This window comes from Myxocyprinus asiaticus, chromosome 50, assembly GCF_019703515.2.
Source record: "Myxocyprinus asiaticus isolate MX2 ecotype Aquarium Trade chromosome 50, UBuf_Myxa_2, whole genome shotgun sequence".
Lineage (NCBI taxonomy): Eukaryota > Metazoa > Chordata > Actinopteri > Cypriniformes > Catostomidae > Myxocyprinus > Myxocyprinus asiaticus.
In genome coordinates, this window is record NC_059393.1 from 20,338,797 (window position 1) to 20,482,975 (window position 144,179).

The 144,179-nt window shown below is 37.3% G+C and overlaps 2 protein-coding genes across 11 annotated transcripts; both read right to left on the reverse strand.

Annotated features, from left to right (window-relative positions):
- Positions 1-6,267: 6,267 nt before the first annotated feature.
- Positions 6,268-21,824, reverse strand: LOC127438804 (rho-related GTP-binding protein RhoE-like). Its single transcript, XM_051694658.1, has 5 exons — positions 21,502-21,824; positions 21,221-21,308; positions 10,933-11,042; positions 9,663-9,797; positions 6,268-8,755 (listed from the first exon to the last, which is right to left on the reverse strand). The coding sequence occupies exons 1-5, from the start codon at positions 21,649-21,651 to the stop codon at positions 8,507-8,509; spliced, it is 732 nt and encodes a 243-aa protein (XP_051550618.1). The 5' UTR covers positions 21,652-21,824; the 3' UTR covers positions 6,268-8,506.
- A 29,552-nt stretch (positions 21,825-51,376) lies between these two features.
- Positions 51,377-105,717, reverse strand: LOC127438763 (R3H domain-containing protein 1-like). Of its 10 annotated transcripts, none has more exons than XM_051694591.1 (27): positions 105,594-105,717; positions 84,411-84,607; positions 83,951-84,164; positions 81,375-81,410; positions 80,152-80,238; positions 75,403-75,532; positions 75,220-75,298; positions 74,574-74,633; positions 73,904-74,044; positions 73,698-73,806; positions 73,456-73,551; positions 73,003-73,031; positions 72,781-72,834; positions 72,392-72,609; positions 69,400-69,678; positions 67,712-67,869; positions 66,939-67,019; positions 65,351-65,593; positions 65,142-65,259; positions 61,061-61,215; positions 60,682-60,833; positions 60,462-60,565; positions 57,875-58,023; positions 57,607-57,754; positions 57,348-57,469; positions 54,814-54,898; positions 51,377-52,831 (listed from the first exon to the last, which is right to left on the reverse strand). In XM_051694591.1, the coding sequence occupies exons 3-27, from the start codon at positions 84,131-84,133 to the stop codon at positions 52,473-52,475; spliced, it is 3,375 nt and encodes a 1,124-aa protein (XP_051550551.1). In that variant the 5' UTR covers positions 84,134-84,164; positions 84,411-84,607; positions 105,594-105,717; the 3' UTR covers positions 51,377-52,472. The 10 variants fall into 10 exon arrangements, with proteins under 10 accessions (XP_051550551.1, XP_051550550.1, XP_051550553.1 ...); XM_051694590.1 differs by lacking the exon at positions 105,594-105,717 and adding an exon at positions 89,718-89,901; XM_051694593.1 differs by lacking the exon at positions 105,594-105,717 and adding an exon at positions 89,718-89,901 and having other exon boundaries at positions 83,951-84,181.
- Between the last annotated feature and the right edge of the window lie 38,462 nt (positions 105,718-144,179).

Here is a 144,179-nt window from a genome sequence, read left to right on the forward strand (position 1 = left end):
AAAGCAATAGAACACCCTCGTACAAAGAGGTCCCATATTCAACTTATTGATTTTTTTGCAGGAATTTTGAAGTGCTAAATGGTTTTGAGTTTCCGGGTTCACCCAAGAGTAAAATTGAATTTCCTGGTGATGTTTTGAGCGCTACATATTGCTTGACATTTCATTTGTCACGTACAGTAACCTTAATCGATTCATGCAAAAAGTGAGAACAATGGCGGTGACATTTACAGATATCTGAACACACACGCCGCTAAAACCCAGCAGGCGTTAGTTTCAATATGTCACTGATCATTCTGAAGTGTTATAAAACAAAAACCCAGACCGGTCGCAACACATTGATGTTTCGTGTTATCAGGTGTCACCTTCTGTCTCGGATATTTCCCCTGACTGAAGCAGTGTGTTCACACATCTGTATGTCTGTTAGACCAAAAAGTAATTACGGTAGCAAACAACATCCAACAGAGATACACATATTTAAAGGGATAATTTACCTAAAAATGAAAAGTCTGTCATGATTTACTCACCCTCATATTTTTCCAAACCGTTTTCACTTTCTTATGTGGAACACAAAAAGAGACATTTGGTCAAATGTTCAATATAGTGTAGCACCCCCTACCCTCTTAGGCTTTACCTTACCCAAGTTCTATTAGGGTGGTGCACTGGGTTCAGGTAATGTGCCTCCAGACTAAAAATATTATTACCCTTCTCTGATACCACTACTGAAAATACTAGGAAAATATAATAAGAGACGGCTTTAGAAAAAGTAATCCAAAGGATTTATTTATAATAAAAGTATTAAGGTAGATATAAAATTATAAAGCAATATAATATTTAAGGTATAAACAATAAAGTTATTTTTACTCTGTTTACACTGTGTGATGTTACTTTGTGAATAAATTCAAATATGCTTCAACACATACTGTGAATATGAAATATTATAAGGCAACCCTATTACACAGCTTCAAGTATGAATGGACATATAACTGTAAACTCTTAGTAAAATGTGAGCCCACACTCACACACACCCCCTGAAGCAGGCCTGTGTCATTGCTCGTGTGCGTTGTGGCCTTTTTTAGAAACATAAAACTGGCCTCTTCACTGGAATGAGCAAACTAAAACACAGTTAGAGGTACCTGACTGCCTCATGTGAAAGAAGCTGATCTCCTTTTGAAACGGTTCGCAGTCCGTAAAGCACTCACGAACCAGTCCGGTTCCGGCGTGCGATCGCTCGGCGAATTTCACTCTCTCCCTCATTGCCAGAGGAACTGCGAGCCACGTGGGGACTCGTGGCGATATCAGGTTCTCTCTGCTCGCCTCCGTGTCTCTCACGGAGCGAAATAAGCAGAGCAATACACCAAATGCTGATTTTGCACAGCAATCCATTTTCACAGCTCACAAACTGTCCGCTGATGAGCAGTTCAGCCCCATTCACACTGTCAGCGATTTTGTCGCTGCAAGCCAGGGGTATTGATTCCAGGGGGGATGATCAAAACAAGTCAGTACAACCCTCCCAGTATTTATACCATGATTAATGGACACAAGTATATGCTTCATGCTGCAACTGATAATATGCTAAAATGCTAAAATAAAATGCTGCACAACAGAGCTGCACAGTATTAATGAAAACATGAATGAAAAAAAATCTGATTACCTGTGGCACAAGGCTGCTATGGCTGAATCACAACATGCTGATAAAACACTTGCATTTGTGATATTGCTTACAAATAATAATAATAAAACCATTTAATAATATCTCATTGTTATTATGAGTATTATTGCTATTTTTTTAATATTACAATTTTATACAGTAGTTATATTTTTCTGTCTTCAATTTCACGCATCCAGTTGAATAGAGCTTTCATTTAAGCGGGACTTTTATTTTGACAGACCTTTGAGTTCTTCCTGTTTGTGACAGTTAGTTTTATCAAGCTTCTCATTAATGCTGGGATAATCCCGTCGCAACTCTCAAGCTGAAATCTCCGAGCTGCACCGGAGGAGTTCATTTAAGTGTTACAAGCCGTTTATACTCTAAACACACTGCATGAAAATGAAGCACCAGTAGTGTGTGTGTGTGTGTGTGTGTATGTGTGAAGCAGATGACAGAGCAGAGTGGCATTTCTTGTACATTCTGTAACATGCAGCGCAGTGGGGGATGGTGTACTCAAATTTTTTTGGGGGGTGGGGGAGGTGTCTTAATACTTATGGGTCATTGACAAATAAGGTTGTACAAGGTGTCAGGGGTGCCTGCAGGATTTAATCTGAGGGTACGCATAGAAATCTGGCTAATAAACCTTATATCTAGGGGGTCCGGGGGCATGCTCCCCCAGGAGATTTGTTTTTGTGCAAAAACAACACCAAAGCGTTCAATTCTGGTGACTTTGAGATAAGCATTTATTTATTTTCTCGAGGATGAGTAGCATTCATATAACAATTGGCTAAAGCATTTCTTCCAGTAATTGTTCAGACAGACGCGTTTTCGCGCGAAAAGCAAAATGCACCACAACGAATAGAGCAGGGAACGCAGGTGTCTCGAGACAAGTTTTTATCAGTTGAAGTTCTTTTTAACTTGACACAGCATTTAAAAATGCAGCGCTGCCGTGAGAGATGCTCAAAAGAGTGAAACGCAATGCAGTTTTCAAAAGACATCTATTTAGCTAATGTTTATATGGAAAACGATTGAAAAACAGTGCGAGTGGATGCAAAAACACGTTCAGTTTGAACAGCCCTTTGTTCACATGACACAGCACTAGCTCAAGTTTCTCAAATTTACCTCTCAAAAAGACAGCCTTTTGTTTCAGTTGATTGTTGGTACATTTCCACTGTATCCAGCGCTGTATGTTCTCTGTATTCGTAAATATCCAGAAAATGATTTACTGTGTGAGAACCCGCTTCAAATGATTCAGTGAGAGAGCACTCTGAACGAATTGTACTGAATCACGAATCGATTCAGACCGTTTTGCAAGCCTGTTTGGCCAATTCACTGAAAAGAACCAACTCAAAAAATTTATTAAAACCTTTATAGCATTTTCTAAAAAATTTCTAATACTTTCTTTGCACCTTGAATACATTTCAAACACATTTTTAAGATAAAAAAATATCTATTTTTTTAATAAATATTCTGAATTTTTATAATTCTGAATTCAGAATTCAAAAAAAAGTTTTCTCAGGGTTACACCACATGAACAAAATGTGCCTTTTCATAAAAATGTCAAAATAAATATCAGATGTTTTTTTAAAACTTCACGCTCAGTCTTGAGGGTCTAAAGGTGTCCACTCTGTTTTATGGTTTTTATGGTCAACCTAAACAACAAAATGTCTACCTACATTTTGGTTACACCCAATGACTTTGATTTGGTGGACAAAAGCGTTTTTAATCATATTTTAAAACACAATTGTTTTTTTGTTTTTTTAAGAAATAACAATAAAAACCCCTGGAGTCACAAGTTCGAATCCAGGATGTGCTGAGTGACTCCAGCCAGGTCTCCTAAGCAATCAAATTTGCCCGGTTGCTAGGGAGGGTAGAGTCACATGGGGTAACCCCTCCTCGTGGTCGCGATTAGTGGTTCTCGCTCTCAATGGGGCGCGTTAAGTTGTGCGTGGATCGCGGAGAATAGCATGAGCCTCCACATGCTATGAGTCTCCGCAGTGTCATGCACAACGAGTCACATGATAAGATGCGCAGATTGACAATCTCAGAAGCGGAGGCAACTGAGACTTGTCCTCTGCCACCTGGATTGAGGTGAGCAACCGCGCCACCACGAGGACCTACTAAGTAGTGGGAATTGGGCATTCCAAATTGGGAGAAAAGGGGGATTAAAAAAAAAAGGAATAACAATAAAAGATTATTCTGCACTTGTCATGCCAACATTCCTTTTTCAGGAATTTCAGCTTTTAATGAGACTTTGAATTTTTATTTTATTTCCTGTCTCTGGACGCCACATGATAAGCCCCAGAAAAAAATATAAATATGACTTTAAACTCAACAATTGAAAAATTTTCATCATAGAAGAGGTGTATTCAAGTAATGGTTTTTGTGAATTGCATTTTTTTTCTAGATCGCTCACCCACTACAGACATGCATTTTTTCTACTCCAATCTACTACTTGACCATGTTTGAAAGTGCATGAAACATTTGAAAATTGTAGCGTAACCTGCCAGTGTTTTCAGAAAACCGGCATCTTTTTTCACAGTGAAGAGAGAGCTTGCGTGCTCAAGGTTGCCAGATTGCAGGACTAAAGCTTCACCCTGGCAGCATATATCCAAACTCTACGAGTGTCCAGAATTGATTGGGGGATTTCACCTATAGAAATCTCACATATGTCGAAATCTAATTCTGACCGGCTAATCACCCTTATTTAAAGTCTGTTATTTATCAAACATATTCAAATTAAATATTTTACTTGCATGATTAGTTCTAAGTAATACATGACACAACTGATGTAAAGTGGATGGTGAGGGGGGATGGTGGTTTTACAAGGGGGATGCTTTTTGATATTTCTTGCAACAAGGGGGATGGCATCCCCTTGCATCCCCCCTCAACTCGAGCCCTGAGTATAATATTTAATTAAATTACATCCTTCTGCTGTTTAATGCTCACACTTGGCCAAATCAAGAGGTTTTTTATTTTATTTTCAAATTTTATCTCAAAACTGTCACATCTCATATCATATCAATATCGCAATACTTTGTTAGTACCGGTAAACCGCACAACCCTAGTATAAGATGGACTTTTTATCATAGAGACCAACTAATCAACAAACAAAATTTCATATCAAGACAATACAAGTGCAAGATAGTCGTCATGAAATTTACAATAATTCGTACGAGATGGCGAAATTGTAAGATTTCGTTCAACTTGGCTTGTATGTAAGGATAAGTCTTTTGTTCCCAAAGAGACCAATTAATCAACAAAATTAATGTATCAATACATTACAGCCGCAACATAGTCTCATGACAACCCATAAAAATTCATACGATATGGCAAAATCGTAAGATTTTGTATGACTATAGAGACCAACCGATCAACAAATAGAATTTAAAATCGATACAAAACAGGCACAACATAGTATGACGAGATGGCAAAATCATATGATAAATCATATTTGTGTTAGGGGTTAAACTTGACAAAGATTAACAGGAAAAATCGTAATAACATTGTTCTTTGGCAAGTTTATTTTTCTCTATGGGAGTAAAAGTTGTACATTTTTGTACGAGCCAACCGAGCGATTTGAAATGTCACCATTCACTTTTACTATAATGAAAAAGGATACAAAGAAATTGAACGTGACTGAGGCTTACGTTTGTTGTTTTTATCAAAACAAACACACAAAACACACACATCCGACGGCCTGTCTTATCGTTTGACATGTTTTGTGTGAATATATGCCATTTTTCTTTGATATATGAGCTATCATGCGTAAAGGAAACTCTGTTAATGTGTGTTCCAGTCGAATATTCCCGTAATGAATCACATTAACTCAGTGTTGTTTTAAGGTAACAACAAAACGCTTTTATGATTCAAACAATTCATCAGGGCCAGTGTGCGCTTATAATTGCCTGGATTTATCTCTGTCATAGCTGTCTGCTATCAATGAAAAGACTGCATGATGCTCTTGATAGTATAAAGGTGTATGTTTAGTCTGCATTCACACAAAAAGGAGAAGAATTCGTGAAGCATCTTTATATCTGAACTATAGCTTTCTATTTGTACAGTTAAAGGAATAATTCAAACAAAAGGCTGAAAATGATGAAATTTTGAGGAATGAAATTACATTTTTACAGCCCTCCCTTGCATCAGTGTGACTCAATCTACAGTTAATCTACAGAATAAAAGAATGCCACCATAAAGAATGAAATAAATAAAAAGTATATAAAGTGCAGCAAGACCACTTGGCTCTATGAATGGAGTCTCAGGAAAGGGCTAGGTGAAGGTCATCTGAAGGTCATTTCCTTCCGCAGGGGGAAATGACCTGAAACAGCATGTGGACTGAATGAGTTTGAGGAACACACAGGAAGAGATTCAACGCCCAAGGCAAAGTCACACACACATGGAATGAAAAGAACGAGACATTAGGAATGAGCTGATGAATCACAAATCTATGAAACAAAAATGCTGTCTGCATGAGACGGTAATGCATGCCTTGAAATGAAATCTACTTTTGTATAATATCATATTTTTACAAGATTCTGTATTGATATTAAAATGAAATCTAGAAGCATGTTTTCAATATTCTGACCCAAAAAAGCAGCAATAACAACACATTTCTTATCAAAAAGTTTATTTTATTTATTTTTGGATTTATTTTTACGGGAAAAATATATAATTCAATAAATAGTGTCTACATCAACAAAAACAGACATAAATGGACCTCAACACACAAAGTATTAAAACAAAATTACAGACATCCTACATTAGGAAAAGTTTTTTATCATCACATACACATTTCTCAACATTTACATACACAATTATTTTTTAATACTGCCTGTGTTTTGAAAAAGTCAAGAAAATTCTCTGAACCACTGAAAAAAATAATGCAAATGTAAAAAAGACAGCTTTTTGTTTTTGTTTTGCAAAGTTCGAACTAAAAGTGCAGCTATAAACATGCAGCGAATGACTGTAGCTAGCATCATACTTTTGCTAATTTTGCTTAGAGAATCTTGCAGTTCGCTACAACAAACAAAGCTGGAATGCATATTCTCCATGGCTCTGCAAGATTATATTTTGAGTAACTAATTTTTATGTTTTCGCAGTCCTCTCTGTGTTTGTTTGGGAGCAGATAGGGAATTAACTGCATAGGAAAGAGAGGAGAGAGGGAGAGAGGAAAACAAAAACGATTTTGTTGTACACTTCCTCAGAAGTCAATTTCTTTTTTGTTGGACTGGGCAGAGAAAAGCACAAATCTAATCTGATCTTCAGTTTGATATTTGATTGTTTAATCATTATTTTAACAATTGTGCTTAAAAGAACTTCACAGATGTCGGAAAAGGCACAAATTTTCACATTACGCTTTACGATAACAACAGTTCACGATGAAAAGCTACTTTTGTGCTATGATGATAGTGTTCAACAATCATTCGTTACTGCAACAGTGTCGTTTATTCCTATGGGCCGTTCACACTGACAGCGATTAAACCAATGGAGGTCACTGTTATAGGCATTCCTTCTTGGATTGCGCATAACTGCGCATTCGCATTAACGCCGCTAAATTGAACTCTGTCGCTGATTGAAAATCAATAATTCTAATTCGTACTCCCAACTTCAGAAAAAAACATTATATTTACAGAGTTTCATTTTAAGAGCACAAAGAAAAAAAATTGCAGTTGGCCACGACAACTTTATGGCCAAACGCAAACTGATGCGGTGACAATGCAAAAATGATTAAGTTGCAATCGTAACATCTAATTAACAAATTCTGCTTTTAAGCAAATCAGACACAGGTACTAATGGGGGAACATAATGTCACGTAATTAATATTCAAGTTGATAATTTGCATAATTTGACCACCCCGCTCCCCGCATCTTTTCAGAGTCAGTAAGAATGTTCCTTCAAGGAATAAACAAATGCCAGACATTATCAATAAAACGATCCATTCAAACCTCAAAGGTCGTATTTGCACTTCCATTTACCCAATCTGCACAGACAAGCGGAACCGTGAAAATATTTTCATTGATCTACCACAAGCCCTCTAATTTACATCCATCATGCACTCCAGAACATTGAGTGTTGAGTCATTGGACTTGTAAATCTTCCAGCTCTTTGGTTTTTCAGTTTCTGAATTCTAATGAAGTATAATGTGACTATGAGGAGTTCTGCAGAAAACAGTGCGAGTTCAAATATACCAGCTGGTGTATCCATGGTGACAGCTTTAGCTGAGCTTAGCATAAGAAAATGAAAACCATGCACACACAAACTTGTGCTCTCGCTCTACAGAAGCAACAACAGACCAAAACTGAGGAGGATCGAAGAAGGAAGTGATCCGTAACCACAGTGATACTCTTCCATTTCCTCATTTAATCGTACAAACTCTACAAAGAGAGAAGCAAGAGTTTCGTTTATCCATATGTAGCCATTTCGGAAGCAGTCTTCCCCTTCACAGTTCTGTCAATCTGGTCTGTACGACGATCAAAACCGGTCAATACATCTTTTCTCTTAAACTGTTTTAAAAATTGCAGTGAACCAAAGCTCAGCGGAACTCTGGACTCAATGGTTATGTGATTCCACTTCCTCCTTCATTTCCTGCAGGCAGCTCAGCTTCCTGATGCAACCTTGCAGAGAGAAAGCACTTCCAGGAGTCGGAAGGAAGGCCTCCCATTGGCTGAGAGGGTGGAGACATCCTCCTGCTGAGTAGCTAAGTTTAGTAGGGATGGGTGGGGCAGTAATATGGGTTGACATCAGGAACCCTCAAACATTTGCATTGCATTTGGAGGCAATTCCAGACCTTTATTCCTTCCACAGTCCACCCTTGCCTATTCCCAGAATGCATCTTTTCCCCCATGCCAGTTCGCATTACATGACCGTGCAGCTCTTTGCTTTGTCTTTGCGTAGGTCTGTTGCCACGGCAGCCAGGTCAGGCCGACTGGGCATATGCGAAATGCGTTTGGTGGAGAGAGCGGATTTGTTGCGCTTGATGTTTTTGTTGTTCGGATTTACACAAGCCAACGTTGCGACATGGAAAATGTCCCGCACGCTATTCTCCGACTGTACTGCAGAACATTCTATATAAGGTGCCGATATCTGCTTAGCCATAGCTGAACCCTAAAACAGAAAGAGACAGAACAGGACCATGAGCTTTGATAAGAAATTAAATGGATGTGACAGCAATTAAAAGTTAAACCATGATTCACAAAAAAGTCTTTCTAGACCATTTCCAGTCATGCCAGTGCAGCTCCTATCTACTTGAAAGGAGAAAGACCAAATTCTCAAAAATGGTTGGATTACGATCAAAGAATATAAAAATCTGACAATACTGGTATCATAAATTGTGTTTCTTTTTCTCATATTACGCTAAAAAACACAATTTTCCCAGTTTGTATAGATAATGCACATGCACGTTCTAGAGTTGATTGACAGGTGATGTCTGTATCTAAAAGATGATTGGCTCTTTTAACTGAAAGGCGGGACTTCCTTTCTACATCCATTGACCGTTAGGCGCTCAGAGCACCTTGGTTGATCTTTCCAGTTTCTCCCATTCATTTTAATAGAAGTGGCCCGTCTCTGCTAAATATTCTCTGTTCACAATCAAAGTGCTAAGATTACCAATTGCCAATTTCATCAAAATTAAGTTTAATTTAGCAAAAACTCTTTATCTCAGACATTTAACATATGAGCTAGTAATAAAATCAAATTTGTAATCCAAACCATAATACTGGCAATGAAATGCCTTTGATGATAAACGTAATTACTTGTAAAGTAATTAGATGATTGTTAGATAATTAGGCAAATTAAGAGAAGCCATATAATCCACTTAAAGATTAAATCCAATCAATCTATCCAATTCAATACCTAGTTTATCCAATGAGAACTGCCCTGGTTTTTAGGACATTGGTATGCATTTCCAGGGTGTTCTTTAATGCAAGTCTAAAGGAATATTATTTTGCCCCATTATCATTTAACACTATTCAACGTAATCGCTTATGCAGTTTATCCAATTAAAACCACCCACCTGGTCATATGATACAGGCGTCTGTCTGTGATTAGACAGTTCCACTAAAGTCGTGAGGTCCGTTCGGAGGTCCGACTTGCATCCGACGAGCAGCATCTTTGTGTTGGGACAAAATTCCTGGATCTCTCCTTTCCACTGTACGAAAAAGAGACAAGCACAGAAAAATTAAACCAGCTGGCTTTGTTCCACCCTTGTCCCAGAGGACAAAAGACAAGAACAAGCATTTCCTGTTCTCATTCTCTCAGAGTATCTAGTTCTATCCCATCCCTTTTTTTACGACCACAAGAGTATTAATCTTCCATCCTACAGGTGAGGCACACACTTCCTGTGAGAATAAAGAGTTCTTGTGAGAATTTCAGAGTGTGTGCTTCTTCCCCACAATGTTACAGGTGATCTGCATTCCTTTCCTTCTGAAAACAAAGCATTTCCTTTGTTGGTGTGGCATTAAATTGCCAGATTTAATCTCTGCTCGCACAGACTCATGACAAGTTGGCATAGTCGGCGGGATCTAGACAGATGTAAGATTGTTTGCACAGGAACATGGACACCCTACATTTTCTCATTCCCATGATCCGTTGTGCTCACCTCTGACTCTCAGAGGCCTCAAAGTCCCCAGAGAGCTCCGAGCAAGGACCTGCATGCCACCTGATCTTGTTTCAGATTCTCTGACCCAGATCTCAACCATAACCATTTTAAGACAAACCACAGGACTGAACTTCCACTCACATGCTCTAGTTAATCCCAGCATAATAATACTATCAAGTAGGGTTTCAGACACCTGACCTCAGTCTGACAGCCTAAGAGAAGATATTCAATCCTACCAAACAAAGGGCAACTTCACTGGGATATAAAAAGAGAATGGGCTGATAACAACAGGACAGAATGGGAAAAGCATTGAAAGGCCAATTAGTCTGTTGGGAACCAGTGCGGTCAAGCTTTGTAACCCATATTTTGCTATTACTGCACCAAAACTAACCCTATCCCTAACGCTCACCCTAATTTCAGAGGGCAATGATTGGTAGACAGGAATATTGCTCAAGACCCTAACCTCAACCCTTCACCTAACCCTAACCCTGAACTCTAACCTAAAATCTGACTGGTTTATAGAAACTTTGTTTAAGACCTTAACCCAATTCCTGACCCAAAATCTGATTGGTAAAAAGAAAATGTTGTTCCAGGAACAATAAAGCACATTTATCCAGGAATGCCCTACTTGTGTAAATCACATCAAGTGTGTCAATTCAGTTACTTCAAGGTGGAAAATGCTCACCTTCTTTAAGACGCTATCCAGGGTTTCTGGTCGACTGATGTCAAAGCATATGATGACGGCATCCGAGTCTGGGTACGAGAGAGGTCTGACGTTGTCATAATACGGGGAACCTGTAACACACAGAAGTGGACTGGTTAGGAAGGACAAAGTTCTCTCGAACGTAAATAACTAGACTAGTTCTTGATAGCAAGTCTTTTTGAATAGGTGTCAATATATCACTTAACATCATTCATCTTTCACTTAGAAACCCAGCACAGATGGTCATTTAAAAGGCATTCATGAATTTTTAATTCACACAGAAGGCTAATTTCAGATACACTAACCTTTAAAACTTTTACACACAAAAGCGCGGACTCACAGACTTTTAAATAGGTTTATACTTCATAAAAAATCTCAATTTAGGAAACACTTCGTCTTTTTGCCTCTTTTTGCCATTAGTACACTCCAAGTTATTGTTTCCTGAAATTTAGCTGATGCTAAAGTGACGACCACGGATACCTCTGCTGCAACAACAAGAACTTCAAATTTTTCATAAAGAAAATTTGAGTAGTTCTTGCCCACACAAAACTCACCATCATAATGTTATGTTGTTGTAGGTGGTTACCAGGGCATTGCTATATGGTTGCGGAGGTGTTCTGAGTGTTTTAGTGTTGCTATTCAGTTGTAAGGGTGTTCTAGGTGGTTGCTATAGAGTCTATGCCATTGCTGAGGTATTCGGAGTGTTTAAAGTGTGTTACTATGTGGTTGTTAGAGTGTTCTGGTTGGTGTTACAGTGTTTTAGGTGGTTGCCAAGGTGGTGCTATGCAGTTGCTGAGGTGTTACGAGTGTTTTTAGTGTGTTGCTATGTGGTTGCTATGGTGTTATGGGTAGATCCTAGGGCACTGCATGGTGGTTGCTTACTGGCCAAAGAGAATAAAGAGCTCCCCCCTTCCCCCTCAGGTACCTCCATGAATTTGTCTTGCCTGTTCTATCGTCTACTAGGTGAATGTCGGAAGTCTGTTTGCTTAATAATTCTATACATCTCCATTGTCAAAGGACACCTCTTTATCAGCCACATAATTTGAAGTATCACTGATGCTGTGGGATGAATAACATTCCGAAGTTTGTTCCTAAATGATCACTATTCATAAGTATAAGCAATAGTAACAGAGAGGCTTGCCTTAGTAAATGGCACAAATACATAATAAGACCCTTTCCACATGTGGCATGCCCTCCCCCCTAACTCTCCAGAGAATTTTCCCTAAGTCTTTGAGAGGACAGTACAGCCCCGGATTTACTCAGACAAAATGCAGCGCTCCCACCCACCCTTATCACGACACTGACTGCACAATCCACACAGAACAAACATGTTTATAACATGCCAGATTCCAGGACACGGGTGGTGTTTATGGAAGAAACACAGAGAGAGGGGGGAAAAGAGAGAGAAGGGAAGCCTTTTTGTTTGACAAAATGATGATTCACAGTGCCAGAATTTAAGTGGAAATATGTGACGTTGGAAACACACATGCAACCCCAGGCGTCATATTCTAGCCACAGTAACAATCCAAAAACCAGAACAACAACTTAAAAACTTTCACTGTTCAAAATGAGATGTTTGGTTACTTTATTATGTGAATAATTTAATTAATAATGTCTAAATCTAATCAGTAACGTAATTGTTTTAGTGTAAATATTTGCAGTGTTTTCAGGGCGACATGAATATACTTTGGTATGAAATGTAAAAAACAAAAAAAAAAGTGGTGGTATGATGGTACAATGATAGTATCAGATGTTAATACCATGATACAACAAGATACTTCAAAGCATACTATATTACCATGGTATATGGTTAAAAAAATGTACATGTTTTACCACAGTACATGTTCAAAAATGGTCCTTTTTTGTATGTAATAAGTAACAAAAATTTAGTGATAAGTTTTAGTAAAAAAATATTATAGTGGTACCATGTTACTGTGATGGTATCAGATGCAGGGTTGCTGCAAATCAAATTAAAATCAAATTTAAGACTTAAGACCCTTTTCAAGACCTGAACAAATACAATAAAATTAATACCATATCCCCATACTAACACAATCTCAAAATAAATCATGTATCACAGACTCTAACCTAAACAGGCAGGGGCACACATTCAACATGGCCTTAACACTGCTTATCAGTAAAACAGGGTAGGCTATATGCAAGTTTAAAATACTCAAGACATGTTTTCCACATATACCATATACAGGTGCATCTCAATAAATTAGAATGTCATGGAAAAGTTCATTTATTTCAGTAATTCAACTCAAATTGTGAAACTCCTGTATTAAATAAATTCAATGTACACAGACTGAAGTAGTTTAAGTCTTTGGTTCTTTTAATTGTGATGATTTTGGCTCACATTTAACAAAAACCCACCAATTCACTATCTCAACAAATTAGAATACATCACAAGACCAATAAAAAAAAAACATTTTTAGTGAATTGTTGGCCTTCTGGAAAGTATGTTAATTTACTGTATATGTACTCAATACTTGGTAGGGGCTCCTTTTTGCTTTAATTACTGCCTCAATTCGGCGTGGCATGGAAGTGATCAGTTTGTGGCACTGCTGAGGTGGTATGGAAGCCCAGGTTTCTTTGACAGTGGCCTTCAGCTCATCTGCATTTTTTGGTCTCTTGTTTCTCATTTTCCTCTTGACAATACCCCATAGATTCTCTATGGGGTTCAGGTCTGGTGAGTTTGCTGGCCAGTCAAGCACACCAACACCATGGTCATTTAACCAACTTTTGGTGCTTTTGGCAGTGTGGGCATGTGCCAAATCCTGCTGGAAAATGAAATCAGCATCTTTAAAAAGCTGGTCAGCAGAAGGAATCATGAAGTGCTCCAAAATTTCTTGGTAAACGGGTGCAGTGACTTTGGTTTTCAAAAAACACAATGGACCAACACCAGCAGATGACATTGCACCCCAAATCATCACAGACTGTGGAAACTTAACACTGGACTTCAAGCAACTTGGGCTATGAGCTTCTCCACCCTTCCTCCAGACTCTAGGACCTTGGTTTCTAAATGAAATACAAAACTTGCTCTCATCTGAAAAGAGGACTTTGGACCACTGGGCAACAGTCCAGTTCTTCTTCTCCTTAGCCCAGGTAAGACGCCTCTGACATTGTCTGTGGTTCAGGAGTGGCTTAACAAGAGGAATACGACAACTGTAGCCAAATTCCTTGACACGTCTGTGTGTGGTGGCTCTTGATGCCTTGGCCCCAGCCTCAGTCCATTCCTTGTGAAGTTCACCCAAATTCTTGAATCGATTTTGCTTGACAATCCTCATAAGGCTGCGGTTCTCTCGGTTGGTTGTGCATCTTTTTCTTCCACACTTTTTCCTTCCACTCAACTTTCTGTTAACATGCTTGGATACAGCACTCTGTGAACAGCCAGCTTCTTTGGCAATGAATGTTTGTGGCTTACCCTCCTTGTGAAGGGTGTCAATGATTGTCTTCTGGACAACTGTCAGATCAGCAGTCTTCTCCATGATTGTGTAGCCTAGTGAACCAAACTGAGAGACCATTTTGAAGGCTCAGGAAACCTTTGCAGGTGTTTTGAGTTGATTAGCTGATTGGCATGTCACCATATTCTAATTTTTTGAGATAGTGAATTGGTGGGTTTTTGTTAAATGTAAGCCAAAATCATCACAATTAAAAGAACCAAAGACTTAAACTACTTCAGTCTGTGTGCACTGAATTTATTTAATACACGAGTTTCACAATTTGAGTTGAATTACTGAAATAAATGAACTTTTCCACGACATTCTAATTTATTGAGATGCACCTGTATATCACATTAAAATTGGTTTATGTACCATTATATAAACAAATACAAATTAGAGGTCAAACGATATTGGATTGTGCTGATTCGATAATGTCTTGAAAGAAAGTCAGTCTGCGGATAGTTTTTTTTTTTTTAATTGGTAGCCTATATTAAATGTTCTTAGTCTTTCCTTCCTGTAATGGGGAGGGCCAGACAGAGGCTACAAGAGTCCAAATTTAATTAAATTCCAGATTAACTTTATTTGGGGTGGAGGTTCATAGCCATAAAACATGGTAATTCTTAGTACTTCTTGTTAGTGTGACTTTCAGCCATTTCTGCTAACAGATGCCCACACACATGAATACATGAACACACTATCTGATGCCTTCCCACCAAACACACACACAGTTCTCTCTCTAAACAGCTCACTAAACAAATAATTTTATTTCACTGTCCAATGCATGCATACAAACCCCAAACACAGCTGTGTGTAAGTAATAGCTAACTTCAGTAACACAGATAAACACATACTTGTGGGACACCATAGCTATCACAACACATACCACATTCCTCAGTGTGTGAAAGTTTGTGTGTGTGGGGATGGGGATACTGACAGAACAGCTGATGGATTCCCGGAGTGTTAAAATGCCTTCTCTAAACATGTGGTGACCGCGTAAAGCACACACACACAAACACACAAAGGGTAAAGAACTCTTGGCCATTGGTGATGTTGGCTTGTATCCCTCTTGACCTTCCTGAGCTACACCAAAACAAAGCAATAAACAAACACATATATTCAGCTCTAAGAAAACATAACCCCTAAACTTAACTAATTTCCAAAATCTGTCTGAGTTGGTTCATATTGTTTTGATAAATGGGACTCAAAAATTTACAAACTTATAGACCAGAAGAAATTCTGAAACAATGAAAAGAACAAAAATGTTCTGAAATGGGCTACAAAAGTCGTATGGAGTCATGACAAAAACTGTCCAAACAGAAAGAACTTAAGTCTTCTCAATTCTTGTTGAATTCAACATCACTATATAAGTTCCTCCTGAAGGTAATTTCCTCTCCGACTAACAAGGTAAGAATCATTTCAGAGAAAATAACGGTTCACATGGTGTGTTTTTTCTTCTTGGTGGCACACCACACAATAGCTTCTTTGTGGACTGCGAGAGCAAACCTTTCCTCTCAGGAATGTAAGGCATGTGAACCCAAATCACTGAGCCCAGAAATATGATCCGAGCATTGGAGAGTCGGTCTGAGAAAGTCTGTCCCGGTAGGAGATCACTCAACTGATCCTGGGAATGTTTTGTTTACTGGGGTCAGCTGATAATGTGGTCTCCCTTGCTGATAATAGTCAAGAGTTAGATTAGGGGGTTTAGATAACAAAGTCTTAGGTCTGAACTTTAAAGAGACCTGCTATAGCAGTACAATACAGATGAACGAAACAAAATCAAGTATAAACACTTAAGTTTTTGAACGTAGAGATAGGATAGAGGGTGTTGTGGGTGATTCCAAGGGCATTGCTAAGTAGTCGCTAAGATGTTCTAGGTGTTTTCTAGGGCACTTCTGAGTCATTTCTAGGGTGTTCTGGGAAGTTGCTAATTGGCCCAAATTCTGGTTTCGAGAAATGGTTTGGGTCTTTCCTTTAATGTAAGTCTGATGGATTTTTTTGCCAATTATATCATCAACCATGCAAAGATCGTAAATTTGATCATTTAGAAAAGTAGAAGCATATCTCTCCTCAACAAGCCACACAATTTGACGTATCATTCATGTCTGTAGTACAAACAAACCCCAATTACACCCCAAATTTTCACCTGCCATCTTACACACAACCTCAGCAATCTGAAGGTTAAAACATTTCTGCTGCAACACACAAGGTCACCCCTGAGACAGCCAATCAATGATGCCAATTTCAAAGACTGCCAATCGAAAACATCTACACCATGACAATGTATCTGTCAAAAGCTGTAGGGGGACAAACAAAGATGGGACGCTTGAGGGACAATGGACCAAATTTTCCACTATTGGAACTATGATTATCTGAAACGATAAGTCACAATGGAACAAAACCAGCCCAGCAGGGTGTGTGCGTATGTTGACTGATCATGTCTGACTGGTGGATAGGGAAGCTTTGAGACATGTGGAGACCCTGGTTTCTCATCTGCAGGGGGTTTCTGGTCAATAAGTGTATGGAAGAAGGGCTGGGGGAAGGGTCCCATTCTAGGGATCGCTTTTAGAGGATATACACACACATGCTCTTGGCCATTGAGATGATCAGAGTATGCAGTCTTTTGTCTCCGGTAGCGTGTTATCCTGGCACATGGCCTCTTGTGTAACAAATAACATACAGTACATGAACATACACACTTGGGTGTCAGATTTAGAAGGCCTTCCTATCCCCTAGAGTCAATATAGACTACAAAACCCTAATGAATCATTCATGAAGTGGACTAGCAGGCTCTTTGAAATTGAAATATCGGTCAAACATTACTCTACACAACTCAGTTCTACACTGCAATAAGTGCAGAACATTTAAACAAGCAACATAATGGACGGCACTCCTACAAAACACGTTACACAAGACATGACTCTGAAATTACGGTAAAATATTACACTAAATAAATTACTGCTTTGTAACCATAAGCATTTATGGTTTTAACATAGAAAATAATGGGTGGCAATCTCAAAATGTATGTGTCGTGAGACAAGATCAATTAAAGATGGGAAACAAGCATTAAACACTCTGACTAGGAAATAATGGTCAAATATTACACTGTACTATGAAAATAATTATTTGTAACAATTGCCATTAGTGGTTTTAACGTAGGAAATATTGGGCGACAATCTAAATAAAAGACGTTAAGCAAGACTTGTTCAATTAAACATGGAAAACAGGAGTTAAAACAAACCAGAAAGAACGTAAACACCATTGTATTTTCCTCTTGTGTGTTCTAAACCAACAGTATTGGGTTTTATTCTTTCAGAAACTAACTAGTTGATTGCACAATGGTGTGCATGTATTCTTAAGACTCTTGCTGTATCAATAGGTTCCATGGCAGATCAGTGACAGGTGTTGTCAGCTGAATAGTGAATGGGGTCGTGACTCAGCTGATTGGTGGACCATGACAGGAGCAACCAATTGATTGGTTGATGGGGGTGGCAGCTGTTAAAGATAACAGCACAAAGAAAAGGCACAAACAAACAATCCATTGGGGGAATTCTGGGAGCAACTCCCTGATTTATCTATTCAAAAACACTCAAGGCGATGAATTTAGAATTGTTAGAGGAAATTTTCATAAACACATAAGTCTTGAAATGCTGCCCAGTGTGTCTGGCTGTCTCTATCTCATTATCTGCAATGTGCTCAGGTGTGTTTGGAACTTGTTAAATCCTGGACTTAGGCATTGAGAGGAAATAGCGCACACACACACACACACACACACACACACACACACACACACACACACATGGGAAGACCTTGGAGTCTGGTTCAAAAGAATAACTTTCACCGTAATGAACAACAGCCTGCAAGCCCAAGGCCTGACACATGCAACTAACTACATGTCCAAACACCAGTACCAGACGGGCAGTCCTGCCCACAGACAGCTGTGATTTGAGCACTCCTGTACCTACTTCACAAACTGCATCACCATGTCATGAATTACGAATTGAAACAGCTCTAAATCGTGTAAATAGTTTAGATATATAGAAATTGGATTCCAGATTAGCACATGACCCTAGAGTTGGGTCTGACTGCAAATTTAGAACATTAAAATTGATTGTTATTTCAGAGTAAATATATGTTTAATGCTTGTTGTCTATGTTTAATTTTACAGAAGTCTTGCGTAACGTCATTTTTTAACGTTATGTAGCGACGACGCAAAAAGACGCTGTCTGCGTTTCTAGATAAACAAGGCTCCACGTGGATAGTACGCAGCATTGTGCCGATGACGACATTTTGAGTGATGTTCTGGTCCGTGCAAAACCAAAGTATATTTTGGAGTACCCACTTTGAGACTTGTTAGTTACTGCTGGTCTGGTGTTGATCTAACTGGTAGACCTGCATAGGCATGCTCTTCACCAGCACAACTTATCTAGTGAAGCTTGCAGACCAGCATGATACTGAAGCTGGTTGACCCAAGAAGTCATGCTGGGTAAGCTAGTTAAGAAACCTGGTGGGGACACCAGCACTCCAACATCCCATGAGGGGGACCACAGCATATGCTGTTTTTTTTTTTTAACAGGAAAGATTTAGCACATAACTCTAGATTAAAACCACACACAGCACAAAACAACCAAAGTCTTTGGTCCAGGTCTGAACACAGTTTACCCCAAATCACAGCTAAGCCCCAAAGAGGCCAACATTTTAGTCTGTTGCAGTCTGTCTGGCTGGATCTCTCCTGGGTGATCTGAGTGGGAGCTTTGATAATGGACCAGTACCTTACGTTCAACCAGAGTGAGCCAAGTCCCTGCTCTCATTTACCTCTGTGTGGTCATGGCTGTTGGATTTAGTTAAACGATTGAATTACAGAAAAAACCCAGCTGTAGTAACAGTTTCAGTTTCATTTGTTTACGCAAAACATAATTTACAGCATAGATTCCCCGCAATGCCATCTTAAAATTGAGTGACAGTTCACATAAAGTATACTTTGTTTAAAATCCGACTTTGGGTGAGTACATGACAGAATTTGAATTTTTGGGTGAACTATCAATTTAAAAGTGAGGGGTCCGCGGATCGTATTCCAGAGATGGGTGGGGTGTGTGAGAGTGTATTAGCAGGGTGTGTATATATATATATATATATATATATATATATATATATATATATATATATATATATATATGTGTGTGTGTGTGTGTGTGTGTGTTTGATTAAATGCTTGGCAGGCTGTTGAACTGACTCAACAACTGAGAATCGCTTTACCGTTTTGAATGAGAAAGAAACAAACCCAGATTTTCCTTCAGGCATAAAATGTCTTAGCCATCACATCATTACCATGCAAAACACATTGATGCATCAAAATGATGAAACCAGTGGTATTATCAAGAAAGACAACATGTCTGAATGTGTCTCGAACAGGTGTGCTCTAATCTTTTACATACATAAGTGAATTACATTTTCATATAGGAAATTTTTCAGGTAAAACAATCACTATCAACCCCTTATTTATTAGATTACAACATGTTATTTAATATGTTTTTATGAAGTTATTGTACCCCTTATGTATGTAATGTATGTTGTCTAGCTTTACCTGCAACAACTGTCAGTGCCCTAGCTTTGTAGCAGTAAAAGATTTCAGTCTATTCTAGTGTTTATATACAATATAGTTTATAATAGCACACTTTTTATATCATATATAGGGGTCAAACATTTCTATAGTATGTATAATGTATTATTATATAAGGGTTAAACAATTCTATAGTGCATATATATATTGTATAGTACACTTATTATATATAGGGGTTAAAAATTTAATAATGTATATATAGAGTGTATACTGTATATAGTGCACTTTTTATAATATATATATATGGGGGTTAAAACAATTCTATAGTGTATATACAGAGTCCATATTTACACATCATAGTATAGTGTATAGTACAGTTTTTGTTATATAAAGTGGATAAACAATTATATAATGTTTATATAAAATACATACAGTATATAGTACACTTTTATATATATAAGGGTTAAACAATTTTTAAGTGTACAGTATACTGTATATAGAGTATATACAATAAAGTATAATATATTACATGTTTTATATTATATATAAAAGGGTTAAACAATTATATATTGTATATACACAATATATTATAGTGCACTATTTACATTATAAATGGAGGTTACACAATTCTATCGTGTATATACGGAGTTAGCATATGCATGATATAGTATAGTATAGTACGCTTTATACAATTATTTAAAACCAATATATTATATAATGTATATATAGAGAGTATATATGATATAGTACAGTATAGTACACTTTAGATTATATATACTGGTTATACAATACTTTAGTTTTTAACTGTTTACTAGTATAGTAGACTAGTATATAATGATACAGTATAATATAGTACACTTTATATTATGTAAAAAAAATGATATAGGGTATATATAGATTACATAATTATTTTTTGATTATACAGTAGGGGCTAAACAATCGCTGCATGGGTAAAACCTTGACTTTTTCAATTGTAACGTTTTAAAGTAATTTTTAAATTGTACCGCTGATCCAGTATATAACGTGTGTATACTATATATACAGTACACTACCCTATATAGAGTATACTGTATATACAACCTACAGTGCACATATGTGTACTATGTTGCATACAGTACAATCTAATGTTTATGCAATATCACTGCAGTATACCATACAGAATATAAAAACAGAAATGTTAAATGCATCCAGGACATACCAAATAATAATAATAATAATAATAATAATAATAATAATAAATAAATAAATAAACATATCTGAGACTCACCTGAAGTGTCCCACAGGCTGAGCTCTATTTTCTGCTTGTCAATCTCAAAACTTGCTGTGTAATTCTCGAACACAGTGGGCACATAATTCTATGGCAAGAAACAAGGGAGAAAATGACAAATGTGGCCAAACAGGACTTTCTTTTTCTTTTTTTTTTCTTTTTTTTTTTGAGTTATGAAAATATAAATAAAAACAAAACTAAATGTAGAGACTATTAAACATTACTTAATGGATATATTAAAGAGTATTTCATAACGCGGGATTCTTTGCGCATCATCTCACCTCCGGGAAACAGTCCTTGGCAAAAACGTGGAGCAGAGCGGTTTTCCCACATTGACTGTCCCCCACGACCACGATCTTACATTTGACACTCTGACTCGGATCCATACCGGGCTGCAGGGACAGTTTCTGGACCGATCTTCTCTCCTTCATTGATTGTCTTTGCGCGCAAGTCCGCGGAGGCGCACGGTGGAGAAAAAGGCGCAGATCTCTATATTCACTCTGTGGAAAGGTTTTGGATTCCCTGTGCCTAGTATCCGTGTCCTGATCTCTCTCTCTCTCTCTCTCTGTCACTCCTGCAGGAAAATAAATCAACTGCTTGAATTCCAGCCCTCTCACTTTTTGGGTATGTGCTGGGCTTTTATATGCGCCTCCAGTGATCCTCCCCTTTCCTTCAACTGGGAGAGGGATAGAGCGCCCCCATTGGCTAAGGAAAATCACAGAAATCACAAATGTGTTTTCTCAAGCAGTGGTTTTGGGTGTTTGTTTCAAACACATAGTTCGAACCCCTTTTAAATTAGATTATTTGATGGATTTGATCCTCCAAACTAAAATTCCAATATCATCATTATAGTTTTGGCTGTTGGATAAACAAGTAAACACAATAAAACCACATCAAGGCAATAAAAATGAAGGTGCATTTTAACCGAAAGGTTGAACTGTGTTCTCAGGACAAAGTATCTTTCATAAATTTAAGGTTAGATCAGTTTGTCACATTGATTTCGGGGCAAGTTGTCACATGTGATGTTGTTTTTTTCAATGTAGTATTTTAACACAATTCATGAATTAGCACTGTTGGCCAAAACAATTTGTTACCTTTTCCGTTTTTGCTTGATCTTGATTTTTAAAAAACCAAATTTTTTATCATATTTGTTTCGTAATAGTTTTACCATTTAAAATGAGCTGAAGACCATTAAACAGACATTTTAATTACAAATATGATGTGAAAGATGATATTTCATTATTAAAAAATTAGGTATTCCTCATAAATCAGTGTCAATAAACAGCAGGTTCCCATTGGGACAACATGCACCGCTGAAGGTGTTATAAGTGATTGAACTGGCCAGTAATGGTGTAAATGTTCAATAATGTTTATTCACATAAATATAATATTATAATTATAATAAATAGGTTAGTATAATTCAGATAATTAAAATACATTATGTATATATTGTGGCAGCAGACATGTAAGTCATATAAACAATACAAAAAGTGTATTAAGTCAAAATACTGTTTGTTTTATTTCCATATAATTTAATATAACCCTATTATTGGTCTACGTATGTCTGCACTATTTTTAATAGTTTGTCTGTGTACTCATTTGTCGGACGAATGCTTTTGGAGTCTCACTCTGGTTGTGTCGCGTCTCACTTGTTTTATTGTCTAGTCTACTGTTTTTAGGAAGCTGTGTCAAGTTAAACGTAGTTTCAAACTTTAACGCTTCTCGAGAACCCTGCTTGATTGTCTGTACAGCTGGAGTTGCACTGACTGCCCCCTACTGCCCCAGATTCTTGAGAACTTCAAGGTGGTACATCAAGCTTGAATTACTCAGAGGGTAACATTACTATTCAGCCTGGTCTCATGCACATTACATGACCGTGGAAACATGTCTGCAAAGCAAAATTGCCTGCCTTTTTACAAGTTTCGCCACAGTGAAATGTCCAGCGGGGGGCACCAAAAGCGAGTGAAATGGTGTCGTAAACGGACAACGTTTTTAATGTGAATATTAGAGGTTTAAATGAGTCGAACGTACCTCCCTAACCTAAAACTTCAACCTAAACCTAACCAATAGTTTCCTAAAAGCAAATGCGACATGAAAAGTAAATTTTTTGAAGCAACCTTGTCATTTCGTGTCACAGATATGACAATTTTGTCTCACATGTCAGCTTCCGTATTTGCCTGGGCTCGAACCACAGACTTTCAAGCTTTCAAGTATATATATATATACTGGCGGCCAAAAGTTTGGAATAATGTACAGATTTTGCTCTTATGGACAGAAATTGGTACTTTTATTCACCAAAGTGGCATTCAACTGATCACAATGTTTAGTCAGGACATTAATAACGTGAGAAATTACTATTACAATTTGAAAAAAAAATTCAGAACTTCTTAAACTACTTCAAAGAGTTCTCATCAAAAAATCCTCCACATGCAGCAATGACAGCTTTGCAGATCCTTGACATTCTAGCTGTCAGTTTGTCCAGATACTCAGGTGACATTTCACCCCACACTTCCTGTAGCACTTGCCATAGATGTGGCTGTCTTGTCGGGAACTTCTCACGCACCTTACAGTCTAGCTGATCCCACAAATCAACAGGTGGTTAGGAATGACACCTACAAGAGATTGTTCCGTTTTAACTAAAAAAAATCCATCGACTTTGACACTGCAGTAATTTTTGTTCCAGATTTGAGTGTCTACGGGACAAGGTAACTCTATCAATGCCACTAACAGAGAGAGTGTGGACAGGGTGATTGGCTTCCTTAAAATGTCTGGCAACCAGAGATTTTGGGTCACCTCAGTAGATGGAACTACGGTGTTCATAAATGCGGGTGAGGAGTTGTCTGTTGGTTTTGCCAATGTACTGCAAGCCACACGGACAAGTCAAAATATAAACAAAGTTAGTGGAACTACAAGTAATAAAACGAGTAATTCTATATTGCTTTTTAGTAACAAAACTAACAAAACTGTTAATCTTTTTGGAGTTGTAGCAAGAATGGCAATGTCTCCAAGGAAAAAACGATTTGGACCTTCCAGAGTCTTATCTATTCAGATCAGAGTCTATAAGTTTATAAAAGGCATAATCAGCCATTGTAGTCATGATTTGTGTGAAAGTGAATAAAATGCACAGTTTTGTAGTGCCTCTAGTGTTCATTTCACCAGGAAACTGTGACGAAATGTTGAATTAGACATGTAAAAGTCAGTTAGCAAAAATTTACTTACAGTAAGTAACGTTCATTCTATGAGACTTATTATACTACTATTTTACATGTTATTTTTCATTTAATTAATCAGACTAAGTAAACAGGTGCACATATATGTGTATATATATATATATATATATATATATACTGTATATACATACACTGTATATACACCGATCAACCACAACATTAAAACCACCTACCTAATATTGTGTAGGTCCCCCTCATGCCGCCGAAACAGCGCCAACCCGCAACTCAGAACAGCATTCTGAGATGATATTCTTCTCACCACAATTGTACAGAGTGGTTATCTGAGTTACTGTAGACTTTGTCAGTTTGAACCAGTCTGGCCATTCTCTGTTGACCTCTCTCATCAACAAGGTGTTTCTGTCCACAGAACTGCCGCTCACTGGATGTTTTCTGTTTTTGGCACCATTCGGAGTAAATTTTAGAGACTCTTGTGCGTAAAAATCCTAGGAGATCAGCAGTTACAGAAATACTCAAACCAGCCCGTCTGGCACCAACAACCATCCATGTGATTATCAAATCAGCCAATCATGTGGCAGCAGTGCAGTGCATAAAATCATGCAGATACGGGTCAGGAGCTTCAGTTAATGTTCTCATCAATCATCAAAATGGGGAAAAAATTTGACCATTTACAGTTGGTGTGAGACGATGGTAAGATAGAATGATAAAACAATAGAATGTTAGAATGACGGATAGAATGAGACTGTAGCTGCTGATGGTGTGTGTGTGTGTGGGAAGGTCACTGTACTGTATACTGACACATTTTTAGTTTGTTCTGTGAAATGAGTGCAAATATTGACCCAAAGTACTGCTTATAATTTAAAATCTACCTTCCTACATTTAACTCTGCTGTATCCAATGGTTACCACATGAAAATCATCTTTAATATGTTGGTCTACAGTACAGCGCTCGTCACAATCATATTAGCTCACATGCCTCTGTTAGCTGAAATGGCGTGGTCCGACCCATCTCTGCACATCCCAACTAGAAGATCAGTACATGCGTCATCAAGCATGCTATTAAAATCGTGATTTGGGGATTTTCGATCTCTAATGGAAGCCTTTACGCACTCATGCCACAACTAGAGGTTTACCCTGCAGGTCAAAGTCTGAAAGGGCATAAACAAATGCATCCACCTGTCCCATGCTTCGTACGTGATGAAACACATACAAAAAAACCTATAACAAAGTCTATAACAAATTATTTGATTGTAGCATTTTACACAATTTAAGCATCCCTCTGTGGGTTTCATTACAGTATGTGACTTAAACCCATCTCATACTGTTATATGTTTGTATATGGGATGTGTTCACTGACTCAAGTTTGTTGAAAATGGCTGATTGTGTTGGTGATATCGCGACGCAGACTGACAGTAAAAAGGCCCTTTTCTTCTTAAATTGCTTTCTGCTTCACAGATCTTTCTGTCAATAGTCATTCAAGCAGAAAGCACACTGACATTTCCCTTTGGCTAAAACTGCTCAAATCCTGCTCGCTTTAAACTAAAGCTTGTATTTTCTTTGAGTGGTGGTGACTGTGAGAGTGAGTGTAAATGAGATCTGGAAAAAAGCTCAAAGAGAGAAGAACTACAAACGTACGTCACAGAAGATTTTACAGTTGGAAACAAAAGATCAGCATTTAATCACCCAGAAAACTGGACTTTTGTCATCATTATACTCACCCATGTTAGTTCTAACCTGTGTGACTGCTTCTTCTGTGGAACACAAAAAGTGATATTTAACAGAATCTCTTTGCAGCCCTCTTCCATACATTGAAAGTGGATGGGGAACAGGGGCTATGAAACTCCAAAAAGAGCAAATAAGAAGCATAAAAATAGTCCATTCAACTTGAATGCAATATTCCACATCTTCTCAGCCCCTTTTGGTAGCTTGTATGAGGAACATACCGAAATTACATTTTTTTTCACTGATATTCTTGCTTTTAAAACCTTTCTTGAAAGCCGTGGTCACCATTCACTTTCATTGTATGGTAAAGAGCAGCATGGACATTCAAGCTATATAATAACTTCCTTTGTGTTCCATGGAAGAACAAACTAAAGAAGGAAAGAATGAAAAAATAATGAACGAAAGAGTAAGAACAGAAGAAAAAAAATAAAGGGAAACAATGAAAGAAAGAGCAAATGAATGGAAGAAATAGAGTGAGAAAGAACAAAAGATTAAACCAAAGAAAGAGAAAAACAACAACAAAAGAAACAAATAAATGAGAAAAGAAAGAGCAAATGAGCAAAAAAGAGAGCGAGTGAATAATTGAACAAATGAAAGAAAGAACAAAAGAACGAGCAAAAGAAAGTGGGAAAGAATAAATGAAGGAACAAATGTGCAAAAGACAAAGAAAAGGAGAATAAAAAACAAGAGAAAAAAGAAAAATAGAGCAAACAAATTAATGGAAGAAAGCAAGAGTAAACAAACCAAAAGAAAAAACAAACATAAAAGAACAAAAGAATAAGCGAATGAAAGAACAAACAAGAAAGAAAAGAAAGAGCAAACAAACGACAGAGAAAGACAAACAAACAAGAATTTTTGTTTGTTTGTAAGAAAGTAATAAAGAAAGACAAAATTTTTGATAAAAACAAAAAGCAAATGAACTAAAGAACAAACTAATGAAATAAAAATAAAAAGAACGAGCAAAGGGAAGAACAAATGAATAAAAGAGAAAGAACAAAAGAAAAAATGAACAAAATGGAAAGATAGAAGAAAATAAAGAAAAAAGAAAGAATGAGCGAACAAACAAAAGAAAGAAAATGCAAGAACAAATGAATGAAAGAGATAGAAAGATAGAAAGAAAGAAGAGAAATGTGGGAAAGGTGTTGCCATTTCCATGATGACCCATAGATCACACACACAGTTCTACCACACTAGTCTATTAGTTGAGGTGTCGGTCAGCTTTAAAAGGTGTCGGTTTACACTGGGAAAGGGATAGACAGCTTTTATATCACTTGTGTGGTTGGGCAGCGTGATCTTAAATGCACATTTGTCTGCAACTTTTGCTTAAGGTTTGTTGATAAAAAATAAAATAAAAACGAATCCTGTTGACTTTTTTAAACAGGGTCTAACGATAATTAATGTCTTTTTTAATGTCCTATACATCAAGAATTATATTGTTTACACCAAGAAACATCCCTGAAATGATACAGTATTCAAATGAGTCTGGAATTACAGTATATAGTGTTAGTGGACCAGGGGCTTTTGACTGGCTAATTATTCCACCTGTCAATCACAGGGAAAGAACAAAAGACAGAAAGAGCTCCCTACACTCAGATTAAATCTGTCCTTAGAAGCTAAAATGTTAATTTAACGATCATTAACATGTTACCAAGTTTTGTCAAGATACAAAACACATTGTAAATAACTCAATTCTACTGTAGAAGCCTATCTAATTGAATAAAACCATCTGTCAGTGTGACATATGAATAACTCCAGAAACCCCTCAGGATGCCTGCATGTACAATAACAAGGTTTTATTTCAGCAAACCAGATTATTTTATATAAAGATGTATTATACTTTTAAATGCAGATATATTTGATCCCAAATTATTTGTGATCTATAAATTACAGTATAAATGTTGTTCAGGATATCCTGTAAATACATTTGAGAAATGTATCTAAAATTATTAAACTGCGCACTCTGTGTCTCCGTTGGTGGCAGGTTTGTGCAAGTTCCCTGTGATTGTCTACATATGTGGTATTTTATGCTTTTGACCTACAAAACATTTGACAAACCAATCTGAGACTACATATGGTGCTTGTGAAGAGTATGTGCGACAAGAGCCTCATAATTCCCAGGGGGTTGACTGCAGTGACAGGGGGGAAAGTGGTTTGTCGCAAATGTCTCCCTCACATCTTTCATGTTAGAATCGAGGATGTCGTTTGTCAGTGTCACAACAATAAAAGCCAAATCTCATTACCAGTCAATATAGATCACACTGTAGAAAGTTGACTACGTCAAACCACCAAAGACGAATGTTGGCCAAGCATTTCCTCTGCTGTGGTTTCCGCAAATCTAGAGGGCCAAACACTGAACTTTGAGGTACTCCATAATGATGCTGAGGAGAATGTCTGTGGTAAAGGCCATAAAGCTGCAGACTGCGAGAAAGGAAGCCGACAGCTGTAATGCAGATTTGTAATACCACACACACAGATAACAGACGTAACTTCCAAAGTATGCAAAAATGGAACAAACAGAATGGAATAAAATTTTGAAAGTCAGTCAAACACGTCACATTCAGTAACAAAATACGTGTGAACCACTGATGTTTGACGTCTTGAGATTTAAGAGCTACAAAAACATTAAAATTACTTGGCATTGTTTGTTATATTTCCAAATCAAAGATTTGAAAAAAATCACATCAAAGCATTGGTCTCAACACAGAAAAATATTATATATAAGAGGTTTCCAATAAAGAAAAAAATTGCCGCCACTTGTAAAAAAAAAAAAAAAAAAAAACAGCATTACAACATCAACTTTATGTGGGCAACAGGTAGGTAGTAAAAATAAAATAAAATACAATAAAATAAAATAAAATAGTACTCAATTTAAGCCTGTCAAAATTGGAGCCATAATTCAAAAGTAAATATTACTTGGCATAGTTATATTTACAAAGTCATCAAGCATTGGTCTCAAGGCAGAAAAACATTGTGATTTCTGACTAAATGCCGTCACTTGTGTACGAATAAATCAGCATTGCAACATCAACGTCATGTAGGCAACAGGTAGGTAGTAAAAATTAAATATAATAATTTTTTTAAAAGAAAATAATACTTGCAGGAGTCGCATAGTGACGTGCAAGGAGCGGACGTGTGAGCGGCGAGCTCTGCGCACTTTGCAATTTTTAATGCTATTTGTGTCATAAACCGGTGAGATTTGATACACCCTGAGTCTTAAATGTTCTAGGAAGACAATATGTCAAAAAAAATTCAAAATCCTCTGTGTCTGGAGACATTAAAAGACACTTACGTGCTCAAGCTGATTCCCCTCAGCAGCAGGCCAGAAAGCCCAGATTCAATTCGGACGGTGAACTAAAACAAATCAGGCGTGAATTGATGAATGTGTCGGCAATGCTGATGAAGGTTGTTGCAGACTTGGAGGATTTGGCTGTAATACATCGATCGATTACTTCTATGGAGACGAAAGTTGGTTGGTTACAAGATTGTCGGACATCGAAAAACAGATCGATTATCTAGAATCATCAGAGAGGGAATTAGCTGCTAATCCGCTATTGACCAAGACAGACTTGCAACGCGTTTGGGAAAAACTGGAGGATTTGGAGAATCGTAATCGGCAAAACAACGTCCGAATTGTTGGAATTCCTGAGCATGAGGAAGGCAGAGATATGGTGAAATTCCTAGACGGGCTCTTCCCGAGTCTGCTCAACATAACAGACCATAAGCTGGAAATCAAGCGAGCTCACAGAGTCCCGGCTCAGAGATCGGCCGAGGGAGACAAATTCTGGCCACATTTCTGAGATCATCCGATAAAGATCTCGTGTTACACGAGGTGAGGAGAAAGGAAAGCTTTCTTGGAAGAACCACAGCATTTTCTTGTTCCCAGACTTTGCAAATTCGACAAGAGAGAAATGTGAACGATTCAGGGAATGCAAGAAACACTTACATCAACGGAAGGCTGGTTTTGCACTGATGAAAACTGAGAATAGATACTAAGGATGGACATAGAGAATTTACATGCCCACAGCAAGCACTGTCCTTCATAAAAACATTGGAGTAAGCCATTTTGTGATTTTCATGTTGCCGCCTAGTTGACCAACTCATTGAACATACACTCGACTGCCCGAGGAAGCTGGGCGCCTTTTCTGTTTCTCTTTGTGCTGGTTCCGCCTAGCGGCTGGAGTATGTTTTGTGTAATATAATTTATTTGGGACAGCTTGTGGATGAATCTGCTCATTTTGGGTACTTATGCCTCCTGTTGGCTGGAGTTGGTTTTGTTTAATATTTCTTAAAGGACACTGGAGTGAGTTTGAATGCCCGAAGTGAATGGCCCATTTTTTGGGGGGTTTTTTGTGCTGGTTCTGCTTGCGGCTGGAGCTTGTTTTGTGGAGGAACTCACCTTTGAGACAATTAAGTGGATGAATCTACATGTTTTTTTGTTTTTGTTTTTGTTTATTCCACTTATGGGCTGGAGTTTGTTTTTTAGATTATCTTCTGTTGTGTAATTCTGTTTTACAAACTTTTGTATAGAAGCACCAGTCTTGAGCAATCTGACGGCAAGGCTGTCACGGGGTTCTCGTAGGTGTACATGGACTGTTTGAGTTTAGAGGGATGGACGCCGGTCGGTGTTGTCATGCACGGGGTTAATGCACACATTTTTCTTTTTTAGTTTGTTTGGTTCGGGGGGGGGGAAGTTTGGGGTTTGATTGTTGCACTAATGTTGGAATGTGGTCTTTATCATTTTATTTTTGAGAGACAATCAATTTTTTCTTATATGTCAAAATGTTAAATGTTAAAATGAGTGGATTGTCTCTCTCCACATGGAATGTGAATGGGTTGGGGCACCCCATAAAAAGAAGTAAGGTTATTTCTTTTCTTAAGCGTAAGAAATATGATATAGTGTTTCTTCAAGAAACGCATCTTTCCCTGCAGGAAGCTGAAAAATTTGGGAAGATATGGGGTGGACATGTTTTCTTTAGTGCTGGCTCAAGTAAGAGCAGGGGAGTCATTACATTGATAAGTAAATATCTATTATTATTAGTTTTATTTATTATATATATATATATATATATATATATATACAGTTGTGCTCAAGAGTTTGCATACCCTGGCAGAAATGTTGACATTTTGGCATTGATTTTGAAAATATGACTGATCATGCAAAAAAACCTGTCTTTTATTAAGGATAGTGATCATATGAAGCCATTTATTATCACATAGTTGTTTGGCTCCTTTTTAGATCATAATGATAACAGAAATCACCCAAATGGCCCTGATCAAAGGTTTACATACCCTTGAATGTTTGGCCTTGTTACAGACACACAAGGTGACACACACAGGTTTAAATGGCAATTAAAGGTTAATTTCCCACACCTGTGGCTTTATAAATTGCAGCTAGTGTCTGTGTATAAATAGTCAATGAGTTTGTTAGCTCTCACGTAGATGCACTGAGCAGGCTAGATACTGAGCCATGGGGAGCAGAAAAGAACTGTCAAAAGACCTGTGTAACAAGGTAATGGAACTTTATAAAGATGGAAAAGGATATAAAAAGATATCCAAAGCCTTGAAAATGCCAGACAGTACTGTTCAATCACTTATTAAGAAGTGGAAAATTTGGGGATCTCTTGATACCAAGCCAAGGTCAGGTAGACCAAGAAAGATTTCAGCCACAACTGCCAGAACAATTGTTCGGGATACAAAGAAAAACCCACAGGTAACCTCAGGAGAAATACAGACTGTTCTGGAAAAAGACGGTGTGGTTGTTTCAAGGAGCACAATACGACGATACATAAACAAAAATGAGCTGCATGGTTGAGTTGCAGAAAGAAGCCTTTACTGCGCCAATGCCACAAAAAAGCCCGGCTACAATATGCCCGATAACACCTCAACATTACAGCTTCTGGCACACCGTAATTTGGAGTGATGAGACCAAAATAGAGCTTTATGGTCACAACCATAAGCGCTATGATTGGAGAGGGGTCAACAAGGCCTATAGTGAAAAGAATACCATCCCCACTGTGAAGCATAGTGGTGGCTCACTGATGTTTTGGGGGGGTGTGAGCTCTAAAGGAATGGGGAATCTTGTGAAAATTGATGGCAAGATGAATGCAGCATGTTATCAGAAAATACTGGCAGACAATTTGCATTCTTCTGCATGAAAGCTGCGCATGGGACGCTCTTGGACTTTCCAGCACGACAATGACCCTAAGCACAAGGCCAAGCTGACCCACCAGTGGTTACAGCAGAAAAAGGTGAATGTTCTGGAGTGGCCATCACAGTCTCCTGACCTTAATATCATCGAGCCACTCTGGGGAGATCTCAAACGTGCGGTTCATGCAAGACGACCAAAGACTTTGCATGACCTGGAGGCATTTTGCCAAGACGAATGGGCAGCTGTACCACCTGCAAGAATTTGGGGCCTCATAGACAACTATTACAAAAGACTGCACGCTGTCATTGATGCTAAAGGGGGCAATACACAGCATTAAGAACTAAGGGTATGCAGACTTTTGAACAGGGGTCATTTCATTTTTTTCTTTGTTGCCATGTTTTGTTTTATGATTGTGCCATTCTGTTATAACCTACAGTTGAATATGAATCCCATAAGAAATAAAAGAAATGTGTTTTGCCTGCTCGCTCATGTTTTCTTTAAAAATGGTACATATATTACCAATTCTCCAAGGGTATGCAAACTTTTGAGCACAACTGATATATATATATATATACATATATATATATATATATATATATATATCTGCGTGCGTACTCGGACTTTGGCCACAGGGATGTTTGTTGGGGTCGGGGTGGGGTTGGGGATTTGTTATTTGTCATGTTGAGAAGCAATCAATAAAAATGTTAATCTGAAAGAAAATATTACTTGCTAAAAATAAAATTATATATAAAAATAAATAAATAAATAAATAAAACAACCATATCAGTACAAGTTTCACATGTTGCTGAATTTTTTTACACTGTTGTTGCTTTGGTCTTCACATTTAGTAACTTGTTGTTTTGTGAGTCTGGAGTACTTCTCAACAACTATTTCTCCATCTTTCAGGAATTCTAATAGGGGGTGTCCCAATTCTTCTAAACTATTCTTAATGCTCTATTCTTGTTCACTACTTTTTATTCCATCCATCTGTCTTTGTTTGTACCCCTCTTTTGTTTCCCCTTTCAGTCTGTCTGTGAGCTGTAGAGGGGGGGCAATTTTCTCCAGAGCAACAGCGTGCCAGTCTCCTTTGACGACGATGGCGGTCTGAGTGTGTTTAAAGGGCTCAGTTGCGGCTCACGCACCAGGAGACCACATTGGCATGCAGCCTTTTATCCTTGAAGGGTTCTCAGGGTGTCCGCTGGTTTTTAAGTGTGTAAGCGTGTGTATGTGTGTGTGTTATAATTAAGTTATGGCTCACAATTGAAAAGGGTCAACAGGGTCGCAGTTTTGGGTTCTTCTACTGACGGATAACAGTTTCTCTCTCTCTTTCTCTAACACACACACTTTTCCTCAATGACACAAGAAAGTTGAGGAGACAGCCTCTGGCTCTGTTCCAAAACCTACGTAAGGTATTATAGAGGCATGCTTCTGACTTAAAATGCCTAATTTTTGCCAAATTCTAAGGTGTCATTCAAATCAAACACATTTGTGCTGTTTTCAATTGTTTTCAAATATGCTAAACGTTGGTCATTGACCATTGCACCGTTTCTCTGTTATTTTTCCATCTTTATATTGCAGCATCATTTTTTAGATGACATGTCAAATTAAAAAGAACTTTAGCTTTTAAAAATGCATCTCGAGACACCTGTGTTCTTTTATATCTGTTACACTGAAGCTACATTTTTATAGCGTGAGAGTGTGTTTATTTTGAAGGGCTCCTAGAGCAGCACTGCATGTAGAAGGCAATTACAGAATGCATTGCGATGAGCTCAGTGACAAATTAAAATCATCCAAGATGGTGGACGAAGTGAGAGAAATGTCAATTATAAATGTTTTTATTTTTTTTAAAAAGTCAATCGAATTAAAAATACTCTAAAAATATAACAGTATCGCATTGTTAGCTTAGCAACATGATAGCACCATACTCTTTTGAAATCAATTCACCCTGCGTCTCAGTGTGCACACTATCTGCCCTAAATAGTATATGAGATAAGAATTAGTCTCAAATGGTAGTATGTTTAGAAAAGGGTTCCAAAGTAACCCGGATGGTCTATTATTTCCGGTAGATTTGCAAAATGTGGATCCGTGCATGCTTTTTTGGCTAATATTGCCCACAATCCCTTGCTTGACGGAAAAGGAGTTTGATGGTTCGCTTCAGAACTACGACTGTGAAACATGAAAAACTACAAACATGGCGGTGACGATGACGCTTTAACAGTTCTTACAGTTTTCACATCTTAAGTGTCACGTAAGTTTAATGGTTAAACGCTGTGAAAATAAATTTTTCTCACATGGTGGGTACAGAAACATTAATCAAATTAACACAATTGTATGTTCTCACTCACTTTGCCATTTATTGTATCACAATGAAATGAAATAGCGGAGATCAGATTCCATTTCAATGGACTGTTGAATGATGTAACCATAAGACAAAAAGACAAACACAATAAATAAAGTGATCCAGCAGTTTCATGCAATTGTTCTGTCTTTCTGAATTGGTTACATCATTCAAGATATGATAGATAAAACTACATTTTATACTTTATATAATTATTAACTTGTTAAAAAATATTTATTTCATGTTTTACGTATTAGATTTAATCTGCAACACATTGTGAACTTCACACATTCAATGGCGATAGTGATAGCAAAATACATCATTTTGGCTTGCATTGAATACTACATGCATCATATGAACGGTAAAATGTCATCGGATCTCCGCAAAAAAGACCCACGATCTTGTAAAAATTAAATGAGGAATGTGTATGTCATGACAACTGTAACAGGATGATTGACAGGTCGTTGTGGTGGCAGGATGCATGTGATTATGCGACCAACGGGTCTGTGGTTTCAAGACGCAATTTTATGATGTGATAGTACGTCTCAGTACTTGCACACTCTTTAGCTACACACTCAAAAGTGTGCACTTTTCCATAACAAAAAAAGTAGATACACTAAGGGCGTAGTATATGTAGGCCAATCGAGATGCAGGGACAGTGTCTGTGTAGACAAAAAGGCAGCTCATTAGGTTTTGGAGCATGTTCTCTCTCTCTCATTCTCACTCTTTTTGTCTATAAACTGCATGCTGTGATACAGATGCTGACACTGCATGATGTCTGGACTGTTTTAATATAGCCACTACAGCAGGAATTTCTTTGAACTCCTCTTTATGATGGAAGCTCCTCATTTAATGATTTCATTGACATTTCCTGTTGCTGTCTGCACAAGCCAAACAGTTCATTCAATCAGCATGCCTCTCATGTCATGCCCTGAGACATGTACTGTAGGTGTGGCCACATTTCTGGAAAAAGGCATGAATTTGGGCAAGAAGTTATTTGGTAATATCTGAAGTATTTTGAGACTGCAAACATTGTTTTTTTTACTCTTTGATAGGTCACAGATGTATTCAAAGCTGTTAGGAATGTCTTAGAATAACTTCAGGGTTATACTGTCATGAAGGGCTTCAGGAGCTTTGTATTTGCTTTGACTTATTGACATTTACATTGTCTAACGTGTTCAAAAGGATGGATGGACTACACTTAGCGCTAACAGCGCTAACACGTTAGCTTTGCCCTTAAGCACAACAGCTAATCTCCATCAACAAAGCCGGAAATCAAACAAATAAACACCAAACTGTTCATCCGATTAGAAATTCCAAATTCTGTTCTTTGGTATTTCACCTCAAAGGGTCTTAACTGAGGTTCCTTTTGCAGACACGGCAGCCAACAAACCTGATTATGAGTTAAAGCGTCTGAGCTGGACTCAAATGGCGGCTTTAGCCCTTCACGCTGGGTGCTGACCCGATTCACACCACTGCCAGGTTTCATAGATAACTGGTTTCGTTCTGTGCCACACAAATAACTTGGCACTCTACAGGGTAAATAGTTTAGCATTGTCTGACATCAACCGTGGATATAAAATCTTTCATTACCAAGACTTAATATCTTAGGTCATTTTGCTTCTCCAGTAAATTGTTCTTGTTTTAAGAATGTTTAGATATTTTTACTGGAAAATAAGTAAAAAATACTTTTGCAGAGTAAGCCTAAAGTGATGAGTTTTGTCGAGTTTGATTTGGCTGGAAAATTTAGGATTCCATCAGTCATCCTTGCGTGTTTAGGTCATGTTCGACAAAAAGAAGTTCCAGCAGCAGATATGCTACTTGCGCAGACGATATATTTTTAGAATATAAGTCTTGCAGGACTTTCTCTTACTATCAGTGAAGCTAGTCAGATCCTTCCTTACATGATGATCACAGGCAACTATGATTATACCGCAAACCTTTAATTCATCTGCGCAGAAGAGCAGTGCCGAAGCACAACAAAACAAAAAACAAAACGATGTTCCGCTGCAAGTAACTTGCAATTGTATGTTTCAACCACAGATGTTGATAGAGCGCACAGAATTACAAAGTGTTTGAGCCGATATTTACATTTTTGGATTCTCTCCAAACATTTGGTTATTTGGCTCTTGTAGCATCCAGTCTGGGCTGTCGACAAGGGGGTAACCTAGAAAATTGTTCTGTGACTGGGCTGGGGCCAGTTACTCGGGGTGGCACCCCCCAAAAAAAAGGGGGCAAAGGGATAAACCTTCTTTTTTTTTTTTTTTTTTTTTTTTTAAGATTCTACAATCCATCCAAGAGTCCAAGTGTATAAAACTGTAATCAAAATGAACTGCTGTTTAATGCTTGCATCTTAAAAAAAACAAAAACAAAAAAAATAAAATTTCTTTTAACAAAAATAGATCTGGATGACATTTCAGCCATTAATTTTACCACTAATTTGAGCACTAACTCACACGCTGATTATTTTCATAATAAACAGATTAGCAGACCTCCAATCATTTATTGAATTTGCAGTTATGAATTCAGTGTACATGCGAAGGTGTCTTGTGTGGGCGAGTTTCACTCTTAATAACTCAACTCTTAATGCTTTATCCACAGCTAATATTCCTGAGAAACATCTTACGAACAATATGCAGACAAAATCAGCCTCATGAGAGATGAAACACACGAAAACGATGCTTTTATGCAAATATACACTCACATAAACAGACTTTTTAATAACCCTGTACCATTTACAGAACATTTAAGAGACGACACTACACCACTTGGAGTCACTTTAAGAAGCATTAAAACTTGAACTTTTCAACCCAAAAGAATAGCTCAAATATGGCTTAAGTACCTTAAAGTTGAAAATTCTGTCATCATGTTGTTCCAAACCTATATGAATTTTTGTCATCTGCAGAACACAAAAGGAAATAATATAATGAATGTCCCGTTAATAAAAATGGTAGAACAGACTAATTTTAACGGGTAATAAAGCACCCAAAAGTGTCTTAAAAGTAATCCATGCGACTCGTGTGTCATACACTAAATCTTCTTAAGGCATGCAATAACTTTAAGTGTAATTTGAGTCGTTATTCATTCTCAAATCGAATCAAATCATTAAAAGGGTACATAAACAGCTCTAAAATCCAATATGGTGGCTACATAGCTAACATTAAACCTCAGTGGACCAATGTCATGTCATGTGACAATGTAGTATACTTCTGTTAATGCATACTGTTTTACAATTTTGTAAAAATGGTTAGCGGCAGTCTGTACAGTGTATACTGCGCCATATAAAGTACGCAGTTAGCTAGCTTTGCTTTCTGAAGCCTAAGCTAGCCATAACATGTATGGCAGAGCAACACAGCAAAACTGTGTTTGTGTTCTGTTAGGAATTCACATTAAAACCTGCTGTCTGATTTACACCCACTGTACTGATGCACACTGTGCTTGGCATTCCCTGTAAAACTCTTAGCTTTGTTTTTCCATTTGGTTTCGGTGTGTTAGCATCATTACGTTAGAAATGTTAGCCTGCAGCTATGGACATTAGCAAAGCAGGAAAATCCTGTTTGTCCAGGTCAGCTGCCAGTTGCCCGCAGACACATCTGTACTGTATGTGCTGTTTTTAAAGACAACTACTGACATCTCAATAAAATCTCAGCCAAAAAAATAAATCATCTCAGAAAGCAGTGCTTTCTGTTTACAAAGGTGTCAAAAGCCATTAAACAGATGAACGTTCTGTCATCATTTACTGAGTTTAATCGTTCTAAATGTGTACAACATTCTTTCATTTATAGAACACCAAAGCAGATATTTTAAAGAGTGTACCGGTCACTTTTTTCAGCCCTAGCGCATTCATCATAAAAGTAGCAATTATTCGGTTTAGTCGGATCTTTTCAATCCAGAAAAAACATCAACCGTTTCATTTTTTTCAATTTCTGCTTTTGTGTTACACAGAAGCAAAGAAGCCATCCAGGTTTGTATGGAGCCCCTTAGAGGATATGGAGGGAATTTATTTTATTTTTTTATTTTATTTTATTTATTTATATTTTTTTCCCCCTCCCCTTTTCTCTCAAATTTGGAATGCCCAATTCCCATTGCGCTCTAAGTCCTCATGGTGGCGTAGTGACTCGCTTCAATCCGGATGGCAGAGGACGAATCAGAGTTGCCTCCACGTCTGAGACCGTCAATCTGCGCATCTTATCACGTGGCTTGTTGAGCGCATTACCACGGAGACGTAGCGCGTGTGGAGGCTTCACGCTATTCTCCGTGGCATCCATGCACAGCTCACCATGCGCCCCACCGAGAGCAAGAACCACATTATAGCGACCACGAGGAGGTTAACCCAACGTGACCCTACCCACCCTAGCAACCGGGCCAATTTGGTTGCTTAGGAGACCTGGCTGGTGTCACTCAGCACACCCTGGATTCGAACTTGTGACTCCAGGGGTGGTAGTCAGCGTCAGTACTCGCTTAGCTACCCAGGCCCCCTTTATATTTTATTTTTTAAATAATTTTGCGTTCCCACACAAAAAGTTTTGTGTTCCCTTGCAATAAGTATTGCATTCCCTTACAATAAGTTTGCGTTCTCTCCATTATAATATGCATCCATTCCTTATGAAAATTAACCATGGTTTTACTACAGTAACTATATTTTTGTAGTAAAACCATATTAACTACAACGTTCACCATGGTTAAACTACAGTAACTTTATTTTAACTATGGAATTTGTAGTAAAACCATAACACCAAAATTATCCTCTTGAGACCCGAGTGGGACTGCTGTGTGCATTTTCCATTTTGATTTATAACTACTAGCACCTAATAAACATGCAAAAAAAAAAAAAAAAATCTAGAGCAAATAGTTTTCCTAGAAATGTATGTCCGCATATGTGGACAGCAGGACTAAGTTGTGAAATTTTAAATAATACTAAGCTATAGAACTGTCAGATTTTTTTTTTTTTTTTTTATATTTTTTTAATCAAATTATCATGTTTCAAGGAGTGTTTGTTGTTTGTACAAACATTAAGGCTGATTTTCTGTAAAGCTGCTTTGGAACAATATGCATTGGGAAAAACACAAATATAAAAAACTATACAAATACAAATTATTTGACTTGATTTTAGTTTTATGTTACCATGTTTTTTCTACTTTGGCAACAAAATCTCAATATTCTCTTTTGGCACTGTCAAACAAACAAGTGATAGCCAGTGCTGAAGCATTTTACCAATTAGAAATGAGCATAATTAATTCTGATTCAAAGTAATGGCCAGCATCATCCAATCACTGCCAACCAATGTAAAAATAAAATGATACATTTTAAATTCTGAATCTATGTACTGCTTATCATTGTCCCATGTCTGCCAAACATGTTGAGTGGTCCAAACATCATTTGCAGCCTGAAACTGAAGTTTGGGTTGGATTTTAGGAGTGAATGCACTTAGTTGCATAGGAATCTATAGAATGCACCCTTGCTCCCCATTTAGTGAATGACTGAACATCCAGTGTGCTGTCTGTCTGCACTGGTCTCAGAACAACTCCATATAAAGCTTCTGAAAGCAAAAAATAAGAAAAATAAAATGTAAATTAAACTGTTTTACTTTTTCAATTAAAAAAATGCACAGTAATATAGTTTTAATGAAAAACTAGTGCTATTGTCCACTATAGTGGTCATTGTGTTGAACAGCGTGCCATTTTGCAAAAAAAAAAAATCGCTCAAATTTTTGACTCAAACAGGTTTCAATGTAAAAACGTAACTAGGTATCTTACCAGATGTAGTTCTGTTGACGTTTGTTGGCATCCAACGACAAACTCTGCTGTGATCTCCACCATGTTGTTTTGTCACATGACTCAGTACGTAGAAAGTTTAACCCTTTACTGACAGCCCAGAGTCTTCTGAACTGAGATCAGTTGGTTTAAATATATTTAAATTATGCGTTGTGTATAGCGAAGACAAAACACAATGTCCGCGCAGAAGGACGTGGGGTTGCACGAGGTTACAGTAAATCAATTTATATTTAAAGCGATTTATATTACAATAGTTTTGGTTTTCCTGTATAATATCTATTGGTTTTAATATGAAATCATGGTTAAAATATGGTTTTCCTGTATTATTGCTATGTTTAAAAAAAAAAAGGTTACATGGTTACTGCAGGTTTACTATAGTAAACCACGGTTAATTTCCGTGAGGGAATGAAAAACCATACTTCTACCACAAATTAACCATTGTGTTACTATTGTAAAACTATAGTAACCATGTTTTTATAGGCAGAATGATAAAAATAGTATTGCAATAGTTTTGGTTTTCTTACATCATTACTATGGTTAAATACGAATATCATAGTTAAAATATGGTTACTGTTGTAAAACCATGGATAATTTTCACAAGGGATGAATACATTTATTGTGAGGGAATGCAAAACGTATTGCGAGGGAATGCTAAATCTTTTTTGAGGGAATGCATATTTTTTTCGAGGGAACGTACGCGTTTAATTTCTCTGTCCTTCTCTGTGGGATTGTCGTGTGTAGAGGACGGAGGAAAATAGAGGTGATGAAGTGCATTTTCCGGTGTGTGTGTGCCATCACTCAGACCAATAAACACAAGCACCTGAGGGATTGCATCTATCAAAACCTGAGAAGACAGAGGGAGAAAGAGATGTCTGCATGCTAACTGACAAACACGTTTCTCACTCGGAGAGTGAAACCATCTCTGATTTATCTATCATTTAATTTATAAAGCCTATAGAAAAACTGTCAAAAGCTGAGAAGAAAGAAAGATGGGGTAACCACAGGAGATAAATTGCAACCAATAGCGCTCCTGGGAGACCTACCGTTGCATGTCCAGACAGAGAGTTTAGGCTGCACATTTAACCTCATTGAAGTATCTGAGTGAGAGCAGGACCTACTGTAACCAACAACTCTACCTGTAATTTATAGCAGGAAATCACACTTTTGTCTCTATGCTAACGGACACTGTACAAACTACAAACCTACTTACAAACTTTAGTTTAATTCCAAAACCTGCATCAGAAATACAACAGGGTGTCCGCAAAGTCGCAAACGGTAGCATTCACTGTAGACAGCAATTGCAGCATTATTGATTATAATGGAAGCAATTTGCATTTGCAGCGCTGCTGTAAAACATATGAAAAATTGCAATATTTCGGAGAGAGAGAAAAAAAACGTATACAAATCAGCACATCAATAAACAAACAAGAACATTAAAAAAAAAAGGGATAAAACGGGGCCTAGGTAGCTCAGTGAGTATTGACACTGACTACCACCCCCGGAGTCACGAGTTCAAATCCAGGGCTTGCTGAGTGACTCCAGCCAGGTAAGCAACCAAATTGGCCCAGTTGCTAGGGAGGGTAGAGTCACATGGGGTAACCTCCTTGTGGTCGCTATAATATGGTTCTCGCTCTCGGTGGGGCGCGTGGTGAGTTGTGCGTGGATGCCGCGGAGAATAGCGTGGGCCTCCACACACGCTATGTCTCCACGGTAACGCGCTCAACAAGCCACGTGATAAGATGCGCGGATTGACGGTCTCAGATGTGGAGGCAACTGAGATTCGTCCTCTGCCACCTGGATTGAGGCGAGTCACTACGCCACCACAAGGACCTAGAGCATATTGGGAATTGGGCATTCCAAATTGGGGATATTCTTGACACAAATTTTATGATATTTGTAAAATATATATATTTTTTACCTTTAAAAAATGTGTTTGAAAACCTGCCCTTAATAATTAAGTTGTGTACACTCATGTATTCAATGTGCAAGGAAAGTACTTTAATATCTTTTATTTGATGATTACACCACATGACATTTTAAAGTCATTAAATATTTTTTCTTTCTTTTTTTAATGAAAGCAAATCAGACTCAAAGACTGCATTTTACCCAATTTTTAAACAAAATGTAAAAAAAAAAAAATGTCTCTCCTTTTTTTCTTTCACTTCGGGAAACCTTATTTGTCAATGGCCCGTATACCATTGTGATTCTACATAGGGTGACCAGATTCCTGCTTGTGGAAAATGGGACAGCCCCCTCCTAGCAAAATAGAAATTGATGTATCCTTACCTAGGCGCAGATCAATGCGAAGTAGAGCGTGCATCCGCATTTGTTACGCATAATTGTCACCTTGTACTTTTCGCCAGCAGCCATTTTTCTCAGTGTGCATTTGTCTTTCAAGAGTTTATCGTAAATGGCAGAGCTGTCCAGTCCAAAATTAAGACATACGAAAAGATTTATCCCGTGTCCATGCTGCGTTCATTCATGAGAACACACACTTCACAGATGCAGATGTCCCAGGCAGGCATAAAACAAACTCCACGACCTTGGCTAAGACTCCGAAGTTGATGGTCTTGCTCTCCAGGTCACGAAAAACATCTGTCCATCTCTCAGATACGGCCATCTTGTTCATGTTCCACTCAGTGATGTGACGAGTGACAATGTTTTTCACGCAAGCCCACTCATCAAAGTGCGTGGTTTCGTCAATCAAACTGAGAGCGGGGATTCTGGAGAAGAACTGTCCGAGGCTGCTCTGAATGTCTTTCCACTTTGGGATGTCTCTCATTAGGGCCCACTCAAGTTTTTCTGTGTTCTCCAATGAGCGGCTCCAATTTTGAAGGTAATCCACCGATGCTGAATAAAAGTTTCTCACTGCACAAAAGAAATCATCCACTCGCATGTCACCAGCTTCAACCAGGGCGTCCAACTGCTTTTTAATGTCAGAGGGTATGCATGATTCCTCCAGACTGGCCTGCAAGACTTTTCTCAAGTCATGAATGCGCAAAGCTATGGCCATGCACAACAGAATGATAAACAAAAAGTCCTTCACTTGTGTGCACCTTGTTAGATTCAGAACTTTGCTTCACAAACAAATCACTAACATTTGGTGTGGCACACTTACTTTTAGCAGCATCCACATGCTTTTTTGTATGAACATGCTGCGCGATGTCGGTGCAGCCTCCACGGACGATGGAAAAGCGAGCTCCATAAATCTCACACCTCACTTTACTAGGCTCTGTCTTGACTCTCCTTTTTTTTTTTTTTTTTTTTTTATTTAAACTCTTTTTGAAGATCCTCATTAAATGTACATACACGCTTCCTTGAAATTTTTCCAGCCGCAATTTCATGTGTGTGCTCTTTCAACTGACAATCAGTTCACTAACTGGACGTTTATTGATAGGGGATTGTGATTGGATAGTTTAATCCAATTAACTTCATTAACTTCACATAACATGGTGTGATTTCATTGGTTTTACAAGCCGTATCCTTGGCTACCTTTGATTAGAATACTCATGTGACTGAGAAAGCCGCATAGGCGATAGAGAAATATGGGACAATACACAATTTTTTGAGAATAAGTCGGGACACCAGAAAAAGTGCTTAACTACGGGATTGTCCTGGGAAAAACGGGATGTCTGGCTACGCTAATTCTATAGTATGCAAGTTAAAATGGTTTTCCTGACCAACCCCCCCAAAAAAATATCAATAAAATCATTACACCTTTCTCTGCAGTTAAGTTTGACCCACAAAAAAAAAAGACAAAAATCAGTATAAGTAAATACTTAGAAAGGAACAACCCTGTTATTGTGCTGTTTATGAGTGAACCAACACCTTTGATTCTTTTTAAAGGGGTAAAAAATGGAAATACAGCACAAAGAAACAGCATGTTTTAAAAGGGACAAAGGAAAAAGACATATTGTAGAAATGTTCGAGAACCTTGGACAGACAAAGTGAATGACAAAACCAATTAGGATATTGGCAGGGACAGCCTTAGAGAACAAGAGAGACGTATCAATAGGTGGAGACCTTAAGGAAGATGAAAGACCCTCCGAGTGAAGGAGAGACCCCAACAACAGGCCCTCAACACTGAATGAGGGGCTATTTTTGTATCCCATGTTGCCTGTAAACCACTTATGATTGCGTCGCCTCCCCCTTAAAATTGTATAGCTGGGATGGCTTCCATCATGTCACTATGGCAACCTCGAGTAGTCCAATGAGGGGTTTGTAACAGCATTTGAGAGTCACAGAGAACAGACGGACCAATCTAACATATCCATTCTATAATTCTATCAAAATAAAGACAATTTTTCTTGTATATGGATGGATGGATGGATGGATGGATGGATGGCATATACCTACATTTTTGCAAACTGATTTTTACATTGTGCCAGTTTCCTGGTGAAATAAACAACAATATTCACTTTCACACATATCACGAGAAAATTATCACGAGTTTACATGAGTAAACGGCAGATTATCAATTTATAAACATAATTTTTGACACAATGCTATCTTAAGACATCTAAACACTTTTGCTATAGCACATGACTTGTAAGGCAATTCATTTAAACATTTGTGTTATATTATCAACCAAATTTACAAGCTTGTTCGAAAGCAATCAAATTGTGCGGTAGCTCAAATGATAGAGCATTGCACTTGTGATGTAAAGGACTGGGGTCCGAGTCCTGAAGAATATGCAAGTCAACATGTGAAGCAGCACAAAATACAGCACAGGTTGCTTTAACAATTGTGTTTTTCATCTCACATTTGCTTATTATGACACTATCCACTAGGTTTAGGTTGAAGGTTTAGGGTAGGGTGGTAGATTTTGTTGATTTAAAACTTGATTAACATTAAAAACCTCATCTGTTCAGGAGAAAATTCAACTTGCTTTTAGCGCCACCCAGTGGATATTTCACTTCGGTACTGCTGCAATACGTGTAATAAACCACGTACTGTCATTTTGCAAAAATGCAGCCAAAGTCAAAGTTTAATGATTATGTAGTGTTTTCCTTGCCTTGTTTACAACTTGGTACTTTTTTTTTTTTATCTATCTACTTTAAAAATTACTTTTCCTGCACAAAATTAGTGCATTATTATTTTTTTCACAGTTGTAATTATATTAGCATATTATTATACAAATTTCATTCATTGAGCTTGTTACATTCTGTGTGCTGAAATGTAGGTTTCTCGACAGCTGTGGGCGAGATGCCACTAGCTTCCACAGGCAGGGTGGACAGTTGACCTGTGACCCCTATGGAAACAGGGTCAAAGGTCACCGAGGTCACTAAGGATCAATGTAGCATAATTACCTGCCCAAGCAAGCACATCCATCCATCCATCCATCCATCTACCATAATTAAATGGTTCTGTGATTAAATTTCTACTGTAATTCTTCAGTTAATTGTTTCTAGCATCACAAGCGGTGATAAGTGAATTACATCGCCCTCAGCGAGTATCATGTGAGCATGTCTGGGCATGTAGAAACACATCCTGCCTTTCTGCCCGACCGTCAGGAGCATGCAAGGACAGCTGGTCTATCATCACACCCCTCCCCATCCTCTCTTTCTCCTCCAGAACACCGGCCCGCGGCCACCAGCGCAGCACAATTATTTGTTAAATCCAAACTGACAGCCCTTTACCCTGATAAATAAAGGCTGTGAATGTCTCGCTGACCCAAACCTATTATTATAAACTACTAGTATCCGACCAAAAACCAAAAACCAAAAAAATAAATGTCTGTGATCGCGTAATATACAAAGATAATTTCCAGACATCTTCTATAATGGCAGGACACACTTGGTGTTTAATTTATGCACACACACACATAAATGCGACTGGCAGGGAGCCGCTGGCCCATATTTTGTCCTGACAAATTCTCCATCTGCCATCAATTATATGACAGAAATCCAGGGCTTAAAAGGTTTAAATACTATGATTTCATATAAACACCCCAAATTTACTCATTTATGATGCTAAATAAGATTCATCTTTAACTTCAATGTAATTTGTAAAAGCAATAGGCCTATGTGCATATTGCAAATAAGCAAAGACTAACTGATGTATCTGTTATGGCAGTAATTAATGATGCATTATAAAAACTGTATTAGCTTTGAGTGATGATGTCATATAGAAATTCAATCTAACAGCTACTGTCTTCTTAATTCCATGGAAATGAGCCAAACTCAGACCAATAGTAAAATATCTCATTTGATTAAAAATGAGGTCTGAAATGTGTTTGCTCTTAAATTATTATATTAATAATTAACTAAACTATTGGAAAAGAAAATTGAAGTAACTGTAAAAAGGCCCCTATAATCAAAAGATGATAGGATAGACATTTATGGAAGTATATGGGGCAGTGAATATATAACATGCTAATGACTGATATCAGCATATATTGTGAAAATGTGCAGCATATGGTCTTAGAACCAGTGTCAGAAGAGAAAATACATAAAACATGTAGCAGTTTCTTAAATGTTCATGACATTTGTAATTATTAATTAATTTCTATATTTCTAGCTAATTATGCTGATGTTCAAAATAATATAATGTAGATATAATGGCGTTACTCCACAATACGCAATAATCAGTAAACTACTGTTTCATATTGAAAACGGCCATAATTTACTGGTACAATTGCTCCCTCTGGTGTTTGTTTGAAGAGCTACAGTATTTTGCCCTGGTCAACTTCATTCATTAATTTTTTTTAAATGAGCATTCATATTTTATACAAACTCTATGGTTGTAACACTTATCTTTGCAAATGTCGATGCCCCATTATTATCAATAAAACATACATTTCTAACACACCTAATCAGCCACATTCTTTCAGACTCTCCACTGCAATATAATGGAAATGTTTCTTTTTATCAAACAAAAATGAGCCACAACACAATTGAAATAAGCGACTAACACAGCAGAAAAGCAACAACACCATAGAAATAAACCACAACACAACAGAAAGCAACAACACAATAGAAATAAACCACAACACAATGGAAATAAACCACAACACAATGGAAATAAACCACAACACAACAGAAAAGCAACAACACCATAGAAATAAACCACAACACAATGGAAATAAACCACAACACAACAGAAAGCAACAACACAATAGAAATAAACCACAACACAATGGAAATAAACCACAACACAATGGAAATAAACCACAACACAACAGAAAAGCAACAACACCATAGAAATAAACCACAACACAATGGAAATAAACCACAACACAACAGAAAGCAACAACACAATAGAAATAAACCACAACACAATGGAAATAAACCACAACACAACAGAAAAGCAACAACACAATAGAAATAAACCACAACATAATGAAAATAAACCACAACACAACAGAAAAGCAACAACACTATGGAAATAAACCACAACAACTAAATTAAGCCACAACACAATGGAAATAAGCCACAACACAACAGAAAGTAATGAAAATAAACCACAACACAACAGAAAAGCAACAACACTGTGGAAATAAACCACAACAACTAAATTAAGCCACAACACAATGGAAATAAGCCACAACACAACAGAAAGGTCACAACACAACAGTAAGGCCACAACATAATGAAAATAAACCACAACACAACAGAAAAGCAACAACACAATGGAAATAAACCACAACACAACAGAAAAGCATCAACACAACTAAATTAAGCCACAACACAATGGAAATAAGCCACAACACAACTAAATTAAGCCACAACACAACAGAAAAGCACCAACACAATGGAATTAAGCCACAAAACAACGGAAAAAACCACAACACAACTAAATTAAGCCACAACACAACAGAAAAGCATCAACACAATGGAATTAAGCCACAAAACAATGGAAATAAACCACAACACAAATAAATTAAGCCACAGCACAACAGAAAGGCCACAACACAACGGAAAGGCCATAACACAATGAAAATAAACCAAAACACAACTAAATTAAGCCACAACACAACTAAATTAGGCCACAACACAACGGAAAGGCCACAACACGATGAAAATAAACCATAACACAACTAAATTAAGCCACAACACAACAGAAAGGCCACAACACAACGACAATAAACCACAACACAACAGAAAGGCCACAACACAACAAAAATAAACCACAGCACAACAGAAAAGCCACAACACAATGGAAATAAACCACAACACAACAGAAAACCCACAATAAAAATAAGCCACAACACAACAGAAAACCCACAATAAAAATAAGCCACAACACAACAGAAAAGCATCAACACAATAGATATACTGTAAACCACTTCACAACAAAATTAAGCCACAACACAACAGCAAAGCCACAACACAAAGGAAATACTGTAAGCCGCAACACAACAAAAAAGCCACAACAAAGAAATTAAGGCACAACAAAATGAAGCCATAACACAGCAAACAATGTTGCATTTTCTGTTCATTGCATTGTGTTGCGTCTTATTTCCGTTGTGTTGTGGTTTAATTCCATTGTTTAAATTGTTGTTTGCTTTGCTAATATTGTTGTGTTGTGCACCCCTGGGCCACCGCAGATCAGTACAGATATACTCGAGCAGAGTTGATTGACTGAACATTGTCCCTGGAGCTGGTCTTATCAGGTCTGGGTGCAACTCTTGGATCCTCTGAAAAACCTACTGTTATTGACATGGTTGGGGGGGCAGACAACATAAAATTGTTCATACTACGTTTTCAAAATGTTAGATTTGAACTATTAACCCAAGCAAGAGCTTTCAAAGTTCCCGCCAATTTGTATAGGCCAGAATTCGGCTCAAACTTTCCTTCCGAATTTTGACAGAGTAGGTGACCGTGAATCTGACAAATTCGACAATAATTTAATATACACTTTTACACAATATATACTTTTACAGATTTATGGTTTGCAATTTTTTTAGGCTCATAAATGCGATTGCAAAAATATACAGCCGTATACACAATACTTTTTGAATTTTTCCGTTACGTAATATTTTTGAATTGATTCGAGAATGTGTTGTTCGCGCCCTCTTGTTTCTTTGAGGAGTTACATCCTTTTGTCCTGTAACTGTCACTTTACCTTTTAATTAATCAGCTTTCTCTCCTATCAGTCTTATTTTAAATTAGTCTTTATATTTTCTGCATTGTCACTGTCTTATAGAAGAGATTGCAAGGTTTAGCAATATATAAAAACACTCACAAATAATATTTAAACAATTTTATATATATATATATATATATATATATATATATATATATATATATATATATATATATATTTAAAAGATGTTCAGTACGATATATTTATATGCTTTTAATTTTTTTAATCATCAACATAAGTAAATAATACTGTGTTGTCACTGTGGTTAAATTGCTAGCATACTCAAACGTGTGGCTTTGCACATACTGTTATTCTATTGACATCATATCTATTGACTTAAACTTCATTATAAACATTTTCATTTTAATCCAAAAAACATCTCCATCACTGTTTTGATAATAACAGGACACTTAATTTTCAATCATGAAACCCACATTGCTCAGACCTTTTTTGTAATCTGACCCAAATGCAGCCAGCTAGTCTTTTAATCAAATCAAGTCATTCAATTAATTTTGATTAAAATAATAATAATAAAAAAAATAAAATAAAAATAAAATTCGCCTGGAATGCTCACCACAAACACAGGCCTTCTCTTAAATCAGTGGGTTATTTGTCTTCTCTGTAACTCTTTGGAAGTAAATTTACTTGTTGGCCATCCAATCTTCAACAGGACGTTTGGTAGGCCTACACCAGACAACAGCTGTACAGTTCTCTTCTGAAAATTCAGGAATCAACACTAACTCGCATTAATTTTAAGTTAACATTTAACTGCAAGACTTACCAGGATAATATATGGCCTTTCGCGCCATGAAACCTGTGGGAACCATTTCAAGCAATGCTGTTTGGCTAAATAAATAAATAAACAGAATAAATGTAGAGTGGCCCCTTACAATTAAACGCATTTGTACACTTACAAGCCGCGTTTCAAATGTATGAATTTCATTTAATTAAAGATGCACTCAGTAATATTTTCCACTTGTAATTTTGAAACGTGTCTAAAATCATGAGCACTCACATGAAATGAGGACTCTAGTCATATCAGTAACCTAATAAAAGCTGTTTTATTCTACATGGGGTAGGGGCGCCCTCATGGGGGCTGCCATTTAAGAATCACATGACCAGCTGAATACTCCTCACTTAATCTCAGTAACCGTCTTGTTATTGGACACTTTCACTCTTGGATTAAATTAATCATGGCTGATTGTGAATAGTGAATTTCTACAATGGCATCTGTAACTGAAAACTATTGATTTTGAATGATGCTGCATCCACACCACTAGGTGTCACTGTAAGTCCAACATGACATGAACAAAAAGTTACTGAGTGCACTTTTAAATAAAAAAAAAACAAAAAAAAAACTACTAAACAAACTAAAAATTCATGCTACAGTAGAAATTTTCTCCGAAAAAACATTCCGAACCACAGGTGTAGTTTATCACATTACCTACATGTTCCACTGTCGTTTGACAACCAGAAGGTGTCCAAATACTTCATCTTCATTTTGAATATATATACTGTTACCTTTGGAAAACTAGGCTAACTGATGAAATTCTCATTTATTACAATGGTTTTAATTTTATCTAATTAGAAACCTCAGATCATAAAATCTCATTATCAACAATGTACCTTAATATAGCCTAATTTAGCTTCTGGTTCATTGTGCAATTCAATCTTTTTAATTCGTACAACAGAAAAGACTTCAATCTGACATTTTTTAAAGGAACATTCTGGGTAATATACAAGTTAAACTATACTGTCAATTACTCGTACTCCGCTTCCCCCTTTGACTTTCATTGTAAGTGCATTTATTTATTAATTATTATAATTAAACAATTATTTATTATTTAATCCAGTGTGCATGATGTTCTTATTCCATAAAAACTTTAGGAGGGGAAGAAAATGTGTGTAATCATTTATTGGTTTCAAACTGAGATAAAAACAACTTGCACCAGCAAACATTTTACAGCCTTTCGTAGTCCACACATCTCGCAACGAAAATAAAACAGGAGAAATAACGAAAGAGAGAAAGAGGAAAAGATGTGAGAGAGTGCAAACTTTTATTCCAGTGACTTTTAATGAGATAAGAATTTTTAAAAACCCTAATGGACAGCGTCCATTGTCCCAAAGACAGGTAATGAGAGACAAAGCGATAAAACCTTTCATTTGCCAGCTGCGCCATTTCAATCCACATTTAAATTAAGTAAAAAAAATTATAATAATAATAAAAAATAAAAAAAAGTCAACATGTTGGTGTGCCAAACCAGTACCGAAAATACATTCCACCAAAGAACAAACGACTTGCTTATTTGGATTCGGCTACAGTATATATTAAGTTTTATTTTGGATGTTGTTTTTCTGGCTTTGTCGTTGTTGTTCGGCATAAACAATGGGTCCTTGCTTGAAGGCACAGGTCGAAGTGTTCCCTCATTACAGATGTCCCATCATTATTGTCGACTGTAAAAATCATAGCTTAGTTGTAAAATGTTTGTTTTTCCTTTAAATTCCTTAAAAAAACAATGTTTTGTAAGAGCGATATGGCAAAAGCAGAGGGTGTTTTGTTGCTGTGTGACTTTGAAACTACTATTCACATTTTTGATTGTAAATGAAAAAAAGAAAGCAAAAAAACATGCTCTGGTTTAATTTAGTTCCTGTTCTATTTCCAAATGAACCGAAAAGATATGCAAAACATGTTTAATTTGCCTTTGTTTTGGTTTCATTTAAATAACAAAGCTAGATAAATTCATTCACAACTGTGAGAGAACAATTCAACTACAACATTCCAAATTTATGCAATAATTATAATTTTTTTTTAAACAAACTAACGTGAAATCCCCATTCGAAAATAACAAACCAGTTTGGATTAAGCCATAGTGGTGCAAAAAAAACAATAAAAAAACAAAAGAAAAAAAAAAACAGGAAGGTGTGACTGAAATGGCAGGAAGTGAGCCAGAGGCAATGGTGGTGATCGGTGGAGATAGGGCACAGGGGGCGTGGCCTCACTGAGAGCTGGATCTGGCGAGCGTGTGCTGTTCGTTATGTCCCTTGCTAGTTCTCAGTTTGAATTTGGTGATGGAGCTGTTGAGTTTTTGAAGTGCGCTTTGCGCTGCGTATTTCGAAGGGAACAAGGCCAGGATGGTGTATGTGGAAGCCAGGTCATGAGGATTGGGAAGTTTGGGAGAGTCAGAGTTCGTTACGTCCGCTCCCTCGCCGCGGCTCACTGATTGGCTGGGGGACGGAGGTTCGGGCAGCCATTTTATGAGAGCGCCAACTTTGCCGAGTTCTGCCAGTAAAGAGTCTGCTTCCACTCGACTGATGCCAGCCGGAAGATCTGTCACCTCCAAAACACGACCGGTGTCTGGACACACAGAAGAAAGCATTACTGAAAAACCGCTTGTGTATTACGGAAAGTGTGACACATTGTGTTTCTAACCAAGCCATTTTTTTTTTAACGTTAGGAAGTTAACAAAGTCAAAAAAGTCAAATGGTCCTTAAATAGGCACCAAATAATATACATTTCTCAGTCTGTTTTAGTGCTAGGATTAATTTATCGTCACTATAAATACAATTGAATTGATCAAATTAGCGTAATATAAAGCTTCGCGAACACAACATAAGCACGTCACTTTGTTTCTAGTTTTCTGTTGCGTTGTCGACATTATGGTGCACACTTTACACAACTAATTGTAGACTAGTGCAATTAACTGCAGACCTGTGCTTTAATTATGAGATCATTCCCCTTGCCGAATGTACAACTGCGAAATAAACTCGGACACGGCAATGCAGGAGTTGACTTTTAACAAAATTTTAACATGAGCACATCTAAAGATAGGTTGGCTAGTTTTCGAACAAGTTTGAAATTGATTGATTATCAGTATAATTAAATCAATGAAATTAGCTTAGTTTAAAACTTTACGAACACAAGACAAGCTCGTCGCTTCGTTTCTAGTTCTCTTTCCGAGTAGTGCATTAATGACAAAATTATTCTCTTCCATGAATGTAGCTATAACCTGAAATTTCATTCTCCGAAATGTATTGTTGCATTAAGTGATTATAAATAGAATTTAATTGATCAGATTAGCCAAATTAGAAATGTGGCAAACACAAGACAAGCTTGTTACTTTGTTTCAACTCTTCAGTATTTTTTCAACATGGTGCGCATTTTACACAACTAATCACAGACTTGTGCAATTAATTGCAGTCTGGTGTAGAGGTAGACTGATATATCGGTTTTACCGATTAATCGATGCCAATAGTTGCTTTTTGGAACTACCAAAAATCGATGCGGATAGTTGCCGTTCGTTTTTTTGTGTGTGTTCCTCAGCTGGAGGATTCTACAGTCAAAACGGCTTGGTTCTACAGTATAACAGCAGCCTTTAGAGGTAATAAACATGATGGGTTTTATATATATATATATATAGATAGATAGATAGATAGATAGATAGATAGATAGATAGATAGATAGATAGATAGATAGATAGATAGATAGTGACTCCTTGTCACATATATATATATTCAAAACCCATCATGTGGTGAATATATAGGCTAAAAAAGCTTAAAACTAGCATTGTAACGGATTATGCATAAAATCTTTACATTTTAATTTTTTATTGGGATTTTGATTGGACAATAAACTGCATCTGGGATTTTATTCATTTTGGACTCTTGGGTCTGTGCCCATCATAGTAAGGAAAGGCTGATAATTTTTTTTTTTTTAAAAAAACATTCTATAAATACATTTTTTAGTTTTAGTTTTAAAAACTATCAGCCGATTAATCGGTTATCTGCCTTTTCCACCACCTTAGACTATCTGTATCAGCAAAATCCACTATCGGTCGACCTCTAGTGTGGTGCTTTGACTACGAGATCTTTCTCCTCCCCCCGAATGTAGGTACGAACCTGAAATTCCATTCTCGCACAAACTTGCGCACACAGTGATGCGGCAATTTAACATGGAACTGTCTATTGAAGTGTTTCTATTCTCGTTTTACTTTTTCCTTAAGATTTGACAATATGAACTGGCCAAATCTTTTGATTTCATAAATTTGATGCACTTTAGTTTCAAATGGAATGCACTTTTGTTAACAGCCAGGTATGTTTTTGCAATAAACAATATAACACATTGCTGTTTTGTTTATATTTATTCATTAGGCCCTCTTGTAGATTTAAAATGTACTTTCTCAGCCCCGTTGAAAGCCCAACGCAAAAGTTAACTTTTGAGAAAATGTCAACAAGCACATCTAAAAGACAGGTCAGCTAGTTTGACATTTATCATAGAGTCCAGTATGTAAAATCTTCATTTAGTTAGCAAAATAAACATGTCTGTGTGTCTTTTCGTACCCGTTTCTCTTGTGCTCATGTCAGTAGACAGTGATTTCTTTGGGGGTCTTCGACCGCGGCCGCCGTGCCGTACACCCACTGGACCCTGAGACACGACAACAGAGCTGAACATGAGCTGGTGCGTGTGTTTTAGATAGAAGAGAGTGTTCTTTCAAATGACAGTGTTGCTGCAGAGTTTTAAAATCAAATTTAAGACTTTTTAAGACCTGGACAAATAAAATTAATACCATATCCCCATACAAATACAAACCCACACAATCTCAAAATAAATCATGTATCACAGACTCTAACCTAAACAGGCAGGGGCACACATTCAACATGACCTTAACATTGCTCATCAGTAAAACAGGGTAAGCTATATGCAAGTTTAAAATACTCAAGTTTTCCACATATGCCGTATATCACATTAAAATTGGTTTATGTACCATTATATAAACAATACAAATTAGAGGTCGACTGATATTGGATTTCGCTTATATGATAATGTGCCAATAGTTTTTTTTTTTAATTGGTAGCCTATATTAAATGTTCTTAGTCTTTCCTTCCTGTGATGGGGAGGGCCAGACAGAGGCTACAAGAGTCCAAATTTAATTAAATTCCAGATGCAGTTTATGGTGCAACCAAGAAATAAATAAATAAATAAAGATTTGATTTATAGTGCAGAAATTTTAACTTTAAAGGCTGAAATACACCGGGGACTCTTATTTTGAAATGTCTGCGCTTCACAGCTTCTAGTTGCTTTCTCAGAAACAGATAAGGAAAATAAAATGTGCACTCCTACAATAATCTACAATGTATTACAATATAAACAATTAAAAGTAAACACTGTCATATTTCATCAACACAACATCATCAGTTGATCATTTGTGATCGCTTGTCATAAATTTCCGATATGGCGTAATGATTGTGAACTGCTCTGCAACAGCTGAAAACACTCACAAGCCCCCGTGTGCTTGGAGAAAATACAGTGCAGCGTTTTCACTTTGAAGGATGCAGCGCATGCATTTATTTAATTAAATCGTATTCTTTTGAAGTTTGATAATCACATAAGGTCATATCGCGATTCATGTCTTTCTGCCTCCAAATTTAAGACCTCTTTAAATAAAAATTAAGACTTTTGTTGTATCATTTAAGATATTTAAGACTTTTTATGACCTTACATTTTGGAAAACTGAGTTTAAGACATTAAAACTTTTTAAGGATCCGCGGAAACCCTGAATGATGATGATGATGATGCAAGGCATGGATTAATGCCTATATGGTGTTTCTTCAACTTCAGGCAATTTCATGTCCCAAGCAGTGGTGTAGCCAAGGGTGGGCCGGGGTGAGCCTGGACCCACCCAAATTAGAACCAGGCCCACCCAGAATATTAGAGATTATTTCTTGACTTCAAATATATATTTATAAAATAGTTATGCTTAAATTATACTTTCTGAAAGTGTGAAAGAACTGTATGAATGTACCGCCTTTCTGTTGCTAAGGAAAATTTAGAGAAACAAAATTGGGGTGAAAATTTTGACCATCCATTTTTATTGAGGGCAGGCCCACCCAAAAGTAATTTCCTGGCTACGCCCTTGGTCCCAAGGGGTGATTTTTTTATTAAAACTAAAAGATATCAGCTTTTCTTTTTTTGTTATATGAAGGTCTCATTAAAATTGACTTCGAAACTTTTTACCAGGCCTTCATAATCTATTTTTGGTACTTTTAAAATGTCTGTTATGTATAGATGTATAGTTTTAGCCTTGTCCCAGACTTTACATTTTTAACTATGCAAATCCATCATAAAAAAATTAATTATTACACATTTAAAACTAAAATAATCTGAATAAAAAGCAAACTACACATTTAAATATTTACTGTGTGAAAAAGATTTCTATCAAAGAATAAAAATAAAACTGTCCCACAGTTGTGGCATCATTTCCAACAAAGTTTAAAAAAAAGTTAGTCGACACGTGTGTCGGTGAAGAGCATGCTTGAGATAAAATATAAGCCAAATGATGTTTGAAGAAAATAAAGAAAAATCAAGGTAAATATCTCTTGTGAGTAGAACATTTTAATTGGGCATCATTTCCAATCAAGCTGTAATTTTGCCAAAATAAGCACAAAGTGAGAAATAAATGATTTAAATGTGTGTATTTAAGACACATACTATATTAGCTATGAAATGAGCCTTAGACAGACAAAGGAGTCAGACATTTTAATTGTCAAAAACGTTAAAAACGTAATTTCCATCAGCGTCATTTCCAGTACAGAATTCTTTTAAACACAAAACAGAATTTGAGATTTGCTGGAAATGACACTGTGGTGACAGTTTTCTTGATTTGCAGGGGAAAAAAAAAATGATAAATCTCCTGTGATGCATGTACATACGCTATTGGACATAGTACACAAATTAAATAAACTAGTGCGAATGTGAAAAATGTTTTAACGAGACTTTCTAGAAATCCACAGTGCTAAAAGTTGAAGAAACACGTTTATGTTCACCTGATAATGTTTGGCAGTGTGAGTGCAGTGTGTGTGTATGTGTGTTCAACCTGGTGGTGATGAAGATGATGATTATGGTGGTTGACAACATGGGAGCCGTGCATTAGTGGGGGTCTGATGGGGGTGTTATACTGCAGGGGCTGTCCAATCAGAGGAGGATACCTGCCATCACCTGCAAACACACACACACACACACACACACACACACAAACACACACACCATTTTTGACTACATGGGCCATGACCCCAAATTGAAATAAATAAATACGAACTAGTTTGGCTTATTTAGACACACTCTGACTGGCTCACCTTGGCCTGGAGCAAAAGGGCGGGAAAACTGGTGCATGATAGGAAAGGGGGCGGGGCCAGGACGAGGACCCTTTAGATTGGCCAGATGGGCAGGGATGGGTGACTGAGCAGGAGAGGGGGAGGGGCTAACCAACTGCTGAGGATTATTCTAGAAAGAGATAAAGAATAATCACAACCAAGTATGCAACTATAACATCAAAATGTGACAAAATATACTGTATAGTTGTAGAGGCAATTGTTAGTTGTGATCTGATGCAGTTGTTCGTACGTGTGTGTTGTCCTGCAGGGGCAGTTCGTTGGTTTTATAGTATCGGTTTGGTTTCCACAGTGGTGGTGATGGAGCTCGCGGCTGCTGGATGGGAGGAACGCTCAACTGCATCATCACCACTCCACCAGCAGGGGGCAGGGGAGGAACACCTGAAAAATCACAGCAGAGAGTCAAGCCATGCTGCAGTTCTCAATACATATAATTGAGTAATAACTGCAGCTCAAGAATACCTTTAAACATCAACCAACCAAAGAATGAGCTGATGGGTGAATCGGATATGAACATGACCAGGTCACATTTTATCCCAAAAGTAAAAGGAATAAGACATTTCTATCTTGTCTAGATACAATGAAGCCTATTTTTAAGGACATTAAGATTTGTGACATTTTTTTGGACAATTAAGTAGAGCGCATTTCTCATTACCGTAATGCGTAATTCCCATAATCATCAATGGTTCGCCTTAATGTAACACTTTTTTTTATTATTTAAATCAGCATAAATTAAAGGCAGTACAACAAATACTACCATGACATATAAATAATTTACAATTAAAATATCATTATCTTTTTAGCATTAGAGTAATTAATTTTATATATTGTAAACTTAATTTCCCAAAACATAAAATATAATACAAAAAGGTATTTATTTTATTATTTTAGGCTTTATATTTTTACTTTATGCATTGATTATGCAATAAATGTTATTGATGTTTACATTTCTCTATTTTGATTAAAGTTAATTATATTTTACATTTACATCATTAAAACTTTGACGTTTTTAGGAACATTAAGATTTTAGGATTTATCATTAATGACAATTATTCTAAATGGTGATTCTCATTACTGTAACATATTTTTAAAAGCCTAAATCAAAGGCAGTAAAACAAATACTATCATGATGCATAAATACTTCACAAATATATATATATATATTTTTTTTAATTGTTTTTTTTTTTTGTTTTTTTTTTGTTTTGCAATGCAGTAATAAGATTTTTTTATTATTACCTATAGGTAAAGTATACTAACATATTTTTATTTCATACAGTGATGCAATAAATATAGACATTTACATTTCTCAATTTATACTGGTTAAAGTTGATTATCATTAAAATTATATAAAAAACATTTATTTTTTATTTTTTTATATCTAATTAAGCAAAATTCTCATTACCATAATGCATACGGGCATATATCTTTTACGTTTTTTGTTTTATTTTTGTAAATCCCATTAGTCTAAATGGTGATTTTCATTACATTTCCATTACTGCAATATAATAAATAAAATAAAAAATTAATAATAATAATAAAAAAATAAAAAAATAAATCAGCATAAAACAGAAGTAAAATAAAAGGTACAATAAATACTACCAAGATGAATAAATACTTTTCAAATAAAAATATATATTTATTTTGTTTTCATTATATATATATATATATATATTTATTTATTTTTTTATTTTTATTAATGACAATTAAGCTAAATTCTCATTAAAATAATGCATCCAGATGTTTCTATTTTACTTTTTTTTATTTTTTATTCCCATTATTCTCAATGGTATTCTCTTTAGATTCTCATTACTGCAATAGAACACTTTCTTACATAGCAAAAAAATACTGAAATACAATTATTTATTCATTCATTTCAGAAATCAGAAATCTAGCACCATAAAGTAAAAGTAAACCAAAAGGTACAACAAATACTAGATTTTGGGGTTAAATATGACCCGAACATATTCTTGACACGTTTAAAAAATAAATAATACAAAAAGCTATAAAACATACTTTCCTTGTAAATTATGCAATGTGATGCAAATAAATAGACTGACATTTAAATTTCTCGATTTAATGATCAAATTCATATAATTAAAACTTTGACTTTAACATAATTATTAATACAACTGACCTTTAACATTCTACAACTCCAGTACAGCAGACTTAAAATGTATATACTCATTTATTGCATTGCAAATATACTTCACTTCTGAATTATTTGATAACATAGACAAACAATGCAATATCTAGGCACCACTACAACACACACACACACACACACACACTATCCAATTAAACGGCTTTATTAAACACTGAAAGGTCAAAGAGTGCGTGGGTCTCGCCTCTTCCTCATTAAAACACCCTCTTCTTCAGCAAGATAATCATCACCCGACACACAGCAGAGCGTTCATTAATGCTGAGGTTTATTCAAATAACACTGATTCTTCTCAATTCCTCCGAAAGGTCTGATGAGCTCTTTTCAAACGCCGTAAAGCACAAGCAGAAATTTGAATTTTAAACAACATTTAATGAAACTGCTAAATAAAACAGTTTGAAAATGAGAAATAAACTCCACTCAAAGCTCATTATGTGTGCTCGACTTATTAACCAAGAGACGTGCCAAGACTTAATATCCAAATAAAAAAATACCTGCCAATGGCAATTTCACCCCAAAATCAAAAACAAATGATATTTTGCATGAAGTAAATAAAGTAAATTTTTTCAGGGCTCCAACATTTTAGTAAACAGCATCTTGTTCGCTGTACATTTAAACGCACTTAATCGTGTTACCTTGGAGGTGGGAGGGGCTGGCATACCTGTGCACTGCTGGCCTGAGATTGGCTGAGAGCCACAGGGGGAGAGTGCTCGGGGAAACGACATCTGCTCTGAACCCGGTGGGGGGAGGAAGCCAAGAGTAGAACTGTATACACACACACACACACACACACACACACACACACACACACACAGGAAAATATCAACAAATGAATAGCACTTTTCCATGCATTGACATGCATTCATATGTGTGTTTGTTACCTGATGGTAGAGTGTTGTGTTGGCGGCATCATGCTGTAATACACCTGCATGCTGGCAGAGGGTGCTGGCGTCTGATTGGTCTGTCCCTGCAGCACAATATGTTGTTGATAGGCTGCCTGTGGAACGCTCTGAGAACCCTGCTGCACAGACACCTGATAAACACACACACTTAATCAACATCACTGAAATATCAAATGTCGAGAGCTCTCGTTTATCAATTCCGAGCTGCCAAACGACACTTTAGCCACACTTAAAACTGTATGACTTATCAAATTATCAAACCAAGTAGCATTTATTTAAAAACATACATATAGCACAAACATGTTTCAAATAAAACATTTTATTAAAAATCGCATTTAACGCGATGCAAAACACTTACCTGATATGGAGGCATGGTGGGGTACTGCACCATCACACTCTGCATCTGATTGGCCATCCCACCCTGAGTGCTGACCAGTGATTGGTTCCGAGTCTGCTGAACTCCCATCATGCCCTGGTAGCTGGGGGGTGGACCGGGCATGACCGCATGAAAACCTAAAATGACAATAATTAAACAACTGTGAATGCTGTACTAGAAGACAAATGATGAACAAACAACATCTGGAGCCAAAACATTAACGAGGACACATTGCAATGAAACAGAAAATCGCCGGGAACTGCGTGCAATATTAGGAGCCGTTTACACAACGTTTTCAACTTAAAACGGAAAACCTTTTATTCGTTTTGGCTGTTCGTTTACACGACAACAAGCGTTTTGGGGCCTGAAAATGCAAACTTTTGAAAACGGGTTTCAAAGTGCAAGTTTTTGAAAATGATGCCGTTATAGTCTCTGTGAAAACATACAAAAACGAGAATTTGTGAAAACGATGACGTCATGCGCACGCGTATTACATGTTCAGTCTATAGGCATGCGCGTGAGTACTTCAAAACAATGTGCGAGACGTTCAAAACTACAATGGCGGACTACAGGACTGTGTTTGTGCTGCTCAAGGTTTTGAGTTTATTGACGCTTCTCCAGTAAAGTGTAGATTTACTGCATCACTACTACGATCAGCGATCGCCATCTTCATTGTTTGTATTCACCGCTCTGTGGAAGAATACTTATGTGCGCAGGCGCATAGTGTTTCTTTACAAAGTGACATTGCCAACTACTGGCCCAGCATGCTTAATACAGTGTTTTTAGTCGTTTTTGTGGATCCGTGTGAACGGGGATCGTTTTGACAATGTTGTCGTCTGTACGCGAAACTTTTCAAAAATGCAAAGGAAACGTTTCCATTTTTAAGTACATCGTTGTCGTGTAAACGTACACTTAAAGTGGCAAAAATTCACTTTGATTAAAAAAAAATTCTAAATTCTATCTGAAAATATGCAAAGGGCTCAAGGGAATAACACTGCCTGAATCCTAATTAACATACTATGTATGAAAAGTTCGTATGGTGTTGGCGATGGTGAAGTATTCAAATTTTTAAGCGCAAAGTAATCCAGTACTCCATTATTGGGACATATTAGAGTATCAAAACTGCGTACTGAATTGCGTAATAAATTAGCGTTTGATACCATGTCCGAAAGTAGTCACAAAGCAATCCTCTTGTGTAGCGCAAGGAGCTGTGGCCAATATGAACCATAATAGTATACCGTCCGGATATTTTTGGCATTCAATTTTCAATACATTATGATTTGGGATTTTTGTGCAAGAGCAAAAAAACAAAAAACGCAACAAAGCAACGTTTTTTGTTTTTGTCGCTTTTTTTGGGTCTTCAACCTGCATTCCAGATAGACACGGAGTTGTGGATATTGAGTCTCTCAAGAGTACAAGGAACATAAAACAAACAACTGTTGTGACATTCTCTAAACCTAAATTCCTCTCAATATTGTTTCTATCGATTTTTAATAGTATTTGCTCTTTATCTGTGTCGAACAACCTGGTCTCACATTACGTTTCTATACCTATATTTTTGCACAATTATTTTGTTTGGTTCGCTGTACGTATCACGTGAACACTAGAGGCGCTATACTTACGACTCTTATTCTCTTTCACACAAATCACTAGTAAAATGGCAATAAAACTCTTCACCCTGTTCCTCACACAATGCTGCAATCTTATGACATTTAAACACTTTTAGTATAGCGATCCATTTTAGCATTTGCATTACATAACCAACTACATTTACAAGCTTGGTCGAGGGCGATCAAATTGTGCGTTAGCTTTGCACTTGTGATCTAGTGCAACGTGAGCCGACAGTGTTGTAAAAGCACCACAAAATGTCGTGATTGCTTCTGCAATTGTGTTTTTCATCTCACATATGCTTTTATGACACTATCAATTCGGTTTAGGTTGAAGGTTTAGGGTAGAGAGGTCGGTTTTGTTGATTTGTAACATACTGTATTTGCTGCCGTTGGGTAACATAATTCATGAACATGAGGTAAACAACCATTTTTATGCTGATGACCCTCAATCATATCTCTCTGTAGAGATCAATGACACATAAGCATTAAAGAGATTGTCTCAATGTTTGTCCATCATCCTATTATGGATGAACACAAACTTTTTGCATTTAAATGAACATAAAACAGAGATACTTTTTGTTGGCTCAAAACATGAGGAAAGAATTGAAACTGCACTAGGCACTCTGGCTTTGCAGTCAAAGAGGTGAAGGACCTTAAGTGTCATTCTAGATTGTGATTCGAATTTTAAGTCTCATATAAATTACGTTACTAAGACCTGTTTTCATCATCTTAGAAATATCGCACAAATTCGACCCTTTGTTTCACTTGATGATGGGAAAAAATTTATTCATGCTTTTATTTTTTCTCGCATCGACTATTGTAATGCACTTAACCTAAGAGTTGTATAGATAGACTTACAAGATCCAGGAAAGATCACATTACACCAGTTTTGCTCATTTGCATTGGTAACCCGTTAAATACAGGATTGATTTTAAGGTTTTATTGGTTTTTAAAGCACTTAATGCTTTAGTGCCATCATACATTTCTGACTGTTGATCATATTATGTTCCAACTCGCAGTTTGAGGTCTTCCAATGCAGAATTTCTTATATACTGTAATGTAAATCTTAAGAGATCTGGTGAAGCTGCTTTTAGCCATTGTGCGGCAAAAATCTGGAATGCTTTACCAATAGAAATTAGACAAGAACCAAGCATTTACATTTTTAAAAAGCATTTGAAGACATATCTTTTTAAACTAGCTTTTGATTAATCTATTTTATATGTTTTTATTGATTATCATTATATTCAATTTGTATTTTTGTAATCAGAACTGCCGCGATACATGTACGCAACCGCGTAATGTTATTTTGCAAAAATGTCGCCACAGTCACATCATTTTCACAAGTTAGTCTGCTGTTAAAATCATCACTGACCCTCTTTCTCCATCAGTGTGTGTCGGTTCACAGTTATTTTTACCTGCCCTTGCAAGGCCAGAGTGAAGAGAACAAAAGCCTGTCGAATTAGACCATACAACCCACACACACTAAAGTGCCTGTGAAATGAGGCCTTTTAATGTCAATGTGGACAAGGTGTGCATTACTTATTTCCTCTACGCACACACATACACACACACACACACACAGAAAACACACATCATCTCACTCTCTTTCACTCTCTCTCTCTCTCTCTCTCTCTCTCTCTCTCATTTTTATTTTTTTTGGACCTTCATGGAGAAAAATTAATCTTAAGAGTGGTTAAAAACTCACAGCAACTGCTAATTTTTATTTCTATCTAGATTTTTTAATTTTATGAATAAAATATGAGTGATGCTTGCTCGTGCAAAACTCACCACCATGATGCTATTGAAAATAAATACAAGAAAACTAAATCGCCTTGCAAGTAGCCACTTATGAAGGGCCTCTCTGATTAAAGGTCAGGCAGGGCAACAGTTGAGGAGTGAGGGCTGGGAAAAGAGACCGGTTCACTGTGAGAATTACTGAGAATCTCATACAGTGAAACGGCCCCGCTTCCCAACACTCCAATCAGAACACAGGAACAGCCAGACTTTTGACTATCTGCATAAAATCTGGTCCACATTGCTGTTTAATTTGGCCAAGAACCGCCTACTTAGACAGGAAGAGACATGTGAAACAGACATGTACAGTGACCAACCACAGTTAATTTTGTTTTTACGTGCCATTTTTACAAGCGGGTTAACTGAAATGGTTGATACCAAAATAAGAGCGCCATGGAAAAAACTCAAATAATTGCGCAGTAGTGACGTTTTCCAGTTGTCCAGAATACATTGCAGATATTAATGGAAATCTGTGCCATATGAGGTTGAGAGACATGGCCGGGTCTAAGGGTCTTTGTCTGACCCCCCACGGTCAGAAAAATAGAGGACCTTTTGCACACCCTAAAGGTCAAAATGCTTCACATCCAAGCTCCAGCCCTGTTGAGACTACTGTCGACACAAATTTCAACCATATTTACACCATTAGCACGCGTTTGTACCTGTCTGTTGTGGTGGCAGTTGCTGACCCTGGGTGGCGCTGTAGTGTACTGGCGTCACTGCTCTGTAGTGTTGGGTTGAGTGGGAGTACTGTCCCGGAGCACAATAACACGCAGACACCTGCAAACACAAGTACACATATTACAACAACTTTTATTTTTTTGTCCGTGATCATGCAGATAAATGCACCATGATAGCAGCGTTTATGTACCTGTTGAACGGGTTGCTGTATGTATCCATGCGGCTGAAGGACCGGTTGATTGACATGTGTTGGCGGGGGGTAGGCGTGTCCGCTCATGGGCTGTCCCGCTGATGAAAGCATGTATCCGGTGGGCGGAGCGTTCTGGAGCACCAGGGATTGTGGGTAGAGGCCCATGTGGGGGTCCGAAGCATCCCCTGACGGCTGCCGAACTAGATTCATCTGGCTAAACTGGGTGCTTAAACCATCCTGTTGCTGTTTTAACATACACACAAAAACACAAATGCACTTTTCCAGCTGTCTTGGTTCCACAAGTATTTTCCCCATTCATATTTTCCACAGGAATTTCATAAAATCCTTCATAAAAGAGTTAAGCCATGAACCAAACCAACCAGCACCGAGGTGAATCACAACAGTATAAATTCAAACAAGACAGTGTACTTTACATCTTTAATGAACTACAATCCCATGAAGTGTTGCAAATTAGGAAATAAATTAAATTAAGAATTATGGAAAAATGTAAAACTATTGATTTAAGGTTGTTGATAAGTATAGAAACAATACATTTATTTTCAAAATATTCAGATAAATGGAAATATATAAGTAGTTTGAGAGTGTAGGACGACTGACTCGATTGCATCATTCACAGTACGGTTGATGCAGAGCACTTTTGGCACACTTTGTTGACTGCAATTCTCAGATTGGTGGATCTTTGTCTGCTGGATCGTGGCTGTTTCATCTTGTTTATAACTAGCTGTCATTCAATGACATGAAATGAGTACTAGGTCATTTTTAAAAGCCATCAATGGCTCTTAATTTGAACTCCCAAATGCCAAATTTGTTTTTTGATTAGCCAACAAAAGGAGAAACTTTGGAAAAGTGGAAGTGGATCACACGATGATGGTATCATAAGAGGCAAGTCTATCAGAAACTAAACCAGGGCATCACTTTCAGGACTTTAAGCTTTAAAAACCACCACACATCAAAGTCTGGGCCACCATCCACCAGGGCCAGAGACCCCCCGCTTGGCTTCACAACTGGTAGAAATATTTTTATTTAAAGAAAACCCAACATCTGGTGGCATTAATTATTAATGCAGTCTGAATTTGCTAATGAGGATGTTATATTTGGTAGAAACAGGTCAGAGGGGGAGAGAGAGATGGCAGAAGTGACCCAGTTAAGTCATCTGCTAGTCCGTTGGGTGCAACAAAGTCAGATAGGTCTCATTTTTAAAACCTCTGAGAGATTTATCAATAAAATTAAACTCCAGACTGTCAAACATGGATTAGAACTAAACTTGAGTTTCTTTATGATTTTTATAATCCTTTTATGGTGCTTTTGCTGTCATTTTGGAGCTTGAAAGTCCCAGTCACTATCCTTTCAATTGCACTGGAAAAGAATGGCCACCGGGATATTCCTCAAAAATGCTAATTTTGTGTTTCACAGAAGAAGGAAAGTCATACAGGGTTTGGAATATGAGGTTGAGTAAATTATGACAATTTCCATATATGGGTGAACTATCCCTTTAAATAAATGAGGAAAAAGAAAGCGACTGCCGAAGACGCTATGATGCAGTGATAGTAAAAGAGGAGAAAAGTACCACAGTGTATTGCTGAGAGAAAGCACCAGGCAGGAGAGGAGGACAAGAAACCGCAGAAAACTGCACTGGCTGCACAGACGACTGCAGAGGAAGGAGAAAAACATAGGAAGAGAGGATGAACAGGAGGAAAGGATAGTGAGGGATCAAAGTACAACGTCCGAGAAAGCGAGCAAAGCAGTGCTGAATGATAGAAAGATGGAATAAATGAGAGCAGACATGATGTGATGGAGCAATAACATAAAACAGATTCAAAATGTTAAGATTACAGGCAAATATTAACTTATGGTGTCTTTAACTTTTCAGAGTTAAGCCTGCTCTGTGCCTGCACAACATTCAGTGTAAAGATGCAAAAGCCATACTTAATTAAGCCTGCTCTGACCCACCTTAGCCCCTAATATCAAAGGCAGTTCTAATACTGCTTTGGTTCTGTTAACTGAAATGCAGCATCAGAGCAGCCTTAAACTTTGTTTTTGTCATGATAGAGCACGTTTCATAATTTAGTTTCATATTTAAAAGTACAACTTCATATTTTCATTCCTTTCATATTTCTATATTCATAATTTACATTTTAAATATTCAACTTGTAACATTATTTATGCATTTGTAACTGGTGTGTATATGAATTTATGCCTGCTCTGAGCAGTCTGTGTAAATACAACTAAACGCCACTTCAGATGCAGCTTCAGTGCCACCTTTGCAGAGTAAAGATAGAAGCATTAATTAAAAAATTAATGACAACACAATTTTGCTAGCTGGATGGACAGTTTACTGACCTGTGCGAGAAGGTGATTGGCTGGCTGTGGTTGAGGGGGAGGAGGAAGAGGCGGAGGGGGAGGGTGAAGAGTCATGGGCTGTTGGCCACGCCCCTGCTGTGACGTCATGGCAGGGTTGTAGACCACCGGGCTGCCGTCAGGGTTAAAAAAAGGCTGACCTGCGAAATCAACAAAAATCTCAAGTTAACAAATATAAAACACTAGCACTGTCAGTCGATTAAAATTTAAAATTGCGATTAACCGCATCATTTTTCATAGTTAATCACGATTAAATCGCAGATTTTGAGAGCGCTGAAACTTTACTCAATACAGAGCATACTTCTTTTCCTGTCAAACTGTATTAATTTCCTTCTTAGAATAGAAAACAAAATATGTAACAATATAATGCTTTATTAACATTTTCCAAACAAAGCCTTCCACAGTATAAAGATAGAAATGCACTAAAGTAGCACCAATTCAAGAAACATTTCCCAAAGTCTAAGTGGGAGGTTGACTAATTGAAATAACTAGTCCCCCCATAGGTTGTGTATTCATTGCAACACACATTATTTCTCTTAAATTTCAATGTTCCACAATATGAATTGGCCGACAGACTGTGGCTATCTGCTTTGATACCACAGTCGTAAAGCCGCATTCACAATTCGCGTCAGGGCGTCAACCGCAGCGTCATGCACCACTTTGGACTCCACATGAACAGAGATTCCAAATATAGTCTCATTCAGCGTTTTGGTGATGGTTAAGACTCCGGGCGGACACATTGCAAAAGTTCCGCCATACTCTGACGTGATTATGCTGGTTTTATGCTTTCTTAACAATAAATGTGTTAATCATGATTATGAAAAACGCGTTAAACTTTAATTAATCGAATGCGTTAACACGTTAATCTTGACAGTTCTAAAAAAAACAAAAAAAAAGTCCAACGCAATACATAAAAAAAATAAATAAATAAATAATAAAAATAAAAAGTGTTCACAGTTGCGCACTTAAAATGGAATTCCAGATAGCAAACATGGAACGATTATGAATCGTTTGAGCGATTACGCATAGTTCGAGCCAACACACATCGTTTGAGCCATCACTCATCGCTCGAGTGATCACACATCGTTCCTGCGATCACGCATCATCCAGCCATTATGCATAATTTCTGTTGTTTTTTTGTTTTTTTTTTACAAAGAGGAACAAATCGTAATTTTCTGTGGTAAATTAACAGCATCTGTGGCATAGCGCTTAACCTGTATTTAACCCAGAACATTCCTTTAAATTGGCTTAATTATAATTAAATTCCACTTCAGCAGAGAAATAATTCATGAATTAGTTGGAAATATTCATTTGCCAGTAAGTATTGTGAGTAATATGAAAAGAATTAAGTGTTAGCCTAAAGCATTTAAACTACAAGGTAAATTGTACATGCATAATTGTGCAAAAATACATGTACTGTTAAATCGCAACTTCTATGAAACATGATTGCCTTCCATCCTACAAGGCCACATCCACATTAATCCATTTTCAGTTGAAAATTTATTGATTTTGCCATGTTTACACCTCTTATCCACACTTGAACGGTGTTTTCCTCTACTGTGTTTACGAAACATTCTCTAGTACATTGGAAAATTATGATGTTAGGAAATGGAAAACTTTTTCAACTAAAAACATATTAGTGCAGGTCGTTTCGGTCAGGTGACACCCACCTGTTTGTGGATTGAGTAGCACACTGCCTGGTGGAATGGCGGTGGTATCCAGAGAAACAATGTAGAAGCTAGCATTATTAATAATGTTTGAGTTAGTAGTCGCGCTCTGAGGAGCCTGGGTTGGTGTGTTGCCCCCGATTGGCGCAGCAGGCAGAGGCGCCGCAGGGGCCATGGTAAAGACCCGACTGGGCTGGGGTAGAACAGGGGCAGGTAACGACAGCTGAGCAGGCCGAGAGAGTGACCCGGAGGATGAACCTACGCTACAAGAGGAGTCTGAACCTGAAGAAGGAAGTAACGGAAGAAGAGCGAAAGAAGTTTTACTAGAAGGGTTGTAGATGAGGTAATACATTTGGAAGGTGGTATGGGTGGGGCTAATGGCCGTGGCTGCAGATGGGCAGGACAATAAAATAAGATGACAGGAAAACATGCATGGAGGTCCATACACATGGCCAAAAGATGAAACTGCTCAAGTTCTTCTAGATTACCAAGGTTACCGTCCACTGTACCGTACCACCAGGGTTACTGTCTAGCAACTAATTTAGGTCTTTAGTCGTAGAAATATCATTAACAGTGTGACAGAATTGGTTTAATGTATCATTGCACTGTATATGCCATCATATCACCCAGCACAACCAATGTATTTACTAGAGATCAACCGATGATTGGTTTTAACGTTTTTAAACAATATTTATTTATTAATATCGGGTAACTTTTTTTTTTGTAAAAAAAAAAACAGTCAATATTAGTCAATCTCTATCTATATCGGTTGCCAAATTAATGCATCTGGTCATGGTGGTGAACTCATGAGGCACATGGGACAACATAAGCATTAGAGGCATTATAGCATTTCACACATTCGTACATATGCAGTGTTTAAAACTTCTCACTAATTTATTATTCTCTACATAATAAATGCTACATAATTTTTTTTATGGGACAAAAGTGAGAAAAGTCAGTTTGGACAGAACTAATGTGCTGTATATGACAATAAATATCCATTACATCTAGAAAGACAGAAACAAATACAATCTGACTGCATTTTGATCAGATTTTAAACCACATATGAATGTGGTTTGAATTGTACAATTTTTAATTTTATTTCACGTGTAAGTTTTTTCTTCTTTCCGTTTAGACGTCAATCAACTAAATGAATTTGAGTTATAACAAAAACATCAGAATTTTGCTGCCTGTCTGTACAAAGCCATAGTGACACAATTTAGCTAACCTGTATTTGTACATCTAGAAATAAGGATAACAACATAACACTTGGAAAACATTTCTGATCGTTCAGAGGGCTGTTCAAATGTAACCGGGCAGATGGAAAGACCCAGAGGTTGCTGAACGGAAGAAAAGAGGCATTAAATATTAAACATTATAAATATATATTGGCAGCAACTCCTTGAGCTTCTAAATGCCAAAGCATAAATAACCAATGAATCCAGAGAGCAGACGGCTCTGAATACAGATGTGTTCTCTTTGCTTTTCCTTGATGGACATGAAATGGGTGAAAAGAGGGCAAAGAGGTGCTTTCCACAAGACATACAACACATGCACTGCCAATGCATCGCTGCTCAAAGCAAGAACAAGAAAAGCAGAAACATAAAACAGCCTTCCACAAGGAAGGGAAAAAAGAACAAAGCAATGAAATGGGAACAGGACTGAGATGGTCTTGTAGGTCAAAATCTTTTGATTTTACGTTATTACAGATTTTCAGTTAGTGCATGCTTTTGTATCTGTGCGTGTTCATGTGTTTCTGATTTAGCTATACTCCAAGGAACAAAATAGCTGAAAAATATTGCCAAAAGTGAGCTAAACCAGATGAAACAATCTTTTAGGAAATTCTCAAAAGTCAAAAACAATGCATAAAGCCACTAAAAAAGGTCTTTGTACACTTCTAAAAAAACTTAGTTGAATTATAGGTTTACGGTGTTATTACGAACACTAGGCAAAAGAGTATAAAATACACATGCTATACTCCACCTAAAACTATTTAAAACAGCATTATACTTATTCTTTATAAATAATTTTGCATGCAGTTTTTATGATCTCATATTATTATTAAAACTACACTGTAAAACCTTATGTTGTCATTACTGGAAAAATCAAGTTGTCTTAATTAAACATTACTTCAAATGTCAAGTTTTGGGCTCATAACGTAAATATTTATGCTCCTTGAACATATTTATCTTAAAAATCTATAGACTTCAATTTTAAGTGTCAAAATTGAGGCTATGGGAATACCCACAATGCCTTGCACTTTAATAATTTAATTATGTTTCCTTGGTCAAAGATAACATATGTGCATTTAAATAGTTGTTATTAAGAACAGAGAACATTTTAAGAGTATTAAGAGGTTTTAGCTTAATGTTGTCTGGATGTAAATAGTTGTTTTATGACACTATTATGGTGATCTGTTTCATTAATACTATTTCAGCTCACCTTGTGAATGTGCAACTGAAGTACAGGTATACATGCATTTCAGTGAAGAATTAAGTTTAATAAAAGATTGACCTAGAATCTGTGATAATCTTCTTTATTTGATCTTTGCTATTGTACGATATAAATTTAAGTCAATTCAATTCAAATTAAGTAGAAACAACAATATTTAAATAGCAAATCTGTGTTAGGTCTACTTGCATCTAGTTAACTTAAATAGTGAAGTTCATTCTAAATGAACACCAAGTTAAGTGAACTTAATTAAGTTCTGGAGATGCCATTACTCAATTCAATTAAAGGAATATGTTTAATCAATTGAGTAAAGTCAACTTAATAGGGTTTTCAGTGTATGGCTAATTTTTGTAAGGGACTGATAAAGGTATAGGGAGTGAAGCAAAAATCTTCAGTTTCAGAAAACAGTGGGCTCCGTAGGTTTCAGATGTGACAATCAAATTTACCAGACATCGGTAAAGACAAAAATGTCTATATCAGTGCATCCCTAGAGAAGTCTACATTAAGCACCCAATACATAACTAAGTAAAAAAGTGTTATTTACTAGTTTTGGACAGCTTCCCCGTGCTTTTGCTGCTGGCGGTGCTGTCTCCTCGTATCAACAGACTGATGCCACTGAAACTGTTGGCTTTGGTCATGGCGGGTTTCAGGTTCCTATGGGAACTGTCCGAATCTGTGCTGCTCCACGGCCGAGGATCTGAATACTTCAACTCGTTCTCAGAGCTGCTCTGACGACTGTTTCCCGAGTGCTCGTCTCTCAATCTGCCATAAACATGCACAGATATAAGACCAGCGATAAACAAACAACGCCACTGTTTACTCGAAAGTGCAATATTGCGCAAATCTTTATCGCACACAGCAAGGTCATTATTTCAATGGTCTCGTAAACAACACTTAATTAAGCTAATAAAACATGTAATAATAAAGATTTACCTGAAAATTTGCCGTCTTTGTTGAGTGTTAATGAAAGTCATGTCCTCTTGGATTCTAGCAGAAATTGAACAAACATTATCATTGTTATAAAATCTAAGCAAAAAGCCAAACAATAAAAACAACAAACATTACAAAGAAAACGCAAATATCAAGTGTTGAACTGTCATTAAAAATGTTGCATACTGTATGTGCCATATAGGTTTTTTTAATTTTTTTTTTTACCTTTTATCAAACGGGAAATGATCTTGCCCCTGCAAGAAAAAAAAAAAAGACACACATGGACTTAAAACAACATACTGAATTTTAATGATTCTATTACTAATTATAATTATTTCTTTACTTGAATAAAACATGAGGCTTCTAGCCTGTTAGACAATGAATCACTTTAAGTTCTGTAAAATAATTATAATCATTTGGTTTGAAAATATTGTAAGCAAAAAAATAACATATGCTACTTTTGCAAAATGGTACAAGGAAAATTAAAACTAAATAAAAAATTTCGAAGAACTAAACTACTAACACTTTTATTGAAGCTACAAAATTTTAAACACAAACTGTAATACATTATAGTCAAATTAATGATTAAAAAGGTTTATAACATGATTATACACCGTTATAAAGTACTTATAACAGGTTTATACTACAATGTGTAGTAATTTAAATATGGAAACGCACGTCTTCAGCAAAGATCCTGTCTCTGGCTCGCTGATACTCCTCCTCTCTCTCCTCTATCGATTTACTCCGTCTATCATCCTTAAGACGCATCCGCAGCTAAACACAATGTGAACGATAATATAGATCACTATATTTGTTTGCTGTTAAATTATTTCAATATGATTTTTCTAATTATAACAGTTACGTAATAATTATTTGTCTGTTTAACATACAGTAGATTACTGTATAGATTTATTTCTTACCCTGCCATCCTCCTGGTCCAGGCTTGAGTTATCTCTCTTTAATATGTACCGCTTTTGGAAATCGTCCGTTTTATCATCTTTAATGTGATCAGAAAACTTTTGATCCGGTCTAGAAGAAAAAGTGATAAGATTGTTTAATTAAAACTTTTAAAAACATAAGAAAACAAAGAAGAATTCAAGCTAAGAAATCGTTAGTCCAGACGTACATTCTAGTATTGCTGGTTTTGTTGATGATTACTGATTTCCCAGTCGGATCAACGTTATGGTCCAACCCAAAATATGCCGCCACGCGATGGAGGAGCATCCTGTGATAAGATGTCATCGGGGGGAACTTCCTCCTCTGACTGCTGCAAGAAAAACAATGACATAAAACAACTAAAATGTAATTTATTTTTTGGGAATGGATTAGTGGTTTACTGCTTTTCAATGGCCGTTTTACGATGGTTTTTAAAGGCAGCATCTAAAGTGTAGAGAGGACAATGGCCAATATAATACCAAAATACCATTTAACGATAAAAATACACAAGCTAGCAGCGCAAATGTTGTGTTAAATAAATAATTAATTCTAATATTTTTTTCATTCAAAACTTGAACTTGTATAAAAAAAAATTCATTATACTGTATAGCTATCGGGCAATGCAGAAAATTGAGAAAATATCAAATTCCAACTATCATCAAATTAATTGGCCTGACCGATACATCAGTCTATTACTATAATGCACAAAACTTAAGAAAATGTAACAAAGAACATTTTTACTTAATGTGTTTCAGTAATGATGCTAATAAATAATAAGTTTCAAAAACAATGCTTGTAAATGTCAAAAACTAATTAATTTGAAAGAACTCAAACTCTTTGTTGTTTTTGGCTCTACTTACTCAATGTTACTAATGAAGTCCAGAATATCTTGCTCAAGTTTCAGCAGCATCATTCTGTCCCTGCAAGAACAGCGTTCATTAGCATTTATCACAGCTCATCAAACAGACGAGAGGCAGAATATTCAGACAAATAGCAACCATCTCTGCATCGATCCACATTAAAAACCAAAATCATTAAGAATAAAATAGTTTACAAATAACGAAGATAGAAAGAATGTCTTAGACAGTAATTATCTTCAAAACAAAGTCTGAATGGAGCCTGTGCATTAAGCGATTCAGGGTGAATTAATTAGTTTAACACTACTGGACTGCTCTGTTTTTTAATAGTTTTTCTATGTAAACATGCACTAAACGGACATCTTTGACAGTTGCGGTGCATCATGCTTTTTCAGCGTCGCAATTTTTAGATGCCGTGTCAAGATAAAATACTTTTTAAAAAGACTTCTTTAATGCAAGAACACATTTCTTTCTGAATGTCCCCTTAGGGTTAGGGCTTTAGAACAAGTGAGTGGTATATTTATAAAGTTTGCCAGAACTGTAACAGAAGAGGAAGGACTCTGATGCAAAAAAAAAGGTCAATGGTTCTACAGAAGTAGCTCTAGAAGAGGGTGTGTTAATGAGATGGTGGGGGAGTATTTTCACACACCGGGGGTTGTTCTTCAGTGTGTTGACCAGAAACTCATGGAGGTCTATACCCGTAGAGTCTGTGTATTCCTGACTGGGATCTGAAAGCGAGCGAGAGAGAGAGATTCACCACACACATTCTGTCGCATCCATCTGGACTGTGAGAAAACACCTTCGCTGCCAAAAAACAAAAACACACACACACCTCTTGAGAGTGTCTTCTTGGACAGTCGGTCTGTTTTCTCTGTCTTTACAGAGATTTTCTCACTGTCCTCATTTTTGATGAACGTCTCGTCTTTTTCAAAAGACTGACTGAGCTCGAAATGAATCTTATCCTGTTAAAACATAGGAAATAAGATATTTAGATACATAATTTTTTTTTAATAAAAAGTTCTATTTGTTTATATAAGACACATTTGAACATACATTCACATTAAATATTACGGCAACGTGCATATGTTTCCCAAGTTTTTTCATAAACCTTTTCGATAAGTTCTTTTATTTATGATCAAAAGAAAAACAACACAACTTTTGTGTTATTATCTAGTGAGGAGAGTAATTAAAAGCTTATTGTGACCTCTATCCCTTTGTTCCAGTTAATCAGAGGAGTCTGATTAAAATACTTAGTAAACAGAATTAGAAGACTTTGTAATTATCTCAAGCAATAAAGACCTGTGCCTGCGCTCACTTAACGATTCCAAAAAAGAAAAAAAAAAGAAAAAAAGAAGCTAAACCAAACATTACACAATAAACTTTTTTTTGTTCGAACAACTTTGTGTGCAGAAACACAAGAACTTCTCTGCTCTGCGACAACCAAACAAAACAATCACGGTTTTAGGTTTGGATTAGTAGTAGACCGATATATCGGCCGATATATGGCCATAATAATTAATAATAAAGAATAATAATTCTCAATACACAAAAATAAAGTGCTAAATGAAATTTCAAACACTAAACTTTTTGTTTAAACACAAAAACTTGCTTAATTTCTGTGACAAATCATAATTTTAGTTTCGTATTAGTGAAAAACCGATATATCGGCTAATATTTGGCCAATTTCACATCTCAAATAATAAAGACCTGCCTCCTCTCAGTTAAAAACTACAATAAAGATAAAAATAGGCTTTACAAAATGAACTTTTTTTGTTTAAACAACTTTGTCAAAAAAAAAAAAAAAACCCAAGAAATTCCCTAGTGCTCTGCTACAAAAAAGAAAATCATAGTTTTAGGTTTAGATTAGTAATTAGCCGATATATGGTATTTTGCCATAATAATTCACAATACAGAAAAAAAAAAAAAAAAACATAAGCTAAGCCAAAATTTACAGATTCAAAAAAACATCCATAATGCTCTGTGACAAATCATAATTTTAGCATTGAATTAGAAACACACCAATATATCGGCCTATATTTGGCCAATCTGAGTTTATCAGCATTGTTACCTAAACAACAGTGTTGTTACAGAAGTGTCAGCTTAGTGAATTTTGAATAATATTGTGTAAAAAAAGTGGGCTTCATTCATGTAACAATGAATTAACTAATTTCTGCGTAAATCTTTGTAAAACCATTCTTTTGCAAATAAAAAATTACATAAGAATGCATTTATGAACAATTAAAACAAATTGTTTGGCTCGTTTTTCTTGAATGAGGTGCATTATTCATTTAACATAGCGATGTTTTTAATTAAATGTCTCAATTATATAATTACATTGTATTGCCATTATATCGACAACTGAAAACTGATCACTACAAAACGTGGGAGAACTGATGCTGGTTGTTTGTTGGATGTACAAAATGATAAAATGGTCGGAGGCAGATTGTAAAGAAACCTAAGTATGCAAATAAATTTGGATATCAATATAGTGAATCTATTAAGGCTCATGGGTTGCGGGTTTAGAGGGTATTTGGCTGCTTCTACAGCACATGAATGCATATTTCATGAATGGGATTTACAAACTCCCCTGTGGAGCTACATGAAGGATTGTGGAGGTTATGAGATCATTCTGTCCTTCTGTGAGCTTTGGACTCTGTCTTACCCTGATCCTTCACTCTGATGCTAAAACTCTCTTTAAATCAAGAGCGAGAGAGAGAGAGAGAGAGAGAGATGAGAGAGAGAGAGAGAGAGAGAGAGAGAGAGAGAGAGAGAGAGAGCGAGACTCCAGCCAAATGAACAGCTGAACAGCAGTGGCTCAAACACAGAGATTTAAAGGGATAATTCAACCAAAAATCCTTTATAATCACCATTTTATTCACCCTCATATCGACGTAAAGACATATCACACCTGGTTTAATGTCAATTATGCAAAAAATCATTGGTTCTTGTGCGAGGGTGCGTAAATGACAGAATTTGTATTTTTGGGTAAACTATCTCTTAAATGGTTAACCGTTCTTTTTCGTTCTCTTTTTGCATGTCACTCGCTTTTCTTTTTACGTTTCTGTCCTTCACTGTCCCCCAAAGAAAAAGAACGACCTGAATGAAACTGCCCAGCATCCTGAATGAGGACAAAAACATCACACAACATGAGGGACAGTGAAACAGAAGACAAATAGACAGATCGTGACAGAGATGGTTATAAAAGAGCGAGCTGGGGAAAAAGATACAAAGAGAGGAGAAAGGTCTATGAATAGAGGCCCTCTTTCCTCGGGGATGAAGTCTGGTTCACTCGTTCAAGGACATACCCTTGATTAAGGACATTTGTTCGTCCACAAAGACCTTGGAATCTTTTTTTGCCCACCTGCTCTTTCACTGTGCAACTTCCGATAAAAAAAAAAATGCAGCTAAATCAATCACAAAACATCTGAAAGCAAGGCCGTTCGAAGGAAATAAACAGTCAGTTTTTTTAGTAGCATTTATCATAATATGTATAAATAGATTTTACAAAGACGGACCATTCGTACATGAGTTAACATGAGAAAATGCAATAAAATCAGCTGCTTATTTTTCCTTTAGAAAGTGCGTTCGCATTAGCAGGATAGTGCACAATTTATGATACCATCGTCAGATTTTAATGCCGAGTTTTACAAATTATTTTTTGATATTGCGGTCTTTCACTATTCCAAAAAAGTAGTTGTACCTGTATTACTAAAAGACAGCAGCCAGAGGGCGTTGCCAAGAAGACTTCCGAGCAAACCGAATTGCCTTCCTTTGGTATGGCCAACTACCTTGCAAAACAATACACATCACAATTTCTTAATTAAATTGCAACTGAAACTGTAGGATTTAGGAGAGACTGAATCACAGTTTCCATCTCTCGTGCAATTTGATTCACTTTTTAACTGACGAATGGTAGACAATGTGGGTGTTCGCACAATTTATGATACCACTGTTGCAAGTTTCATCTGTGATTTTTGACGAAAAGGGATTTCTGTCTTTTGGCATTTAAATAAATAGTTGTTGTACCTGCATTACTAGAAAATAGCAACTAGAGTTAGCTTTGCCAAGATGGCTGCCAAGCAAACCAACTTGCCTTACTTTGGTAACTACCTCGCATACAATACATATCGTGAGAGAAATCACACAACGCACCACGATTCAGTAATTGAATTTGTGCCAATTCCGTGAAAACCGAAGTCCACAAAAGAAATTGAATCACAGTTACTAACTCTCTCACATGGTTTGAGTCACTTTTGATCCGAACAATGGCAGACATTTTAGGAAAACCTGTTCGAAACGATCCTTATTTTCATATGGTGATGCTAGTGACTAGAAAATAGCAGTCAGATGGCGTTGCCAAGATGGCTGCCGAGGAAACCAAACTGCCATACTTTGTAAGTACCAACTACTTGCGATATGATTTGAAGTCATGATAGAAACCTCACAATTTAAAATATCGCAATGCATCGCAATTTTGTAATAGGATCGTGATTGAAACCAAATGCTGAATCCATGAAAAAGACCCGTCGGATGTCCGTGAGAGAGACTGAATCGGAGTTTCAAACTCTCTCATGCTATTTGATTCACTTTCGAACTTAACAATGGCAGACTAGGGGAGTGTCCAGCAAACCTGCTTGGAACGATCATTATTTTTGTTTTGTGATGCTAAAAATTGCACACTTAAGTATCGTTGCAATATCGTGAGACAAAGAAACACAATATATCAATATATTATTGTATCCCACACCCCTTTTCCATAAAAACGTCTTTCGCGCTTCAGCATTACTAACCTGCCCAACAACCAAAAAAAAAAAAAAAAAAAAAAGAAAACGCGCAAAAAGTTGCAGCCTCAGATACAAAGAGCTGATGGTGTTGACTGCCTGCGGCGAGCTCTGGTTTCCTAATAGTGCCTCTAAGCTGCACGCTAACCTAATAAATAGAACAAAAATGGGGTTTGGATAAGAACAGGCAATTATAGCAATCCACTGAGCTCGGCAGCTGAGACAGTTAAATTGTATTTGGTATAGATGATGGATGAATGCAATCCTGCATTGGGGATGCATGCGCACACACACACACACACACACACACACACACACACCTTCAAAAACTCATAGCTCTATTAAACGTACACAGAAAGATGACTTGAAACACACACAAGCGTCTATATAACTAAGAGTTCAATTTTGTGTAAAACATTTTGTATAACTATTTTTATCGTCTAGTTATAATGTCAGAAATAAATGCGGATATTCAACATTTTTAGTTCAAGCTTGTCTTATATCTTTTGTGTAAAAACAATTTAATGCAAACTTTAGTTTAATCAAATGATTAAATACAGATTAAAATTTTCATTTTCAGTTTCATTCATTACAATGGAAATGGAGAGTCGAGTGTGCTCTGGCTGTATACTGCACATTGTGTCAAAAGTAGAATCATCTGGATACACTATGTATTTAGAAAATTTGCATACTGTGCAGAGGATACATACTGCATACTACTTTCTTTCAAACATAATAGGTTGAAGCCATTCCAAACATGCCCACCCACAAACTCACTTTCGGGTTTTAGCTGCATTTACCTGTTCGTGTGGCAGTTCTCCGAGCGGGGGCGGAGATGGCTCCTCGCACACCGCCAAGCTGCGTACTAACTTTAACTTGCCGTTGGACTGGAGGAGAGTAACCATGGTTACCAAAACGACTGGCACTCATTCGCAAAATATCATCCAGAAATGCATTACCACAGCAACTAAAAATATACATCCACCATTTCACACGCAAAAAGCGAACATTTCAGGAGAATATTCAGAGCTCAGGGAGGGCTATGTGTTAAGATCGTTAATTGGAGGCATGTTTATTAGAGTGATTGCTTTTGTTACATAAATAGATTTAAAACCCCTGAAAGTCTGAAAATCTCAGTTGAAAGAAGACTTTGGCATCAGAAAGAAGAATCAGGCACTAACATCAAACAAATAAATAAATGGCAAAAGCAATCATCGGCACACTCTCAACAAGTAAAATAAGCAATTTGAAAGAAAATCGAGCACGCATCTAAATGCAAATCGCTACTATTTTTAACAAAAATAAAAAACTCAAAAGACGATCATTCGCAGGCAATATCAAAACAAGTACCGCAACATAAAACCGCACTTTGTTTTAATGCACACTGAACAAAAATTAAATAATAGCTCACACGTTCTGCTGTTCAAAATGCAATGTTAAAGGAATATTCTGGGTTCAATACAAGTTAAACTCAATCTACAACATTTGCGCCATTATGTTGATTACAACAAAAAATATAATTTTGACTCGTCTCTCCTATTCTTAAAAAACAAAAATCGAGGTAACAGGCCAATTCGAGGCCAATTTTTGGAGGGCTTAAAAGGCAGAAACTTACATTAATTCTTTTGTTTGTTTAAATCTTTATTTTTATGGTTGTTTTAGGGTTTACAGCCCAATATCATCATGGCAACGCAGTTGTAAAATTGGACATAACTTACCACAAATGAATTTGTATTGAACCCGGAACATACCTTTAATCCGATAATGAGAACAGAATTCGGCAGCAAGTGGGAAAACTGTCAGAATGTGCGCTTTCGTCTAGCAAACCCCAGCATCACCCACAAAATGCATTTAAATTTACCGACACACGCAGTGGCTTTTATTCCATTATCAGTTCCCACAAAGCACTGACAAACTCTCGCACTATTTGTACACAGAACACAGCGTGCAGGCAATCAAAAAACAAACAAACAATAAATTGAAACCAACTTTGTTACATACTCATGCGGTTGCAATACTGTACCTTGGAACGTTTAATACTCGTTGCTGATTGGCCGAGCTGTCATTAATCAGAGAGAATGGAGAAAATGAGGCCACGTTTGGACAGTCATGATATTAAAGTCAACATGTAACTGCATTCGCAACTCATTTTAATTTGTAATCAGACATTTTTGAGTAAAACAGTGTTAGAGAACAAATAAATCTAGGTTGGGACCTGATTTTATTCATCTGGAATTGACTGGACCGGGAATAGTCATTTTAGATGCCAAGCAAGTTCTAACATTTTAATAAAAGATTACAAAGACGGATATTTTTTTTCTTCAGAATAAGGTGCATCAGTCGCGATAAGAGTAGGAATATTAAGAAAATAAATTTTTACTCATGTCGACTTTTTAAAGGTTTAAAACCTTTCAACGTAACAATTTATGAAATGCTGGTTCTTGCAGAAAGGTAAAAATGTAATGAGTACATGTTATTTCAGATAATATATCTTTAACAAAGTGTGTGCACCACTGAAGCAACTAATTGTGGAGGAGGGTGAGGAAAAATGAACAAAGAGGAGGAGAAAGAGAGAAGAGCTGATATCAGCATGTGTTTTAATGCACCTGGCCACAGCCCTTTCTCAATGCACCAAGAGCAGATGGTGGCAAAGTCTCTCTCTCTCTCTCTCACATCACACACACACACACACACACACACACACACACACACACACACACACACACACACACAAGGTTTTGCACATAAACCAGCAGGATTTCAGGTGCAGATTAACTGTCCTCCCTCTCTTTCCTGGCATCAGCCAATCACATGCCAGCATGAACAGGCTCAGGATTTGCCCGATTCTACTCATCTTGTTGGCCTATCTTTGTCTTTAAGTAGAGACATTAGGATGCCGGACGCCACAGCAACGGTAGACCACTCAGTAGCAATTAAGTAAATGTGCGTGTGATCCCATAGAGGGGAACAAGAATGGTTAACTTAGAAAAGTGTTTCCCCATAAACATCTAATTTACCGTGCTGCCAATAAAAATAAAAAAAGCAACGAGTGGATACAATCTCAAATCTTTCTGGATTTTTTATCACAACGGTAGCACCAACTCAATACAGGTGGCAAAATTACGAATTCTGCAATGAAGAACGATTACTACCAATAAGGTAGTGCAAACTCAACAGAGGTGGCGCAATTACGAATCCTACAATGATGAACAATTAGTATCAGTGCGGTACTCTATACGGTTGGCAAAATGACAAATTCTACAATGATGAACGATCAGTATCAGTACGGTACTCTACACGGGTGGCGAAATTACAAATTATAAAATGACAAACTATTACTATCAGAAAGGTAGTGCCAACTTAATAAAAGTGACGAAATTACGAATTCAGCAATGACAAACAATTACTATGAATAAAGTAGTGCAAACTCAATAAAGGTGGCACAATTACGAATCCAACGATGACGAACGATTATTATCAGTAAGGTACTCAATTCAGGTGGCAAAATTCAGATTTCTACAAAAATTCAGATTTCTAAGGGGGCCTGGGTAGCTCAGTGCTAAAAGACGCTGGCTACCACCCCTGGAGTTCGCTAGTTCGAATCTCAGGGAGTGCTGAGTGACTCCAGCCAGATCTGCTAAGCAACCAAATTGGCCCGGTTGCTAGGGAGGGTAGTCACATGGGGTAACCTCCTCGTGGTCGCTATAATGTGGTTCGATCTTGGTGGGGCGCGTGGTGAGTTGAGCGCAGATGCTGCGGTGGATGGCGTGAAGCCTCCACACACGCTATGTCTCCGTGGCAACGCACTTAACAAGCCACGTGATAAGATGCGTGGGTTAATGGTCTCAGACGTGGAGGCAACTGGGATTCATCCTCCACCACCCGGATTGAGGTGAGTCACTACACGACCATGAGGACATAAAAGCGCACTGGGAATTGGGCATTCCAAATTGGGTGAAATTTTTTTTTTTTTAAATGCAAATTTCTACAAAGACTAACGATCAGTATGGTAGCATCAACTCAATACAGGTGGCAAAATTACGAATGATAAAATGACTAAGTATTAGTATCAGAAAGGTAGTGCCAACTTAATAGAGGTGGCACAATTATGAATCATACAATAACGAACGATTAGTATAAGTAGTGTAGTACCAAATAAATACAGGTGGCGAAATTACGAATTTTACAATGCAGAACGATCAGTATTAGTATGGTAGCATCAACTCAATACAGGTGGCGGAATTATGAATCCTACCATGACGAATGTTTAGTGTTAGTACGGTACTCTATAAAAGTGGTGAAATTATGATTCTTACCATGACAAACGATTAGTATTAGTATGAAAGTACCAACTCAACACAGGTGGTGAAATTACGAATTCTACAATGATGAACGGTTAGTCTTTGCATGGTAGCACGGACTCAATCCAGGTGGCGAAATTATGAATCCTAACATGACGAATGATTAGTTCCGGTAGTGCCAACTCAGTATGGGTGGAGAAATAATGAATTCTACACAAATTCCATATGCTGCTGGCTTTGAACTATACTACCCACAATGCACCACTTGGGGTACAATTAGCCAAAACACAATTTTTACCTGAGTTTGATGGGAGGAGCTTTGGTCTGTCGCACACTCCTGGTGGGCAGTGTGTGTGCCGTTGTTCTGGGGCATGTGTTGGGGCTCGATATGTGTCGCAGGCGAGTCAGCCGGGTGTGGCTCAGCACTCTCCAGAACCTTCATAACGTCACAACTTCTGGTGTCCAGAGAAGACTCAGACATTATCCTCAGACGCAAGACCGAAAATCACCACCTGAGTGAGAGAAAGATCTACAGGTAATTTAGTCAACTACATGATAGAGTTGACTTCCATCTAGTGATTTCATGAAGTCACAAAGTCTATGGCAAAATTGTAAAAATATAAAAAGAATAGTTTTTGTAGTATCAGTAGTACGGACTTCTGTGACAAAAAAAATAAAATACTACTTCGGATTGTAAATTTACTTGCATCTATGAAACTACAAGTAGAAAAAATACAGCAGGATGTCATGCTGTTTACCGTCTGTGCTGTTTTCTGGACAAGGCTGGTTTAGGCTGGTACCGTGGGGAACGTAGGACCCTGGGGCCTCCGGAGGCAGAGGGGTGGACTGAGAGACGGACAGGGGGCAGCAGCAGTCCCATGACCCCCGTCACCAGTACTCGGGTCGGGTCGCCAAGCCACAGCTCACACACACCCTCCGCATCACCCTCGAACACCTGTCATACACGAGGACAGAAGTCAGGGGTCAAATACGGAGCGATCAAGAGGTCAGGGATGAGTGGTACAGTAGCGTCCATGAGAAAAGCTGAACGTGTGACAGAGAGAGTGGAAGGTATTTTGGGAGCTGAAATACTGCAGCAATTCTGAAAAAGTGTCAAAACGGTGACATGAATATTGAGAACAGACTGTGCCGCAAAGAGACAGGAACACTACAATACAAAAAGAAGTACTCGCATTTAAAGCTGAACCTTTGCCGCATTTCACCTAAAGTATTTCAATGAGCTGAATATTCTTGCCAATAATACTGCTCTGACCTCAATTAAATATTCAATAATTATAACAATTCGACCAAATTCTCTTAACTAAGGAGAGAGAGCAAAATACTCCTGAAAAGATTTTTAGGCCAATTACACTCTATAATATAAAGTATGAACAATTGTATCTAAGGTTTAAAAAATAAAAACATTTTAAAAATCAAACTAAATTTTTTTTCAGTTGGACATGTGAAGGACATTTGGCCGGACAAGAGAACTACTGCTGATATAATGAAGGAAGTGACTTCAGTGTGTTTAGTTCAAGAGTATCGTTAGTAACGACTATATTTGGTGCACACAAGATGAATTTACAGATTGTAGTATGCTGAAAATTAGCACATAAATATTTTAGGTCATGCTGTTGTATCTTCGTAACATCATACCGTGTCCAGTCATGTGGAAAAAGAATTTAGTATGAAGGCAAAATGTGTGGCAAAATTACAAATCCTACAATGACGCATGATTACTATTGCAATACTAACTCCATTTGGGTGGCGAAATGACAAATTTACTATTATCAGAGATTAGTATCAGTAGTACAAACTCAAAATGGGTGCCAAAATTAAGAATCCTTCAACAAATGATTAGTATTGGTAGTGCCAACTCAAAACAGGTGCTTAAAATACAAATCCCAAGACGAACAATTAGTATCAGTAGTGCAAACTTACTACAGGTGGCGATGTTACGAATCCTACTATGACATACAATTAGTATTCCAGTACCAACTTCATTTTTGAGGTGAAATGGCAAATCCTACTATAATGAGCAATTAATTTTGGTAGTACAAACTCAAAAGTGTGCTGAAATTACGAATCCTACCATGACAAACAGTTAGCGTCATAGTACATAATTACATACAAAATTATGAATCCTAGAACCAAATTTCATTTGGATGGCGAAATGACTAACTCTACTATGACGAGCAATTAGTATCGGTATTACCAACTCAAAATGGGTGCTGACATTAGGAACCCTATGACGAACAATAAGTATCGGTAGTACAAACTCAAAAATGATGCCGAAATTAGAAATCCTATGACAAGTTATAAGTATCGGTAGTACAAACTCAGTAGGCCTATTGTGGTGGTGTTCCAAATCCTGCTATGAAGAAAATTACTATCAGAGAACCAATTCCATTTGGATGGTGAAATTACGTATCCTACCATTATGAGCGATTGGTATCGGAAGTACCAACTCAAAACTGGTGCTCAAACTTCAAATCCTAAAATGAATGATTAGTATGGGTAGTACAAACTCAAAACGGGTGCCAAAATAAATCCTTTAACGAATGATTAGTATTGGTACTGTAGTAACAACTCAAAACAGGTGGTGAAATTACAAATTCGTAACAATTAGTATCAGTAGTACAAACTTACTACAGATGCCAATGTTACGAATCCTACTATGATATACAATTAGTATTCCAGAACCAACTTAATTTGGGTGGTGAAAATCCTACTATAATGAACAATTAGCATCATAGTACATACTTAACATGGGGTGGGGAAATTACAAATACTACTATGACGAACAATTAGTTAATGAATACTACTTGGGCTGTACTGATATGTTAAGAAATTGATGAATATATCTTAGGTCACACTCCTAATGCAGCATGTCTTGTAGCCTAAATAATATTCACTATCCAAGCCTTCATCAACGTCGGATTCATTCACTCTTGCCCATGTGCTGTCCGTCTGAACTGAACATATGGAACAGAGTTTGCCTGGGCATCAATAACCTCTTCCATGATGGTACAACATTGAATCCTGGCACTGCCAAACTAGATGCCTGTGCCAAGTCAAGAGCCATCCTGAATCTCGAGGTCAAACGGTCCTAACCTTTATCTTTGTAATCCTGTTAACGACAACAACCAGCAGCTTGTACTGGGTCAGAACACACTTGCGGTAAAATCTGACCACAGTACAGTCCAGCCAGAAATTCAGACTTTAAGAGTGTGAGTGCGATCAGGTTACTAAAACCATTAGAGAAGATGAATACTGCGACACACAAACACACATATCAGAATTCAGGGGATTAGCATCACACACGCTATGACAGTAACACAGGTGGCAGCAATGACAAGAACAGGTGGGTATGACCACACACACATATATACACACACAAATACCCAAGCTGTCATCCAAACAGCCAGACGGTCCATCAGAATTATCTCCGACTGTGCCATGCTATCTTTCTGTGTGTGTGTGTGTGTGTGTGTGTGTTAGGACAGGGCAACTGAATATTCATGACATATATTCATGATATATTCACAATATAAAATAAAGCAGCATCATGAACGTCTCACTGCTTCTTATATGGCCATTACTTTTTTTATGACTGACTCGCTATCTTCTTTATTCGTGACTTGCGATAAACAGTATTTAAGTAGGGATTTTTCTAGATTTTTTTCAAACTCATTAAATATTTTGATTCTCATTGACCCAAATGGCTTCTTGATTGAAATTATTGCTCATTGAGCAAATACATAAATAGAGACAAATATTGAATATTGTAAAATGACTGAAAAATATCAAGATCTAATTTGTTTGGCTATATCATCCAGCCCTAGTTTGCACACTTCATTGCCTTTATCCCACTTGTGCACCAAAAGTGGGAGAGAGAATTCTGGATAAAGTGCCTCTTTTAACCAGCTTTTATCTCCAATGTCTCGCATCAGAAGCCTTTCGGCTCTTCAAAGCCATTAAATTGTGCAAACGGATGAGCCGTTCTGGGTCGCAGGGTGACGGGCAACCAAGAGAACTAATCGTACACGCTGATGGAAAGTGACGCTCTCAAGGACAATTACGACTTTCGAGAGAGAGAGAGAGAGAGAGAGCTTTTCCGCCCACACATTGATTTAAACACCTACTGTTTGCAGAAACAATATGCACTACGAAGTGAACCAGAGACAAAAGCGGTTCATAAATATCCAAGCATCTCTCTTGCCACGGGCTAATCTCAGTGCTGCTGTACCTTTTCCCCCAACATGCAGTTTACGTAAAAACACAGAGGTGAGGTGAAGATCCAAATTTGCATTTCAAAAAAGAGTTCGGATTTTAAATGCACTTAAAATGCCCAAAAATGCTAAGCAGCTCACTAGGTATGATGCATAAATATGTCACCTAGGTATGCAGATCACAAGGTATTACGCCCCCAAAAAAAAAGAGTCTAGGTAGGTAAGTGCACTTGGTATGACGGACATAAATGCTTTTTAGGTCAACTGCTCATTAGGTTCAATGCCTAAATCTGCCATATAGATAGGAAGCTTACCCATTACAATGCCAAAAAATGCTTTTTAGCTAGGCAACTCACAAGATAAAAAGCCCAAAAAGAGCTGCTATGTAGGCTAGGTGCAATGCCAAAAAAATGCAGTCTGCATAAGCAGTCTTCTGGGTATAACGCCCCCCAAAATGCTGTCTAGGTATGATGGCCAAAAAATTATGTCTAGCTGGGCAGTGCACATGGTCAAAAAGGTTGTCTAGGCAGGTAGCTCACTAATTATGATACCTAAAAACACTGTCTAGGTAGGCAACTCACCACACACAATGCACAAAACTGCTGTTTAGGAAAGGCAGCAGACTAGACTTTAAGATAGCCATAGTGCCAGAAATAACCGATTCTGGGACGGAGACGGACCAGCAGAGAGTCCAACAGAAATGACAAACAATGACACGTTTTTCACATTTTTTTTATCCAATTTTCTTTCAGCCAACCACCAAATATAGACAAAAGACAAGCAAACAAGTTAGTCTTATAATAAATGAGACCACTGAACTTTTTTGACCTTTTCAAGTACTCAACTGTCATTATCTGTCTTTATTGGACCACTACATGTAGCCCAAGACATTAAAGGCCACCCATAATTTCCCATCATCAATTATTAATTACCATATTTCAGAAAGCAATGAACACTTACCCTCCTGACAAAAGAAACGCATCATTGCATTGGGCTTCAGGCTACATAGACTTCACTCCTGTTTTAGACTAAAATGCAAATGATCCATATTTCTGGATAAAAGAATCGCTAATGGTTTTTGACTCTTTTTTTTTTTTTTTACAATCCATTTTCTCAGTGTGTGGCCGCTGTCACAGTTGGGTGATCTCTCTCCTCTCCTCATCAGTTCATTTACACGACTCGCCACATTAACGATATTAGCTGAATGCCTTCAGCCGTAATTTACACTGACGCAAATGCTCAAACACCCAGCTTACGCTGATAGCAGCCTGGGGCACATTTTCAAATTATACAATGGAGCAATTACGTGAATGTCATTAAAAACCACAAATGCGTGCGCACACACACACGAACATGCACGGAGTGCAATTTGCTGACACACAAATTTAGAGTCACCCTAAATGTAACCGTCACTGTCGAAAGAGTCTAACGTTAGCCTAGGAAAATGTGGTACTAAAAATTATTAATTAGATCTATTTGGATTCTTTAATGAGTTGTGTTAATGTAAAGTTTAATTGAATTGCTAATTTAAGCTATTTGTGAATGTTTATGTGAAGACAAAGCTCAAACATTACTAGTGTAATTTAAAAACAAATTTTCAAACGACAAAACGTTTTCCCCAAAGTAATCTTTTTATTCAAAAAGAAACATACATAATTATGTAAAAAAAAAAAAAAAAAAAAAAAAAACTGTTTTTTGGTGCAATAAATTTTTTTATTTTATGTTCACACCAATTAAAAAAACAAGCAATAAAAAACTCAACTATGACAAAACCACCGTCAGCAATCAAATAAATGTGTTTTTCCATGCTGAAGAATTGTCACTCACACACACCTGCCTGGCGGCGTTCATGATCCGGATCTCGGCTCACATCATTAGTTTCCATAGCAGCCCGAGTGCCATCAAACGGAGCGCGTTCTGTGCAGCTCTGCTCTCCTCCGTCTGAGTGCAGCCCGCTCGCGTACCAGCCCAAAGCCATCGCAGCAGCAATCCTTCCTGATTCTCCTCTCTCTCTCTCTCTCATGCACACACACTCTCCGCCAAATCAACAGCTGGCCTTTGTGATGTCATCCTTCCCTCAGCCAATCAGAATGCCCTGAGGGCTGGATGAAGTATGTCAGCACTAAACCGGGCTCCACCCTCAAGAGCCAATCAGATGGCCCTTGTGGACCAGAGAGAGAGTCAGATGGCAAAGAGACACACACACACACACACACCCCCACGGACAACTGTGGCGAAGTGCCACTGTGGGACAGTCTGTCAGTGTTGGATCAAGCCAGCACTGCAAATCCACCTTATTCAGTTGTCCAGAGTGCACAAAAGCTACCAGTCGAACCCAGAGCCGCAGTCAAAAACACACCCTGCTTAAAGTAACGTTCCCTTGGGCATTTAGCCTGGATTGATGGGATTCATCTGATTTTTTTTTCGACAATCCAGATTCCAAACCAACAAAACGAGCACACAGTACAGTGCGAAGCAATGTTGGTCTTAATGTAAATTGTCACCTTCGTTGTTAGAGCTTTGACTGTCTTCTCAGTAGGCAGCCCACTAAGTCTGATGCCCAAAAATGCTATATATGTAGGTGGCTTGATAGATATAATGCCCAAATATGCAGTCTAGGTAGGCAGCTTAGGTTTGATGCACAAAAATATTGTCCAAGTATAACTAGGTATGACACCCAAAAATGCAGTCTAGGCTGGAAACTTGCTAGGCAAAAAGCTGTATAGGTAAGCAGCCTAATAGGATTAATGTCAAAAATGCTGTTTAGGTAGTGAACTCACTAGATAAGCCACCCAAAATTGCAGTCTAGATAGGCAGCTTGCTAGTTGAGATGCCCAAAACTGCTGTCCAGATAGGCAGCTTGCTGGGTAAGAAGCCCAAAACTGCTGTTGAGATCGGCAGCACACTAGATATGATGCCCACATATGCTGTCGAAGTAAGCAGCACACTAGGTGTGCTGACAAAAAATGCTAAGTAGGTGGCTTGCTAAATACAATGCTCAAATATGCAAAGACAGGCAGCTACCTATGTATGACACCCATAAACGCAGTCTTGTCTGGCAACTGACAAGGTATGATGCCAAAAAAAGCTGTCTAGGAAGGGAACTTACTAGGTATGCCACCCAAAAGGGCAGTCTAAAAAAGCAGCTTGCTAGGTGCGATGCACAAAGCTACTGTCCAGATAGCCAGCTTTCAAGGTTTGCAGCCTAGTAGGATTGATGTCAAAAATGCTGTTTAGGTAGTGAACTCACTAGATAAGCCACCCAAAATTGCAGTCTAGATAGGCAGCTTGCAAGGTAAGATGCCCAAAACTGCTGCTGTGATAGGAAACTCACAAGATACGATGCCCAAAAAATATTATCTAGGTAGAATGCTCAATAGGTTTGATGTACATAAAAGATGTTTAGGAAGGCAGTTCAAACATGCTTCTAGACAGTGGTTCTCAACCAAGGGTCTGGGACCCACTAGGGGGCCTTATCTTAATTTAAATGCTGAAAATCATGATGTTGGTCTACAACATGTAAACTGACAGTTCCTAAAACATCTGGAATCACAAAATTAATCATGATAAGTATTTTAATCTATTGACACTTTTAGATTCTGGGGCTTTGATAATTGTCTTGGACAATGTGGGGCCTCGGAGTCAAAAAGGTTGAGAACCACTGTTCCAGACTACACAAAATGTGCAGTCAAAACTACAAATTAACAAAAGAACTATAATTTTCAAATGATTGTGACTGTCTGCGCCAACAACCACCACGTTTTGGTTTTAGAAAAAGGAAGTCGCACTGACAGCTGCACAAAGCCAGTCAAGTAAAACTCCCCATTCACCATCCAGCATTTCCACTGCTCCTTTCAGTGAAAGAGAAAATCTGCAAAAATTTCAGCTAAACGGGGCATTACATGCATCTCATTTGCATAACAAAAGACCAGAGGGGGTGAGAGCTGCCACTGCTGGCTAATTGTAGCCCAAGATGCTGTTCGCCTGCAGAGGAAATGTGACAGCCGCGTTTATTCTGCTTTCCCCCCAACGGTGTCCGTGAGCAGGCGGGAATAGCCTCAGGATAAGGGTCGGAATTAGCAGACGGCATCTAATAAGCACTTTATGGTGCTATGTATTGCTTTAATACCTTGACCAAGAAATGTTACCTCAACTGAAACCCCCCCCACCCCCCCGACTACCCTAAATTAAAAAGACGTAGATTAATGAACCAAGTCAAGTTCATTACAGATGTAAACGCTATATATTTTTCATGAAAATGAAAACAACGGATAAAAAGAGCATGTAGAAAACTTTAAAGCCCAGTCTGTCAAAGAACGAATAGGGTTGCACTGAATTTTCGGCCACTGAAAATGTCAAAACATGCTATTTTTGGTTTTAAAGGCTGAAACTTTTAACAGAAAACGTTGCTTTAAAACCTGCTAACAGAAATGATACTATGCTGTTGACACAGGCATGCATAGCTCGTAAAGCGCTACTGTCTTTAGCGCAGCTCAAAGTTCTTCCTGGATTGTTCTGCCAAAATAAAAGCCAGAGCATTTTAAAGTTGAGAAATTATGACTGAAACTGCATTATTGTACTGTATAATATAACTTTATTATTATTATTTAAAATTATAATATTATTTAAATTGATTTATCACATCTAAAATGCACACAAAAGAGACCCACTAAAGCAGGAGTTTTCAAACTTTTTGGTGGCAAGGACCACCAACTTTGATTATCCCCTTGCGAGGGACCCCCTGCGTGATAAAACTAGTAAACATTATATTATGAAGATTTTTTTGTTTGCAAAATTAAATAATTTTCTTTTATACTGTCATTGTACTGAAGCCAAAATAAATGGTTAAAATATTATCTGGAAAATAATTACTTTTTAGTAAGCTGACAGTGTATCTTTCTTATGCTTGAATAATGTTAGATGTATAAACCCGAAGAGAAAAATTCACTAATTTTTTTTAAAAATGTATATATTTAAAAATGTTAAAATTATATATATATGTATGTGTATATATATATATATATATATATATATATATATATATATATATATATATATATATACACATTTTTAAATATATATTATATATATATTTAAATGTATATATCTTTCTTACATTTTATATATGTATTAAATAATTTATGTTAATTGTGAAAAGCGCTATATAAATTAATTATATAATAGTGAATAGTGGAATAGTGAATTCCAAATTCCAGGTCAACATACTTTGTTGGGAAAAAAAAGTGTGTGAACAGAACTGGCTTCATGTTCACTCAAGAATTATATTTCACTAGTATATAACTGGAATAACTATGCATTTGCAAATGTACACTTTCAGACAAGCTGTAATTTAGATGAATATGCCGGTTCGTTTTAAAAATGTGTATGAATATTAAGGTGCCCGTTTTCAAGAGTCATAGTGGTAGTAATTATGACTCGCTGTACAGTTAGACATGGAGCAAACGGACGTAAAAACGATTTAAACAACAAATAAAGATGCAAATACAAAACTGAGTATCCGTAATGTTGCACGCGTCACGACAGTCAGACGGTGTGAGGAGCTATAGAGACAATATGAGCAATCATGCACGCTTTCAGTTTCACTTTCAACATGCACGGTGCCCATGTGCTCTCAATCTCTCATCAGTCAATCATCCAAACACTAGTTTGTGAGAACTTCAATCTTCAATAATGGCTCCCGGTTTTCACTCCGTTTTCTTAGTGTTTTGTGCTACAATGAAACACCAAAGACTGTAAATAAATCATAGATACTAATGATTTCTCACTAAATTAGTTTTGGAGCTTGTCATAGATATATTTCTGAACGTATCTCAGCTGTGTGTGGTACTCTCATGGTGTTTACTGGTTGCCAGTATGTAATGATATATGATATTTGATAGTGACAGCAGAACTATTCATAACTGTTTTTAATTCAAATGAATGTCAGCATTTCACAATTAATGTAAATTGAATGTAATTTCACAGTGTGGGGCACAAACATAAGTGCAACTTATTACTTGTTAAAGTGTAGCAATGGACACTTCAAAAAGAAAAATCGATGATCGGACCCATATTGGCCTCAAATTTCCTGATCGTGCATCAATACCTACCTGACATCAATATAATATCACATCGTCTCGCCCATTACCACAACTAATCACTCTTTGAGTGAACAGGGTGCATAGGGTGAACAGCTTACATTCAATTTGGTGTCCGTAAGCGTGGTGGGAATATCCACGCGATAAGGAATTTGTAAATGGCTCCTAGTAAGCACTTTAGGGGGATAGCTTGACCAAGAAATTTTACCTCCGCAAGAAAAAGAAAAACTAGAATAAATGAAAAAGATATGGATTAATGAACCAGTACAGGCAGTGAGAGGAAGCGCAGTAGTAATTTGTATTGAATATTATCTCATTAGTGTGAAACGTCCAGCTCCACGCTGATTACCGTAAGAGGGAACAGGTCAATAACTCAGTAGCGACCCAAAATACCACTGTGCCATGAATCACCGCGCTGGTCATTATTCTCACTAATACGGTTGGAAGAGAGAAGGTTTGCTGTCCGGTGGCTTTTTCAGCCGTGTAAGAACAAAATGAGAAAATGTGTTGACATTTAAAGGTGACCGGTCACGAAGGTCATTTCTCTGGTCTAGGTGACACCTTCGGGCAGCTCTAAGACCCAGTTACGTCCAAGAAAAATGTGCCAACGAGGGTTGTGGAATTCTGGATGCAAGATCCTTTCTGATGGCTCTCTCTAGGCAATAAAACACCTTGCTAAAAGTAGGCCGGTAACAAATGGCAAACAAAATGCAGTGCTGTTCTAGATTCAAGGTACTCATTGGGTGAACAGGGCTCAAATGGTGAACAGGTAACATTACAGATGTTAACAAATCTTGGAAAATGCATAACAAGGTGATTTTTACCACTTTTGGACACCAGTACAACTGCATATCACAAAACTAGTTCTAGTTCTTCAGCCAAATTAGCCCTGCACTAGATTTTTTGGTACGTACTAGATGAACGTGGAGCACAAGCATCTTTAACGCATAGTTATGAAACAAATTTACCATAATATGCATTCTACTTTAATAATTTGACTGTTCCTGCAGTATAGAGCATGTATAGTGTGCATAGTATGCTCATTTTCTATATATATAGAATACCCAGATGACCCATTTACCAAAGTGTGCAGTATTCAACTGGAGCATGGTGCCTCCCACAATGCAGTGCTCTTGACTTGACCTTCCTTTTCCAGTTTGAACGGGTACCGATGTTAGCTGCAACTTTTACCATCTTCTTGACTCATAATTTGATCAGAATAAAAATTGATAGGCCTAACCATATTTGTTGCCACGATGTCAACTGGACACCACTCACATACAACCATATGAAACATTCATTGTTGCATACCATTTCATATGCAATTCAAAAAATATATAGTATAAAGTACATACTGTGCAGTTTGCAGTATGTTAGTATTCCATTCTGAACACATTATACAGTATGGCAGGAAGGTTTTATAAAGCATAAAAATCATTAAATAAAAGTAATCACATCGTCTAGATTCAAACGGTGTGAACAAAAGGGAAATGAACGAATGCAGCGCTGAGTAAAGTGAGGCTCAGGTGAATGTTGGGGGAAAGGGGGTTGGGGGGTGGGAAGCAGGTGAGAATCCTCCTGTGGTGATGCAGATGAGCTTGTACGGATGGGAGCTCATGGATCATTCCTTACCGCAGCGCCTCCCGCGCACCGACATTAATATTCGGCGTGACAGAAACAGGCCGGCGGCGCAGGAAACCAGGACGCCTAACAATACACTGTGTGAGCATTTAAAACATGTATAAATAAAAGAACAACAGCTGAACAATCGCAAGGTCAAAAAGAACTCTGGCACAAGACGATGCATAATGTCAGCGGTTTTCACCGCAAGTTTGGGTACCTGATACAGGTTCAAAAAAATTAATTGTTGGGGTGCTGGTGGTTAAAGGTCCGGATCTGCTGTATATAGCAAGTATGTATACTGTACATAGTATGCACATTTTCTGTACACAGAAAATATCCAGATGACCTACTATTTTTGGCAAAATGTGCAGTTTACAACTGAAGAACACTGCACAGAATACGGTATTTTACAATGCAATGCGCTTAACTTGTCAAATGAACCTCTTCTGACTCATTATTTGATCAGACTGCCAAAACTTTCAGCATTTATTCACACAATTCTATCTACACTGAAAAAAAAAAAAAAATGTATTTTTGTCATAGAATGTTAAAAAAAAAAAAAAAAAGATCTTAGTCTTTCTTTCCTATGACGAGCAAAAACCCAAGAGTCCAAACTGAATAAAATCCCAGATGCAGTTTTTTTCCCACCCAAAATCCCAAGATTTCATGCATAAACCATTACAACGGTGGTTCTCAACTGGTTTTGCTTCGGGACCCAGATTTTACATTGGAAATCAAGTGGCGGCCCACCACAGTAAAAACGTAACCTGTATTTAATGTATCCTGGGTAACATTTCCTTTTATCTTGCATAGTTTTGTTCATGGTTTTCAAGTATAAGTTTTCTTTCCCGCCTTTTTAAAAATTGAAGAGCATATTTATTTATATGAGCCCATTATTATCCCTTTTGTTTCTAATTTCAAACATCATTCAAACAGAACATACATATTACACAGGAGGAAAGGCTCCTCATTACCATGGTTAGGTCAAAGTAGCTAGTCTTAAATAATAGTAATAATAATAAATTATAGAATTCATGAAAAAAATACTAGCTGAAACTAGGGATGCACAGATACCACTTTTGCTCTTCTGATCCGATTCAATTATCTGAAATCTCAGTATCCGATACCAGTGTTGTTGTTTTTTTGCATAATCAGTTTAGAATATCTTTACATTATTGTGTGGAACTAACTGGGGGTCTTTTATAAGAAACACAAACCTCTAACTACACACTATTCAATATAAATATATAGCCTCTTAAGAAAAATTGTATTGTTAACTATTCTACTGGATAAAGCAGCAGCAAAGTTAACAGTAATTCCAGTCTAAGTCTTCCGTAGAAAATAAGCCAGTTTTCTTTGCAAAATGTTTTCAACTTTCCAAAACATTACCACTTCTTTCCCTACTCCTGCAGATTTTAAGTCTAGATCTGGTTTAGGATTTATTCATCTTAATGTACGAAGTTTGCTTCCTAATATGGATATGGTGCGTATATGGGTAAAAAATTCTGATACTGTTGTTTTGGTAATTTCCGAGTCTTGGCTTAATAACTCTGTTTTAGAGAAGGACATTGATATTGATGGTTATAATGTATTTAGGACTGATCGCCCAAAAAGAGGAGGTGGGATAGCCATTTATATAAAAAATAGATATGATGTTACTATGCTGTTATCCAAATCGATCTCTAAACAATTTGAACTTCTTGCACTTAGTGTAGTTTTCTCAAAGTATTTTTTATTATCCTCCGTCAGCAGCGATGCTTTTTCATCTTTAATGGCTCTTTTGTCATCACTAAACTTTAAGGAAATCGTTTTAATTGGTGATTTTAACTGGAACTGACTGCAGCCATTGTCTGATGAAATTAAATTATTCTGTGACACCTTTAATATTTCGCAATTAGTAAATACAACTACCAGACTTAACTTAAAAAATCCAGAAAAATCATCACTTATTGATCTTATTTTTACAAATGCTCCACATAATTATTCAATAGCATCTGTTTATGCACACGATATAAGTGACCATTGTGCTGTCGCTACAGTTAGAAACGCAAAGTTACCCAAAATAAAACCTCGTATTCTCTTTAGACGATGCATGTCTCAATTTAGTGAACAAGGCTTTTTTCACGATCTTGCTCGGTTTGATTTGGAGAAGACATTTCTGATACCATATGTTGAGTGTGCCTGGAAATATTTTTATGATCAGTTTACTACCATTATCAATAAGCATGCTCCATTTAAAAAATAGAGAGATAAAGGTCGGGACAATCCCTGGTTCTCATCAACATGATCTAATTTGCTTTATGAGCATGATGTTGCATTAGCCAGGGCTAGGCACTCTGATCTTCAATCAGATTGGCTCTATTTTAGACAATTACGAAATAAATGTACAGTAGCGATTATAAAAGCTAAAGCTGAATATTTCCTTACTGAAACAACATTGGTTTATTTAAATTCAATTACATTTTGGAAAAATACTGATTCCTTATCTGGCATTAAAAAGACTACAGTGCTTCCACCATGTATAATGGACAACCTCACCAAAATTTCGGATAAGGAACAAATGCTTTTTAAAATTGTTTTAGTGAGCACTTTGTTGATGCTGGATCTCTATTTCAGGCACTTAAAATCACTGATATGAAATCAGATATTGACTATGGAGAGAGACGTCTAATAAATCTTAATTTTTGTTTTTGACAATTTTCCAACCATGAGGTTCAAACAGCTCTCAAATTACTAGATACAAATAAGTCAGCTGGTCCAGATCAATTAGAACCTTTATTTATAAAATTAGCAGCTGACTTAATTTCTCCTCCATTAACGTATATCTTTAATCTTTCCTTATACTCAAATGAAATCCCAAAGATGTGGAAATCTGCCTTTATTATTCCTTTGTTAAAAGGTGGTGATCCTACTAAATTGGATAACTATAGACCCATTTCTAAACTCTGCGTTCTTTCAAAGGTTTTAGAAACTCTTATCAGTGAACAACTGTCTTTGTATTTATCTGAAAATAATATTTTATCTGTTAGCCAGTCAGGCTTTAGGAAAAAACACAGTACCACTACAGCTGCTATGAAGGTGCTGAATGACATCATCATGGCCCTTGATAAAGGATATCATTGTGCATCCCTTTTTATCGATTTAACAAAAGTCTTCGATACTGTCGATCATGAAATATTGAAACTTAGACTTAAAAATATAGGACTATCTGATAACACTATATCTTGGTTTGCAAACTATTTAAATGATACAACACAATGGGTGCGAACGGAAGGACACTCATCTGCACCTTTACAGATCACCAAGGGTGTTACTCAGGGGTCTGTTCTGGGGCCACTACTTTTTACTATTTATATTAATTGCCTTGATTTTGATATTATAAATTGTAGTTTTCATTTCTATGGCGACGACACTTATTAATTGTTGTGCTCCCACTATACATCAAGCTGTGTGTCGGCTACAGTCTGCATTTGATGTTGTGCAACAAAGGCTTTATAGCTTAAAACTTGTTTTAAATGCTGATAAAACTAAAGCCATGTTTTTCTCAAACTCAAAGAAATCAACAACAAATCTAGCATCTCTTCACACTTTGCAGGGTACTACAATAGAGTCTGTATGTGAATATAAATATCTTGGGTTTTATACTTGATGAATCATTATCTTTTAAGTCTCATGTAAATCAGTTAGGGACAAAACTCCCTAAAGTTTATTCTTCAGAAATAAGTCTTGTTTTTCATTTGATGCAAAAAAAACTAGTCTCAGCTATGGAGATGTTTTGTATCCTATCTTTTACATTCATTAGACACTATTTATCATGGTACACTTAGATTTATAACAAATTGTAACTTTAATACTCTTCATTGTGAGTTGTATAATAGGGTCACTTGGCACTCATTGCCCACACGTAGACTAAAGCATTGGTATCTGTTCATCTATAAATACATTTTGGGCTTATTGCCATCATATCTCTGTTCTCCTACCAACAGAAAATTGCTGTAAAGTATTCCTTATGTTCTCAGAATTTCTATACCCTTGCAGTTCCATTTGTTTGAATGGAATTAGGGAAACAAGCTTTTCGGTATGCTGTCCCCTGTGATTGGAACACTCTACGAAATGATTTAAAGATAAAAATGCTGGTGTCAATGTGTACTTTTAAGTATCTTATTCAAGAATTTGAGATTTATAATATATTTACTTATTAAACATAGCCTTTTGCGATTCACAGAGATATCTCATGTCTTCAAGTGGCTTTGAATAAAATGCAAGTGTCATATGAACTACTTTGTATTTTTATGGTTCTTTTAAGTCATTTTTGGGGCTTGACAGTAACGAACATGACTGACACACAGTATCGGATTTGGATCGGACTCGTCAGACTGATACCCGATTCGTCTAAAAACGTCAGTATCGGAGCCGATACCGTTTAATAGATTCTACCTAAAGATTATTTCATATGAAACTATACATTTTTTTCAAAATATAACAGTTGCTTTTACTCATGTAAAATCCTGAAACAATTTTGTAAAGGTGATGTGTAATGAAAAAAATAAATAAATAAATTAGCGCATAGCACAGTGTTGCTCTTTTCCTAATCAGTGCTGTCTGGCATTTTGGGTCAAGTCGAGTCTCACTAGAATTGAAATGAGTCACATCAGTTTTGAGGTCTGCACGCCACAATATCGAAGGAAGCCCGGTTGTTGCACGCACGTGCCAGAGAGCAGAGCAGATCATAAGCGCAATTGATTCCGTTACACTCGCGCAAAAGCTTTAATTGCACCGCGAACATTTTGCAGTGCAGATGAGCAGCCTTTAGCTGAATGGGAGATTATAATGAAATTTGCCTCGGCAGTCCTAAATAGGCTATCACTTGGGCTGCCGCAGAAAAATCTTCAATGGGAGAACCATGGCATTGTTCTTTCCTTGCTGTCCATGACCCAGTCCGAATAGACCTGCGACCCACCAGTTGAGAAACACTGGAGCACATGATGGGTTTTGAATTAGGTTTTATATATATATATATATATATATATATATATATATATATATATATATATATATATATAAAACCTATCATGTTTATTACCTCTAAAGGCCGCTGTTATACTGCAGAACAAAGCTGTTTTAACTGTAGAATCCTCCAGCGCCAGCCACAGAGGACCACAATGGAAAAATAAAATTATCGGCATTGATTTTTGCAGATAACAGATAGTTCCAAAAAGCAACTATTGGCAATAATTAATCAGTAAAACCAATATATCGGTGTATCACATATATATATATATATATACACACTAACACACACTGGCAGCAATTATAGGTGCAAACAACTACCCTAATGGGAAAATGTAATGTACTGTACTCAGCGCAGGGCTCTTGAAATCCTGTTTAGTAATGCTGGTATTGCAGCAAATATCTGAAAGCCATTGCAGACCCTTTTATGATGAGAACAGATTTAACAGACATAGTTAATATATATATATATATATATATATATATATAATCAGACCATTATCCTGAACTAAATGACTGACGGCAGTTGATTTTCTAAACAGCGCTGACAAGGCAAAGAGAAAACGCCTGTCCTGCTGCACCGACATCAACTACAAGGCTTTTCACATCTTCACATCAACACCCTTACTAACAATTATCACAGTAAACTGTAACAGAATTTTTCAATACAACTGTGAAAGATGTAGCCAAGAAAAAATATGGATGGCACATACTAGAGCTGCACAATTCTGGATAAATTAAGAATCATGATTTTTTACTTAGAATAAAGATCACGATTCTCTCATGATTCTTATGAAAAATGCTTATATCAGTGATTTACAAAACCTGGACATAAGGGTATTAAACAAAGTAACAATTTACTAGAGGTTCTGAACAAATGTTCTCTGCTTCAATCTATGCAAAAATGCAATAAAGTTGTAAATCAAATATATAAATTTAAAATGTCCTAAGTCCACAAGTGGGTGCAACGAATACATTATAAACCAAACAGCACCTTGTGATTATTGCAAAAAAAAAAAAAAAACCCTGCATAATAAATACAAAAACAATTAAACCTGTTTCTCACATGCCAAATAAAAAGCAAAACGAGCAGAAAAAAGCTTCATTAACAGTTCTATATTAACTTGGTATTGCACTTGTAATCAAATATGCAATAAAACTGTTATTTTACAAAAGTTTTTTTTTATATAAATATTAACAATTTAAATTAAAACAATGAGGCCTTCAGTGTTTCTCTTGTAAAACTTGCTTCAAGCTTGTAAAGGAATTATTCAAGAGCCAATAATTAAATAGAGAACTGAGTAAACAGTGCTTTAAGTTTTTCAGCAACAGTAGCAATTAAACATTTAAAAAATTATAATATAAAACATTAAAAAAGGTAATTTAATGCAAAATGAAACTACTTAAATACTTGACACTCTTTACTGTGTAATAGATCTACATTAATACTGATTTGATGCAGTAAGAATGCCTGAATGCCTATAACAGACAGCATGCAGCTTATATACATTTAGACATCGCATATATCTAACATTTTGAAGAATTTGTCCCATCTGCTTATACATTAACAGCTGTGTTTACATTAATATCACCTAAAGAGGGGTATTTTGATTAAAAACATTGCAGAGTCTCGTGCAGGAGTGCTGCATTCATCACAAGACAAGTGCACGGGCAGACACACACGAGTGTTTGAAAGCAGCCGGCTGTGATCAAACAGTGCACGGGTAGCAAATTTAGTCAGATCTTGGTAATGCCGGTATTTTTGCAGCATCGGTGGCTATTAAAATATTGAACTGAACAGAGATTATGTCACACTCCTAGCTAATCATGGCTACACCCTTCAGTTTGTAAAACACTGTGCTGGACAAACATCTTTGGCCATTGTGTTTTAGTTTATTCAGCATTTCGTGCATAAGCGCTGTTTTGTAGATGCCATATAAAGTTTATCAACAATTAAAAACGCATCTTGAAGTGAATTTTGCTTTTAAATTTGACCACCTTACAAATGCATGCCACTGGAACATTAATATAGATTGCAGAATCGTTGTCATTTAGAATCGAGATGCTTTTTTGCATGATCTTTTAACGATTAATCGTGCAGCTCTAGCACATACAGTACTCTCCTGTCGTGGGTATTTAAGTATTTTGGATTGAACGACTTGCTTGACTATTGTAGAGATAACAAATTGTCACTGTAGTGTTTCCCTCATTCCACAAGGCAATGAGTTGTCATCAAACAATTGATCATCTCTTGTATGTAATTGTATGACTTTATTTTTTATATATACACTTGCGGCCAAAAGTTTGGAATAATGTACAGATTTGGCTGTTTTGGAAGGAAATTGGTACTTTAATTCACCAAAGTGGCATTCAACTGATCACAAAGTATAGTCAGGACATTACTGATGTAAAAAACAGCACCATCACTATTTGAAAAAAGTCATTTTTGATCAAATCTAGACAGCAGCCATCACTCCAACACCTTATCCTTGAGTAATCATGCTGAATTGATCATTTGGTTCTAGAAAATCACTTGCCATTATATCAAACACAGTTGAAAGCTATTTGGTTCATTAAATGAAGCTTAACATTGTCTTTGTGTTTGTTTTTGAGTTGCCACAGTATGCAATACTGTGCAACGAGTGGTGGTGGCGTAGTGGACTAAAGCACTGAACTGGTAAGCAAAACGTTGCAAAAGGTTGTTGGTTCAATCCCCACAGCCACCACCATTGTGTCCTTGAGCAAGGCACTTAACTCCAGGTTGCTCCAGGGGGATTGTCCCTATAATAAGGGCATTGTAAGTCGCTTTGGATAAAAGCGTCTGCCAAATGCATAAATGTAAATGTAAATGCAATAGACTGGCATGTCTTAAGGTCAATATTAGGTCAAAAATGGCAAAAAAGAAACCGCTTTCTCTAGAAACTCTTCAGTCAATCATTGTTTTGAGGAATGAAGGCTATACAATGCTTGAAATTGCCAAAAACTGAAGATTTCATACAAAGGTGTACACTACAGTCTTCAAAGACAAAGGACAACTGGCTCTAACAAGGACAGAAAGAGATGTGGAAGGCCCAGATGTACAACTAAACAAGAGGATAAGTACATCAGAGTCTCTAGTTTGAGAAATAGACGCCTCACATGTCCTCAGCTGACAGCTTCATTGAATTCTACCCGCTCAACACCAGTTTCATGTACAACAGTAAAGAGAAGACTCAGGGGTGCAGGCCTTATGGGAAGAATTGCAAAGAAAAAGCCACTTTTGAAACAGAAAAACAAAAAGAAAAGGTTAGAGTGGGCAAAGAAACACAGACATTGGACAACAGATAATTGGAAAAGAGTGTTATGGATCTTAACCCCATTGAGCTTTTGTGGGATCAGCTAGACTGTAAGGTGCGTGAGAAGTGCCCGACAAGACAGCCACATCTATGGCAAGTGCTACAGGAAGTGTGGGGTGAAATGTCACTTGAGTATCTGGACAAACTGACAGCTAGAATGTCAAGGATCTGCAAAACTGTCATTGCTGCACGTGGAGGATTTTTTTGAGGAGAACTATTTGAAGTAGTTTAAGAAGTTCGAAAAAAAAATTCAAATTGTAATAGTAATTTTTCATGTTATTAATGTCCTGACTATACATTGTGATCAGTTGAATGCCACTTTAGTGAATAAAAGTACCAATTTCTGTCCATAAGAGCAAAATCTGTACATTATTCCAAACTTCTGGCCACCAGTGTATGTTTTTTTTTTCTGTATTAACTGAAGTACCTTATTTTGTTGCGGATGTCCCAATATGGATACTGGATTTGCACTTTTCAGTGAGCTCATTAAAATATGCAAATTATATTTTGGTTACGAAACTGGCGATTTACACCCCTTTTAATTATAAGGAGCCAATGATATCAGAAATGTAGCAATGTGGAATTTCAAAAATAGAGCAGAATTATGAACACACCGATATTAGAAGTTTGGCCGATAACCGATAATTATGCATAAGATATGGCCGATAACAGATATGATGGCTGATATTATAAACCAATACTGTGTTGCATGCTGTAAATAAAAAAGGTTTGATTACAGTTATTGTTTGAATATTTGGCCATGCTGAGAATATCGGCCGATAGCATGCCTATTTGGCCAATTATAAGCGTCCGTTGTCTTCCTACCAGCAGTGCTGTGCATGGATAATGCACAATTTCTGTTTTAACAAAGCCTATTTGATTTTTGAATCGACCACTATTTGACATTATCTGCTTCTAATATCGGCCTAGTCGAACCGATAATTTCGAAAATGTCACAACTGTCCGAAACAGACACGGTCACAGATATATCCCAAATTAGATATAGCAAAAATCATTAGCATATTCATAAAAGCATAAGCATGGAACACCTATCAATCAGTCCTTCTGGTTCAATGGCAACGATAAGATAACATATACAAAGAATATCTTATTTAGTAACATAAACACAGTCATATTCTTGACAAATCTCCTTCTGGTGGTTAGATCTCCAGCACAGGCCCTGATGAATGAAGCATTGATCTTTAAATCAACCTACGCAAAACAACCTTCAACCCTAAAAAAAACCCCAACAGTAGTGCATTCAGATTAAATAATCATAAACCACTTCAAAGCACGAACATGTCTGGTTTATTCAGCTGCATGCTTATCTACTCTTTAGTGTCTGGTCTCTCCTTGGCCCTCATATAGATCAATTAGCACATTTCTTTTATAAATATGAACATCCAAACAGTGTTTGTAAAACACTCTTTGACATTAAATATACACACTGTCTGTCATCAAAGGCTGATATTTTGTTTCAAATACTTAAAATAAGACTAAAACACTGTGGTGTGCTAACACACATGGTTAAGCTAAGTGATATTAAACATAATAGCTCTTCCAGATCACTCAAATTCACCGGAATAACACCAAATATTATGATATTTAAGCGGTCAATGAAGGTAAATGTGCTATTAGCTTACCTCTGGGACAGATCTGAGTGTAAATATTAGGAGAAATGGGGAGAAATGATGAGTTTAATGGCTGCTAAAGGCTCAAGTCGTAGCTTTCGGTCTGTCAGCGGCACTGAAGACGAAATACACAAACACCTGGAAGGAAAAATAAGTTTAAACATATGCAATTGCAACATTTAACCTATAGATTGCGCAGCGTGGCCCTAAAAAGAAGACTGAACCCGAATATCTCAACATTTTTGTTAGGCAAATACGCATAGATTAAGAAACAATATATATAATACCTTCATAGCAGAAACTTTAATATGGAATTGGTTCAAATATATTTCATAATGGTATATTTGTATAAGAAAATAATCTTATATAAAAAATAACAATAGTAATAATATAATTACATGTATTATTATTTATAATATATTAATGATGAATAAAATATCCGAACAATATAAATAATACATGTAGTAATGCACAAATGCACTAAATGTTTTTTTTAAAAATGTAAATAAATAAATAACAGGTTATAAAAAGTGCATATAAATAAAAGTTTAATACCGAAGTTCACCGCACTAAATATCTGTGATCTGAATTAAATTTCCTTTTGGATGTTTGTCACTCAAAAATACTTTTTTTTATGTCACGTAATGCGAGTTTAACCAATCGCTGCTCAAGTTTCTCGTACCGGAAGTTACGCCTTTTTGTTCCTCCGTGTTTTCCGCTCTAGGTTTTGTTTACATTTCTAAGATCCAGAGACGGGTGAAAGAAGCCCAGTGAGTGGCATTTACTATTACTAACTACATTTTGTAAAAACGTGTGCCGCCCGCCGAAAGATGAGAGCACTGAGGCACCCTAACCTTTAAAAATAAACACATTTAAAATACCTCACGTCCCCAATTTAACACTTGTTGTGGAATACTCTTTGTTCCAGTTACATGTCTTGCACTTCAACATACTAGCAATAATACAAAATAAAAATCACAATTTACAATTTAAAAACCACGCGTCGCGCGGATAGAACGTGCAGCGTGCATCTATGACGTCAATGACTGTATAGCCGAGAAATGTCAAAACATGGTTGCAGGACTTCTGAAATAATTTGCTACCACGATCCTCATATGGTGAGTGTGCTTTAACTGCATTATTAATGACTTATTAGAGTTTTATTGAAGTCGCTGTATGTGCATCCATGCATTTATTGTGTTTTGCTGCTGTGCAACATGCACTAGACTAGACTGTAAACCAGTATTATATCTAATTTAAAAATTATTCATATTACACTTTTTTTTCCTTTACTACAGAAATGTAAATGAAGGAAAAAGAACGAGAAAAGGTCAGCTTAAAACCCCGGTGGGATATTCTCTCCATGGCAAGGGTGCCATTCCTTCCAAAGAAACTGCAGGAAGAACTCATGCCCTTCCAGAGAGAGGGGGTCTGTTTTGCTCTATCAAAGGATAGACGGTTAGTTTCTATCTTTTTAAAAGACTTTTCCATTCATCCGTCTATCTGTCTATCTATCTATCTATCTGTCTGTCTGTCTGTCTGTCTCTCTCTCTGTCTGTGTGTTTGTCTTACTGTCTTTTCTATCAATCTGTCTGTCTGTCTGTCTATCTATATGTCAGTCTGTCTGTTCTATCTATCTGTCTGTGTGTCTGTCTTACTGTCTTTTCTATCAGTCTGTCTGTCTGTCTATCTATATGTGTGTCAGTCTGTCTGTCCTATCTATCTATCTATCTATCTGTGTGTCTGTCTTACTGTCTTTTCTATCAGTCTGTCTGTCTATCTATGTGTGTGTCAGTCTGTCTGTTCTGTCTATCTATCTGTCTGTCTGTCTATTTATCTATCTATCTATCTATCTATCTGTGTGTCTGTCTTACGGTGTTTTCTATCAGTCTGTCTGTCTGTTTATCTATGTGTGTGTCAGTCTGTCTGATCTATCTATCTATCTGTCTATCTATCTATCTATCTATCTGTCTATCTATCTGTCTGTGTGTCTATCTATCTATCTATCTATCTATCTATCTATCTATCTATCTTACTGTCTTTTCTATCAATCTGTCTATCCTTCTGTCTGTCTGTCTATATGTGTGTCAGTCTGTCTGTTCTATCTATCTATCTATCTATCTATCTGTGTGTCTGTCTTATTGTCTTTTCTATCAATCTATCTGTCTGTCTGTCTGTGTGTCTGTCTATCTATATGTGTGTCAGTCTGTTTGTCTTTTCTATCTATCTGTGTGTCTATTTGTCTGTCTGTCTTTTCTATCTGTCTGTCTGTCTTTTCTATCTGTCTGTCTTTTCTATCTTTCTATCTGTCTGTCTGTCTCTCTGTTTCTCTGTCTGTTGATCTGTCTGTCTGTCTATCTGTCTCATGTGTCTTTCTGTCTGTCTATCTGCCTATTTAATTCAATTCAATTCAAACTGGCTTTATTGGCATGACTGTAAATAATAGTTTTGCCAAAGCAGAGGTTGTATATAAAAATAAATTAATTAATTAAACATATTAATCAATAGTTTAATGAAAGTTAAACAACATAACATGTCATAATGTTTATTATGTACTGTATATAAATGTTTATTTATCTGTCTGTCTGTCTGTGTAGTGTGTAGTTGTTTCTTAATCTGTGCCTGATTAAAGCAGGGGAGAATCTAATTTACTCAAGCTCTCTGTCAGTCAATGCTCTTGTAGCTCTGGGTCAGACGGGTCATTTAGTAGACGCTGTGGTGGGTCTCGGATCAATGATAGGACACACAGTGCTCTGTTTGGTGCGGACAGGGTCAGTCTCTTAATTAGGCAGACATTCAGCTGGACGCATTTTATAGAATCCCACAGGAATCTTTGTGAGTCACAGTGGCTGATGGGATAAATGTAGTTACAGATGTCCGGTTTTTGGTTTGACCTTTATTTAAGTGAGAGAACAAAAAATTGCCAATTACTGGCATATCTTCATTTTAAAGTTGCTCTACAAGTCTATGTTATTCTGGGTCCTAGATATTGCTTGGCTCCCTCCATCAGTGTAAGTCTATGACATTGTTTCAGCCACTGCCTGTGCAAAAATCGTAAGTCTGATTGCTTAGAGATGTACTAGCACAACAATAAGCCTCATAATTTGGCATATCATTTATCTCTGTAGGACAAACAATACGGGACAAGTTACGTGCCAAAGTTGAATACTTAGTGTGTGGGGTTTGTTCAGTTCTTAGTATGAGCAATAATAATAATGTTTCTTGCCTTCGCAAACACTTCAAGTTACTTGCACATTAAAATGACATGCACAATTACATTTTACACCCTTTCCTGTATGTATCGCAGCAAAAACTGTTTTAATTTCTTAAAACTAACAAATAATGTCTCTATTATACAAATCTATTGTTCCTAGTAACACAGTAACTTTTTGTTCATGTCATCTTGAACTTACAGTGACACCTAGTGGTGTGGATGCAACATCACTCAAAATCAATAGTTTTCAGATGCCATTGTAGAAATTCACTCTTCACAATCAGACATGATTAATTTAATCCAAGAGTGAAAGTGTCCAATAACAAAACGGTTACTGAGATTAAGTGAGAAGTATTCAGCTGGTCATGTGATTCTAAAATGGCAGCCCCCATGAGGGCGCCCCTACCCCATGTAGAATAAAACAGCTTTTATTAGGTTACTGGTATGACTAGAGTCTTCACCTCATGTGTGTGCTCATGATTTTATACATATGTTTCAAAATTACAATTAATTTCTTTAGGAGTAAAACTTTTTTTAATGGGGAAAAAATTACTGAGTGCACCTTTAAAAAACATTTTTTCACACTTTCTATACTGATGGATTTCCTACTACAGTGTGTTAGTGCCACTAGACATTTTATTTTCCTAACATTAAGACTTTATTCTCAAAATATTGCCTGTTTTAATCTCAAAATGCTACAAATTTATTATTTTAAAAAGTACTTTAAACTTGTGATGTTATGACTTTATTTTCATAATACTACGACATTAAGAATCATATTATGACTTCAATCTCATAATGAAAAAATTATTCCTGTAATTCTGACTAAATATTACTACTTTGATCTTGTAATGTTATGACTTTACACTCAACATTATGACTTTATTCTCTAAGCATTACAGCTTTAACCTCAAAACACTACAACTTTATTCTCATAATGTTACAACTTTAATCGTAATGCTATAAACTTATTCTCGTAACTTTTACTTTGATTCAAAATATTACTGCTTTCATCTCGTAATGTTATGACTTTTATTCTTATAATGCTGCAAATTTATTCCTGTAATTTTGACTTTATTCTCATAAATATTGCTACCTTAATCGCATAATGTTGTGACTTTATGCTCAAAACATTCTGACTTAAAAAGGCCTATAATGAGATTATTCTAAAAACATCACAAATTGTTTTGACTTTTTATTGTTTTGACATCAGCCGTAATTTCCAACCAATCACTGGCAGTTCTAATTTCTTGATCTTTTCAGTAATTCCCATGTCATTATGTATTTGTTGAATTTTAGTGCTGGTGTCTTGATTCTGATGGTGAGGGGTTGAATGAATAAAGCTGTATATTGACTGTAATCAAGTCTGACTGTGTTTAATCATCTGGCACTAATTTCCTTTTTAACTAGACAGGTACTATTTCACAGAGTTGCCAGCTACTCTTGGAAAATGTTGAACTATAAATGAATAATAAAAAAATAAAAAAATATTAATGGATATTATTTTCAAGTCTTTTCAGGTTTGATGACCTGAGAATGGTGTAAACATTTCATTAAAGTAAATCAGGATAAATACAAATACACCGATCAGCCACAACATTAAAACCACTGGCAGGTGAAGTGAATAACTCGTTTATCTCATTACAATGGCACCTGTCAAGGGTTGGGATATATTAGGCAGCAAGTGAACAGTCAGTTCTTGAATTTCATGTGTTGGAAGCAGGAAAAATGGGCAAGTGTAAGCATCTGAGTGACTTTGATCTGAGGGCTAAAAGTACTGAGTCAGAGCATCTCCAAAACAGCAGGTCTTGTGGGGTGTTCCCGGTATGCAGTAGTTAGTACCTACCAAAAGTGGTCCGGGGAAGGACAACCGGTGGGTCATGGGCACCCAAGGCTCATTGATGCGCATGGGGAGGGAAGGCTAGCCCGTATGGTCCAATCCCACAGAAGAGCTACTGTAGCACAAACTGCTGAAAAACGTGATGCTGGCCATGTTAGAAAGGTGTCAGAATACACCGTGTATCGCAGCTTGCTGCGTATGGGGCTGCGTAGCGCAGACCGGTCAGAGTTCCCATGCTGACCCCTGTCCACCACCGGAAGCACCTACAATGGGCATGTGAGCATCAGAACTGGACCATGGAGCAATGGAAGAAGGTGGCTTGATCTGATGAATCACGTTTTATTTTAGATCATGTGGACTGCCGGGTGCGTGTGTGTCATTTACCTGGGGAAGAGATTGCAGCAGGATGCACTATGGGAAGAAGACAGGCCGGTGGAGGCAGTGTGATGATCTGGGCAATATTCTGCTGGGAAACCTTAGGTCCTGGCATTCATGTGGATGTTACTTTGACATGTACCACCCACCACCAGGTACACCCCTTCATGGCAATGGTATTCCCTGATGGCAGTGGCCTCTTTCAACAGGATAATGCGCCCTGCCACACTGCAAAAATTGTACAGGAATGGTTTAAGGAACGTGACAAAGAGTTCAAGGTGTTGACTTGGCCTCCAAATTCCCCAGATCTCAATCTGATTGAGCATCTATGGGATATGCTGGACCAACAAGTCCGATCCATGGAGGCCCCACTTCGCAACTTACAGGACTTAAAGGATCTGCTGCTAACGGCTTGGTGCCAGATACCACAGGACACCTTCAGAGGTCTTGTGGAGTCCATGCCTCGATGAGTCAGAGCTGTTTTGGCGGCATGAGGGGGATCTACACGATATTAGACAGGGGGTTTTAATGTTGTGGCTGATCGGTGTATGTTAGCATACCAATGCACCATGGGATATTTCATTATAAAAAGCTGTGAGAAGTTTTACAATTTTTCCTTTTGTGTACCACGGAAGAAAGAGAAGTCTGGAAAGAAAGTTTTGATAACAGAGTCATCTTACAAATCCTCCAATAATCACATCTGCACGTCTAAAACACTGCATCCTTAACCTCTATGAAGCTATCTATTTTGTACTATCGGACGTGCAGTTTGTCCTTTGTTTTTGTTGTCAAATTTAATTTCGCAATTAATTTTCCCTTGTGTAGCACTTTGATCCTGCTAATCAGTTAGTATGTGGATTATGGGCCCAGATAATTGCTCTCTAATTAAATATGTAATCTCCACTCCAGCCAATAACCCAAGAAATCCTCTACTGTAATTGCTTTATCCGTGTGGAGATTCTCCACCTACTGTCTAATGAACTGGGACAGGTGTCCACATGGCTTTGAGTCATCATCAGTAAATATCCACATTTCTGTTTGTTTGTTTGTTTTTTTTTTTTTTTTTTTTTTTTTTTATCGTGGGAAATTAAGGTGGCTAGCTACTGTTTACTTTTCATATTCATCTTATGAAAAAATTAAGCCTGATTAACACAAACTAGATTTTCGGAGCATCGTTGATGCTGAAAGGTAAAAAAAATAACAGCCTTAAATTTGCTTGTGTTTATTAAACGTTGATTAACATGTTCTGTTTTGCATTCTTGTCCTCCTACATCAAAGTTTAATCTTAGGTTAACGCCAATGATCGGTCCATTTACAGTATATTGTGAGAACAAATTCACTCAAATATAACAAACAAGATTTGTTTTAAATGTTTTTTACAGTATCAGGTTAATAAAGTCAACATTAAATCAGAATTGAACATATTTACTTTCTTAAAACACATTCCTGGTGTTATTGTGAATGATTTATCTGTGCACTTTAATTCAAAGTAAATAAAATGTGTCTTTATGATCTTTCATAAAGCGTAATAACTTGCTCCACCTCTGAAATTATTTTTTGGCTGACTTTGTCAAGCCCTCTGATTTTTCATCACCACCTGTCATATAGAAGCCAATTTTTATGATCCAATCAGTTCTATGAATAAAATGCCCTAAAAAAATTCTCATTGAATACCCTGTTTAATTCATAAATGCATCATATTACACAAGTTAAATGTTGTTGATTTTAAAATATAATTTGATTACGAATGTACATATATTTTCTATTCTTAAAAAATTTTATTAACCCAATTTTTCAAGTTACTTTTTTTTTCGTACCCTTGGCCTAGCAGGTAGCGCACATGTAGTGCACATGCTCCACACAAGGCTTGTGCTGATATTACATTTTCATAATGTGATATTTAAGCTTTTATTGTATTATACTGTATTATATGGTTTTGTATTTCACGGCAAAACAGGTTGACCAATTTTACTGTTGTTCTTAATGACAAGTTTGTCAAAGCGAGATTGAGACAGAGACCCAATTGTAGAAGTTCAGGAGCAGTTCAAAGGATTTATTAACAACAAATGTCAACATAAACTGTGCTGGCGAAGTATTAGAATCCCAGCGGTGGCTGCAGTAGCAGGAGCTGAGGAACAAGTGTGTGTGCGCATAGTGGGCATGCAGAGGGCAAAGGAGAAGTGTGTTCGTAGACAGGTGAATGCGCTGTGGAAGTCAGGAGCCGATGATTCCGTTGAAGCGTGGTGCAGAGAACAAAGCCCTGGTGATGGAGGGCAGTCATATTCCTGACACACGGGCATAGACGAGGAATCCTCCACTGGCGATTCGTGGGCAGCAAGGACAGGCGTACAGCAAACTGGAAGGTAACCACACTTCCCGACACGCAGGCAGAGACAAGCAACCAACAGATACACGAAACAGCACCAACTAGACAAAGAGAGCAAGGTTAGCGGTTTGACAGCACAAGCAATAATCTAGCGAAAACAGTGAGGGCACACAAGAATTAAGTAGAGAGTGCAATCACAGTGGAACAGTTGTAGCTAGCACGTTTATCAGCGGCATGATCAGTGTTTCCCCGGGAACGATCAATGTTCCCATTGGAAACACTGATCATGCGTGCCGGCTCCGCCTGCGAGACGTGAGGGAGAGAGAAAAACAAAACCACAAAATAAACCGGCAAACTCACCGGAGTCGTGACAGTACCCCCTCCCGGCATCCCCAGCAGAATTACCTTGCCGGATGTGAAACTGATCAGTGAGGACGCGGTCCAGGATGTCCCGAGCCGGGACTCAACACCTATTCTCAGGTCCATAGCCCTCCCAGTCGACCAGATATTGGTACCCTCTTCCCCTCTGTGTAACGTCGATCGGTCTCCTGACCGTATACACCAAAGAGCGGGACGGGAGTGGTGGGGTGCATATTGGAACAAAAAAATGGTTTTAATTTAGAGATGAATATGAATATGTTTGAGGTGAGGTGGTAATTTGAGGCGTACCGCCACGGGACTAATGACCATGGTGATGGGAAATGGCCCGATAAACTTGGGACCCAGCTTATGTGGGGGTAATCAGAGTGGAATGTCCTTGGAGGACAACCAAACCTTCTGCCCACACACGTAAGCTGGGGGCTTAGACCGGTATCAGTCCACTGACCTCTTGACGCGAGCGCCAGTCCGTAAGAGGGCTGTCGGCTTTCCAGGTGCATCGGAAGGGCGATAACCCGTAGACAACGACAGCAAGGAGTTATAAACTTACTCGACCCAGACTAAATTAACGCTCCAAGACGGGTAACGGGAGGCCATACAGCGCAGGGTCTTTTCCAGTTCCTGATTAGTCTGCTCGGCTTGCCCATTTGTCTGGGGGTGGAACCCAGAGGACAAATTCACTTAAGCCCCCAGTTGTCGACAGAACTCTGTCCAAAAATGTGACAAACTGGGGGCCTCTGTCAGAAACAACATCAACCGGGAGGCCATGAATGCAGTAGACATGGTTTATGACTGCTACAGCTGTCTCCCTTGCTGAGGGGAATTTGGGGAGGGGAATGAAATGAGCCTCCTTCGAGAACCGGTCCACTACAGTCAAAACAGCTGTGTTGCCATGGGAAGGGGGGAGGCCAGTTACAAAATCCATGGCTATGTGTGACCAGGGTCTCGAAGGGACAGACAGCGGTTGGAGGAGCTCGGCCAGGGGGTTACAGGAGGTCTTATTTGTCACGCAGATGGGGCAAGCGGCAACAAACTGGCATACATCCCGTGCAACTGATGGCCACCAGAAATGCTGTCTAATGAGCGCCTGGGTGTGGGTCGTCCCTGGGTGGCAAGCAACGTTGGACGAGTGACCCCACTGTAGGACATGCGTCCGAACTGACCGCGGAACAAATAACATGCCCGCTGGGCATGTGGCGGGGGGCGCGGTGTTTCATAGTGCAGTGCAGACTTAAGTATCCACCTCCCAGGATACCATGCCCACCACTCGAGAGGCGGGTAGGATGGGATCTGGTGGGATGGTGGAGGTCTCGATTTCGAAACATCGAGACAGGCTTGACGTTCTTAGAGCCCGAACGATACTAAAGGTTGAAATTAAACCGAAAAATAATGCCCAGCGAGCCTGTCTAGAGTTACGCGCCTGCGCTACGGATGTACCGTAGGTTCTAATGGTCAGTCCAGACCACGAAAGGTATCCCCGCACCCTCTAACCAATGACGCCACTCACCCAAGCCCAACCGGACAGCCAGCAGTTCTCGGTTACCGGCGTCGTAGTTCTGTTCAGCCGGTGTTAAGTAGTGCAAAAAGTACGCACATGAATGCATCTTTCCATCCGAGGGAGAGCATTGCAAAAGGACCGCTCCGACCCCAACCTCGGACACATCCACCTCCACCACGAACTGACTAGCAGGGTTGGGAGTTATCAAAATAGGTGCAGTAGAGAACTGCTCCTTTAGCTTGGAAAACGCTGCTTCAGCCCATGGGGACCAGCAAAACCAGTGCAGGTGGAGGTGAGATCCACTGCGAGTTGGCTGTAGTTTCTAATGAATCTCAGATAAAAATGAGCAAACCCCAGAAACCTCTGCAATGCCTTACGAGAATCTGGGGTTGGCCAATCGGAGACGGCATTGCCTTTAGCAGGGTCCATACGCACTTCCTCGGACGAAACGATGAACCCCAGGAATGTAACCGACTTTTTAATTTATAAGATCACAAGGAAAGTAACTTTGAAAAGAACCTTGAACATTAAAGAAATTAAATGAACAGTTAAATACAAATAAAAAAGAAATAAAAAAAGAAAATGTAATTAATAAATATTTTAGTTTTGATTTCTTAATGTGAGGAATATTGCACGTATGTGTCACCTAGGCATGGGCATTTCAAGCAATTTTGTAGTCAAGTACTCTAACACACAAAAAAACCTAGTAATTGATTACTTGAAGTTTAGAATTTTAAGTTCAACATTTGAACCCATTTTTCTTATGAAAGAATTAGCACTATGCATAAACATCTAGATTCAAAAATGACAAAAAAAAAAAAAATTCCAGTCACTTATATAAACATTCCAAGTGTTCTGAAGAAATATAATCACTTTAAATCATTTAAATGTTCTTTTTGGGTGAACTATTCCTTTAACAATGTCATGCATCCACAGCTCCAACCATTGCATTGAGTTGTAACGGCAAGATTTAAGTGAGAGAAGCAGTTTCATTGTTACCAACTACAGGCAAAGGCACAAAGGAAAATTAAATTGCAATTTTCGAGTAGGGTTTTTACTAGTCGAATATTTAAAGCTGAACGAGTACTCGATTAATTGATTACTCATGCACATCCCTCATCGCCACAGGGAGTTTTGGAGAAAAACTTCAGGCATCCTAGTTAAACATCCACGAAGGTAAGCTTTTATAACACGCATGACTCACAATATTGGTTATCTAAAAACTGAACTATTTTGAAGTGTCCACGATAACATAACCGTTTATGTTAATTATTGCGGTATACCTTATTGCTGAATACCAGCAGTATTGGCCGACCAATGGCTGTGTTTGGGAAACCTTTTTTAAAACAATCATAATTTTTGCAATTTCATTTGGTGAGGCTAGTTGCACAGAAATTACACATTTTATTTAGCTTCAACTAACTTAATTGTGTACAGTTGTGTTTATTGCAACCAAGTTAAACAAACCTGTAAAACCGAGGCAGTCAAGAAGTAGTCTAGTTTGTTTGTTTACATGTTTAGAGAGTCGGTTTCATTTAATCTGTTAATCTTTACCTTGCGGTTGAAGTAGATATGCCTCTGTGCCTCTCATGTAATAGAATACAACCACTTGGTGTTTTCTAAACCATCGATTTCCGTTTTTTTCTCTCACTTTATCTCCCACCTCTCTCTCTCTCTCTCTCTCTGCAATTCGATAATCCCCCTGAAGCAGAATTGCTTTTTTTTTTTTTTGGTTAAAGCACAGCCAAACCACACACTGAGACACCATACTTGTTCAAATTATGCAGTGTTTTAGAGCAACACTGTACTGCTTATAGCAAGATTTCATCAGTGACTTGTTACAAGTCGAGAAGACAGATATCCACGGCTGCTTTCATATCTTGAAAGCACAAACGGTGAACACCAGTCATTACTTGATAAAAACCTTACTTGAACATCTTGAAATATCTAAGGATATGGATGACAAAAATGAACCATGGTAACCATAGTTTCCACTAAAATTGCATAGTTATGTTGTTGTTGCCATAGTAAAATTGTAATAAGGTTTAAGCTGTTTATTTTCCAGCAGGGCTGCTATATATAACTGTTGTCTTATGTTTAAAATGTTTATTTTTTCCACAGAACAGCCATCCTAGCCTGTTGTTGCAGGATGAATGCTACTTTTACGCTTCGTTCATCAAAAAAACAAGCAACCCACGTTTATCAACTCTATACTAACTCCCAGAACACTCATTCTGCATTAAAGATGCTAATAAAGTCATAATGTACCAGCGTATGGACTACAACTAAACGGTAATTCATCATATCGGGTGATGAAACGGTACGCAAGGGCAGATTAGCATACGGCGTGCTGACACAATAACTGCAGTTTAATGAGCCCTGAACTCTGAACAACAATCAAACCACTACACCACGGGCCACTATGTGACACACGGGCGCTAAACGATCTCTGTCTCCGTATTGAGCGTCATGACTGAGCCGATCGATAGCTATTGATCCAAGATGGAAGACAGCAAAGGAGTGTACTGTACGGCCATTTATAATTGTATCAGAGGTGCAAATGAAGGCATGGGGGAAGATTAAGAGATAATTCAATATTACACTTTTAACAATATTGAAATAACAAAGCAAATTAGTGCAAATTAAGTAGACTTTGCTAGCCATATTGGTGGCCTTCACGTCAGGGACGATGACTCGCCAAAAAAACGTTAGCTCTTACGATTTTACAGGTGTGAATGGATAAGAGTTCACAGAGCGCATTCTTACATTTAAAAACAACAGTGTTCATGGCATGAGATGCAGGGTTCCTGTAGCTCAATTCATAGTACATGGCGCTAGCAACGATCATGTCATGTATTCGCGAAAACACAATGTTTGGAATATTGCCACATTTTGCTCTACGTTTATCGCTGCTAAAGCTCCTTTTCGAGTGCAAACTAATGTTTCTTCATTACTCGTTTTTGTTGGCCACCACGAAATGAAGTGAAAAATCAGCAAATGCTTAAACAATACTCGTTAGGATCGTTTGTGGAGTGCAGCACATTTTGGAAAATTGAACTATTTTTATCTAATACTATTTGGTAACGTGATAAATTTGAACTGCCTCAAAAATGGGACTTTCATGGCACGATATGCAGGATTCCTATAGCTTAATTTGTTGGGTGCTAGCAACAACGAGGTCATGCATTCGCAAACACAACGTTCCTGGGAATATTGCCAAATTACAGTCAGCATTTTTTGCAGCTTAACCTTCATTTTGAGTGCAAGCATGTTTTTTTAGTGCTCATTTTCGTTGGCCACCGTGCACCGAAGTGAAATTTTGAATACACATCTGTGACTGCTTAAACATCAATCGTTAGGATCGTTTGTGGAGTGCAACAATATAGAACAGAAAGCATTTTTGTAAATTGAACCACGTAGGTATTTGGTAACTTGGTGATAATTTTAACCCTCTTAAAAAAACCGAACGATCATGGCACGATACACAGGATTCCTGTAGCTCAATTCGTTGGGTGCTAGCAATGACGAGGTTATGCATTCGCGAACACAACGTTCCTGGGAATATTGCCAAATTACGGTCAGCATTTTTCGCAGCTTAATCTTCTTTTTGAGTGCAAGGATGTTTTTTTTAGTGCTCCTTTTCATTGGCCACCGTGCACCAAAGTGAAACTTAAAAAAATACATATCTGCAACTGCTTAAACATCGCTCGTTAGCAACGTTTGTTAGCTTATTTGAAAATTGAGCTATTTTAAATAAAGGTATTTGATAACTTGGTCTTAAAAATGCAACTTTCATGGCACAAGACAGGGGCTCCTGTAGCTCAATTCGTAGCAACGATGAGGTCTTGTTTTCGTGAACACACGTTCCGGGGAATATTTTCAAATTAGGTAATTTTTTGCAGCTACATTTTCTTTTTGAGTGTAAACTAATGTTTCTTTAGTGCTCGGTTTCATTGGCCACCATCAACCAAATACATATGACTGCTTATATTTTGTTGACTTGGATTGTTTGTCATTACTGATAAGCCTGGACTAATTTAAACGGCTGTGATATGCCATTGTGTTAATGTGCATGTCTGATTGGTTACAAAGCTCAACTGCTGCAAAAATGTTTGTAAATGCAAAACCTTAACACGATTATGATTCATTGTGCAGCCCTACATTTTCGCTTCATTAATTGCGAGATGGTTCATGATTATTGTCCAGGATATTAAAGGAGTATTTCGAGCAAAAATGACAATTCTGAATCCAGTTTCAGATTCCAATGCTGAATATTTGTAAATACAAAACTTTAATGCGAAGCCAGTAGACCTACTAATGTTAAGTTAATCGGTATGGCAGTAATCTTGATTATTTATTTGATTAATTGTGCAACCCTACGTTTTCGCTTCATTAATTGCGAGACCATTCAAAATGACCATCCAGAATGTTAAAGGAATAGTTCACCAAAAAATGAAAATTTCCGGAAGTGAAAAGCTGTTGCCAAAAGCATACAAACTAAAAGTGCTTCATTCAGTTTTCCGGCAAAATAAAAGCTCAGTTTAAGTAGATAAGTGAAATTGAAGAAAATGCAACAGTAATATATTTCTGTACTTTATCTGTATTATACATTTTTTGGAATATACAATAACTGCAGTTTAATGAGCCCTGAACTCTGTAAAAAAATGTAATATTCACAAAAAAAAAAAAAGAAAGTCATACAGGTCTGGAAATACCAGGACGATGTTCTTGGTGCTGTTGTCAGGCAAATCCGACACAGCCCTCTTCAGAACACTGCAGTGTGTCTGTTGCAAGCAGCGTTATTTAAAGAACAGTGATTAATGTGTGGCGAAACACCACACACACACCTGAGTGGCACTTCAGGCGTGTGAGGGTGCATTACACAATGCCAGCAAGTGCTCCAACAATTTGAAGGTGGGAAAAAAAACCCACTGGCAGAACAGAGGCTGTTAATCATCCTTCCACACAGAGGGAGGAGAAAACAAGATGAAGAGACTATCATAGCTCTCTCTCTCTCTCTACCTCTACCTCTTTATCTTTGTTTGACTCTGTCTCTCATAGACATTTCAAGAGGTCACTTTATGCTGCTATCGATAGAGATTAAAAAAGACAATACAGCTATATTATCTTATTTTTATTTTTTATTACCTAAACAAAAAGTACTGTGGCTTTTCATGGCGCTGTGATTGTAGTACCATGGTACTTACTTATAAAACAAATAGTGGCAATGAATGATAATCATTCATATAGGGTGGTATTTACATGGCAATTTAAGGAACTTCAAAGAATACCTTCAAAATTACAATGGTATAATGTCTAAAACATTTTAATTTCATGGTCATTTTATGATAAAAAAATATACTGCTATATTATCTTATTTTTATCTCATGTTACCTTGAACTGTGGTGGTTCCATGGTAAATTGTAAAAAAAAAAAAAAAAAAAAAACATGGCATCACCATGGTATTATGTTTTTTTTTTTTTTTACGTATCAATGGAAAAAATAAAAGATGAAGGATTTGCCTCTAAAATTGTAAAAAAGAAATTTAGCTGCTTTAGCATCTTGTACAGTACAATGTGCTATTGTTCTGAGAATATTTATATCTACTCCTACAATTCTTTAGAAAGCATCCTAGATATTATTAATGTCTAGTACTGTATGGAAATACAATTTTAGGAACAGAACAACATATTGCATTAACATTAGCTGAATGCATCAATGTCATGCATGTTGATAACGACCATCGTGTACGTCATCACCAACCGAGGTGTTGTTGGAATCCAGAATGAAACCACATTAATAATAAAACAAAAAATGAAGAAGGAAAAAAAAATACAGCACAAATAAATAAATAACAAAATGGGGGAAAAAAATATGCAAAGCTTTTTTATTTGTTGCTCTGCATGTATCTGCTTCATTTGTTCCCAGTAAATCCTTGCACATCGCCTGACGCACTAGCAATTAAATTTTTTCCCCTGAAAGAATCCGCAGAAGATCAGTGTCTCACAGCATTACTTTTAAAAAAAGAATAAAGGATGCTGAAAAAGAGCTAACATCTCCCTCTAATGAGTAGATCCGCTGTTTGAACAATGGAGACGGGCAACTCGGAGAGCACAGTGACATTTCAGTAACGAAAAAACTCTTGATGTTTTGTTTCCTTAGTGGTTTCACCAGGAAACAAATGTTGTAGGCTGTTTTAGTATTTTTATTTGCATGTGTCATCGTGCAGTATTCAAGGAAACTCAAAGGAGGGGCTGGTAGAGATATCATACATTAAACACTAGGAAATAGAGGTAAAGTATAGAAGGCCCTTCATTTTGAAGGGTAAATATCACAGAAAACATGTTTTGTTTTTGCTTTTTTGTAATAAGGGAGTATGATGTACTTTGTAGATATACTCTATTATACTCCTAATCGTCTTCTGAAGCCATACTACTTGGTGAGAACAGTGCAAAATTAAGTAATTTTTCAGTAAAAATATGTTTTAGATATTTTAAAAGAGTTTTACATATTTATATACAGTATATTTATAGAGCGTCCCCATGCCAGTGAGCATCAGTCAGGATGCAGTTTCAATCTCTCCCCCTTTAGATTGGGTCACTTCACGCGACTCATAGAAGCGGCGCTGACCGCACAGAGAAATGCCAGTTTCAGAGTTTGTAGTTATTTACATGACTTGCTTCCTTATTATTTGAACTTTAATAAAGGATGCATTAAAAATATAATGCCGGGGTGTTTCCTTTAAAGACATTCTGACATGTAAATTTTGCTTAAGTGGAACAGTAGCTCCAGCTCCACTCTATTTCACAATGAGAGTGCTTCTGTATTTGCTTATTTTGTATTTTCCTCATTCTTTGCAATCTACATCACCTGAAGCTGTTTGGAAAGATTGGAGTGCATCTGGTCTGTGAGCTGTTTTTTTTTCCTCTCCTCAATCAGGCGCGAGCTGAAGTGCTCCCCTGGTGCAATCATAAGTTTCATATGATCTCATGTTACGTTAAATGAGATCAAACGACCATTCGAAAAGAAAAATGTTTGTCTACAGTTTTTTTTTAAGTTTTTTTTTACTGTCGACATTTTCGATAACGTTGACTAATAGTTTCAACCCTAGAGTAATCAACTTCAAAATTACTCGAATCTAGTGACAATTTTCTCTATTTAGTGCTACTAGTGGACTACAGCTGTCTGGTAAGGTTAGCCACTTGTAACAGAGGTCATTTACATACAGTACAGAGGCCTTAAAATCCTTAAACTCATCAGAGAGAGGGTGGAAAATGGCCATGTAAAATATGTTTGGTGCAAAAAACTAAACGTTTTAATGTATTCATTTAAGTCGACTTTTATTAGGTGGAAAAAATAAAACGCAACATAAGTGTAGATTATGGCTTCTTTAACTTCTTTTTGTTTCACTGATTAGGAACTGAGTGGCTTATATCTTCAGATACAATATGCTGAGCTCAGGATGTTAGGTAAAAATTCATTTAGGGCATAAAAAAGCTGTGAGGCACATGGCTTATCCTACCAATGATACGCAGCTCTACCTGTCGTTCCAGCCTGTTGACCCTACTGTCTCAGCTCGTGACTTTGCCTGCCTCTCGGACATTTCGGCCTGGATGAAGGAACGACACCTTCAGCTCAACCTTGCCAAGACAAAACTCCTCGTGATCCCAGCCAACCCATCTGTTGACCACAACCTCACTATTCATCTTGGTTCAGCTACACTAACACCAACCAGAACAGCCCGGAACCTGGGAGTGGTGGTAAATGACCAGCTTAATTTCACAGCACACATCTCATCAACCGCACGGTCTTGCAGAATTGCACTTTACAACATCAGGAAACCAGACCTTTCCTGTCCGAATATGCTACTCCTGGTCCAAGCTCTGGTCATTTCAAGACTGTACTACTGCAATGCTCTGTTGGCTGGCCTTCCAGCTAACACAATTAAGCCACTGCTGATGGTCCAGAATGCAGCAGCGCGTCTGGTCTTCAATCAACCAAAAGGGGTCATGTTACCCCACTCTTGATTTCACTCCACTGGCTACCTGTAGCTGCCCGCATCAAATTCAAGGCTTTGACTCTGGCTTTCAGGACAGCCAATTGAACCGCACCCTCTTACTTCAATTCACCTCTTCAGGTCTATGCATCAACTCGCTCTCTGCGGTCTATGAACGAGCGATGCCTGATGGTCCTATCACAAAGAGTCTCAAAGTCTATTTCACGATCGTTCACTTTCTTTGCTCCTCTGTGGTGGAATGAACTTCCAACCTCCACACGATCTGCTGTTACCTTCTCAACATTCAAGAACCAGCTGAAAACACATCTGTTTCTCAAGCACTTAACCAACCCACACTAATTGCACTTACTACTGCACTAAACCTGCACTTAATGTACAGAGAAAAAAAAATAAATCCTTGTCTGTCTCTTTCTTCTGTGCTAGCATCTTTACTACTCCAGCCACTGTGAGAACTTGGCAGTCATATACTGCAGATGTTGTTAAACTTTGTATAACAAATTGCTTGCTACACTATATGGCCAAAAGTTTGTGGACACCCCCTTCTAATTAACGAATTTGGTTACTCCATTAAATCCAGTAAAGAAAAATCTTAATGTTTCTTTATGTAATGGCTTGGGCTTTGTGTGCTTCCAAATTTGTGGCATCTGTTTGGGGATAGCCCTTTTCTGTTCCAGCATGACAATGCCCCTGTGAACAAAGTGAGGTCCATAAAGAAATGGTTTACTGTGTTTAGCGAGGAAGAAATTGACTGGCCTGCACAAAGCCCAGACCTAAACCCCACTGATCACTTTTGGTGTGAACTGGAACGGCAACTGTAAGTCAGGCCCCATCGACCAACATCAGTTCCTGACCTCACTGATAGCCTTGTGTCTGAATGAGAGCAAATCCCTGCAGCCATGTTACTACATACAGTATAGTAGAAGCTGTTATAACAGCAAAGGGGGAAATTGATGCCTAAGGTTTTGAAATCAAATGTTCATCAAGCACATATGGTGTCCACAAACTTTTGATCATATAGTGTATGTGTCTCATTTGTAAGTTGCTTTGGACAAAAGCATCTGCTAAATGTAAGTGTAAATGTAACAGCGTGATTGATTCAAGGACTGTATTAGTTAATTATTCAGGTCTAAGAAGAGTGGCTATTATGAATAAACCCCTGTATGCCCCAGCAGGGCTCAACACAGATCTGATTTGGGATTTTTTCGGTGCTGTCTGGCCAACAGTGCAAAATTGGCAATTGAGTTCAGGTGTGCAGGAAATTATATTGAGCAATGTGCAGTGGCTGGGAAGCCCACCTTTCACAATATTGCCTGGATCAATATATGCCTCTCTGGACATTGATTTTGGGAAGAAATTAAAAGCATGATTCAGGGGGTAATTATTCAGAGCTTGACTTGAAGAGACAACTACTGATTTTGATCACTTCTGTTGTATGGGTAGGTCATCGTCAGTGAATATTGAAGTCATTAGCTTAATATGCTTCATTAATTTTAATTTCTGTTTGCAGGTGTCTGATTGCTGATGAAGTAAGTGTATTTTGCTTTTCTCGCTTGTAATTGAATTTGATTGCTTCACCCTTGTGATGACTAATGGTAAGAGGTTTCATTGTATTTACAAATTATTCCTACATTTTAAGTGTGGCGTAACAGTCCAAAAAGGTTTTGGGGCCACTGTACTAACTTTAACGGCAGTAATTGTTTTCTTAACTCGCCTACAGATGGGTTTAGAAAAGACCATCCAGGCCATTTCTGTGGCATATATCTACAGACAGGAAAGGCCTCTGTTGATTGTGGTGCCTTCATCACTGAAATACCCCTAGATTGAAGAACTAGAGAACTGGATTCCTGAACTCGACCCTAGAGACATCAACTTGGTGGAAAGCAAGACCGACACAATGTACGATAACATGACCCAATATTTCACCCGAAAATGAAAATTCTGTCATCCTTTACTCTTCCTTTGTCTGGTCAAATCTGAATGACTTAAAACATCCAATAAACATCTTAAAAATGGCAGATTCTAAATCTTAAACGTTGCAAAAACATCTAGTGAATGTTGTTCAAACATCTGTCATGCCCCAAAATATACTTTACGCAAGTTCGTGAACATAAATGCTTCTGTCGAAATTCGTCAGATGTCAATTCATAGCACAACACAAGAACAAATTGCATTCTCAATGTTGCCATAAGGAGCGCTTCTGTGGGCATTAGTGTAAACAGTCTTTTTTTAGGGTCAGTTTTCTCTTTGAGATTTTCGTGAAAACTTACGGTAAATGTTGTTCGAACATCCGTTAGGCCTGAAATGTACTCTGTGCAAGTATGCGAACATAAACACTTATAGCTATGGAAGTGTGATTTTGTGCATTGTTGTGTTCTGAATTTCTTTAGATGGCAATTCTCACGCAACACAAGAACAAATTGCATTCTCAGTGTTGCCACAAGGGGTGCTATACTGGGCATTAACATAAACGGTCTACTTTTAAGGTTAGTTTTCTCTTTGAGATTTTTGCGAAGACTTCTGGTAAATGTTGTTCTAACATCCGTTAGCCCCGAAACATTCCGCGCAAGTACATGAACGCAAATGCTTCTAACTACACAAGTGTGATTTTGTGTGTTGTTGCGTTCCGAAATTCATCACATAGAAATTCTCAAGCAACACTAGAAAAAATTGCATTCTTAGTGTTGCCACAAGCGGCGCTATAGTGGGCGTTAGAATAAACATGTGTGATTTTGTGCATTGTTGCGTTCCGAAATTTGTCAGATGGCAATATCTAGCGCAACCCAAGAACAAACTGTATTCTCAGTGTTGCCACAAGGGGCGCTATGCTGCTCCCCTTAAGTATTGACGTTCGTCATCGCCAGAGCAACACAAGAGGAACTTGCAATGTGTTGGCCAAGCATTCATGATTGCGTACTTGCGTAAAGTATGTTTTTGGCCTTAAATGGCTGAGATGTTTTATCATGTCAGATAAGTGTCTTAACAATAGATCGTGTATGTTTGTTTTGCATTCCCTGACAAAAAGAAAGAGGACATGAGTTTGTAATTCATTCAGGTCCAGTGGACCAAACAAGTGGACGTCTGTCTTCACTGGTGACCGAGATAATTTTTGCTCAAAATGAAAGATTGATTCTTTCAGACTGTGTCTGAGTTTAATCATAGTGGTGAAATTGATTCATGAAATTTATGACTGAGTTTGACTTTGCAGATGCCTCAGGAAAAGTTGTGAAGAAATCTCTTGATTTATTAATTTTTTTTCTTTGTGTCTTGCTTTTATGAGGAGCTGCTTTAGAAAGTTATTAAAATCGTGCTTGCTGATTTTTTCTTTTTTTTTAACTTGTAAAAATGTCTTCAAAGAACGTAACATCTCGTGTTCAGACGTTACAGAATTATAGCCTCAGACACAATCAAATCATCTTCCTAGAAAGATATTAAACAAATCCTAAATGATTTCACCTTTTACGGCTACGAATGTTCAACGAATAATACATTTCTTTATTTTGGGATACAGCCAGAGTTGATTTTCCACAGAGGATGTTGGGATAGACTGTACAGCCCATGCAGTCACAGGTTCATGTTGTCTTTTTGCCTGTTATTGATGCTTCTAAAAAGAGGCTCACAAATTGCTCTGTTTACCCTGAGAATTCTGGCCTGGGGTTGAGTCGTCCTGTAAAGTCGTTACCACGGCAACGTCTCCCTCTGAGCTTGATGAAGGGTTGTCAGGGCGGTGAATGATATTTTCACTCTAATGGCTTATAGTGCAGAAAAGGAACAAACATTATTTCCTCTCAGCATATGGTTGGAATGTAACAGGAAGCTAGAGCCTTAACCATGCGGCTAAATGTTTTATGACCTCTTGAGTCCTCTTTGCCATTTCCAATAAATTAATTTCAACTATAAGTATTCTAAACACTTCTGAAGCATAGGCAAATCTAATTTGATAGATTTGTATAAGCATAGAGAGTCTGGTTGGATGGAAAAGTTACTAAATATATTTAGTAAGTTAATCTTAACTGAAAGCTTAGCTTTATTTTATAATGTGTCAAATATGGCTAGTATCTTTACACAATTTTGAGAGTAAAATTTGCATATGCTTTTACAACCTCTTGATTTTTCTTTTAACTCTAGTTTGTGAATTAAAAGTTACTCTCTGCTAAAAGCTTAGCTTTATTTAGCTTTATTGTACTTTAATATAAAGTGTATAAAGTAAAATTTGTATTACGTAACTTTTAAATGAACATGAAACAGCATTTACAATGCATTTAAGTTTTGTAATGTGTTTTTTTTTTTTTTTTTTTTACTTCTCGTTCATTACTTTTCGAGTTTGGAATCTATTTTAACACAGTCTGTTAGAGGAAACTGAAGAAGAAGAAAAAAATTTTTTTTTTTTTTTTTTTTTTTTTTTTAACAATCTCTTGACTTCTTTTTCCAATAAATGTAAATACATTTTTTCTTTAAATATAATGAAAAAAAAAATCTCATTCAAAAAAATGAATGCTCTTTCAATTAAATTAATTATTGTGCTAATTTTAAGTCATAATTGTTTTCCCTCTGTTTATTTTGTAAGAGTATTGGCACTTTTAAAGTGACTATTCTTGGATACGGGCTACTCACCATGGACGCACGCCCCCTGCTGGAGGCCCTGAACAAACAATGATTTGGCATTGTCGTAGTAGATGAATCCCATTACCTGAAGTCCCGTAACACAGCTCGTAGTAAAATACTGGTGCCAATCATTCAGAATGCCAAGCGTGCCATCCTTCTAACTGGTATCCCAGTGCTGGGCAGACCAGAGGAGGTACTGCTTCCTCCAAATCTGTTAGACATTTGCTTTGATTTATTAAGCCATTTGGTAATATGCAGCGTGGATTTGTTTGAACAAAACCAGGAGGAGATCCTGTCATTAGCTGAAATATTTCCCATCCTACACTCATCGCTCATGTCACCCAAAATTGCAATTGAGATAATATCATAAACTAAAAGTTTTGATAAGTTTCCCCCTGAATGTTATTACTAAGTTATTAAAATCATTTATTTTACCATTGTACACACTGTAAAATCACCCGATTATCAAATTATCCTCACATAGAGTTCTTGTTCCTGTGCAACAGATTAGTTTACGTTGCAAATAAACATCTATAGTCATTCTCATTTCTTTCATAAAGTGACAGTTCGAATTTATCACACTGTTACTATCTTGCTGGTCTAATGACCTGCTTGCAGTTAAATTAAATTAATCAATCAAAAAAGAGATCATTTTCAACGTTTATCCTTTTATACAGTGCAGCCCAGTAATTTGACACCGGTGTTGTCTCCGTCATTCGCGGGTAAACGGATTTATTTTATCGTGTTTCAGGTCAGTCTGTTCACCTTGCTCGATATTACGCTGCCATGGATGTTTATATAACCCAGTGACCCCTAGTGAGATGGCTGAATATCGATGCCAAGAGGTGACATGGGAAAAAATGAGGGGATTTAAGTGATTTTGGAGTCAGAGCTCTGAATGAGAAGTGAGGAAGCCTTTCTTTCTCTCTTTCTACGGTCTCAAAAGCACAGTGATCATCTCTGCTGTTATTACTCTGTGCAAGCTACAAATATTACTTGCACACCTGGACAAGCCCCTGCTTTTTTGCACTGTCTCGCTCTGCTCCTGTCTTCGCTTTTTTTTCACCCTCTGTCCCTTTCTTTTTTTCTTTTACATCACAAACATTCAATCATACTTACCAGTTTCAGACCATGTTTTAGGGCATTGGCAAGTTTGACGAACAAATTCTTTCTCATTTTTGCAACCGAAAAAGCAAAGGAAATCTGAGTTTAACTGCTGTATATTGTCATAGGAACTATCAGAGACCTTGCAGGAGACGGCATATTTCATACGATGCAAGTGAACATGAGGATACAACAATATGTGGGATTTTTAATTGTGGGCCAAACAACTGAAAATACGTTTCTCTACTAATGTCCCCTAGTGGGGAAAAAACTCCAGAAAAGATACTTTTTTGGGGGGGGGGGGGGGGGGGGATTTCTCCCCTTTTTTCTCCCAATTTGGAATGCCCAATTCCCAATGTGCTTTCAAGTCCTCGTGGTCGCGTAGTGATTCGCCTCAGTCCGGGTGGCAGAGGACAAATCCCAGTTGCCTCCACGTCCGAGACCGTCAGCCCGCGCATCTTATCACGTGGCTTGTTGAGCGCGTTGCCACGGAGACATAGTGCGTGTGGATGCTTCATGCCATCCACCGCGGCAACCACGCTCAACTCACCACGCGCCCCACCGAGAACGAACCACATTATAGCGACCACGAGGAGTTTACCCCATGTGACTCTACCCTCGAACTAGCGAGCTAGCGATCTCCAGGGGTGGTAGCCAGTGTATTTTACCACTGAGCTACCCAGGCCCCCAGAAATGATACCTTTTGAACTCTCGCAGACCTTAGTCAGGCTGAGTGCTGTATATAATGTAACGCAAAAATGATGGCACAACATGTTGAATTGTGTACATGGATGTTGATTGTTAATGAAACATTGAAAATGTGTCTCTGTACTAATTTCCAGTGAACAAAAATCTGAACTCAATTTATATTCCTTTGTAAATAATTTGTAATGTCATTCTTATAAACAAAATACATTTTTGTAAATAGTTTGTAAAAGCATTTTTACAAGTAGAATGAATTGCAGTGTAAATCATACATAAAACCATTCTTACAAGTAGAAAGAATTGCTGTATATATTGTTCATTAAGCCATTTCTACAAGTTGAAAGGAGTAGTGTGTACATCTTTGTAAACCCATTCATAAAAGCAAAGCAAATTACTGTTAAATCTTTCACTAAACCATTCTTACAAGTAGAACGAATTGCATTGTGAATAGTTCGTAAAACCATTCTTTCAAGTAGAGCCCATTACTTTGTCGTAAAACTATCCCCCCCCCCCACTATTCGCCCCATTGAGTGCAAGAACCACTAATCGCGACCACAAGGAGGTTACCCCATGTGACTCTAACCTCCCTAGCAACCGGGCCAATTTGGTTGCTTAGGAGACCTGGCTGGAGTCACTCAGCATGTCCTGGATTCGAACTTTCGACAATACTCGCTGAGCTACCCAGACCCCTGTGTTAAACCATTCTTAGAAGTAGAACTAATTACTGTGTAAATCATTCGTAGAAGTATTCTTACTAGTAGGATAAAGTATAGTGTAAATTGTTTGTAAAACCATTCAAAACAAGCAGGACAAATTAATGTGTAGATTGCTCGTAAAAATGGTTTTACGAACCGAGCAAATTTCTGTGCACATTTTCCTAAAACCATTTTAATGAGCAGAACGAATACCTATATAAATCATTTGTAAATCCATTCATAAATCCATCCTTACGAGCACAATAAATTCCTCATAATGTTTGTAAAAACATTCTTAGGTGCAAAAAAAATGTCTGTAAAAAAATCGTTCTTTCTTACATAAACAATCACTTTGAATTTAATGTTTACACTTTGAAATGTTTTTACGAATGATTAACACAGAAATTCATTCTACTGGTGTTTCATAAATGAGGCCCCAATAAATGGATTTGGTAACGCTTTATTTTACAGTGTCCTTGTTACACATTTTACATGTATTGACTATAGTAATAACAGTAAATTATGCATAATTACAAGCAGCCAACCCTAAACCTATAGTAAGTACATGTTGTTAATTAATATTACTTAGTACTTACATGTGTAATTACACTGTAATAAAGACACTGTAAAATAAAGTGTAACCATGGATTTTAGTTGCACACCTCGCAGCCTCAATTTTGTTTGCACTAAATTAAATATGGAGGTCTGAACCTAAATTGTTACCCCAATTCCTCTTTGGACTCGCTGGACTACTAAAGATGCTGTGTTTCTCAATTCATCAAAACAATCTCTCTGTGGTTTATACTAACAGAACATAACATGCACTCTGAGACATGCTCTTAGAGAAAACACATTTGCATTTTATGAACTTAATACCTGATTTAATCAGCTTTAATCTGCAGAGTATTCGCTTCGCACCAGCTATAAACAGAAATCTGCTGACGGATTTTCAGTAAACTGTGTTTCGTGATTGCATACAAGTTCCAAGGTCAAAACTTGAAGAATTGAACTAATTTGTCATTCGTTTCCATTTGGAAGTTGTAAAGTTACATTGTTTAATATGTTTTGATATTTTTCAATTTCTTTCTCTCTCACTCTCTATCTGTCTTTCAGCTTTTCATGCAAATCGATGCCCTGTATCCACAGAGATTTGGAACCTGGAGCGACTATGCCAGAAAATACTGCAACGCTCATTACAAGTGAAAATCAAATTTTTTGGGGGGTAAAATAAATGCAAAATATAGAATTCAAATAACACCATAACAAAAAGCGCCATTAATGCCGATCAATTCATTTTGATACACAATCCAATTGAAAGCTTAGCAGGCCTACATTTATTTTATTAGAAAACTTACTAGTTTTAAACTAAATCTAGATGCTGTTTTGTTATTTTATTCTCAAAGTGATTTTCACATATAATAATTGAAGTCGACAGCCTTTTTAAGCTTTAGTTATTTAGACTGTAACGTTTCAGAGTTAGCTCAGACATAAAATATGTTATGAAGTTGTGTGTGTGTGAGACACTTCGAAACATCTGAGAGTTGTTTTGTTCTTTTCAAATCTACAGCAGAGAAATAAAATGACAGTGAATCACACTGGGGTCTCTGAGTACAAATTAATTTATCAAGTTGAAAACACTGCCGCACACACACACACACACATTGATTCAACCTCCTGTCAATCATTCAGATTGCTGCTCCTAGTAAATATAGAATATTCATAATGAAATCTCACATACAAATATGTCAGAACTGAAAATGTCTCATTAACATGATAAAACTTGAACGTTCAAGACATTTGGTGAAGATGCCCGTACCAAAATGTACCATGGTAACCATAGTTACTGCAGTAATTATTATTACAATAAACAAACATGTTATTGGCCACCACTGTCATTAAAAAAAAGAAATAAAACAACAGAAATATTGGACAGACACATTGCTTGTGGCTAGAAACAGTTACTCTGATATTTTGATGCAAACTATGATTAAAATAGTACATTTTTGTACTGCAAGGCTACAGCAGGAATGTATGGTTGTGTGTGTGTGTTATGAATGAACGAAGTGCCGTTTTGCATACTGCATGTGTGTGTTTGTGTTGTATGTCTTGTGCAGGTATTTTGGGGCCAGACGTCAATGGGATTGCGGGAGTTACACCAGCGTCTCGGTGAAATCATGATTCGTAGACTCAAGAATCAAGTGCTTAACTGCCACCCATAATACACCAACGGATTACCTTTGACTTACCCAAAGACACAGCCAAGGTATGCAATCTCCGCTTCCCTCCATCAGTAGACTGCTGTTTATTAGCAGAATTTCTGGTGATGAACTACACTACCCATGATCCTAAAGGAAACGACTGACCAATCAGCTAATCGCAGCAAACAAAGCACGCCAAAAGAGCTGTGAGTGACGCAATTAAGTCAGTCTCCCAACACTCTTAAACTACTTGAATATTTGTAAATATCTGAATGTTTTGCAAAAAGCTTTCAAATGTATTCTTTCTATACTTATAATCAACAACTTTAAATCAATAGTTTTATATTTTTCTATTGTTTTTCATTAGATTGCGTGATTTACAATGCTTCAAGGGATTGTAGTTCATTACCTCAATAAAGAGCCTTGTACCTTTGTCTTTTTGTCCAAATTTCAAATTATTTTTTTGTTTGTTTCAAATCTACTGTAAGTTTGTAATGTTGTAATTCACCTTGGAGTGATTGGTTCATGGCTTACAAGTCTTTCATGAAGGATTTTATGAAATCCATTTGGGAGGGGAGGAGGGGGGTGGGGGGATACTTCCGGAACCAAGATGGCTGAAAATGTGGGTGGGGGCTGCTGCGCTCTAATGCCACAATAGTAATAATAATAATACATAAATTACAAAAAAATGATATTAAGTAAATAAAATAATAATAATTAAAAAGAAAATTATTAACATAAAGAACAAGCAAATTTACCAGAAACGGTTAATTAATTGTATTCATTAGTTTATGTAGTCAATGGCATATTTTGCAGCTATTGTGACTGCTGAATTGTCCCCTCCAAGCACTCACTTTTTCAGTGTATTCTCTCGCTCTCTCTTTCTCTCTCGCTCTCTCTCTCTCTCTCCTCTTTATACTTTTTCCAATCACTTGTTCTGAACTAAGTGAACAAAAGCAGTTAAATATAGTGAATTACCCCATTACACCCCAGTATAACCGCCCCGTGCCTGTTGCTAGGCAATGGTATGCGATTAACACAAATTATCATTTCATCTCACTTGTCTCTGATCATTTTCTTTTATTTCCCTATAATTTTTTTCAGAGAAAAATGGACGTTACTAATCATCACATTCTGTTCCGAACCGTCGCGCTTAGCACAGCCCGGCTTATAATTGCTGCAGCGTCTAAAAAAACATCAGAGGTGGTTGTTCCTCTGTTATTTCATTTTCATGTGAACTTTCTGTGGACCGGGCGGCATTGTGTGAAAATCCTTCTGACTGGCTGAAGATAAAGCAATTTTTACCTTGGATCTTGCCAGTTGGGCTGGGTGATATCATTTAGAAAATTGCCCTTTGACGATATTGATATATTTCTCGATTGCTTGATATATTTTAATACATGTTAAATGCTACTCGGAGACTTCCGTGAGCAATTTTATGCGATGACGCGAACAAATCACAGCATCTGAAGTTTGAATCAATGCATTGAAACAGAAAGTTTCAACTCATTCAAGGAAATTAACAAACTCACCAGCTCTAACGTTTAAATCAGAGGCACTACATCTTTGTCTTAATGTTCTCAGATTCACGAATCGTGAAATGAGAGATTGCGAAACTAGTCTAATAACACAATTTTACAATGGATGGGTCATAATGGCCGACTAGCCATCTAACAACCGACTAGTCAATTAAAGTAGTATTTTTCGATTCATTGAAACAAACAGTTTAAACTGATTCATGAAAATTAATTGAGCATACCAACTAACGTAAATATACAAAATGTTAAAATCAGAGGTGCTTAAGTTTAAATCCATCTTAACGCTCTCAGATTCGTGACTCTTGAAACGAGAGGTCGCGAAATTAATAACACGCTCTTTATTATGAATGAGTCATGATAGTCAACTAGTCACCTAACAACCGCCTAGTCAATTAGTCTAGTATTTTTCAATAATTTAAACAGTTTGAACTGATTCATGAAAATTAATTGAGCCTACCAACTAACGTTTTGAATATTGACGTTAAAATAAGATGAGCTTATGCTTAAATCTATCATAATACTCTCAGATTTGCGAGTCGCGAAAGGAGAGATCACGAAAGTAATCTAATAACACACTCTTTACAATGGATGGGTCACAATATGTGACGAATCAACTATTAATCTAACAGCCCCCTAGTCAATTAGTCTAGTAATTTTTGATTAATTGAAACAAAAAAGTTTGAACTGATTCACAAAAATTAATTGAGCTTAACAATTAGGGATGCACCAATACCACTTTTTCTCTTCCGATTCCGATATCTGAAATCTCAGTATCGGCCGATAAGTTTTCTTTGCAAAAATGTTTCAAATTGTATCTGCACTTTAAATGATTCAGATCTTATTTTTGTTCAATTTAGTTAGATATCAGTCCACTTTTCATTCACACAGTTATTTTTTGGAACCATTCAACTTAAATATTGTTATAATTTTTAAACAAATAATAAAGATAATAATAATAATAATAGATTATTATATAATTATTATTATTATTGACTTTTAGATTTTAAAAATACAACAGTAATATATTTCAGTTGTGCACCTTTAACTTTAAAACCCTTTGGCTTTTATTTTGACAGTCGAAAGTCCTGTATGTGAATGTACTGTATGTGGAGTAGTTCAGAGTTGTTTAATTCGCTTCTTATTCAAATTCTGGTAAAATGTTCCTCCGGTGCCATTCTAAATGCATATTTACAAGTGAACCGAACTATTGAGCATTTACATCTGAGATGTTGTTCGTGAGTAGCACTCACATCTGAAGTAGAGCTCTGAGGGCTGAAAATAGCCTTGACTGCCTCAGCAGCATGCGCATGCTATGGATGTGTGTGAATTGAGCAGCGCCATTCACTAAAACGCACTGCGCATGCATATTTTATATTTACTTTTGCGATTCACAAAGCTGTCACATGTCTTCAAGTGGCCTTGAATAAAATGCACGAGTCATGTAGACCACATTAATGGTGCTTTAATGGTTTTTATGTCAGTTTTGGAGCTTGACAGTAACGAACATGACTAACACACAGTAACGGATTTGGATCAGGCTCGTCAGTGCGATACCCGATGCATCTAAAAACGTCAGTATTGGATCGGTGCATCCCTATTACCATCTAATGTTTCGAATGTTGATGTTAAAATCAGAGGCGCTACATATTTGCCTTAACGCTCTCAGATTCACGAGTCGCGAAACGAGAGATCACAAAACTAATCTAAAAAGACGGTCTTTATTGTGAATGAGTCATGATGGTCGACTAGTCAACTAGTCGTTTCACCACCAACTAGTTAATTAGTTGTGCATTTTTTGAACAGAAGAAAGCAATTTTGTAAACAACACATAAAAAACGGTCCAATCTAGGTCAGGTGAACCCAAAATCAGCCAAATAATATAGGGTTTCCTTAAGACCGTTTTGTTGACCAGTCGTTCAGGCAACTCACCAACTAGTCGTTTCTGAAAATATGTAATCTTGCACGTCCCTACTCTTAACAAATGTAATGACCAAAATAAAAAGCACATTAAATTCATCTCCACATCCACAATTTATTTTGTCTGTCTGTCTCTCTTGTTGTCTCTCTCTCTCCAAGTAATAAGTGTGTGTGGGCAGGACTGCTGAAACAGCATATTTTGAGTGTGTGTGTGTGTGTGTGTGTCAGATTTCTGAAACACAAAGAGCAGCTCACCTGCTGTAAGACCTCATAAATCATCTTCTGTCAGCACACATAAGCTCACAACGCACACACTTGTACACACACTCAAACATACAGTACACACACAAACGCTGGCAAAAATCTATGCCGATAGTTGATGATGAAAAATGTACTCAAGTACTCCAACGGGAGTAGTTGTAATTTGTTACTTTCCACCTCTAATGGTAATACTATGGTTTTTAAACATGTTCTACGGTAATACCTTGGGGTGGGTAAAAATATCGATTTTCCAATGCATTGCGATCTTCATCTCGATATCGATTCTTAAATACCAAGATTGATCTTTTACTTTATGTGCAACCCTCCACTACAATGAGAGGAAATCACTCACATTTGTAACCAAATGTTGCGCTCTATGACTAAAATGTAAATATATGGCAACTGGCTGGTAAATGTTGAGATTTCACTCACCAGTGATTGTGTAGTTTAGTGAGCGGTGGAGTATTCAACAGCGAGATCCTTTCACTGCGCACTGAGAGTAAAAGTTGTTCCGTGTAATGCGTGTCCAAAGATGAGATCCAAGCGACCCATTTGTCATCGAATACTGTCTCTTTTTATACCCTTTCTGTTCTTTAAAGTCGGTTGTTGATCAAAACATCTACAGCTGCTCTTTTCAGAACTCCCGGTTTCCTTAAAGAGACAGTACCGGGTTTAGCATATGTTCAGTAAATCAATGAAAATAGTACAAATTATGCAATTCAACAATAAAGGTAACAAAACATAATATATTAAATATAAAATCTTATTGATTGAATACATGAATTTTTAATGTACCTACTTAGAATGTCCCCTGTATAATTAACAGCATTAGCTGGGAGAGAATTTCTCATATATGTAAGCAAAAGGGACATTATATCTGAAATATACCCATATGAATTGATATTGAATCAAATCGGAATTGAAAGCTTGTGAATTGGAATCGAATCCAGAAATTTGTACTATACCCAGCCCTAGTAATACCACGATATTCTTTGAAGAACCTTGGAATATGATGTAAACACATTCAGTACCATGGCATTACCATTTAAAACCATCACTCTACCATAGTAGTGCCAAAAGTACTTTTTTGTTATAGTATCTATGTCTACATTTCTTTTTCTATATATTATATGTCTATACAGTATATTTGCCCTATCATTATTACTAGCAAATTATACATAGTGAGGATTATAAAACAGCCTCTGGGTGAACAACATTCAAGGGAATAATGATCGTGTGTGTCATTTCAATGCTCTATTTCCTTCATTCTGTGCTTGCTTTCTTGACATTGAGACGGCCAAAACCTGCCAGCATCTCATGGATAGTGCTGATCGTTTGTGTGAAGACAGACCGGGAGAAGAATATGCATTTGTTTTAGGGCCAGTAGTGTGTGTGTGTGATTTATAGCGCTGGTACTGTGTGTTTCCATCTTCTCCCGTTGCTGTCACTGTAGCGCTATAATTGGGCAGGTCACATGACCCAAGGAGTCGTTCTGCAACTTCAGGGAATTGTGTCGTCTCTCCACCTTTCTCTTTCCCTCGTTCTCACCATCTTTCTTTTATTTTCAGTTTTTCTCGCATCTTTTTGCCAAGCGGAGGGAAAGTAGGACAGCTTACTGTATCATTAATTGTGCCATTCTTTATAGATTCATATTGTCTCTCTTTCTCCCTCTATTGACTTTTGTTTTGGGTTTCACATACTGTATTTTCAGAGGAAATAAAGAGTTAAAGAGAGAGTTCACCCAAAAATGACAATTCTGTCATCATGTACTCACCTTGAAAAGAATATCCTCTCTGGGGGTGGGGGTTCCCATACAATTAAAGCAGATGGGGACCATACAATTAAAGCAGATGGGGACCATACAATTAAAGCAGATGGGGACCAGGGTTGTCAAGCTTAAAAATGACAAGAAAACACCTTAAAATGTATCATCCATATTTGTGCACTTGTGCACCATATTCAAAATCTTCTAAAGCCATACGATAGCTTTGTGTGAGGAACAGGTGATGATTTGAATATGTAAACAGGGTTTATTTTTTTCTCTTATGGAAATATTGTAATAAAGGATGTACAAATTCAATTCTGTCTTTTTGTCACAGGAAGCAAGTGCTAGTTTTGAGCAGTGGGAGTGGATGATGAGGTGTCAGAGTGAGAATCAGTTCACCGAGGTGATGAGTCTTATCACACACATGTATAAACAGACCGCCATTGCCAAGGTAAAGTATGTGCGCTTCAAATTTTTTATATTTCTCAATGTGTTGAATATCTGTAGAACTATATACTGCAAGTATGAATTTTTGTGTGTTCATGCAGGTGTGTTTTTGTGTCCACATATGAAACAAATTGTGGATGCTCGATAAACTGCTAAACATATCTATAATAATATTCCCTTATTTTTATACAATAGAACGTTACAGTGTTGTCCACTTTTTAAGCCATCTTGGTTCCGTAAGTATTTTTCACCATTCATTTTTTCCATAGGGATTTCATTAAATCCTTCATAAAAGAGTTCTAAGACATGAACCAATGGAAATGGAAAGATACAAAATAATTATTCATTTAAAGATGTTGATAATATGCATGGAAACAATCTATTTGAATTTTATTGCAAATATTCAGATATATACAAATATATAAGTAGTTTGAGAGTGATTCTGTTGCATCATGGTAGTGGGTGGTCGCTGCAGAGCTCTTTTGGCGCACTTTGTTTGTTGCGATTCCTTGATTGGTGGATTTTTCCACTGTTAAACACAATTTTTTAAAATAAAGTTGAAATGATGTGGACTGATGGTTTCAACGGAAACATATACTGTACCATCGATTAACAACCTCGGAGCTCAGGGTAGGTCTGTCTTTTTTCTTTTTTTTCCCCCTCCCTTTTCTCCCCAATTTGGAATTCCCAGTGCGCTCTAAATCCTTGTGGTGGCTTAGTGACTCGCCTCAATCTGGGTGGCGGAGGATGAATCTCAGTTGCCTCCACGTCTGAGACTGTCAATCCGTGCATCTTATCACGTGGCTTGATGAGCGCTTTACCGCAGCGACGTAGCACTTGTGGAGGCTTCGCGCTATTCTCCGTGGCATCCACGCACAACTCAGCACGCTCCCCACCGAGAGTGAGAACCACACATTATAGCGACCATAAGGAGGTTACCCCATGTGACTCTACCCTCCCTAGCAACCGGGCCAATTTGGTTGCTTAGGAGACCTGGCTGGAGTCACTCAGCACGCCCTGGGATTCGAACTAGCGAACTCCAGGGGTGGTAGCCAGCATCTTTACTTACTGAGCTACCCAGGCCCCCCTGTAGGTCTGTCTTTTTAAAGTTATCATTGAAAATTAAATCGCCTATGGAGAAAATTTATGGAATTTTTAACTTGCAGAACCAGATGGTTGCACTCTGTTCTATAGGGTTCCCACGGTCATGTAAAACCTGTAAATATCAATGTTACAATTGTGATTTCCAGTCCTGCAAAAGTCATGAAAATGTCTTTAAATATTTATAAATATTTCTTGTTACACTCAGTTAGAAATTGCTCTGTGAGTGCTGTCTATAGTAAACGATTTTTAAAAACCCTTATCGAATAGTCGTGAACAACTGGAAAAGTCATGGTCAAAAGTTGTTGGAACCCTGCTTTTAGATGCATGTAAAATTCTAGATTGAAGCTTTGATGTGTACTCTGTTCAGGTAAAAGAGAACAAAAAACAAACAGTGCGGAACGAGTTAAACGTCAAAGTTTAATATTTAGGGTTTTGAGTTTTTCAAATCGCTAACCCCCAAGTATGAGCAATAGTAATAGTGATGCTTGCCTTAGCAAACATTACTAATAAAATGAGAAATCTGGGATTTTTCTCTAAAATAAAACATTTACATACTAGATCCACTTCTGATTATACGCAGAGAGTTATTTAGCTAGTGGTTTACGAAACATAATGTTAGACGTCAATTCAAAATGTTGTCGAATGGCATTGAAATAGCAGCCAACTGCAGTTTCCTTCTCTCTCCCTCTCGTTCTCTCTAACGATGAGGGACAGCGTGATATCGCTGCTAACGACCATCATGGCAACCAGCCCTTCTGTTCTGCACATCAAACACCGTGGCATTGCCATGGGAACGAGCTCCAGGGGGGCCGGTCCAGAGCCGCAAAGCCCTTAACACTGACCTTTTTGATCGCAGGACACTTTTTTTCCTTTCTTTTTCCTGTAGATCTCTGGATTTAACAAGGTGTTTTTCATGAGTTCACCCAGATGTGACCTACCATAGCTTTTTGTGATTCTGCATCATTCGGATGAACAACTTTTATACTGTGGTGCGAAATCATAAAACAACTGTGCTGGCTATGACACTAACAATTTTTGGCAAACAATAAGTTTGTATCCATTAACAGTATTTAATGCATTAGAGATGAACAATACATTTTTACAGCATTTATTAATTTTCTTTAATGTTCATTCATAAATTTACTAATAATAACAACACGAATACAACCTCATTTCAAAGTGTTACCCAATTTTAATGATCCAAAGAAAAAAGCATTTTTTCCCCTGTAAGGGTAGCCCTCCTAAATGTCATCAGCAACTATTCACACACACACATTCTGGGAAATTAATGAAGAATTAATTGCGCTCGCTAACAGCGTCATTTATTAGTACATGCTTTTAAATGTGATATTGGTGGAAACCAGATGTGAGATATATTTATATTATAATGCTCTTCATCATTGTTATCATTTGTTCAATTACTGCTTATTAGTGCAATGTAACTTTGGGAAACTAGGGAAATAGCGCTGATTTTTGTGAATAAGGCGCAATGTATAATAAGTATTAATAGCACTTGTAACACAGCACAACTATTTATGCACAGTTAGAGCCTAGTTAAACTCAATTGCAGGTGGTTAGTGAATAATATGCACATTTTTGCACTAAAATACAATAAGCAAAAGTGCCACAATTGTTTATTTATTTCACTCCATTGTTTTTAACTATTATAATCTTGATGATCAGAATTTGCCATGATGTTTCTGCTTAGAATGAAGTGCAAAGTTAGTGTTTTTTTTAAAGGGATAGTTCAACTAAAAATGAAAATTCTGTCATCATTTTTGGGTGAACTATGCCTTTTAAAACACTAACAAAAAAGTTTTTTCCACCGAGTTTTGGACATTCTCTCGTCTCAAGCAATTTAAGCTACAAGCAGTTTTTATCATCCTCTTGAGCACAGTGTGTGTCTTGAGTGAAGCCTTCCACTGTGTGTGTCTCTGTGCTTGTGATTTTAACTCTGGGTGTGTATTAAACCTGTCTGTGTGTGAAACCAGTGTGAGTCCCAGACGAACCACCCTGTGAGAGTGTGTTTTTTTAATTTCGTCAAACTCATGTGTTCCCGTCACTGCTCTTCTTGTCCTGTTCGTTCTTTAATTTATTGTTTGCCACTGAGATGATACACCCCCTCTTTCTCTTTCTCTGGGCAGAAATAGTGCCATGTCAGGAATGGTGTTAGTTTTTGAAATCCTTTTATTTATTTTTAAATAAAGTAAAATGCCAAGTAAAAATGAGTGAACTACAGCCCCTGCGCACACACACTTGGGGCTTTAAAAAAGCCTTTGCGCTCCATGACAGGCTAGAGATTTGGATGGCAATTAGATGATATTAAAAAGTCAAATCTTGAATAATGAGAAACCAGAGCGGAGCTTTGAAACACAGGAAAAGAGGACAGGTTTCCGGCAAATGACTTGATACACTTCATTTAACAACTCTACTAACCATAACAGGCATTATACGATGAGTTAATCTCAGGATTTGTGGAGTTTGGAAGATTTCATGTTTTTGGAGAAGGAAACTAGTTTGTTAGGATGGACAATCTGTGGGACTTTGCATTGTGCCTAGCAACACCCCCTAACCTTTGGTGGCAACAGGAATATGATAAAAGACACATTTTGTAACAAATATATATTTGTTGAGTGGTGCTGGTCTACGCAAAACATGCCACCACAATGCTAGGTAGCTAATAACCAATGCCGAAAAATACTCGTGCAGCATTTATTATCTTGATGATGTTCAATTCAACATATACAAATATATATATTTGTATATATATATATATATATATATATATATATATATATATATATATATATATATATACAGGTGCATCTCAATAAATTAGAATGTCGTGGAAAAGTTCATTTATTTCAGTAATTCAACTCAAATTGTGAAACTCGTGTATTAAATAAATTCAATGCACACAGACTGAAGTAGTTTAAGTCTTTGGTTCTTTTAATTGTGATGATTTTGGCTCATATTTAACAAAAACCCACCAATTCACTATCTCAAAAAATTAGAATATGGTGACATGCCAAATCAGCTAATCAACTCAAAACACCTGCAAAGATTTCCTGAGCCTTCAAAATGGTCTCTCAGTTTGGTTCACTAGGCTACACAATCATGGGGAAGACTGCTGATCTGACAGTTGTCCAGAAGACAATCATTGACACCCTTCACAAGGAGGGTAAGCCACAAACATTCATTGCCAAAGAAGCTGGCTGTTCACAGAGTGCTGTATCCAAGCATGTTAACAGAAAGTTGAGTGGAAGGAAAAAGTGTGGAAGAAAAAGATGCACAACCAACCGAGAGAACCGCAGCCTCAGGATTGTCAAGCAAAATCGATTCAAGAATTTGGGTGAACTTCACAAGGAATGGACTGAGGCTGGGGTCAAGGCATCAAGAGCCACCACACACAGACGTGTCAAGGAATTTGGCTACAGTTGTCGTATTCCTCTTGTTAAGCCACTCCTGAACCACAGACAACGTCAGAGGCGTCTTACCTGGGCTAAGGAGAAGAAGAACTGGACTGTTGCCCAGTGGTCCAAAGTCCTCTTTTCAGATGAGAGCAAGTTTTGTATTTCATTTGGAAACCAAGGTCCTAGAGTCTGGAGGAAGGGTGGAGAAGCTCATAGCCCAAGTTGCTTGAAGTCCAGTGTTAAGTTTCCACAGTCTGTGATGATTTGGGGTGCAATGTCATCTACTGGTGTTGGTCCATTGTGTTTTTTGAAAACCAAAGTCACTGCACCCGTTTACCAAGAAATTCTGGAGCACTTCAGGCTTCCTTCTGCTGACCAGCTTTTTAAAGATGCTGATTTCATTTTCCAGCAGGATTTGGCACCTGCCCACACTGCCAAAAGCACCAAAAGCTGGTTAAATGACCATGGTGTTGGTGTGCTTGACTGGCCAGCAAACTCACCAGACCTGAACCCCATAGAGAATCTATGGGGTATTGTCAAGAGGAAAATGAGAAACAAGAGACCAAAAAATGCAGATGAGCTGAAGGCCACTGTCAAAGAAACCTGGGCTTCCATACCACCTCAGCAGTGCCACAAACTGATCACCTCCATGCCACGCCAAATTGAGGCAGTAATTAAAGCAAAAGGAGCCCCTACCAAGTATTGAGTACATATACAGTAAATGAACATACTTTCCAGAAGGCCAACAATTCACTAAAAATGTTTTTTTTATTGGTCTTATGATGTATTCTAATTTGTTGAGATAGTGAATTGGTGGGTTTTTGTTAAATGTGAGCCAGAATCATCACAATTAAAAGAACCAAAGACTTAAACTACTTCAGTCTGTGTGCACTGAATTTATTTAATACACGAGTTTCACAATTTGAGTTGAATTACTGAAATAAATGAACTTTTGCATGACATTCTAATTTATTGAGATGCACCTGTATATATATATTTTTTTTTTTACATTAAAAGTTGCAAATGTTAACATTAGTTAATTATATTAGTTAACATTAACAATGAATAAGACTTTTGTTGCATTTATTAATCAAGGTTAATGTTATTTTCAACATACTAATACATTTTTACATTAAGTTGTAGTCATTAACATTAGTTAACTATATTAGTTAACATTAACAATGAACAGTATTTTTATATA

Bases quoted from the DNA above. Each gene is read 5' to 3' on its own strand.
- LOC127438804 (XM_051694658.1), bottom strand. From the start codon at position 21,651: ATGAAGGAGAGAAGATCGGTCCAGAAACTGTCCCTGCAGCCCGGTATG. The intron at 9,798-10,932 runs GTGAGCATTTTC...TTTTTCGTACAG, and splicing joins TGGATAGCGTCTTAAAGAAG to TGGAAAGGAGAGATCCAGGA. The intron at 8,756-9,662 runs GTGGGTGGTTTT...TTTCTGTTTTAG, and splicing joins CGCCTGTATCATATGACCAG to GGTTCAGCTATGGCTAAGCA.
- LOC127438763 (XM_051694591.1), bottom strand. From the start codon at position 84,133: ATGTCTGAGTCTTCTCTGGACACCAGAAGTTGTGACGTTATGAAGGTT. The intron at 81,411-83,950 runs GTAAAAATTGTG...GATTAATGACAG, and splicing joins GCTCCTCCCATCAAACTCAG to CTCGGCCAATCAGCAACGAG. The intron at 54,899-57,347 runs GTTGAACACACA...GTCGTGTCTCAG, and splicing joins ATCATCTTCATCACCACCAG to GGTCCAGTGGGTGTACGGCA.